Source organism: Podarcis liolepis (assembly GCF_965112155.1).
Source record: "Podarcis liolepis genome assembly, chromosome: 9".
NCBI lineage: Eukaryota > Metazoa > Chordata > Lepidosauria > Squamata > Lacertidae > Podarcis > Podarcis liolepis.
In genome coordinates, this window is record NC_139564.1 from 2,854,557 (window position 1) to 2,974,145 (window position 119,589).

At 45.4% G+C, this 119,589-nt stretch overlaps 5 protein-coding genes across 24 annotated transcripts in view; 2 read left to right on the forward strand and 3 right to left on the reverse strand.

The window, feature by feature from the left end:
* Positions 1-9,766, forward strand: part of LOC310685946 (uncharacterized protein) — a 23,378-nt gene extending 13,612 nt beyond the window's left edge. For 2 of the 3 annotated variants that reach the window (XM_083459096.1, XM_083459097.1), the window contains exons 5-7: positions 2,148-2,311; positions 8,605-8,708; positions 9,427-9,766. In XM_083459096.1, the coding sequence (XP_083315222.1) occupies positions 2,148-2,311; positions 8,605-8,708; positions 9,427-9,592 (434 nt within the window). In that variant the 3' untranslated portion in view covers positions 9,593-9,766. The remainder of the gene's footprint in view (positions 1-2,147; positions 2,312-8,604; positions 8,709-9,426) is intronic. The other variant, XM_083459098.1, reaches the window with a different exon arrangement.
* A 12,170-nt stretch (positions 9,767-21,936) lies between these two features.
* On the forward strand, positions 21,937-39,305 carry LOC310685921 (uncharacterized protein). The gene is made up of 7 exons (XM_083459038.1): positions 21,937-22,177; positions 26,257-26,490; positions 29,951-30,058; positions 33,120-33,206; positions 36,863-37,023; positions 38,269-38,372; positions 39,018-39,305. The coding sequence occupies exons 2-7, from the start codon at positions 26,259-26,261 to the stop codon at positions 39,181-39,183; spliced, it is 858 nt and encodes a 285-aa protein (XP_083315164.1). The 5' UTR covers positions 21,937-22,177; positions 26,257-26,258; the 3' UTR covers positions 39,184-39,305.
* Positions 39,306-46,008: 6,703 nt separating this feature from the next.
* Positions 46,009-59,230, reverse strand: LOC310686490 (CD209 antigen-like protein C). 2 transcript variants are annotated; one of them, XM_083460236.1, is made up of 8 exons: positions 59,122-59,230; positions 57,702-57,775; positions 55,225-55,323; positions 54,774-54,872; positions 51,357-51,443; positions 48,976-49,127; positions 46,781-46,890; positions 46,009-46,212 (listed from the first exon to the last, which is right to left on the reverse strand). In XM_083460236.1, the coding sequence occupies exons 2-8, from the start codon at positions 57,730-57,732 to the stop codon at positions 46,047-46,049; spliced, it is 744 nt and encodes a 247-aa protein (XP_083316362.1). In that variant the 5' UTR covers positions 57,733-57,775; positions 59,122-59,230; the 3' UTR covers positions 46,009-46,046. The 2 variants fall into 2 exon arrangements, with proteins under 2 accessions (XP_083316362.1, XP_083316363.1); XM_083460237.1 differs by having other exon boundaries at positions 46,781-46,918.
* A 2,358-nt stretch (positions 59,231-61,588) lies between these two features.
* LOC310685906 (collectin-12-like) lies at positions 61,589-101,634 on the reverse strand. Of its 15 annotated transcripts, none has more exons than XM_083459011.1 (10): positions 101,488-101,600; positions 77,963-78,041; positions 77,797-77,860; positions 76,664-76,819; positions 76,069-76,188; positions 75,371-75,472; positions 71,550-71,636; positions 69,255-69,406; positions 64,480-64,586; positions 61,589-61,949 (listed from the first exon to the last, which is right to left on the reverse strand). In XM_083459011.1, the coding sequence occupies exons 3-10, from the start codon at positions 77,822-77,824 to the stop codon at positions 61,790-61,792; spliced, it is 912 nt and encodes a 303-aa protein (XP_083315137.1). In that variant the 5' UTR covers positions 77,825-77,860; positions 77,963-78,041; positions 101,488-101,600; the 3' UTR covers positions 61,589-61,789. The 15 variants fall into 15 exon arrangements, with proteins under 15 accessions (XP_083315137.1, XP_083315138.1, XP_083315131.1 ...); XM_083459012.1 differs by having other exon boundaries at positions 77,963-78,066; positions 101,488-101,596; XM_083459005.1 differs by lacking the exons at positions 76,069-76,188; positions 101,488-101,600 and adding exons at positions 75,694-75,784; positions 78,851-79,681 and having other exon boundaries at positions 76,664-76,722.
* Positions 101,635-104,751: 3,117 nt separating this feature from the next.
* Positions 104,752-117,378, reverse strand: LOC310685910 (uncharacterized protein). Of its 3 annotated transcripts, none has more exons than XM_083459016.1 (10): positions 117,254-117,378; positions 116,722-116,800; positions 116,557-116,620; positions 114,780-114,953; positions 113,107-113,226; positions 111,113-111,211; positions 109,337-109,423; positions 107,309-107,460; positions 105,735-105,868; positions 104,752-105,177 (listed from the first exon to the last, which is right to left on the reverse strand). In XM_083459016.1, the coding sequence occupies exons 3-10, from the start codon at positions 116,582-116,584 to the stop codon at positions 105,009-105,011; spliced, it is 963 nt and encodes a 320-aa protein (XP_083315142.1). In that variant the 5' UTR covers positions 116,585-116,620; positions 116,722-116,800; positions 117,254-117,378; the 3' UTR covers positions 104,752-105,008. The 3 variants fall into 3 exon arrangements, with proteins under 3 accessions (XP_083315142.1, XP_083315144.1, XP_083315143.1); XM_083459018.1 differs by having other exon boundaries at positions 105,735-105,841; positions 117,254-117,377; XM_083459017.1 differs by having other exon boundaries at positions 117,245-117,319.
* Between the last annotated feature and the right edge of the window lie 2,211 nt (positions 117,379-119,589).

Genomic DNA, 119,589 nt, shown 5'->3' on the forward strand with positions numbered 1-119,589 from the left:
TTATGGTTGTAAACCAAGGTACCACTGTATTAATACCACCAGCACCTACTTTCAGCTCACTTTCTAATTTCCTTCAACACTTCCTCTGGCCTTTTCCCCTCCGATGAGGTAGACCTTCTTTCCATCCTTGAACGTCTCTGTCTCCCAGCCACCTTCACAGCAAGATAGGGAGCTGTTGGTGCTGGTTTGGTCCAAACAATGAGTGGAGCAGGTGAGTGAGGAGGCACTGGGCAGACTTTGGCAGAGAGGTCCACCTAAGAGTGGTCCAAGTTCTACTGGTGGGCCCCAGCCCACAGTTTGAGAAGCCTTGTCATAAGAGCACCAGGGAGACATTCTTCACCAAACTCAGAATAGAATGGAAGAATAGAATTTATTATTTATACCCTGCCCATCTGGCTGGGTTTCCCCAGCCACTCTGGGCGGCTTCCAACAAAGTATTAAAATACAGTGGTCTGTTAAACATTAAAAGCTTCCCTAAAGAGGGCTGCCTTCAGATGTCTTCTAAAAGTCTGGTAGTTGTTCTTCTCTTTGACATCTGGTGGGAGGGTGTTCCACAGGGTGGGTGCCACCACCGAGAAGGCCCTCTGCCTGGTTCCCTGTAATTTGGCTTCTCGCAGTGAGGGAACTGCCAGAAGGCCCTCGGCGCTGGACCTCAGTGTCCGGTCTGAACGATGGGGGTGGAGATGCTCCTTCAGGTATACTGGGCCTTTGAGGCCATTTAGGGCTTTCAAGGTCAGCACCAACACTTTGAATTGTACTCGGAAACGTACTGGGAGCCAGTGTAATAATAATAATAATAATAATAATAATAATAATAATAATAATAATAATAATAATTTTTTATTTATACCCCGCCCTCCCCAGGCAAGGCCGGGCTCAGAGCGGCTCAGAGTGTAGGTCTTTCAAGACCGGTGTTATGTGGTCTCGGCAGCCGCTCCCAGTCACCAGTCTAACTGCCACATTCTGGATTAGTTGTAGTTTCTGGGTCACCTTCAAAGGTAGCCCCACATAGAGCACATTGCAGTAGTCCAAGCAGGAGATAACTAGAGCATGCACCACTCTGGTGAGACAGTCTGGGGGCAGGTAGGGTCTCATCCTGCGTGCCAGGTGAAGCTGGGAGACAGCTGCCCTGGACACAGAATTGACCTGCGCCTCCATGGACAGCTGTGAGTCCAGAATGACTCCCAGGCTGCGCACCTGGTCCTTCAGGGGCACAGTTACCCCAGCAGGACCAGGGAGTCCCCCACACCTGCCTGCCCCTTTCCCCCAAAAACAGTACTTCTGTCTTGTCAGGATTCAACCTCAATCTCAGGATTCAACTTCAACCTCAGCACCCTTCCTGGCCTACAGAACCTCTTCCAATGCAGAGGGTTCCATTATCCACCCTAACTTCAAATATGGTGATGATAAGCAGCCCTGAAGTGCTTATCAAAATCTACTCACTTGATCCTTTGCAATGGAAACACTATTGATATAACGTTTATTCTCAATGGGTTCTTTCCTTCCTTCAAGAAGCTCAGAATATCATGCATTAGATTATCCATTTTATCCCTGCAACAATCCTATGAAGTTCAGAAAGGAATATGAGAATAACCTCAGGTAACCCAGAATGCCTAAGGCCTGAGCAGGGATGTCAACCCCTTGCTCAAATATTTTTTTTTATTTGTTTTTAAAACCAAACAAAAACACAACAACCATGAAACACTTATCTAGTAGCCTATCTCATTGTGTCTGTTTTATCCATGGACTGGATAGGAGATACGATGGCCACCTTCAAATATCTGAAGGTCTGTCACATGGAAGAGGGAGCATGCTCTGGAGGGTAGGACTTGAACCCAGGGCTTCAAGTTACAAAAAAGGAGATCCTGGCTAAACAGTAAGAGCTGTTTGACAGTGGAACGGTCTCCCTTGGGCGGTGGTGGACTCTCCTTCCTGAGGTTTTAAAGCAGAGGTTGACTGGCCATCGGTCATGGATTATTTAGCTGAGATTCCTGCATTGCAGGGGATTGGACTAGATGACCCTCGGGGTCCCTTCCAGCTCTACAATTCCGTGATTCTATGAATGAATAAACCAAGATTTCAAAAGCCCTTCCAGCATATACTCAGTTCAATGCCTGCTATTTCAAAAGCCTTTCTTTTCCTCCCAGAAGACCTCTTCAAGAAAGGTAAACCGAAGACTGCTGGTGGCTGGGATTTTTTTGGGAAGAGTTTCTACTACATTTCTAATGAGGAAAAGACCTGGCATGATGCCGAGAGCTTCTGCCTGACTAGAGACTCCCACTTGGCCTCCATCCTAAGTGACGAAGAGCAGGTCTTATATGTTTCTTTCCCCCCTCCTCACCCCTTGATATTTAGGATTCAAAGTGTATTGTTCTGTCCACCCCTGTTCTTACTTTCACATGCAAATATTTCATGACCCACAAAGTGCAGCTCCTTGCATTATCTGTGCTTTATTTATGATGCTTGAATGCTAACGCATAACGTAAAGCTTGCTTTATATTCCAGTTATTTTTTGCTTGATGGAAGACATGGAACTAGTGCTTTTCCCCCCTTAAAAAATGTTTAGGGTTATTCTCATTTTCCTACTCGTATTGAAATACTGCCCCTCAATGAGACCAAACTTTGATTCACAAAATGTTTAGGGGTATGCGTACCCCAACAGAAAAAAAGTACTGCACGAAACTATTAAAAAAAGAAATGTATCTACAGTGGTACCTTGGGTTAAGTACTTAATTCGTTCCGGAGGTCCGTTGTTAACCTGAAACTGTTCTTAACCTAAAGCACCACTTTAGCTAATGGGGCCTCCCGCTGCTGCCGCGCCGCTGGAGCACAATTTCTGTTCTCATCCTGAAGCAAAGTTCTTAACCTGAAGCACTATTTTTGGTTTAGCGGAGTCTGTAACCTGAAGCGTATGTAACCTGAAGCGTATGTAACCCGAGGTACCACTGTATATAAATACAATACACCACACACACTCCAGAAGTTCAGAAACAAAACAGAACACCCCCAGAGGTTAAAAAATAGAGGCCCCGACTCAGCAGTGTCGTGTGCCTGGTTGGCACCTGGTTGGCACCTTGGGGGAGCAGGCACAGGGGCGTAGGAATTGGGGGCGGTTGTGGCGGGCCGCCCCAGGTGTCATCCCTGAGGGGAGGTTGACAAAATCCCCCTGGGCAGATCGCCACAGCACTGATCGCACCCCCCAGCGGATCGCCCAGCTCCTGGGTGCATGGCATGTGTGCCACTCCGAGTGCCCGAGCGGCTAGCTCTGCCGCTGGGCAGGCAAGCACCCCAGGACAATACCTTGACCTTCCTGTTCTGGGTGCATTTATGTTACATCCTCCTCACACAGCCCTAGAACATCGCAAAGCGGCAACAAGGATGCTGCCCTTCCAGGACTGTGCTGCTGCGATGCTCTAGGGCAGTGTTTCCCAACCTTTTTTGGGCAAAGGCACACTTGTTTGATGAAAAAAATCTCGAGGCACACCACCATTACAGCCCCGTGACGTCAGCGCGCAGCGTCGCGCCGGGAGGGACGCACGAAAGTGTAAGTTTCAAATTTTTTCCCTCCCCTCCTGTGTAAAGGGGAATGCACTCTGCTAAGTAAAGGCACTTGCCACAGGGCCACGCAGCCAAGGGGTCTAACTCTGCAGGGAAAAGCTTCCTGTCTTTCCTCTGCCCCCTCCCCACCGGAAAGGGATGGTGGCTGCAGGCTCTGCCCCCCCCTAACATCTGCAAAATGATTAAGGCTGATACATTGTGTTACAGGATTTTATCTAGGTAAATTCCCTGAGCTGTCAAGTTGAAAGGGTACATTCAGGCATATTTGCAACATTTAACAACTTTAAAGATGTGCCCCCCCCTGTAATTTCCATAACAGTTGGAAGGTCAAAAATATAACCTCCTATGACAACTCCTGCAACCCATGAGCTTTCAGACAAAGATCATGCATGGACAAATGTAAAGATCTTTGGAAAGTATTGATCGAAACCACAGTAACAAACGAATCAATGTATCTTCAAGGGAAAGAATAAGTAGATCCATTTGCATATATAGCTCTGTAAGCTTAATTATAGTCCATTGCTATTTTGTTATTGCTCTTTTCCTCTGCTTCTATTTATTTTTAATGCATGTAACCTTTTTATTCCCCCTCCCCCCCGCCAATTTAACTCCTTGTAATACTCTCAATAAAATATAAAGAAACAAGAAAGGAGATTCCCACAAAACATTAGGAAGGCCTTTCTGGTGGTGAGAGCAGTCAGACAGGGGAAGGGGCTTTTAGGGAGAGGTCGGGGGGGGGGGCATCTGCCAGGGATGCTTTAGCTGTGAGTCCTGAATTGCTGGGGGTTGGACTGGATGACCTTTGGGTTCCTTCCACCTCTATGATTCCATGACCTTTAAGGGAAGTCACCTCCATCTTCCTCTCAGAGCAGATGCCCACAAGCCCTGGGCGGGAAGAGCCAGAGAGAGAGAGAGAGAGAGAGAGAGAGAGAGAGAGGAGGAGGACATTCCTAAGAACCGGCAGCTCAGCTCTCGCCTCCCTCCAGGAACCAGAAAAGCCAGTTTAGGGCTCAGATCTTTCCCACAGGCCTTTCTGAGTTCTTCTCCGGGGACACCCCAGGATGGCCAGAGCGTCACAAGAACCGCACCAGACATTCACCAGACCCCAAATCTTTCCCCCTTCCTGGCCTGAGAGGCTGCAAATTCTACCTGCCTTCCCCCCTCCAATTGATCAACACACAGAGATGCAGGTGGCCAGGGACCCACCTGTGCACACCTGAGCCTGCAAGGGGCAGCCAAGCCCCCTTCACCGCCTGCCCCCCCGCCAGCCCCCTCTCCCCTCCTCCCTAGGCGGCAGCTCCGCCATGACCACAAACGGCGGCGGCAGCAGCAGCCGCGCGCGGCCCGGGCTCCCCTCGCCGGCCGCGGGAGCCAAGGCGCGCGACGAGGGAGCCAAGGCGCGCGATAATTTTCTTAAATTATGTCAGCGGCGCCCGGCAGAGCAGCCCTCTCGGCCACGGCAGCCCGGCTCTCCCAGCCCCCGGGGGCCGCCCTCCTCCCTCGCGCACCCGCAGCGTTCCCGCCCGGAGAGGCGGCGGCGGCAGCAGCAGCCGCGCGCGGCCCGGGCTCCCCTCGCCGGCCGCGGGAGCCAAGGCGCGCGACGAGGGAGCCAAGGCACGCGATAATTTTTTTAATTATTGGGGGGGCGCCTATGAATGAGAGGCGGGCGCTGTGGACGGAAGCGCTGCCCGCCGAGCTCGCAGGCAGCCAGGCAGGCAGACGGCGAGAGCCCCTCGCTGGGCGGCCTCTCCTCGCCGCCGCCCCGCCTCTCGCCGCCCGACTCGCCCGCCTCCCTCCCACGGAGGTAGGCTGGTGTGCCGTGGGAGGGAGGCGGGCGAGTCGGGCGGCGAGCATACGCGGGGCGGCGAGCGAGCTCCCTCCCACATCCCATCGCCGCTCGCTTCGGCCGGCCTACTGGGCTGTCGCAGGCGGAAGGCCTGCGCATGCGCGAGGTTTTCACGCTTTCCTCCAGTAGGCCGGCCGAAGTGAGCGGCGATGGGATGTGGGAGGGAGCTCGCTCGCCGCCCCGCGTGTGCTCGCCGCCGCCGCCCCGCCTCTCGCCGCCCGACTCGCCCGCCTCCCTCCCACGGAACACAAGGCAACGTTCCACGGCACACTAGTGTGCCGCGGAACACCGGTTGGGAAACACTGCTCTAGGGCTTTGTGAGGATGTAACATACACGCACCCAGAACAGGAAGGTCAAGGTATTTCACATCTGGCAACAAAGGAGCCCCTTTGGTTACAGATAGTACAAGAGTAGATGAGTCTTAAAAGGCTAAAATGTATACTAGAATTTTGACCAAACTCAGCCTCCCAGAGCAAAACATACGTCAGGAGGCTAACTTTGATCTGAATCGTTTTTACACTTCCAGAGTTGCCGATCAGAAGGTTGGCAGTTCGAATCCCCACGATGGGGTGAGCTCCCATTGCTTGGTCCCTGCTCCTGCCAACCTAGCAGTTCAAAAACATGTCAAAGTGCAAGTAGATAAATAGGTACCACTCCGTTTCCATGCGCTGCTCTGGTTCGCCAGAAGCGGCTTAGTCATGCTGGCCACATGACCCGGAAGCTGTACGCCAGCTCCCTCGGCCAATAAAGCGAGATGAGCGCTGCAACCCCAGAGTCATCCGCGATTGGACCTAATGGTCAGGGGTCCCTTTACCTTTACATTGCTTCTGGTAAATGAGTCCTGCAAGCCACTATTTCTCCAATGAAAATAGGGACATCCCCATCCATAAAGATAATTTTCCTATTCATACCCCTCCCATCTGACTGAGTTGCCCCAGCCACTCTGGGCAGCTTCCAACATATATAAGGTAACGGTAAAGGTACCACTGACCATTAGGTCCAGTCGCAGATGACTCTGGGGTTGCTGCATTCATCTCACTCTATAGGCCGAGGGAGCTGGCATTTGTCCGCAGACAGCTTCCGGGTCATGTGGCCAGCATGACTAAGCCGCTTCTGGTGAACCAGAGCAGTGCAAGGAAACACCATTTACCTTCCCGCCGGAGCGGTACCTATTTATTTACTTGCACTTGACGTGCTTTCGAACTGCTAGGTGGGCAGGAGCAGGGACCGAGCAACAGGAGCTCACCCCGTCGCGGGGATTCGAACCGCTGACCTTCTGATCAGCAAGCCCTAGGCTCTGTGGTTTAGACCACAGTGCCACCTGCGTCCCCTTCAAACATATATAAAAACATAATAAAACATTAAAAAAACCCTTCCCTATACAGTGGTACCTCGAGTTACAAATGCCTCAGGTTACAAATGCTTCAGGTTACAAACTCCGCTAACCTGGAAGAATTACCTCGAGTTGAGAACTTTGCCCCAGGATGAGAACAGAAATCGTGTGCCAGAGGCACAGCAGCAGCAAGAAGCCCCATTAGCAAAAGCACACCTCTAGTTACGAACAGTTTCAGGTTAAGAACAGACCTCCAGAATGATTTAAGTTAGTAACTAGAGGTACCACTGCATAGCATTGCCTTCAGACGGCTTGGGAGTCGAATAGCTCCATGCCCTCCAACATTTCTCCCATGAAAACAGGGAAAAGTGGGACATTGTGGGATCATATTGGAAACCAGGACAGTTTCTCTAAATCAGGGACGTCCCTGGAAAATAGGGACGCCTGGAGTGTCTGTAGCCACTAGAGGGCTGTGAAAATTTGTGTCCCAGGCTTTTAAGACTCATCTACCCACATACTAAGGACACAGGTGGCGATGTGGGTTAAACCACAGAGCCTAGGACTTGCTGATCAGAGGGTCAGCGGTTTAAATCCCTGCGACGGGGTGAGCTCCCATTGCCCCTGCTCCTGCCAACCTAGCAGTTCGAAAGCATGTCAAAGTGCAAGTAGATAAATAGGTACCGCTCTGGCGGGAAAGTAAATGGCATTTCCGTACACTGCTCTGGTTCGCCAGAAGCGGCTTAGTCATGCTGGCCACATGACCCAGAAGCTGTACGCCGGCTCCCAATAAAGCGAGATGAGCTCTGCAACCCCAGAGTCGTCCGCGACTGGACCTAATGGTCCGGGGTCCCTTTACCTTACCCATTTACTATCTGAAACCAAAGGGATATATTGGTTGCCAGATATGATTGTTTTTTTTCCAGTTCTACCCCACTGCATAATTAAGACAGCAGTTACCCAAACGGCCTCCCTTACCTTCATGGTTCTCAAAGGGGCAATAGCACTTCTGAAGATCTTACTTTTAAGGCTGTTCCAGGAAGCTGAAGCATGTCCATGGCCTGTTAGCTGAAAATTCCTGAGTGCAGCTTGCGGCTTGCCCCCTGTAGGAGGCTCAAATGTCTTGGAGAAGTACCACAAATGGAGGACAGGGAGGTAGCAGATGGTAAACTGCTCTCACGTCCTACCTGGGTAGATGATCTGATCTTATTCTCTCTCCCCTATGAATGGTGGTGGTGACAGAATCAATGCAGTATCTGTGCAGTGGCTTTCAAATTGCGTCCTCGAAAACCTTGGAGTTCCACGGCAGCTTAAGACGGGAAGATGTTGGAAGATGAAAAATAGGTTTTTGTGAAATTCACTTGTCCACCGCTACTGAAATTTCTTGCAGTGAGTCACCACAAGAAAATGTCAGGCAAATTCTCCAGCATGTTCCCACTTAACGTAGGGTGAAACTAAACAGGTTCCTGGCAAGAGAGGTTGAGGTGATTCCCAAAGTGTGTTATTTATGCAATTCAGATTGCTTTGCCAATGTGCACAATACTGTATTGGCCCAAATATAAGCCTCACGCAAATATAACTCGCACCTTTAAAATTCATGGAGGAAAAAAGAGACAATACCCAAATATCAGCCACTCCCTTAAAATTCACTCACACCTGTTCCGTTTTACTGCACGTCTGTTTCAGCAGCGATATCGTAAAAGCCAATTTTGGTAAGGTCGCGAATTTAAGCCGGACTTTAACTTTTCACGGTCAGAATTTTTTGGGGGGGGATATAAGTGCAACTTATATTCGGACCAATAGGGTACTTATGCTTCAGTCGCTGAGTTTGGGCATTTTGTCATGTGAGGTTGTTTCTTCCTCCTGCAGAACTACCTCACCTCTCAGCTCAGTGATCCTACCTGGATTGGCCTTACAGATGAAAACGAGGAAGGCAACTGGAAATGGACAGATGGATCCAGAACTAAAGCACAGTGAGTCTTCAAAAGTTTGCTCAAGTTCAAAAGTGGTGCAGGACCCTCTTTCTTCTGCTTTGGTAGACCTAGCTTCTCTCTGTCTCTCCAGTTTAATGGCCTAGGACCCTCGTACCTATGGGACTGCCTCTCCCGGTTTGCCCCGCGGAGGACCTTAAGGTCCATAAATAGCAACACCCTAGAGGTCCTGGGCCCTAAGGAAGTCAGATTAGCCTCAACCAGAGGCAGGGCCTTTTCAACACTGGCCCCGGCCTGGTGGAACACTCTGTCTCATGAGACCTGGGCCCTGCAGGATCTGATTTCTTTCCGCAGGGCCTGTAAGACAGAGTTGTTCCGCCTGGCCTTTGGCTTGGAATCAACTTGATCCCCTCCCCCTCTTTCCTTTCTCCTTCTGTGATGGAACTTCTATTTGGGGACTTCCCTGGCTTTTTTCTGGCCCACGTAGGACCAGCCTTGGTGAAGACTTGACGTTTTCATCCCCCAAAAAGTTTTTGATTTGAGTTTCTATTGAAATGAGGCTGTATTTTACTGTTGTATTTTAATCTTGTTTTTAAGTTGTATCTTAATCAATTGTTTTATATCTGGTGTTAGCCGCCCTGAGCCTGGTCTTGGCTGGTGAAGCCGGGGTATAAATAAATTTATTTATTTATTTATTATTATTATTATTATTATTATTATTATTATTATTAACAGAAGTCTTTCCACCTTTTGCCCCCAGATATTGGTCTCTCGGCAACCCCAGCTACTCAGAGCATGATGGAGCGCTGGAGAAAGACTGCACATCCATCGTGCCGTCATCTGGCGGATATAACTGGAATGACGACTACTGCCACAAACTACATAAATGGGTGTGTAAGGAGAACATAGACATTGAAGAACCATAAAGTTGGGGAAAACTGGGCCAATACCTTACTGAAGGGAGAATGGTTTTCATTCCATTGTTCAACTCCAGGAGAAGTCTGCTTAGCCACAGAACGAACAGAAACATCCAATTCCACCCAAGCCTTGTTCTTTGTGCTCCGTGAAACAAAGAGAGTTTGAGAGGTTGTTTGCTATTATCAATTGGTTAGAGAGATTTGTGTCCCAGGTGATGGGTGCCTAGGAAGAGTTGCCATTTTCCTTCAGGGCAGGGTTGCTGTCTTATCAGGCAGATCCTTGGGATGGGAATAGCTGCCCTTGGCAGAGCTCTTAAAGGAAGGAAACTCATGTCCTGAATTAAAGGTGGCAGCTCTGTTGTGGTTAGCAAACAGGCCTTTTCATTTCTTTCATCGCGCCCGCCAGTTATCTCTTCCAAGAGAGGGGAGGACGTGAAATAGCCAAACTACAGCCTTCTGACAACTGCAGGATAGCCTGCGCCCACAACCCATTCACCGTACCTCCTGCCACTGGCATCAACGGGTTTAGAAAGGAAAGTACATGTGGGAGAGTCTGTTCTGATTGTGACTTGTCTAATGCATGCATTAAAAGGAAGAAAGAAAAAAGATTTAAGACTCTCAAAAAATGCCCCAGTTAATAAAACAACAGATAGCAGGCTTGTCTTAAGAATGGTGTTCCTTTTTTTTTAACCATTGCATGCAGGTTGGCACGTCTATTTTAAGATAGGCTTGCTGTGACACACATGTGTAATAAATAGTGGAAATCAGACTTTTTTTCTGGGGGTACTCAAGGGTTCGCAGCACCAGCAAAACCCGCCCCCCCCCCCAGTTAAAAGTGTGGCCCTTACTTTAACAACTAAATGCTGAGTACAGGCAGCTTCCCCCTCTTTTTCTTTTTAAACTAAATGTTATTGGAGTTTATAAAGAGCAATACAAAACTTAATCTCAAATATCTTTTTTTAATAATAATATTTATTAGTTTTCTTTTTTTTTAAAAAAATAATTTTTATTAACTGGCCAATCACATCAAATTAAATCACATCACATAAATTCCAAATTACAAAGCCAATTTTTTTAATTTTGTTGGGGGAACCCATACTTCAAGATCCAAAAGGGAATTCAAATCATCTTATTACTGCATTAATGTCCAAATCAGTCCCAAACAGTCCAAACAAAGTTCATAGTTCTATCCAATCTTATCTTGGTGTTTCCACATCATATCTTGTTCATATAATTTCTCTTTTTCCTTTACAATCTCTTCTGTACGTCTCCTTAAGCCGATAAGCAAATGTAATAATCCTGTGTGAATTTCTCATTCTTCCAATCTAAGTCCAGATGGTTTCCATATATCATCTCCTTCGTAGATAACATCGCTCTTTCCATAATAAATTAGGCAGTTGTCACTCTTAAGTCCCTCTGAGGAGTTTCACCCACAATATATAAACAGCTCTATTTCTCTTTCTCCTCCCAGACTCAAGGGCTACGACAGTGCCTCCCAAAATGGCGACGGCATTTTTAACTGCGCCATTCCAAAACTCTTAACTTTCCAGCTTCGTCTTGGAACATTGCTTTGGTTCGAAAATTTATCTCCACACAGCCTTAAATCCACAGCTTAAGTCCTTAAAATGACATTTCTGACTCATTAGGGGAGGGGATTCTTGTTTAATCACATAGGGTTTTTTTCCCCCTCCCCCCTCAGTCATTTGCCGTACCGTATCTTGACGTATCTTCTCATATTTTATTCTTGTCTTGTTTTATCAGAGATCTCTTCTGTCAGCAGTCTTTACTCCCCCTCTTTCCTTGAAGTATGTGCAATTTATCTCGTCCAAATTGTTTCTTTTGAAGATTCTTGCAGCTAGTGGCGCGGATCAGAGACGGCTTTGAGGAGTGCCGGAATCCCACAGGAGGGCTTTGTGCCTAGTGCCCCCATCCCCACAAATTCGGGGGTGGTATAGGGCACAGCAGGCAAGGGCCGTCCCCCCCACAATCCTGGGGGGGTTAAGGAGGCTAATTACCCCCATCATAGCCTCCAAATTACCTCATGTGGGTCGGAGAGATGTTATTGTCAGCCATCTTCCGATGTGCACCCTAGTGGCCCCCAATATTTATTAGTTTTCCAACAAATTGAACACAACACTACAAAAAACCCCAAAAGAAAAAAAAACATACAATAATACAATACAATACAATACAAAAAACCCACTGCAAAACACTAGCATACAACTAACAAAACAAAACAAAAACCATTTAAAACACAGTCCAATTTCAATATTTTCTTTCTTTCACTAATTTCCATGACCTCCTCACACCTCCCTTTTTGTATTCCACTTCTATTAATTGTTTTCTATCCTATAATTGTCTTAACACATTCTAACCTTATTTTTCCCTTTAATGCTCTAATAATCTATTTATACTTAATTCCGTATAACATTTCTACTAAAGCCATATAACTCCATTCCGACATTTTTCTAACATTCATTAATTTTACAGTATTTCTGTAAATAGTCTTTAAACTTTTTCCAGTCTTCTTCCACCGACTCTTCTCCCTGGTCTCGGATTCTGCCAGTCATTTCTGCCAATTCCATGTAGTCCATCAACTTCATCTGCCATTCTTCCCTGGTGGGTAAATCTTGTGTCTTCCAATATTTCGCGATGAGTATTCTTGCTGCTATTGTTGCATACATAAAAAAAGTTCTATCCTTCTTTAACACCAATTGGCCGACTATGCCCAGGAGAAAGGCCTCTGGTTTCTTAAGGAAGGTATATTTAAATACCTTTTTCATTTCATTATAAATCATCTCCCAGAATGCCTTAATCCTTGGGCATGTCCACCAAAGGTGAAAGAATGTACCTTCAGTCTCGTTACATTTCCAACATTTATTATCGGGCAAATGGTAGATTTTTTGAACCTTAACTGGTGTCATGTACCACCTATAAATCATTTTCATTAAATTTTCTCTTAAGGCATTACACATTAAGCCTTATCACATGTGTTTCTTGTGAACAAATCAAGTCCAAATGCTCTTTTTTCAATAAATGAAATACTCTCCGCCTTTTTTCGGGGGAGTTCAGTCCATTCACATTCCAACTCAAGACCTGCAGCGCCATCATGTGGTTACTCTGGTACACCCCCCAACTGCACCCAATGCTTGCTCCTCTTCTGTTGGTAGTGATGATGGCACATTCACTGGGAGGTCCAATCCAAAGGATAATGTTGATATATCCAATGTTCCCCTGTTTGGTGATCTTCTGTCCAATGCTCTTTGCTCTGGTCCTCTATCTGGTGATCTTCTATCCAATGCTGTTGGCTCTTTTCCAATTCCCTTCTGCAGATCTTCTTCGTATTTAATCAGAAACTTTACTTTATCTTCTACTGATCTTATTTTTATTTTCCTTCCTTTGAAGCTGAAAGATAGGCCTTGGGGAAACTCCCACCTAAAGATGATTTTATTCCTTCTCAACAGAGCAACAATATCTTCGTAGTTGGATCTAAGATCCAAAAGGTATTTTGGAACGTCTTTAAAAATTTCCACTCTTGACTGATGTATTTCTAGATTCTTCTGGTAGTGCCAACCCAAAATTTTGTCTCTCTCTTCTTTGGTCCGGAGGGAAATCAAACAGTCTCTTATTCTATTCTTCTCTTTCTTCCCTCCTCTTCCAAGTCTAAATGCCTTCACAATTCTAAACTCTTCTTGACCCAAATCCAATTCCCCAAAATCAGCAAATTCCTGTGTAAGAAAATCTATCAAGCTTTCCTTCTCCAATTCCGGTATGGCTCTGATCCTCAAATTTGTCTGTTTTTCTTTAAGTTCAATCATAGCAAGTGTCACCTTGTGTTCGTCAAGTTGTCTCTGTAGAGTTGGCACTACCTCTTTCTCCAATTGAGTTATTTTACAATCAGCTGCTGCTGCCTTCTCTCTAGCTTCCTCCGCAGTCTGCCGTGTCAAAGTGGATTCCTGTATCAATTTCTGAATGGATTCTGTATTAGTGTTCACCTTTTGCCCCAAGTTATTTATACTTTCAGTTGCAGTGTCCACTTTCTTGTTAAGTTGTTCCAGTGAATCATTTATCTTACTTAATGCAACTGCTAGAGCCTCTTCTGTCGACATTCCTTTTGATTTTAAATGTACTGATGCAGAAACAGCAGTCGCAGAAGTGGCTGAGGGCCTGATGTTGAAGCTCTCCTGGGTTGCTGCCAAGTCTTACCGGATCTCAATGTTCCCCCAGCTGCTGGCTGTTCTGTTTTTCCCTTTTCATTTGCCATAACACTTAACAAATTCAAGGTCAGTCCCAAAATCTCACGGTTTCTTATCTTGTGACTGGAAATTCCCCTAGCCCAGCTCTTTTAAAGTAACCAGTTTTAAAGACTTCCACTAGGGGGAAACAGTTTCTATTTGTAATAGTCAATTAGTATCCTCTCTCAAATATCTTTTTTGTCCAACATTCATCTAAGAAAGATAAAAACATGGCAAAAAAAGGAAGAGAGAAAAGAAAAAAGAGACTGAAAGGAGTTTTTAAGAGGCAATAGAAAAAATACAGTTCAGAGATGAAAGAACTTCCAATTTTTCATCTGTCTGCTATAAATAAATACTAATAACTTCATCCACTCCGATATAACACCTAAAAAACCCCACTTTCTATAAACATTATCTTCAATCCCCAGATCCAGATGTCATTATTTCATATTCTTTTTCACAAAAATAGTCTATGGGAGGTTTCCAATATTTAGTCAATGTTAACAATGACCTTTTCCTGTCAATATTGTCATCTCAGCTTGTAGCCTTATTAGACTTTACCGATTGGTTGGGTGAGCATTGCTCCCGAGAGGGAAGAAAGAGTCAAAAGACACTGAGGATGGTTCAGAGAAAGAGTTCTTTATTTCTGCTCTCCGGAGCAGCAGAAAGGCACTTGCGTGGTCAGTTCACAGCAAGTCCAAAGAAATGAGAAATTTCATGCAGTATATATATCCTCCAGGCACCCTCTCCCCCCTTCCCCAGGAATCCAGCCACGTCAGCTTATACATGCAGGTCGACATCACAGATGTTCCTGCTCTGGTACTCTTAACCATAAAAGGGTGTTCCTCTTCCTGTACTCTTGACCATATAAGGGTGATCCTGTTCCTGTATTCCTTATCTTGGGGTAAGAAGGTCTCCTGGCGCTGTTCCTGGACTAGGTCTGTGCGTCAGAGTGTGGTCAGGATGTAAGATAAGACCCCGACGTGCCATCCCTGCTCCACTGGAACAGCCAAGGTCATCTATTGTCGTCACAGACTGATAAAGGAGAGCGCTTTGAGCACTTGTTTATACAGCTGGGTTTTGGCTCAAGAGCTCAAGTTAAAGCATTTTAGAAATGCTCCCTTGGAGAAGGAAAAATGCAGATTTTGGGGCCCGTTCCAGACTGACTACACAGTCATGTTTTTTTAGATTTGGGAAACACATTCCTTCAAGCTAAGTCAGTTAATTTTAGCAACCATTCTTCCATTGTTGGTGTCAGGGAACTGCCATCAGCTCAGAGGCGAGAGGTGGCAGGGCAGTTCGGTTACAGGGAGCCTCCGAAGATCGTGAGAAGCAGCTCTTCTTCTGCGGAGGAAGGAAGCCCCGCCTCCAGTGGGGAAGGGGTGCAGGGCTTGGAAGATGCTAGAGAGAGCCGCAAAGCGGGGGGGAGGCAGGTCCCCCTTTGCCCACGCCCTCTCTGTGCAGTTGGTTTACGCGCCGAGAGGGGAGGCGTAGGATGGGGGTCAAGAGACTGCTCTGCTGGGGAAAGTTTAAGGACTGCCCACTCCCAGATTCTGCTAGTGACTGAGCAGACATGGAATTGAGTCGTTCTGCACTGTGAATGTTTTTGCACCAATAATAAAGCCTTCAAAAGAGCAGTGGGGGTCTTGCCTGTTCGCCCTCGAGCAACCATGCCGGCATACACCTAACAGTTGGTAATGAGGAAGCTTTCTATCTTTGTTCATATAATCTTCTTTGTCAAAGGAATGCTCTGGTAGAAATAGTATTCTTGCTTCAGGAATAGCTCCACTCCACCCCAATATGTAAATATGGGAAAATCAAATTAATCTACAAAACCTCTGATTCTATATCTATATCTATATCTATATCTATATCTATATCTATATCTATATCTATATCTATATCTATATCTATATCTATATCTATATCTATATCTATATCTATATCTATATCTATATCTATATCATCTATATCATCTATATCTATATCTATATCTATATCTATATCTATATCTATATCTATATCTATATCTATATCTATATCTATATCTATATCTATATCTATATCTATATATTCCATATAACCCAAATAACAAAACAGAGCTTCACATAACTAAGACATAAAAACTAAACCAAAACGAAGGCTGACGAGATGTTAGTTTCACAAGAAGAAATGCTAATGCTCATTGTCTGGATATTTGCCATGAGATACAAGACAGGTAAGTGGAGAGTACCGCTGAAATATACTCGGAGTTGAGTGTGGATTTCATGCTTTTTATTCAGCTCATAGTAGCGAGGAATGGAAGTTTCTCCAAAATATCTGCTTTATATACATTATTTACACAATGGGCCGCACGTGATTGGCTAATTCTGGGATTCTCCTGTAGGCCAATCAGGTTGTGGATTTACTTCCACCTGGAGCTGGATTGGGTGGCTCCTGCTGACCAATCATACTGCTGCATTGTTCTAGGACCAATCAGACTGCTGCATTCTGAATCCTATTGTTCTAGGACCAATCAAACTGCTGCATTTTGGATCCTATTCAACTCAGTACACAACAACTGCCATAAGAATTGAAGAGAACACAAGGTGTGGCACACATGACTTAAAAGATGTACAGAAACTGTTACCAGAAAATAAGGGCGTGCTTTTCAATGGCCCAACTCCCTAAGTTCGCTTCCAGTCAGAGATTAATGAGCTGAGGCAGAAATCCCATGAAACCAAGGCTGATTTTTATTATCTGTTGCAACAGAATTCCCCTCGCACCCACCACCTTTGGCAGGAGGTGAAGAAGGACCCAGAGCCAAGAAAAACAACAACACTCTTTTAAAAGGTTTGCCTTTCTCCATGGAGAAGGACACCCCCTTTTGCAAATGTCAGAAATGCGTCACACATAAGGTGGGGCTACAGTGGCTTGGGCAGGTCAAGGTGTGATATTCCTGAGGATTTGCAGGACAAGGCATCGGACTTCCCATACCCCAACCCCTATAAATATAAGACCATATAAATAAGAGACCAGTCAGACTGGGTTTTGGGTAAAAACAGGACACAACCTTATTGACTACAGATGAAAGAGGTTTGGCTTGGGTATGCGGCAATCGAAGCACTTCCGGTCTGCCTGCTGGAAGTGATGTGTGGTCAATCCATGCGGGAGTTCCTAAAAGTTACATCAAATAGGGTGACCACCGCAGGGACCGCTGTCTGGGGGAGTGCCTTCGGCCCTGGCACCTCTGGGAGCGCAGACATGGCCACTCCCCCTGGATCCCTTTAATGGGATATCCCAGCGTTTGGAGGGGCAGGCAGCGGCTACAACCTCCCCTCCGTCCAAAACAAGGGATTGCCCCAATGCACAACCAGTTGTGACGAATTGCTATGAGGTTGGCAAAACCACCGGGTCAGTGCCAGTTAGCCTGGTGGGCAAATTCCTACCCAGCCCAGTAAGAACGGTGACCACCGTAGCCACAGCAAAGTCATTGCCTATCAGCGTAAACCGTGGGTGGGTAGGATGGGGAGAAAACCCAGTGCAGGAACAAACAGGACATCCCCCAGGTGTGGGCTGCTTAAATGGGCTGGGGAGGATCCGAGGGAAGCCCACCGTTGGCTCCATTGGCTCCGCCCCTGGCTCCGCCCACATCCCAGCCTGCATCCCCTTTCACTAATGCAGAGTGCAGGCTGAGATCCAGCTCCTGATTGGCGGCGGAGGCAAATACCCCTCCGCGTATCAGGAAGGGCACTGCCGTTTGAATTCCAGCGTCGGGGACCCAGTGAAACCACTTCCATCCAGCAATGCCACTGCACCAAGGGGGGCGAGTGGACTTAGCAAGTTTCACGTGGCTCCAGACAGTTTTACACAAAGCATTGGCATTTGATGAAGACAATCGGGATGCCCATCTGAGCAAACAATGGCAGATTCAGGAACTTCCCCTGATGGCTACCTGCCTACATGATCTCAGGCTAGGGGAATCATGGAGGATTTCCCACAATGCAAAGAGGCAAGAACACATTGTTCCATGGGGAAACTCAGGTCTTCCTTGTTTTCACAGGCTAGAGTGAAAGTATCTGGCATAAGTATACAGTGGTACCAAACTTAATCCGTTCCGGAAGTCTGTTCCAAAATCAAAGCATTCCAAAACCAAGGTGCACTTTCCCATAGAAAGTAATGCAAAACAGATTAATCCATTCCAGACTTTTAAAAACAACCCCTAAAACAGCAATTTAACATGAATTTTACTATCTAACGATACCATTGATCCATAAAACGAAAGCAATAAATAATAATAATAATAATAAATTTTATTTATATCCCGCCCTCCCCAGCCGAAGCCGGGCTCAGGGCGGCTAACAACAATAATCAATGTACTGTACTAAAAAATAAATAAAACAGTATTGTAGATGATAAAAAAAATTCTTACCTGTGCTGATGATAGTCATTGTTTGGATGGGGGGAGGGCGGCGCAAATGAGCATATACTTCTGGGAGTGAGACCCCTTCCTCCCACCCACCCACTTGTCCCCTCCCAAGATGGGACCATGTGATGAGCAAATGGGTATCTGAGTCTCTGTGTCCCCCCCCCCCGTCTCTCCTCTGCCCTGCAGCTGTTTCTTTGGCATCTGTGCTTCTGCCTCCCTCCCCGAGTTCTAAATGACCCTCCTCTCTCCCCTCCCTCATTTTTGGTCCCTCTCCCTCAGAGCATTTCCTATCTGAAGAAGGGTGAGTTCTCCCACCACCACACCAAAGGGGCACAGCACAATGCCCTCCACTCTCCTGAGAAAACCCTTAATTCTGATTTTATTTTATTCCTTGGTAGATTTACAAAAAGAAAAACACACACTAATAAATCCATTTTAGAAAGGGGCAAGACTAGACACTGAATTTTTTTTTGTTTTTTTTTTGTTTAAATCAAGACTCCTTGCACTCTGTCCTTTTCCCCTGCCCCCCCCCCCCGACCATATAGGCTCTTAGTCTCCTTTTCTGCTCAGAAATTCTGTCTCCCTTCTGCTCTTCAGAAATACGCTATCCATGAGTTGCAGACCCAAGGTGTGGGCTTATCTCTGCATATTTTCTGCCTACCCTTTCCTAACAACACCCTTAGCAAAAGCAGACCCTCATAACAGCCAACTTAAATAATGCTTATTCATTTTGCCAATTAAAAGACTGACTGGAATCAGCTTGAGGGTGATGACACCTGGGTAAGCTAGGTGAGTTCCAAGGTAAAAAAAAACAGTTCCGTAGTTGGAACATCCAATTGAAAGGACCCATAAGCTGTTCATGAGTTCAGATAAGCAGTCATATTATTAGGAAGGCCTGTGCACAAGGTCATCATTCATAGAGAATATTATGAAGGTGCCTTGAATGTTGTATTCGAAGCCCAGCTCTTGGAGAAATCTTCTGGACCACTGAATAAAGTTTAATTATTTCCATGTTCTGTCTGTCTTCTTTTGGCTTGAAGAACCGGTGAAACCAAGACCCTCCTTTGTAGGGTAACAGTCTCCCACTCCTCCTTTCTCCGTTCCACCTTAAAAGGAACAGGCATGACTGTTGTGTGTCACATGCCTGTTTACTTCCAGCACAGTTCTGCTGGGATCTTCCATTTTGTATATTGCTTTTGCATTGCTGTTTTGCTGGACACGAAGGGAAGCAGACATGGTTTTCCTTTGTTCCTGAACTATGCTGAATAAATGCTGTAAATATGCTTACACGTGACTCTGTCCGCCACTTCCGTTGTGGAGATTTACCGTATTTTTTGCACCATAGCACTCACTTTTTTCCTCCTAAAAAGTAAGGGGAAATGTCTGTGCGTGTTATGGAGGGAATGCCTACGGGTGGCATGCCTACGGATTTTCCTCCTCTAAAAACTACGTGCGTGTTATGGTCGGGTGCGTGTTATAGAGCGAAAAATACGGTATTCACTCTGCTAATTAGCGTGCTCGGTAGGTTCAGAAGGCTACTGAGCCTTGAGCCGCTGTTTGATTGATGCTGTTCCGTGACCTGGAGATCGCCCGGCTGCCGGCTGGTGGCTGGAGCCAGTTGGGGGCCTGCCTGATACCCCTGTCTCCCTGGCAGGGTGGCCCTGCCCTCTGCCTGCCCTTCAGAACCAGCATGTCATGCAGTGCTGGGCCTCATTGGTGGCAGCCCCTCTCCTTCCCTGCCTGCTCTTCAGCCGCCGCTACGAACTGCCCAAAGAGGAGGCTGGCAGCGGCAGCCACTGAGAGGTCATGGAGAGGCAATGGGATGTTGCCTTGCCTCCACAGCTTGGGACAAGTGCCGGCTCATCCTCCTCTCTGAGCTCAGTGGCGGCAGTACTGGCAGGGTGAAGTGAAGGCACAAGACTGGGGGTGATCATCTATGAGCTGCGCACAGGTGAGCTGAAGCTAGCTGCCCGCTAGCCCTGTGGAGCCATTTTGGGCTGTGACCTTTACATATCTTCCGTCCCAAGATCGAGGGGTAGTACAAAGTTATTTTGGCACCTGTTTCCACCGCGTCATTTTCCCCTTGAACAGTGTATGACGAAGGAGACAAAAGGTCTCAGAGACAAAGGTTACAGACAGGGCACCACAGACTGCTGAGACCGCAAAAGGTCAGACAGAGGGAATGATGTACAGACAGCTGTGGCTTGTCAGGGGGGGGGGATGTGCCCTGCACCCCAGGGTCACACGTGCAGGCAGACTGTGACTGCCTGCTGATGGGGAGTGTGCTCCCTCCGGACCCCACTGCCCACTCCGCGATATCCCTACACAGGGAAAATAGGGACATTCGAGGATCAAACCAGATGCCAGGACAGCTTTCGTAATTCCAGGACTGTCCCTGGAAAACTGGGACACTTGGAGGGTATGAAATCTGAATCACTTTGTAGGTTACAAAGCTCTAGTACTGCAGAGCTTAAATACCAGATGAGAAATGCTGTAGCCCATGGCTTCTTGGGCTCTGCTTTCTGCACTGGTTTGTCTTAGTCCTCACCCAAAGTGTAGGAGGTGGTTCTTCAGTGGCAAGACGCCATGTCAATATTAATCTCAGTAGTGGCCTTCTCGGTAGTGGCACCCGCCCTGTGGAAAACTCTCCCATCATATGTCAAGGAAATAAACAACTATCTGACTTTTAGAAGACATCTGAAGGCAGCCCCGTTTAAGGAAGTTTTTAATGTTTGATGCTTTATTGTATTTTTAATATTTTATTGGAAGCCGCACAGAGTGGCTGGAGAAACCCAGCCGGATGGGCGGGGTATAATAAACTTGGCTCAGAGCTGTCCAGCAAAATAATAATAATAATAATAATAATAATTATTATTATTATTATTTTTATTTATATCCCGCCCTCCCCAGCCAAAGCCAGGCTCAGGGCGGCTAACAACAATCAAATAATCAATCAAATAATCTAACATTCTAAAACATTTCATTATAACAATTAATTAAAATCAAATTAATGGCAACCGTTAAGCAAAGTTCTGTGCAGGTTGCCAGAGGAGGGAGTCAGGCTGGGCCCTGACCAAAGGCCTGGTGGAACAACTCTGTCTTGCAGGCCTTGTGGAAAGATGTCAGGTCCCACAGGGCCCTAGTCTCTTGGGACAGAGCGTTCCACCAGATTGGAGCCGCAGCCGAGAAGGCCCTGGCTCTAGTTGAGGCCAGCCTAACCTCTGCCGGCTGCGGACAGGACAGATTGGATAGTGCCCCTATAGTCACCAAGAAGCCTTCCCATTATTCCTAAAAGTTTTGAAAGTATTCCTCTTTCAACACACACACACACACACACACACACACACACACACACACACACACACTTAAATAGCTTAACGTATGAAAATAAAACCACACAGTGGCTGATAGTAATAGTGGCATTCTAGGAATAGTGCTGGGTCAAATTTCATCTGAGTCGCAAACTCCCTCTAGGAGATTCTGAAGGTGGGAGACAGCTAGGCTCCCAGAGCCAGTGAAGGACCTTTCTTTAGCCACACGGGTCTTGCCCCACTTGGCTTGACATGGGATGCCAAAGACTGCTGCCTCACAGGCCCAGCGCCATCACAATCTGCCTTACCTTTCAGCCACAGGTGTGCTTGTGATGGTGAATGGTGGCAGGGCAGGGCAGGCAGCCAATCAGCAAGCAGCTTGTGTCACAGGGCTGCTGCTTGCACCATCCTGGGAGGACAAAGGAAGTGAGTATAAGGCCGTGGGAGGGAGGCATAAGAATCCATGGGAAATATAGAGCAGAAATAGCATAGGGTTCAAGAGAATCAGACTCGGAAGAAGAGCAAGGGAAATCCTGGACAGATAATCTGGAAGGGAATCCTAAAGTGAACCAGAATCAGGAGGTACAGTAGTTGCCTCGACACTACAGCAGATTATCCAATGTTGGGAAGATCTACTTAGGTAATCCTTGAATTTTTAAGCTCAACCTCCCCTTAATAGAGCTTAAACTGTTCCCTTTTCACAGGGAATGCTTTTATTTGAGAATTTAAAAGATAGTTTAAATCTGTTAGGCGACTTCTCCTTCTTTCCCACCTCCTCCAGATATTTCTGAGTTTCCTCCTAACCTTTGCCTTCTTTGCATCACAACAGACTTGCCTTAATTTGATGCAGCACCAGCCACGAATCGCAGGTGTAACTGCCTGTGTTTCCAGGTGCAAATCGCAGGTGCAAATGCTGGCGTTTCCCATTGCTTATTGGGTCTTGAACGCAGCACCAGAATCCCTGAAGAGGCAAAGCTCTTCACACAGTGTGTAGTTAAGCTACGGAACTCATTCCTAAAGGGGCCAGTGATAGCCAGCAACCTTGATGGTCTCAAAAGAGAATTAGCAAAATTCACGGAGGAGGAGGGCTATTGATGGCTACTAGCCAGGATGACTATGCTAGTCAGAGACAGCAATGCTTCTGAATGACAGTGGCTGGAAACTGCAGGAGGGGAGTGCTGCTCTTGAGTTCGAATCCTGCTTGCAGGTTTCCCAGGGCATTTGGTTGGCCCCTGTAAGAAAAGGATACTGTGCTAGGAGGGTCATTGGTCTGATCCAGCAGCCTCTTCTTAGGTCCTTGTGTTGCAGGAGGGTATTCAGTGTTGGGTAGATACACACGGGCAATTCCTGAATAGTTATTATTATTATTATTATTATTATTATTATTATTATTATTAATAATAATAATAATAATAATATATTTATACCCCACCCATCTGGCTAAGTCTCCCCAGCCACTCTGGGCGGCTTCCACTCAAGTGTTAAAAACAATACAGCATTAAATATTAAAAACTTCCCTAAACAGGGCTGCCTTCAGATGTCTTTTAAAGAGAAGATAGTTGCTTCTTTCCTTCACATCTGAAGGGAGGGCGTTCCACAGGGCGGGCGCCACTACCAAGAAGGCCCTCTGTCTGGTTCCCTGTAACCTCACTTCTTGCAATGAGGGAACCGCCAGAAGGCCCTCGGTAACCTTAGCCACCAATTCAAAGTGTTGGTGCTGACCTTTAAAGCCCTAAACCGCCTTGGTCCAGGATACCTGAAGGAGCATCTCCACCCCCATCATTCTGCCTGGACACTGAGGTCCAGCGCTGAGGTCCTTCTGGCGGTTCCCTCACTACAAGAAGCCAAGTTACAGGGAACCAGGCAGAGGGCCTTCTTGGTGGTGGCACCCATCCTGTGGAACGCCCTCCCACCAGATGTCAAAGAGAACAACAACTACCAGTCTTTTAGAAGACATCTGAAGGCAGCCCTGTTTTGTTGTTGTTTAGTCGTTTAGTCGTGTCTGACTCTTTGTGACCCCATGGACCAGAGCACACCAGGCACTCCTGTCTTCCACTGCCTCCCGCAGTTTGGTCAAACTCATGCTGGTAGCTTCAAGAACACTGTCCAACCATCTCATCCTCTGTCATCCTCTTCTCCTTGTGCCCTCAATCTTTCCCAACATCAGGGTCTTTTCCAGGGAGTCTACTCTTCTCATGAGGTGGCCAAAGTCTTGGAGCCTCAGCTTCAGGATCTGCCCTTCCAGTGAGCACTCAGGGCTGATTTCCTTCAGAATGGATCGGTTTGATCTTCTTGCAGTCCATGGGACTCTCAAGAGTCTCCTCCAGCACCAGAATTCAAAAGCATCCATTCTTCGGCGATCAGCCTTCTTTATGGTCCAGCTCTCACTTCCATACATCACCATGGAAAACCATTGCTTTAACTATATGGACCTTTGTTGGCAAGGTGATGTCTCTGCCCTGTTTAGGAAAGATTTAATGTTTAATAGGTTTTTGTATTTTAAGATTCTGTTGGAAGCCACCCAGAGTGGCTGGAGAAACCCAGCCAGATGGGCGGGGTATAAATAAATAAATTATTATTATTATTATTATTATTATTATTATTATTATTATTATTAGCCTCCTGTTGATGGAGCTTAAATTACTTCCTTCTTTTTCTTTCCGTAATGAACAATTTTATCTGAGAGCTTAAAAAAATGGTTAAAAGCTATTATCAGCTGCTCTTTCTCAGCTTTGAAGATGTTTCTGATCACCTGAATGTAATAGAACCATAGAATTGTAGAGCTGGGAGGGACCACGAGGGCCATCTAGTCCAACCCCCTGCACTGCAGGAATCTCATATAAAGCATCTGTGACGAACACCCAACCTCTGCTTAAAAACCTCCAAGGAAGGAGAGTCCACCACCTTCTGAGGGTGTCTGAAGAAGAAGAGTTTGGATTTGATATCCCGCCTTTCACTCCCTTTAAGGAGTCTCAAAGCGGTTAACATTCTCCTTTCCCTTCCTCCCCCACAACACACACTCTGTGAAGTGAGTGAGGCTAAGAGACTTCAGAGAAGTGTGACTGGCCCAAGGTCACCCAGCAGCTGCATGTGGAGGAGCAGGGAAGCGAACCTGGTTCACCAGATTATGAGACTACCGCTCTTAACCACTACACCACACTGGCCCACACTGATCAGACCATAAGAAGGGCCTGCAGGATCAGGCCAAGGGCCCATATAGCCCAGCATCCTGTTCTCACAGAGGCCAACCAGATGCCCTGGCAAACCAAGGAGCATGACATGAGCACAAGAGCAGCTCTCCCCTCCCCTGGATTCCAGCAGCTGGTATTCAGAAACACTGCTGCCTCAAAGTGTGGAGGTGGAGCGTAGCTATTGTGGCCAGTAGCTGTCAGTAGCCCTCTCCTCTGTGAATTGGATTAACCCTTCTTTTAAAGCCATCCAAGTTGGTGCCCATATCTGCCTCCTGTGGCAGGGAGTTCCACAGTCCTGCATGAAGAAGGACTTCCTTTCGTTTCTCCCGAATCTTCCAACACTCAGCTTCTTTGGATGCTGATGGGTTCTAGTGCTAGGAGAGAGGAAGAACATTTCTCTGCCTACTATCTACATGCCATGTGTAATTTTTACAAACTTCTGAGTTTCCTCCTAAGATTCCACCCCACCTCTTTGAATCTCCCTCTTTGCTGGCCGAATCCCCAGAATTAGACGCTGCCTCAGCCACGAATAATAGTGCAATGGGCTGAGGCTTAGCAATCACAGTGTGCTAGTGCTTTCTGCTACCTGTTGGATCTTTGGTACCATGACAAAATTGGCAAATAGGGAGATGTTAGAGGCCTTGGAACGAGTCTGCCCCTGCGGCTTGATGGAGGTAGAAACTGTCTCTCATGCCTTGTTACGTTGCCGTTTCTACGGGGATATACGCTCGGTATTTATTACCCCTGCTATGCAAAAATCTCCAGATGAATCCGAACTTCAATGTCTAAAATCCCGGGTAGAGGACAAGGATCCTGAGATCACATTAAAAGGTAAAGGGACCCCTGACCATTAGGTCCAGTCATGGCCGACTCTGGGGTTGTGGCGCTCATCTCGCTTTATTAGCCAAGGGAGCCGGCGTACAGCTTCCGAGTCATGTGGCCAGCATAACTAAGCTGCTTCTGGCAAACCAGAGCAGCGCACGGAAACGCCGTTTACCTTCCCGCCGGAGCGGTACCTATTCATCTACTTGCAGTTTGACGTGCTTTCGAACTGCTAGGTGGGCAGGAGCAGGGACCAAGTAATGGGAGCTCACCCCGTCGCGGGGATTCGAACTGCCGACCTTCTGATCGGCAAGTCCTAGGCTCTGTGGTTTAACCCACAGCGCCACCCGCATCACCACGTTAAGATCATGTTAAGGGTAGCCAAATTCTCTGCTTTTGCCATAAAACTTAAGGAACAAGCTGTGCTATTATAATGATTAAGGCCTTAAATGATAATTTTAGGTGATATGTTAGTGAGTTTTAATTTATATATATTTTTAACTGTTGCTATATCTGTATTGTCCCTGTTATACCTAATTGCAAATTCAAATGTATCCCTATCATGTTTTATGACTTCCTTGATATTTTATGTGGGCTGGAACTGGTCTGTGACCGACGTAATAAATTCAGTTCAGTGTTAGAGGCCTGATGGTGAACTTGTCCTCTCAGCCCTTGTCTTCATGGGTGTTTCTTCTTGTCATTTCAGCCATGGCCCCCAAGCCGGCAGCGGCGGCGGCGGCACCAACACCACCAGCAGCAGGAGCAGGAGCAGCGCCACCAGCAGGAGCAGCGGGGGCAGCGGCGGCCAAAGGGAAACCCGGTGCTGCTCCTCCGACCAAACCGAAACCACGCTGGCGAATTCCTCTCAAGGTTGGATGGATATTTCTCGGGATTTTCGCCTTCATCTGCTTTTGTGTCTTGGTCACCACGGCTTTCCTCTGTAAGTTCACTCAAATCACCTCTTGACCAATCTGCGCTGCCTGCGTTCTTGTTGACTTTACCTCGTGCTGTATATTGGTGTGTGTGCTTGTCCGGGGGGGGGGGGTGTTACCGTGCGGCGTGGTCTGAGTCCGGTCCTAGGTCGAGGGTAAGGAGGCTGTCCGTCAGGGGCGAAGCAAGGTCCAAAGTGAGGAGTTGGGCGTGGTCAGGAACTCAGGAGAGTAGGTCAGGGTGTTGGCAGGAACAGGTTACCAACGATGTTGCTCCCGCAACCTGGGACTGGGCTGACTGGCCTTTATCTCCTCCGAGGCCTAGGGCGGCCCAGGTCCACAGGTGACTCACCTCTCCTGGCCTTAAGGCGAGCACTCCTCCTCAGAGAACTTAGTTCCCTCCGCCTCTCTGCCCTGAGCCTCTGCAGCTCAGGAGAGGCTGGAGGGTTACTGGACCCAGAGGCAACCTCACCTTCACCTGACAGGGCTGGGAGAGGAGCACCTGCAGGCAATGGGTCCTCTATCACCTCCGGAGCCAGAGCAGATTCAGCTGCTGTCTGCTCCTGAGGATCCGGCACAGGTGAGGGCCCTTCAGGTTCAAGCCCCAGCCCCAGCTCAGCTGGTCCTGGAGGCGGGGACTCCTGTGCAGGCTGGGATTCCTCAGGTTCAGCCTCTGAATCTGATTCCCAGGCCATAACAGTGTGCTAGCAAGTGGGCGCCGCACTTTCTTCCTGGCTGACGTTGCGCACGTCAGCGATGCCCCCCGTAAACCGTGCGGCTGATCAAGCACATATTGATCCCTCCTCGTGCGGAGGAGCTCTGCGTGAGCACGAGTGTCTGAGCACAACAGTTCAGGCATTGGTGACCAAGGCTGGATTGCTACAATGCAATCTGTCTGGGGCTTCCCTTGTGCTTGATCCGGAAACTGCAGTGAGTTTGGAACACTGTAGCCACACTTGCCGATAGGAGTGAGTCCTGTTGGCATGTAAACCCTCTGCTCAGAGATTTGCACTGTTTGCTGTGTTGTTACTATGCCAGGTGCAGAGATGTAGCTTTGGGGGCGAGGAGCTAGCCAGGTTTTTTTGCCCTGGGTGAAGCCTTCAGATGGGGGCCATTGAGGCTCCCAGACTCTCTCTCTCTCTGTGTACTAAACTGGGTCTTTGATCCTTGTGAAAGAAGCCTAGTTTTGCCCGCCAAGTGCAAAGTTTTACTTATGGTATAAAAAGCCCTTAACAGCTTGGGATGGGTTTACTGGTGGGATATGTGGCCTAGGACCCATGTACCTATGGGACCGCCTCTCCTGGTATGCCCCGCGGAGGACCTTAAGGTCCACAAAAGACAACACTTTGGAGGTCCCAAGTTGCAAGGTGGTTAGACTGGTTTCAACTAGGGCCAGGGCCTTTTCAGCACTGGCCCTGACGTGGTGGAGCGCTCTGTCCCAAGAGACCAGGGCCCTGCAGGACTTGACATCTTTCCACAGGGCCTGCAAGACGGAGTTGTTCTGCCTGGCCTTTGGTTTGGACTCTGTCTGACCCTTATGTTTCCCTCCCCTTATGGTTTTGAACTATGGGCTAGCTACTATTAAAATGAGGCTGCATTTTAAATTGTATTTTAACCTGTATTTTAAATTGTTTCTTTCCTCCTCCCCTATTATGTTTTTATTGTGATTTCACTGGTGTTAGCTGCCCTGAGCCCGGCTCTGGCTGGGGAGGGTGGGGTATAAATAAAAATTATTATTATTATTATCATCATCATTATAATTATCATCATCTTACCCAATATATTCCAATTCTGCTGCTTTGAATGGAAGAACACACACTTTACAGGTGCTAAACTAGGGTTACCAGACACCCCCCTTTCCCGGGGACAGTCCCCGGATTTGCGAATAAGTCCCCGGACAAATTCCATCCCTGGAATGTCCCCGGATTTCATCAAATGTCCCCGGGAAACGCAGCAGCGGCAGTCTCAGCAGCCTGGAGCAGTTGGCTCTGGCTGGCTTAAGGAGCTGCTCAGAAGTCCCCATCTGAGGGTGGTGCAGGAGCTCTCAGATGCAACTTCTGGGCTGCCTGACCCCAGCAACTAAGCTGGGAAGGGAGGCTTCATGCTGCCTATCGGAGCAGCCTCCCAACTCCTACTTGCGTGCAAGCAGGAGCGGGGCAGGGATCTCTCAGTTAGGTAAAGGGAAGCCTCCCTTCCCAGCTGAGGGATCCATGCCCCCTCCTGCTTGCAAGCAAGTAAGAATGGGATTGGGGATGCTCCGATGGGAAGGGAGGCATTGCACTGCCTGAGAGATCCCTGCCCCCTCCTGCTTGCACACGAGTAGGAGTTGGGAGGCTGCTCCGATAGGCAGCATGAAGCCTCCCTTCCCTCTGCCACCGCCATCGCTGCAGGATCAACATCCTGAACGTTAGTATGCATTTATTTATTTATTTATTTATTTATTTATTTATTTATTTATTTATTTATTTATTGTGTCCCCGGATTCATTGAAAAAAATCTGGTAACCTTATGCTAAACAATACTCTTTCTATACTTTTAAGAAATCATTATTTTAGTGTGGTAGCCTAGACTTTGGAATTCCCTGCCCATTGATATCAGGCAAGCTCCTTCGCTGTATTCTTTTTGCTGCCCACTTACAACATTTTTGTTTAGGCAAATGTAGATGCTGATGTTTCTTGATTTCTTTTTGGCTTATGGCTGATTTTAATTATTTAAAAAAAATGTTTTAATTTACTTGTTTTGAACTGTTTTCGTTGACAGTCTTAAGATTTCTTGCAAGCCACTAAAGTATTTGGTTACAATCACGTCGTATATAAATTCTATTTATTTATTTATTTAATTAAAAAAGGTCTGTTTAAAAGGATATTGGGTAAAGATCCCTGTTTGAGACCTTTCTCCCTATGTTTGATGTATCACAGTATTTTAATATTCTTTTGGAAGCCGCCCAGAGTGGCTGGGGAAACCCAGCTAGATGGGCGGGGTATAAATAATAAATTATTATTATTATTATTATTATTATTATTATGTAACAACAACAACAACAACAACAACAACAACAACAACAACAACAACAACAACAACATACTATTTATATCCTGCCCACCTGGCTGGGTTTCCCCAGCCACTCTGGGCAGCTCCCAGCAGAATATTAAAAACACGATAAAACATCAAACATTAAAAACTTCTCTGTACAGGGCTGCCTTCAGATGTCTTCTAAAAGTCAGATAGTTGTTTATTTCCTCGATGGGAGGGCGTTCCACAGGGCAGGTGCCACCACCGAGAAGGCCCTCTGCCTGGTTCCCTGTAACCTCACTTAGGCAGCCCTGGGCATAGTGAAGCAAACTCTGAAGAAGGTATCTTCACTTTTTTTGGGGGGGTGTGTGTATGCAGGGAGATGGGGAAAGGTTATTTAGGTGTAAGCTTTTAACAGCTTCACATTAAAATTACCTGCATTTGTTTCAATGCCTTTAGTTTATAAGATGAATAAAGAAAAGGAGAGCCCACTTGATCAGCCAATGGACAAACTGAGGACCGCAATGGCAACTGGGCTAAGAAATAACGAACTCATGACTGAAAATCGTAAGTGGAAGGACAATAATCATCTGTTTCTGGTTGTTTTAGAACACGCCCTGCCCCCCCCCCCAAAGCCCCAACAGAAGATAGAGAACAAGAGAACCTAGAAAGAACACTGGACATCTTAGAATCATAGAATCATAGAATCATAGAGTTGGAAGAGACCACAAGGGCCATCGAGTCCAACCCCCTGCCAAGCAGGAAACACCATCAGAGCACTCCTGACATATGGTTGTCAAGCCTCTGCTTAAAGACCTCCAAAGTAGGAGACTCCACCACACTCCTTGGCAGCAAATTCCACTGTCAAACAGCTCTTACTGTCAGGAAGTTCTTCTTGACCTGGCTGTGTGGGAACTATGCCACAAGACATCCAGTACAAACTTAAAAGAAGCTTAGGATCTCACCTTCCATCAATAGGAAATATGGAAGCCATCTTTGGAATGAATACTGAAGAAATGAACGTATGCTGCCAATTCTCGTAGTAGACCAGTATGAAGTAAGCAGCACATAAGCAGCACACAAAACCATTCTACGTTCTAAATCTGATATTAACAATCCAAAAATTGAGAGAGCTATGTACAAGATCTACTACAGAAGCCACAAATAGAAAACTCATTCAAATTGTGTCCAAAAGGAAGATTCAGTCTTTAATAAACAGACATAAATCAGACATCAAGAATCACAAAACAGAGAAACCAGTAGGAGAACACTTCAATCTCCCAGGACATTCTATACAAGATCTCAAAGTAGCTGTTTTACTACAAAGGAATTTAAAAAATAGACTGGAAAGAGAAGCTGCTGAATTGCAACTCATTACCAAACTTAAAACCATGGAGAGACCTGGTCTGAACAAAGACATTGGATTTTTATCTCATTATACATGACTAAGCCATTTTTCACCTTCTCACCCCTTGCCTTTTCCTGTAAGACCTATTGCAGTCGTTAAGAGTCGTCAACAGGCTCATCTCAGCTATCTGCCAATCACCCATTCCCACCACCCTTCTGAGTAATACCCCTCCCCACCTTCTCACTATATAGAAGGATCTGGCAACTTCTGTTTCAGTGTATCTGAAGAATTGTGCATGCACACGAAAGCTCATACCAAGAACTAACTTAGTTGTCTTTAAGGTGCTACTGGAAGGATTTTTTTTATTCAGTCTTTAAAGTTCCTTAAGCCAGGCTCCTGTAGATATCAACAAAGGTAAGTTTGATCAAAGTGTTGGTGATGTTACGCATGAGAGTTAGACAGGGTGCTGGCGTTGGTCACCTGTTTCGCCCTTGAAGAGTCTTGGGCTTCTTCAGTAAATTCTCTCTCACGGTTTTGATATGTTTATAGACATTCAAGTCCATATGTTACATTCCTTCTTGGCTTAAGCTACAAAATTTAGTTTCTTCAGGAAATTCTCCCTTGAGATTTTGGTGTATTTACATACATACAACTTCATATGCTAAGTTCTTTCTTGACTTAAACATTTATTCATTTGCTAAGCCAATGTATGTAAATACACCAAAATCTTGAGGGAGAATTTCCTGAAGAAAGAAACTAAATTTTGTAGCTTAAGCCAAGAAGGAATGTAACATATGGACTTGAATGTTTATAAATACAGTGGTACCTCGGGTTACATGCGCTTCAGGTTACATATGCTTCAGGTTACAGACTCGGCTAACCCAGAAATAGTACCTCGGGTTAAGAACTTTGCTTCAGGATGAGAACAGAAATCGCGGCCCCATTAGCTAAAGTGGTGCTTCAGGTTAAGAACAGTTTCAAGTTAAATACGGACCTCCGAAACGAATTAAGTACTTAACCCGAGGTACCACTGTATATCAAAACCGTGAGAGAGAATTTACTGAAGAAGCCTAAGACTCTTCATGGGTGAAACAGGTGACAAACGCCGGCACCCTGTGTAACTCTCGTGCGTAACATTGCCGACACTTCGTTTGATCAAGCTTACCTTTGTTGATATCTACAGGAGCCTGGCTAAAGGAACTTTAAAGACTGAATTTTCCTTTTGGACACAATTTGAATGAGTTTTCTGTTTGTGGCTTCTGTAGTAGATCTTGTACATAGCTCTCTCAATTTTTGGATTGTTAATATAAGGTTTAGAACGTAATATGGTTTGGTAGCGTTTTGTGTGTCGCTTATGTGCTGCTTACTTCATACTGATCTTTTGAATGAGAGCTCACCCACACTTCCACTTGCCTCGCCATTTCCCCCCAAGGGAAACTGGCTGTTTGCCACTGAATCAGAGCAAACGTCAATCTGGTTTTCTCCAGACTGATGTTTGCACCGATATAACACTCGGGTGGGTTTCCTGGGGGAAAGCGGTGGGCCAAAGGCAAAATTGCTTGGACCCAAGGGGAAAAAACACTCAGAGCAGTGTTTTTTAGGCACGACTCACATGGATGTGTGGATGAGCTCTACATCTGTATACAGGCTCCTTCCTTCTTGTGCTTTTGGTCTGCTTCAGGATTCTAGTCCTTAGTGCTGATTATTGGTGGATACAGTGAACTATCTTCTTTAGGATAGCCATCTTTTCCTTTAGCTTTCTGCATGTTGCGGATGGAAACAGGGCAGATGCAGATTTAGTCTAGGTAGAGAAATTGTATCTGTAATATTTAGACAGCAAGGTGAAATCAGTTCATATTTGGGGGTAGGAATCACACAATCATATTTTCTAGTCTTTGTCTAATGATCTTAATAAGGAGTAAGGTGAATATCTAAAGTATCATCCTCTGACACATGATTCTGATTGGTCTATGACTTCAGAACTTGAAGAACTTATTTGTTCACCTTAAAAACCACCACCACCACCAATTTTATTATTTGTACCTCGCCCATCTGGCTAGGATCCACTCTGGGGATCCTTATTTTGATTTTGGAGGCTATTTTGGGTTTTTGCTAATGTTCTTTAAGCTATCAACTGTTTTAGTTTTGGGGGAGTTTTTACACTTGATTTGTTTGTTTCCTTGGGTGAGATAGGAAGTTGGTGGGAGACAGTTATTTAAATAAATGGAAGTGTTGGGTGGGAGAAAAGAAACCCTCATCTAAGTTTGGGGATGCTTTCAGCCATGAAGGTAGCTGAAGAAGTCACGAACCTGCCACAGCACATAGCAGATGCCGAAAACCTCTACAACGAGCGGAAAGTAAAGTACCGTAAGTGCCTTCAACCCTCAATATGGTGCTGTGGCACATTTTGGGAATATAAAGGCAAGCAAACATAGATGAGCTGAAATGTGATACTGTGGGTTATATTGCAGATATTAACAGGGTGCAGTTTGAAGTGACCGGATGCATAAAAACTGACTCTTTTTGCCCAGACCCATTAGATATTATTCAAAAACTTTACTTGCAGAACTGTCTTCAAAACAGATAAAAAGCATCAAAGAGACACCCACATAATTCCATTAATATCTTGTGCTGTGCAACAAAGACCAAGCATCTTAGAAATAAAATATAATTCCAAACAGAACTATTTAAAAAAAAGTCTCTCTCCTTATGGCCTCCATTTTGCCTGGAGTTGTTTTCCTGCAGAGACATTTAAACATCCTTACTTCCTCTGAGATCTGGAAATGAAGACTAAAGGCAGCTCCCTTTCAAAATGGAGATTTTCAGCCAAATACCTTTGTCACCTGATCTAGGGTTAAACACTCATGTGTTAGCTAGCAGTAAACAACAGTGCTTAACATCTTGAGGTTGTTGGGCGAGGTCTTTAGGGGATTAGGGTCATGGTGTTACCGGTGTGCTGATGATACCCAGCTCTATTTATCCTTGTCATCTGAGTCAGGTGGAGAAGCGCATGCGCTTGATTAGTGTTTGAAGACAGTGATGGGCTAGATGGATAGCGACCAGTAAATGGAGGCTGAATTTCGGCAAGATGAAGGTGCTATGGAATGATAGTTCCTCAATCTGGGAATTGAGTAGGCAGCCTGTTCTGAATGTATGCCCCTCCACCCCTGGGAAGGATTAGGTCTGTAGTCTCGGGATACTATTAGAATCCAGCTTGTTACCAGAAGCTCAGATGTATTCAGTTGTGTGGAGTCTGGTTGTTCCAGGATGGGGATGTTTCACCCTCTAATAACCTCCAGGGCAGACTTTTTCAATGTGTTCAATGTGGGGCTGTCCCATAGCTGTCAACCGCCCCTTATTTGGCAGGAAACTCCCTTATCTCAGCCCTGTGTCCTGCTGCTGTCCCGAATTGATGATGTCCCTTAAATTTCCCGGGTTTCAAAGGAAGCAGCTCCTCTCCCTCCCTCCCTGCTGGCCAGGTAGGAGGGAGGCTCCAACTGTGTTGCTTGGCTGCGTTGCTTACCCAATAAGGAGTCTAAGAATGACTGGGGGGTGGAGCTTGCATGCCTTGTGCTGATCAAATCAGCCGCGTTGCCTGGGGACTCACCTTTGCTCAGTGCTTCCCAGCGGAGAAGTGACGGTGGTTTTCCTTGCTGCATCCCCTTTGCCGGGTTGCTGCGCTGTGGGAACCACCGCTTGAGGCTTCATTTGGCTGCTGGCTGGGCTTTCTGCCTTTGGCTCGGAGGGGCTCAGAAGTTGAACGTACCTGTGCCCGGAAAATCCCTTATTGTGGCTGCTGATCCCTTATTTTCAAGGCTGCTGGTCCCTTATTTTCAAGGCTGCTGGTCCCTTATTTTCAAATCTGTAAGCTGGCAGCTATGGGCTGTCCTTCAAGGTGGTTCAAAGGTTACAGCTAGTCTCACACGCAGCCACCAAAGATCATATAGCTCAAGCAGCCAGGGTAACTCTTTTAGAGTCTATTTAATATTCAAGGTTTTGGTTTGACATAAATTCTCTAAACCAGTAGCAGGGAACCTCTGACCCACAGGCCTGTTTATTTCAACAATGTATATACTGCTTAGAATCATAGAACTGTAGTGTTGGAAGGGATCCTGAGGAGTCTCAGCTAAAGCATCCACTGTAGTCTCTAAGCAGGCTACAAAAAGGTTATACAGTGGTGCCTCGCAAGACGGAAAACTCGCTAGACGAAAGGTGCTTTGCAAAACGAATTTCCTATGGGCTTGCTTCGCAAGACGACAATGTCTTGCGAATTCCTGCTGGTTTTTTTTCCTTCCCCCCCTTTTCTAAGCCGCTAAGCCGCTTATCAGCTGATCCAATCAGCAGATAAGCCGCTAAAAGCTGCTAAAAGCCGCTAATAGCGCTAATAGCGCTAATCCGCTAATCCGTCAATGGGCTTGCTTCGCAAGACGAAAAAACCGCTAGATGAAGAGAATCACAGAACGGATTCTTTTCGTCTTGCGAGGCACCACTGTAATATTGATATGATAGAGGTAAAAATAGTCAAAATTAGCTTTAAAATCAGTAAGATGCCTGCTGAAATAAAAAAGGTCTTCATTGATAAGGGCTGATATGGGTCCCAATGAGGTCATTTCCCACAAACAACTTCCACCTGCCTCACAGCTGATGTCATACACAACACCAGAACCTTAAAGTGAGCTCCTGGTTGCTCCTTGAAAGGCAGGGCTCCTGGTCAGTGCCAAGCAGCTGAAATTGGGAGTGTGCCTTCTCTGAAAACAGCGTGATGATAGACATGGGATTCTAGAAGCTTCCAGTGAGCAGGCCGTGGTGTTCAGTAATCTGAACTGGGTCAGGTTCTTGCAATCAAAGCTTGCCCTGTCTTGTTGATATACCAAAAATCACATGAGTCAGTGGGTGGCGAAGGAGTCGTATTTGTATTTTATTTCTGTGCAGAAAGGACCAGCAGGGATGTTTCCCCAAATTAACTGGCCCTGGACAAAGCGTTCCAAACAGTTTTATACATTTGGCACAAATTCCACACATTCCATTAAGTTTAAATTTCCTATCCAATAGTTTCCCTCCCCACAGCTGTCTCCCTATGAGCAGTCCAAATTACAAACACTGTGAGCATGCGTGCTGACTATCATTTTAAACAAAGGAGCTTCCCCATGGTCTGCTAGACTTTTATTGCAGGATTAGATTTCACCTCAGTACAGTGGATGCTCGGGTTGCGAACGTGATCCGTGCGGGATGCACATTTGCAACTTGCAGCATTTGCAACCTGCAGTGCCACGTTTGCGCACGCATGGGTTATGATTCGGTGATTCTGCGCATGTGCAAAGCAAAATTTAGTGCTTCTGCACATGCACAACCACCGAAAGCCGGAAATAACCTTTTCCGGTACTTCTGGGTTTCGGCAGGTTTGTAAACCGAAAAAACGCAACCTGAAGCTTCTGTAACCCGAGGTATGATTGTATAGTATTTCATTCCAGTTACTGAGCATAGTCTGACCACAGTCCAAGCATGCTCAGTAGGTCAAAACCTTATATGATATGGTTCTCTTTATTTCATTACTACAAGTTGAAGCATGGGGCTCATGTTCTTATCACTGCTGCCGCGGGAGAGGGTTCTTCAGCAATTCCCCAACACAAGAGCTCTAGGGAATGTGTTTCCCCCGGTCTTTAAACTCTTTCTGGGATAGAGTCTTCTAATGCTGAGGATTCTGAATCAATATCCTGGGTCATGACCATCACCAGCCTCATAGACAATGATTATAAATGCCTCTCGTTTGATCAAAATCTTCCCACCTGAACCTTTCCAATGAGAACACTTTGAGACAATGTTTATTGTCTTGGGGGTCATTTCCTTCCTCCTAAAAGCTCAAAGCATGTGTTGGGTCAACCGAATGAGTCCATTCCCCAAGCAAAATGTTTTGAGGTAAGCCAGACTGAGAGGGCGACTCTTCCCCAAATCCCAGAACTGTCCTTAGTCTACATGCAACACAGTGCCGGGTATGTTGAAGTCTTTGCATTAATTCCTCCTAGAAAACCTCTTCAAGAAAGGTGCAAAGTCTTCTGGTGGCTGGAAGCTTTTTGGGAAGAATCTCTACTACGTTTCAAAAGGGAAAAAGACCTGGTATGATGCCGAGAACTTCTGCATGTCCAGAGATGCCCATTTGGCCTCCATCCTGACTGATGAAGAACAGGTTATATAATAATAATAATAATAATAATAATAATAATAATAATAATAATAATAATAATAATAATAATTTTTATTACCCTGCCACTCTGGGCTCCCAACAGAATATTAAAAACAACGAAATATCAAACATTAAAAACTTCCCTTAACAGGGCTGCTTTCAGATGTCTTCTATAAGTCAGATAGTTGTTTATTTCCTTGACATCTGATGGGAGGGCATTCCACAGGGTGGGCACCACTACCAAGAAGGCCCTCTGCCTGGTTCCCTGTAGCTTCACTTCTCACAGGGAGGGAACCGCCAGAAGATTCTCAGAGGCGGACCTCAGTGCCCAGACTGAATGATGGGGGTGGAGATGCTCCTTCAGGGATACTGTTATATCTCATGTATACTGAACAATATATACATTGTTCTTCTTTCTCTCTTGCTATTTGGGGTTTATTAGCATCTTTTCCAATGCCTGTATTTTTCTGACTGTCTTTTAACTGTCACATGCAAATACTTCATGACCTCTTGCAAATACTGCTGTACCTTCTTCCTCTCCACACACCACAAACCCTGGACTGCCAGAGATCCTGTCCTGAAATGTGTCACCACAAAAGAATGTGACTTTGAGCACGATCCCATTTGCACATGAAGTGATGGTGAATCTCAGCAGGTGATGGTGGGGCTTCATTGGTTGGGCACCCTAGAACAGGGGTCAGCAAACTTTTTCAGCAGGCGGCTGATCCACTGTCCCTCAGACCTTGTGGGGGGCCGGACTCTATTTTGGAAAAAAATAATGAACAAATTCCTATGCCCAACACATTACCCAGAGATGCATTTTAAATAAAAGCACACATTCTACTCATGTAAAAACACCAGGCAGGCCCCACAAATAACCTAGAGATGCATTTTAAATAAAAGGACACATTCCATTCATGTAAAAACAGGCTGATTCCTGGACCGTCCGTTGGCAGGATTGGCAGAAGGTGATTGGGCCGGATCCGTCCCCTGGGCCTTAGTTTGCCTACCCTGCATTCTCCCTAATTTTTGGGCAATTCTGAGATTTGGTGATGGATGTGCAAGTGGTGTGAATTGTTCATGCAGGTCATGGAGCCCATTTAATTGCTTAGCACATAACGTGGGTTTACTTGTCAAGGATTATGAACTTTGAAAAAGACATCATGGAGCAAAGGACATGTGGAAGCCCAGGAATGCTTGTATCTCTTTATTGCCATGATGCTGAATTCTAGTTCCCTCTTTCTGCAGACCTACATCACTTCTCAACTCACCACTCCTGCCTGGATTGGCCTTACAGATGAAAGTGAGGAAGGCAAGTGGGAGTGGACAGATGGCTCCAGATTAATAACACAGTGAGTCTACAAAAACCATACCCCAGGAGGTGATGCTTCTGCATGTCTGAGATGACTGCACCATTTCTTGCAAACCCTGTAGCAGAACTTAGGGTCCCCTTCATTTGGGGTGCCGGTCCTAAGTGCTCAGGCCCCAGCAAGAGAGAAGTTACCTTTAGAATTTGTAGGACCTCATTGACACAAAAGAGAGTGTTCCTTGCTGGGGAGGGTTGTGGATGGGAGATCTGAGCATTGCCTCCCTAGGACCACCATTTTACTGTCTCCTTCAAAGTCTACATGGCTCCTCCACAGCGAGTGGACATAACACAAAGCATGGGCATAGACAGGATTTATGTTGGGGGGCGGTACCCACCTGTCCTGTTCCAGATCTGAGCTACCTACAATGTGATTGGTCAGTTTGTGGAAGCCACGCCTAGCGCTCAGTTGGGTTGCCAGTTGCAATGCTTTGGCTGAACTTTTTTTTTTGGGGGGGGAATGAAAACCAAAAACATGGATTTGCAAAATTTTAAAAATCCACCTGGACAAAAAAATGAACCATGAAAAAGAGGACGTGTCCAGGAAGATCTGGACATATACCAACCCTAGGTTTGTTAGGCTCAGCCTCTTTTTTCTCATTTTATAATACAAGCCCTCCTGCACCCCCAGGTACTGGTCTGCTGGCAACCCCAACAGCTGGGAGAACTATGGAGACTCCGAGGAAGATTGTGCTTCCATTATTCCTTCATCTAGAGAAAAAAATTGGAGCGAGTGTAACTGCCACGAACTTCACAGTTGGGTTTGTAAGGAGAGCCTAGATACGGGAGAATTGTAAAATTTGACAAACCCGTTGCCTGGAGCCACACTAGCGTGAAGATGGAACGTGTTTCATTTCACTTCATGGGAAGTCTGCTCCGCCACAGAATGAACAAGAGCGAACAAGAAAATTCTATCTCATTCAAGGACCATTCCTTCAGTTGCCTGACGCCAAGAGAGATGGGAGTATGTGTGCTATTATCAGCTGATTGTGGATGTCTGTGCCCTGAGTGATGGGTGTTGAGGAAGGGTTGCAATTTTCCTCCCTGGGAAGGCTGGCTGGGTCTACTCTGTTGGCAAGGCAGAGTTCTGGAGCAGGGCAACATTCAGCAGATGTGTTGTGTTTCCACCCTCTAGATGCAGCCTGGGTCAGGGGCATAGTGTGATGGGGGCAGGGGGACCACAGCCCTGGGCGCATAATTTTAGGGGCTATGACGAGGTGCACCCACGCGGGCATCCCCTGTCCTGCTCTGCCTGCCGCATCCCCAGCCCTCTTGCTGAATGTCTGCCTGGCCATCATCGGAGGGCATGGGATTTGCCTGCCAAGGGTTGCGTTGGCCCGCCAGGTTCCTCCCTGCATGGGTGACCAGGGCTAAGCTGGTATGCGGGCTCCAGGAATCCTCCAAACCTTGTGCGTGGGCACCTGGCAGCATTGGAGGCAAGGTTCAGTAGGTTCTGTTGACCCTCTGTGCCCCTTCCTTCTGGGCACATGTACCAGAAATTGATGCACATTCCAGCCAATGAAAAACTGGGGATACAAAGTAGGAGAATAAAGGATTCCAAGGGCCAGGTAGAGAAGGCTTGAGGGCCACATGTGGTCCCTGGGCCTAAGGTCTCCCACCGCTTCAAGAAGCAGAAATCTGCTCCCAAGCTTCCAGATTTGATTGCTTTTGCAACATCATGTGCTTCACCACTGAGCTATGGTTCCTTCCCCTTCTTTTTCAAACAATCCCTGCAAGGCTGTAGGAAAGGAATCGGAAGCAAAAACTTTCACGCACTGGACAAGCGGAAGTGCAGACGAGCCCTCTGCCTTTGGCAGAGCTCTAATGCATGGGTGGGGAACCCGTGGCTTTCCAGATGTTGCTGCAGAATCATAGAATTGAGGAGTTGGAGGGGACCCCAAGAGTCATTTAGTCCAAATCCTTGCAACACAGGAATCACAGGTAAATAATCTGTGACTGATGGCCTTCCAATCTCTGCTTCAAAACCTTCACGGAAGCTGCCACCATCTCTGACCGTTGCCCATGCTGGCTGGGGCTGATGTGAGTAGTAGCCCTCCAACATCTGGAGGGTCACAGGTCACTCATACTTGTCCTAAAGGAAGGAAACCCACATCCTGGACAGAGCATATAGGAGCTCTGTTTTAGAGGATTTTATGTGGTCAGAAAATGGGAATTTTAATTTGCTCAATCACAAATGCTAGTCATTTTCCCAGGGGGTAAAGGGACCAAGTTACGGCATCCTAGCAATTGTAGCATGAAGTTCCCAAGCACTGTCGTGGGAACATTTTTTACGGCTGCTGTTGTTCATGAAGAGAAAGAAGTACCAGAGAAAGAAGTGTTTGCCCTTCAGGTACAGAATGGCAAAACTTGGGTACTCTCTTCCGATGGTGGCTTCTCTAACTCAGCCACACGTGGTAAGAAAGGGTCAGGCATGGATATTTGGGCTGCAAGCCACTTTGAACGCAACCGTCAGATTAGACGAGGGTGTCTGAATTAATTGAGCAGAGGATTTAAAACAATGCTAGTCCTATTCAGATTAGATGCGTTGAAGTTAATGGACATGACTGGCAGTTTCATTCATTTCAATGTATCTACTCTGAGTAGGACTTAGTGGACTACAACCCAATATATTATTTGTAAGTGCTTATATTCAGGTAGCAAAGCCCCTTCTTAAGAGTGGCCTCCCCTTTCCCACATCTTGTCTTGGATGGAATGTCTTTTCTAAAGCACCTGTGTGACATCAAAAAACAGAGGGACCATGAAGCGATGGGGCCAGTTTAAAACGGTTTGAACAGCTGGCCACGAGAGCAAATGAAAACACCATTGGAAAATGCATCCATCTAAACCTGGCCCATTTCTCTACTCAAGCCAACACTGGGCAATAAATTGGTTTCAGTAATCAGAATCAGAGTTGCAGAGTTGACCCCTAAGGGTCATCTAGTCCAGCCCCTGCAATGCAGTAATATGCAGCCATCCCATATGGGGATCGAACCTGTAACCTTGGTGTTATTCCGCTTTTCAGAGTGTAAGGGCCCCTCCAGGTCAGCGTTTTCAGGCAAGTGCATTATGCAACATGTTATTGACACAAAGATAGTGCAATAGTGGTGGTTTTAGTCTGCCTCATTAGCAGTGCAGGGACCCTTCCTCAAAAATATTATATTATTGCTGTCTGGAGGGACTACAGATGCACGTTTTTACCCTGGTCTTTGACTGTGGGTTAAACCACAGAGCCTAGGACTTGCTGATCAGAAGGTTGGCGGTTCGAATCCCTGTGATGGGGTGAGCACCCGTTGCTCGGTCCCTGCTCCTGCCAACCTAGCAGTTCTAAAGCACACCCAAGTGCAAGTAGATAAATAGGTACCACTCCAGCGGGAAGGTAAACGCCGTTTCCGTGCACTACTCTGGTTCGCCAGAAGCGGCTTAGTCATGCTGGCCACATGACCCAGAAGCTGTACGCCGGCTCCCTTGGCCAATAAAGCGAGATGAGCGCCGCAACCCCAGAGTCGGTCACGACTGGACCTAATGGTCAGGGGTCCCTTTACCTTTACCTTTTTGACTCATGAGATGTGTGCTTTCAGGCCTCATCCTATTCTTGTGACTGAAATCTGTTTTAACTGTTTTTAATTCTCAATTTTAAGTTTTTCGTAACCCACCCTGGGACCTGCTGTGGCGAAGGGCAGTTGTTGTTGTGTTGCTGTTGTTTGCTATTTCAACAGCAAACACAGGGCAACACACACACACACACTGGAATGCTTGTAATATGAAAAGTTGTAGGATATGCACTGATTGGACATGAAGCAGAGTCTGTAGGCACTGGCTGGAGATGCCACACAAAGATGGAAGGAATGGGTGCTGGAATCACTTGGGTCCATATGCACTCACTTGACAGCTCCAAGGAATGGGACTGGGGCATGGGGCAGTTGTGTGGGGTGCAGGATGGAAGCACAGAATATATAACAACTATACACAGACACGCACACTAAAACAGGGGTCAGCAAAATTTTTCAGCCGGGGGCCGGTCCACTGTAGCACCCTGCTTGTGGTTAACGCTTAGCTGGAATGAAATATTCAACGCAGCAATAGAGAAATTAAAATAATAATTTATTTGTCAGACAAATAAATGAGAGACACAGTGGTATATTGTTACCAATGCTCTGCCCTTCCAGCCCTGATGGCCAGCACTTATATTTCCTCAGCCCAGCCCCCTTGCTCCTCCTTTGGCTGCCTCTGTCCAATCAGCCTGGTTGAAATTCCTATTGGCTGCTTGCTAGAACCCATCATAAAAGATACACCCATTTCCTATTACCTTTTATGGGAGGCAAAGAGCTATATTTCCTTCTATCTATAAATGGCAAACAAGTATCCATATATCTTACATTTACCTCGACCAGGCACCTTAATTATCAGATTATCTTTGCCCTATTGCCCTATTGCCCTATTCACTGCAAAATGGATGGCTAATTGTTCTAATTTTATCTTAAACAGAGATCTTGGGTTCACCTTCTCACACACCATCTATGAAATAAGAATCTAACATAAGAATCTAACATTTCTTACTTTCTAAATCCTTTGCATAATTACATTTAAGCCAATATATTTCATACATAACATATATAGATTTTTAGAAGAAAAGGAACTTAGAGAACTTAGAGAATTTAGCTTTTACTAAGTTCTCTGAAGCTTCAAAGCAGCTTCAGAGAGCAGCCTCTTCGGTTTTCCCAGACAGCTGCTGTTCCCATTAGCTCTTGCCCTTTTTAACCTTATGAAAATGTGGCTCAAGTTTTAATGGGAGGCACAATAATTCTTACTATTTACCAACACTTAATTGTGTTTTTGCAGCTTGATTGTATTCTGTAATTTGTATGGTCAGTGTGACCTTTTGCTCCTAGCCTGTAATTTCCTTTTACAACCCTGAGGCACTGCTTATAGATCAGTGGAGCCCTTGAACAGGAAGATGAACAGCTGCCAGCTGCTTTATGCCTGGCATGAGATACGAACATTTACAAATATATTTTTAAGCTCATTTTAAAAATGCAGGTCTTCATCAGATGCCTCAAGATCTTGTGGGGGGCTGGACTATATTTTGAAAATAAAAATAAAAATGAATTCCTATGCCCCACAAATAACCCAGAGATGCATTTGAAATAAAAGCACACATTCTACTCATGTAAAAACACCAGGCAGGCTCCACAAATAACCCAGTGATGCATTTTAAATAAAAGGACACATTCTACTCATGTAAACACACGCTGATTCCCGGACTGTCAGCGGGCAGGATTTAGAAGGCAATTGGGTTGGATCTGGCCCCCAGGCCTTAGTTTGCCTACCCATGCTCTAAAACTAGCTTCTCATTTTCAGCCATGGCAGCAGGTATGGAGCATGGCCTCTCCTGCCTGTTGTGGACTGGTCGGATGCAGAAAAAGTAGTAGGAGGCATCAGCCAAGGAACCATCAGGGGAAGAAGGCTCAGAGCCAGGGGATTGGTGTTGGGCTGATGGTGAGTGGCCAGAGGGAAGAGACTGGGAGGAGGAGACGTTGGAAGCTGGAAGGGCAACAGAGTTTAGTGAGCAGGAAGAGGCGGTGGCAGACTGCAGTCCAGACTCTGAGGCTGAAGCAGAGGCTGGAGAGGAGGGCGGCCAAGAGGCGCTGAAGAATCCAGGGAGTCTCCGCCTCCTGCTGCGACCAGCTACCCTCCCCCCTGACCTATGATAACGTGCAGAGAAATATGAAAAGAGCAGAACGGAGATTAGTTGTGTGCAGATGCAGTTTGAGACTGCGTGGGGAAAACCCAGGAGAGGAGGAGCCCTAGAGGGGTGGGAAGGTGGGGACCTTCAGTTGCTGAAACCACTGGGCTTGAGCTGTGGTTTGTTTCTTTGAATAAAGATTTAACTTCATCGGCCTCGGGTGATTTATTGCTTTTAGTTGCTGACCTACGCCAGGCTCAAGCCTTGACACTGCCTTTCCCAAACACACCCGAATGAACAAGGACAAGCCACTGGTTCTTTAATTCATTATTGGTGAGGCACTCGCTTACATCAGATCCTAATGTGCTAGTAATACACAAGAACACTACCTGCTAACTAGCTGTCTAGGCAACCTATGGCCTCAGACCTATGCCCCGTCTCGGATATTTGGAAGAGGAGCCTAGCTCTGCCCCCATTCCTTCTTAAACCTCCTTGGCTGATGTGGTTCCCTTCACTTCAGTACTTGGCCCCACAATCAGGACCAATAGCAACTGTAGGATACAGTGGTATCTCAGGTTAAGTACTTAATTCGTTCCCGAGGTCCGTTCTTAACCTGAAACTGTTCTTAACCTGAAGCACCACTTTAGCTAATGGAGCCTCCTGCTGCTGCCACGCAATTTCTGTTCTCATCCTGAAGCAAAGTTCTTAACCCGAGGTATTATTTCTGGGTTAGTGGAGTCTGTAACCTGAAGCGTATGTAACCTGAAGCGTATGTGTCAGAGCTGCCCTAGGTCCCAGCTCACAAAGGACCAACGCTAGTTTGTTGTTATATACAAAGGTTTTTATTGAAGTTCATTTTCGTTTCACAGCCGCAGCGTGCAGCTCTACGTCTGAAACTCTAGACCGCTGAAGCTCCGTCTGAGTCTCCTCCCCCCCATACACCAGTTTAAGACTCTAGCCTTGCTCCACCTCTTCCTCTGCTCTTTCCTCCTCTGGGTCCGCCTGTCCGCTGGGGTCTCGCCCTTCCTAGACTCTTCTGACGCTGAGTCCCCTGAGTCTTCCCCCTGCCTCCGGCGGGCTTTAGGACCTGGTTCCCAATCCGGGCTTTCTGCTGTCCCGCGCGCCTGTACGTTTGAACTTGGCGCGTGCGCCCAGCCGGCAACCTTCCTCCTGACCGTTACACTGCTCCTGTCACTGCTTCCCCCTTCGGGGAGGCTAGCTGGACTTGACCTCCCCTCCGCTCCCCCACTCTCCGGTAGAGGCGTGGTCAGTCTCGACTCATCTTCTCTCCCTGCTGGAGGAGACGCTGGCCCTGACACCTGGGACTCTTTCCCCCCACTACACTCTGGTGGGGAAGCTGGTCCTGATCTCCAGCTGCTGCTTTGGGAGTCCCCACTGGCCCCCCTTGCCCTGACCATCGGCGCCTCCTTCTGGGAATCTTCTGATTCGCTGGAGAAGCTCATGGAATCTCTCGGGTCACTGCTATACCCCCCTACGCTGCCCTCCGATTCTTCCCCTTTGCTCTCCATTTCCTCTCTCCCCTGTGCCTCTGTTCCTGAGGCCCTGACAGTATGCAACCCAAGGTACCACTGTATTTTGTTCAGCCCCCGTAGGGCTGCCATAATCGGTGCCAACAACAAAGCATTGCTTTTTCACAACTTTTAATGCATGGATTCGCCAGATCTGAAGGAAAAGTCAAAATCCAGGGAAGGGGAATGTTCATGAATACTCACTGATTTGTTGTCATGGAGAGTGGGATATGACTGAAGTAATTCATGCATTATTTTTTGGTGTCCATCTTTGTGGGGTTCAAAATAAGTTCTATTTTTCCGGCCTTGAGGAAGCAGGATTAACTAGGAGTGGAGTTTTTTCACGCACCGTTTTCATAAGGTGGTAAGCTGACTTGCAGCGAAATGGCGCCCTGTCCATTCCCCCCCCCCCTTTTGCCTGTAGATCAGGGAGAGCAGCACTTACGACTTACGTCATCCACCTTTCATCTGGACTCACCCTACAAACTGCAGCTTTTCTCTCATAGCAGTTAACATTGTTCCAACAGTTTCCTGGGGTTGCACAATTCATTCGAATTTCAACACAATCTTCGCTTAAGGGACCCCACGAGTCTGGCTGACCTGGCTCCCAAAAGCTGAAAAGAAGAGGCAATACAAATCAATCCAGAATGGCGCTCTACTTTTGCTATGGGGAAAAAAAGAGCTCTGTGCAGTGTGCAGACTCTTAGCACTAAAGTAGAAGCAGACTTCTCACACAAAGTAGATGGTTTGAGAATTTGAATTTGAACCAATGGATTCAAGTTACAAGAGATTGCAGCTCAACATCAGGAAGAACTTTCTGGAAGTAAGAGCTGTTCAACAGTGGAACGGTCTCCCTTGGGAGATTGTCAACTTCCTTGGAGGTGTTAAGCAGAGGCTGGATGGCCATCTGTCAGGGATGTTAGGGGGTTGGACTAGATGACCCTCAGGGTCCCTTCCAACTCTACAATTCTATGATTCTATGTTACCGCAAGCAAGCGTTATCAAACACTTTCCTTATCACAGAATTCCATTTCGAAGAGAAACAGGTTGAATTGCACAACCTGAATTTGTCAACTGAATGCCACCCGAAAATAGTGAAAGTCTGGAAGAGCTCTTAGTAACGTTATTTTTGAGAAAGTCTATACAATAAAAGGATGCAGAGAAGCTTTTTCATGGACCCACCTGGTTTTGAATGGCGTCTTACCATCAACCCACTTCCAGCTTTTGCCATCTTTTAAGAGTCCAATCCATACACTTTGTTTCGATGCCTTGGACAGTGATTCCACAAAAGTCTGCAAGACAGAAATAGAGTGTCTTCACCTGGAATAAGGGGTAAGGGGGAAATTCAACTGAGTTCACATTTAAGGGCAAATCAATCTGATTCACAGTTTCTGATACAACACATCAACCAAAACGGCGACCAACCTAGGTGCATAGCAAGGCCATTGAAGAAAAACCTGAAAAATAGGGAGGGAGGGAGTTTGAAGAAGCGAGCCAAGAGGAAGCCCTCTGGCTCACGCCTGATTTTAAGTGTTCCCGGCCACGCCCCCACCAGCCGCTGGATTAGCTGGCTGGTTGATGACATGACCGGGATCCCCTGGGCAACGCGGGATTTCGTTCCCCACCCCCGGAGGAGAGTGGGTGGCTGTGAGGTCCACCGCAACTCCTCCCCACAGGGAAGTGGAGCGGATTTGCCGGGGCAGAAGCACCACATTGGTTATTCTACTTCAGCATCTTTCTGAGAAACCAACCATCCATGCTGACGTGTGACAGGGAGCATTTCCCAGATTGTACCACTTCAGGTTGCAGGGAAGGGGCTGTGTGGCTTGAGTGGCGCATCTCCACATGCAAGGTGGCTTTCAAGTAAGGCAGGGCTAGCCAACTCCCAAGGGACTGCAATCTACTCACAGAGTTAAGAACTGGCAGTGATCTACCCCCCCCCCCTTTTTGGATTCAGGTCAAAGTTGTTGAGTTTTTTCAAGGAGGAGGTTGAGCTTCTTTTAGGAGAGCCACAGTTGTTCAGCTTCTTTGGGGGGGGGGGGAAGCCAATGATCTACTAGTGATCTACCACAGACATCCAGTGATCTTCTGGTAGATCATGATCTACCTGTTGGACATGCCTGAAGTAAGGCAATAAAGGCTTTTTGGGAAATGATATACAATGAATTGGGAAAAAAAAAGTTTAAAATAACTTTTGGAAAAAAACCAACAACCCAGCAGCCTTCTTATTAGGAATTGTAGGTACCAACATCCCAAAGGAACAGAAAAGACTCTTCATGTATGCGACAACAGCAGCACGGATGCTACTAGCCCAGAGATGGAAAGAAGAAAGAGTCTCTATCAGAGAAGAATAGCAAACCAAGACTACGCTGAAATGGCAAAACTGACCGGAAAGCTCAGGAGCTAAGAAGAGAAAAACTTCAAGAAAGAATGGGAAAAATTTAGAATTTATTTAGGAGAATAAATCTGCAAGCAGATGAAAACATTAGCAGGATTTTAATCTTGCTTGTAGTGTAACAAATACTATGTACAGTATGGATAGATATAAAATATAGACTAGGAAATAATATGCAGTTGAAACTGTTGACAATAGGACCCATGGAGGGGATGGGGGAAGTCTCGCGATTCAGAGAAATCTCTATATGGATATGTATTTGGTTTTGTTATAAATTTATATCTGTAAAATCAAATATGAAAGATCAAAACAAAACAAAACAAAGCAAAACAAAACAAAACATAACATAACAAAACAAGGTAGCTTCCAAGTAAAGCACCACCATGCTAAGGCATCATAAAAGCACTCAGAAGCACGAAACATAAGTGCGAATATAATCCAGCAGAGGAGCTACTAAACGGCCTCAGCCCAGTATACCTGAAGGAGCGTCTCCACCTCCATTGCTCTGCCCGGACACTGAGGTCCAGTGCTGAGGGCCTTCTGGCGGTTCCCTCACTGCGAGAAGCCAAGTTACAGGGAACCAGGCAGAGGGCCTTCTCAGTGGTGGCACCCACCCTTTGGAACGCCCTCCCACCAGATGTCAAAGAGAACAACAACTACCAGACTTGTAGAAGACATCTGAAGGCAGCCCTGTTTAGGGAAGCTTTTAATGTTTGATGTATCACAGTATTTTAATATTCTTTTGGAAGCCGCCCAGAGTGGCTGGGGAAGCCCAGCCAGATGGGCGGGGTATAAATAATAAATTATTATTATTATTATTGGCTTCTGTCAAATAGTACCATCCAGTTGGTCCCCCCTCTATGGTTATCCTCAGCGACATAGAAGGGTGCTTTGGGGTCCCCACTTCACTCAAGGGTCAGGTTGTAAAATCAGGTTGTGTTATGAATGCATTTGCCTTCTAGCATCCCATTGTTAGGCTTACCTCCTCGCTAGCAGTTGTGATGGGAGTCAAAGTAGCATTTCTGTTTTTACACGCCCTTCGGGCATAAAAAAATGCCGTTTCATAAGTGTCGAGGTAATAGAGGTGGCCATCATGTTGCTTCCACCCAGTGGATATCCTTTCAATGAAGGCGTCTTTGAGCCAACATGGCCGGATCATAAAAGGAACCCACCGAGAACAAGAAGAGCTTTTAGATCTCTGCAGATTTTAATATGCATCTCAGAAGTACATGTATTTCATTAAGTACCAATATGATACAAGACAGAGTTTTGACGTAATCCAACCCTGCAACATTCCAGTATATTCCCAAGAACATTTGTGATGTCTCAAAACAGGGACTCAAACCTGGGCAAAACATTATAGATTTATTGTTTACATCTAATTAGGAAACACTGTAACAGACACCGTTGGGAGGGGCAAAGGGACCTTAGCCCCCGGAAGTTGGCTCCTATCCTGGCAATGCAAATCAGTTGCTAGAGCTGGCGAGGAAGAGGAAGAGGAAGAGGTTGTGAATCTCACAACCAGCTTGAGGTTCTAGGGCTCTCCCAGTTTGTTTCGGGCCCCACACATCAAGCAGGCCTCATGCTGGATTTGATCTTTGGTGCAGGCGTAGATGTGATCATGTGCCCCTCGATGGAGGTGCCATGGTCTGATCACTACGCACTGAAAGCCAGGAATGACTTCCCGCCCCCACCCTGCTTAGGTGGCGAGCCTATTTGGGCTTACCCGTGGAGGCTGATGGACCCTGATGGATTCTGTCACGGCTTGCGGGACCCTGCTCCCCCTGGTGACTCATTGACTGAGCTTGGCGGCCATCGATGAGATCGCACCTAGGCGTCCTCTGTGACCTCACAGAAACTGGGCTCCCCGGTTTACCGAGGAGCTCTGGAAAATGAAGCGGGACCTCAGACGGCTAGAGCGAGTATGGCAGGGTGCCCGTGACGGAGCCACAAGAACATCTTATAGGGCGTTTATGAAAATCTATGAGATGGCAATGAAGGCTGCAAAGAAGTCTTACTTCTCAGCCTCCATTGCATTCACTAGCTCTTGCCCGGTGCAACTTTTTAGTTTGGAAGCTGTGGCTGGATGTTTACGTGGGAGCTGGTTGAAGTTAAATCCTTCGAAGACAGAGGTCCTTAGGCTGAGTCAAGATGATATGGGGTTGGGGGGCCAAATCCCATCCCTTGTGGGGGCGCAATTAGTGCCGGCACCTTCCCTCAGGAGTTTGGGTGTAATCTTTGACGCCTCCCTTTCTATGGAGGCGCAGGTTACAGCTATTACAAAGGCAGTATTTTTTCATCTCCGCCAAGCTAAGCAGTTGGTCCCTTACCTCTCCCGCCCCGACCTTGCCACTGTGATCCATGCGACGGTCACCTCCAGGCTTGATTATTGTAACTCATTCTACGTGGGGCTGTCCTTGAAAATGACCCAGAAACTCCAGCGGGTGCAGAATGCCACGGCGAGACTCCTTACGGGGTCCTCGCCTTGGGATCACATTCACCCAGTGCTATACCAGTTGCACTGGCTCCCAGTGGAGTACAGGATCAAGTTTAAGGTGATGGTTTTAACCTTTAAAGCCCTATACAGCCTAGGACCCTCGTACCTACGGGTCCGCCTCTCCTGGTATGCCCCATGGAGGACCTTACGGTCTGCAAATAACAGCATCCTAAAGATTCTGGGCCCCAGAGAGATTAGACTGGCCTTGACCAGAGCCAGGGCCTTTTTGGCCGTGGCCCTGGCCTGGTGGAATGCTCTGTCACAAGAGACTAGGGCCCTGTGAGATTTGACATCTTTTCGCAGGGCCTGCAAGGCGGAGCTGTTCCGCCAGACCTTTGGCCAGGGTTCAGTCTGACTCATTTTCTCCTTGTATAAGAACAAGCACGAAGGAGGTTCCCAGCCCACTCACAGGTACTTATAATATTAGTGGAAACAGTTGGTAACCACCTTCAATTTTAAACTGAAGATTGCCACTTGTCCAGTTTGTTTGAATTAATCGTGGGATGTATCTCAATTTATTGATTGCTTGTTTTTATGCATTGTCTTACTTGTATGATGTTAGCTGCTCTGAGCCCGGCTTTGGCTGGGGAGGGCGGGATATAAATAAAATTTAATTATTTGTTTAATAGGGCACCCTTCCCCAGCCTGGTAAGCTCCTGCGCTGGCTGAGGCTGATGGGAGTTTTGCTCCACGTGCTTTGGACCATGTGGGAAGGCACATGGTTGAGGCTCAAGAGTGGCCAGATGCAAAAAGGGACCACCACCATGTTCAGAGGCTGTGGGACTTTCAGGAGGTACAGATTCGGCTGGGCAAGGTTCTCCGTGTGCTCTGATTTGTTTGCATCACAGTCGCATAGAGTAACTTACCAATTGATAGCTGTAATTCAAAAATTTTAGAATCTATCTTGACCACTTCGAGCAGTAACTTCTGAGCTTCATTGAGTATTGCCGAATCTAAAGAGTTGTAGTGGATCAAGTCAGAGAGATCTCAAACACACACACACATGTAAAGTACTGTATTTTTCCGTGTATAACACGCCCCCATGTATAAGACGACCCATATTTTTGGGGACAAAAAATAAAATTTTGGAGGGGGAGACTGCCCAGAGTTGTTGAGTTTTTTTGGGGGCGGGATGCCCAACTGCACACTCAACGAAACCACAGCAGATGGCACGCACGCCACAAATCAAACGCCCAGTTGCCGCAGACACAGCCAATCATCAGCAGGCCTTGCCACAGCAACCAAATACACGCCAAATCGCCCATCACCCCTCAGCTTTCCATGCATAAGAAGAGACACAGTTTTAGCCAATTATTTCTACAGAAATAATATAACTTTAGGATCAGAAAATTATGGTAATTGCGTTACATTCTGTTGCGCTCTGGCATAAGACAAGAAGCAGATCCCAGGGTTATGCTGATGGGAGCAGTCCTGATTTTCTGCAGCAGGGATCACCGAGAGGGAGGGATCCTGGTTAGTGTATATGGCGGCCAAAAAGAGGGCCAAACCCTTAACAGTATATGCCATTATATCAGTGTCCCTTTGTCTCAACCCCTATGATTGTGTACGGGAAATGGCTCTTATGGACATGATCCTGCAAAGGGTGCAATGATTCTGTGCGCAGATTGCCCAGTGTATGAAGGGCACATACACGTTAGTTATATCTATCCCTGGTCCCCCACCCGCAACTCAACTTGGTGAAGCTCTTATCCCTCCAACTCTGCCCCCAAACCCTAGAGATCACCTTGCAGTGACTACAGCTGTGATCCTATAGATCAGGGGTAGTCAACCTTTTTATACCTACCGCCCACTAATGCATCTTTTTTGATGGTAAAATTTCCTTACTGCTCACCAGTGCTCAATGGAAGGAGGATTCAGCTTGTGCCGTAGAACCCCCTACAGCCCACCTAGAATCCTGAAATCCCCACTAGTGGGCGGTAGTGGGTATAGCAGGGGTTGATGACCCCTGCTATAGATCTTCCAGATGCAATGGGATTTCCTCCCAAGTAAGAGAGAAAAAGTATAAATGCATCACTGAATTGAAGTTTAAACTGTTTATTAGCAATTCTAGCCCTTCCTTGCACAAACACACACTTCCCTCCATGTCACTTTTTAAAAAGCCAGCAATAATTAAAAATGGACTATCTAAGACCTAAGAGGAACCCTGCCCAGTAACTGGCCACTACACTTTGGACCAGTTGAAGTTTCTTCCAAGGGCAGCCTCACATAGAGCACATTGCAATGTTCTGTGTGAGAAGTTTTGATGAGTTCAAACAAAATGGACCAAAGAAAGGGGAATCAGCTAGTGAACTTCTGCTGCAATTCCTCAGGACTAAACTTTATCAGATTCTTTGGCAAAAAGGTATGTTGGACTTACTGCGAACTTCCTTTCTCTTCAATAGATGGAAGTTACCCAGGAATGGCTTGCTCCTCCCACTTGCCTCAGAAGCAGGGCTATGCAAATGACTTTGGGCTTGGTCTGAGCCAGTAGGAGAACTCTCCCCTGGTTTCAGGACACAATTGCAGCTGAATGAAAAAAGGAATTATGGAATATTTCTTGCAGTTCAAGAAACCATTACCTTCTGTTCCCGTAAACACAAATAAGTGGGCATATAAAAAAAGCCAATGCAATTCTGGGCTGCATCAATAGGAGTATAGCATCTAGATCAAGGGAAGTAATAGTGCCACTGTATTCTGCTCTGGTCAGACCTCACCTGGAGTACTGGAGTACTGGAGTCCAGTTCTGGGCACCACAATTCAAGAAGGACACTGACAAACTGGAAGGTGTCCAGAGGAGGGCAACCAAAATGGTCAAAGGCCTGGAAACGATGCCTTAGGAGGAACGGCTAAGGGAGCTGGGCATGTTTAGCCTGGAGAAGAGGAGGTTAAGGGGTGATATGATAGCCATGTTCAAATATATAAAAGGATGTCACATAGAGGAGGGAGAAAGGTTGTTTTCTGCTGCTCCAGAGAAGCGGACACGGAGCAATGGATCCAAACTACAAGAAAGAAGATTCCACCTAAACATTAGGAAGAACGTCCTGACAGTAAGAGCTGTTCGACAGTGGAATTTGCTGCCCAGGAGTGTGGTGGAGTCTCCTACTTTGGAGGTCTTTAAGCAGAGGCTTGACAACCATATGTCAGGAGTGCTCTGATGGTGTTTCCTGCTTGGCAGGGGGTTGGACTTGATGGCCCTTGTGGTCTCTTCCAACTCTATGATTCTATGATCTATAACTAACCCCTGCCTGAAGAAGATTAGATAGAAAGTCACCCCCTCGACCTTAATCTATCGCAATAATTGGCTCCTGAAGTCAACCCTAACCCTAACCCCTTATACTGTGGCAGGGAGACAGTTCTTGGGTGATTCATCTACTGAAGAGAATTAACATCCATGGGAAACCCAGTCTTCTAGGCTTGGAGTAATATAGGAATGGCATGTTTTAAAAAATGGCAAAGCAGTACACTGTACAGTGGATGCTCGGGTTGTGAACGTGATCCGTGCAGGAGGCACGTTCGCAACCCGCAGCGCCACGTCTGCGCATGCCCGGGTGTTGCAATTCGGCACTTCTGTGCATGTACAAAGCACGATTTAGCGCTTCTGTGCATGTGCGAGCGCCAAAACCTGGAAGTAACCCATTCCAGTACTTCCGGGTTTAGCGCGGTGCACAACCTGAAAACACGCAACCTGAAGTGTCTGTAACCTGAGGTATGACTGTACACCCACCCTGGGGAGCTGTCCAATTCGGACAACAGACAGAGCCTCACAAGTTACATTCTGTCTTGGTCTGGGTGGAGTTATAGGCCCTTGGACAGCTCCAATAACAAGAGAAAGAAAGTCTGATTTAACCTGTGCCGTCTGGCTGGCAGTGCAGAGTTTGGCTTCCATTTACACTCCTGTTGTTTGTCTGTATATATAGGTTAATGGGAGGGTTTTGCAGAGGAAACGGAACGAATTGGTCTCTAACTATAGACTGGCATTTAAAGGTACTGAGCCCAAAGTCATTTGATAGCCTTGCCTCTGGAGCAAGTGAGGGAAATGGCCTGCTCCTAACTGCCCTCCAAAACTGAAGGGGGAATCTTGGGTTCCATATGGGGTTACACAACTGCTGAATATTGTGAATGGAATAGAAGGGTATTCTTAGAGAAGAGGCATTGGAAGACAGGTGGGCAATAAAACACTCCCTCTTTACATGACTGTAAGCCCTCCTTCAGGTATGGGATGATGACCCAGCGTGGGAGAGAGGGAAAGGACTTGAGCATCAACACTGCAACTCATTACTTACCGTTCATGTGTTCAAAGGACTGATTTCGACTGACCATGAATTCCCGAATCCTCTGCATAGCATTGATCTTTAGTGCTACTTCTTGTGATTCCAAATAATCTAATACCAAGGAAGGTAGAAAAGGAGTACTGTTTAGACACAACCTAGTGAGATGGTCATTCTGAGCATAGCACACACCTGCCTCCCCCTGCAATGGTCACAAGGACTCAATTTCTAATGCCATTGCTCAGTCCTGGAACAGGCGCTGACATACGAAAGGAGACAGTGCACTGGAGCGCAAGTGGAATGTGGCAATCAGCTACCTCTTTGTGCAGAGCTTAGCTGGTGGGGGGTTTCCACATAGATTGAATCAAATCAATGGGGAGTACAAGGACTTAATGGAGGTAGGGTTGTGCCTCCCCTCTTTTTGAAAGGGTTCTTCATATTCTTTGCTATAAGAGTAGGAACTTACACAGAACAAGCAGCACAGTTGAGATAGAAAGCATGAGGACACACAGGAACCCAACAGCCCATTCCCTATAGTAAGATTCCTCCTCATTAGGCAGTGTCTCTGGAAGGAAAAAAAGGAACGAAAATTGTCCTTGGACCACCCATAGAAAGCACCCTGGCATCATCCCAGTGGATAAGTTGTTCATATATTCTGGCTTTAGCCAGCAGCACCTAAACCACAAAAGCTTTGAAAGCTGCTGCTCAATAAACCTACACTGGACTGAAAGCTTGATAACTTGATAATTATGGGCTTGTCACAAATCTTCCCTCTGTCTTCCAAGGAGCACCCTGTTGGGATTTTTGCCTATGTGCTATCTGATGCAGCTTCCCACAAAAGCAATTAAGGAGTGGGCCGGAGACCAAGAAGACTGAGCAGAGGGAGTTATCCTGCCTAGAGATATGGGACCTTGGATACAACTCTGCTATTGGACGAGGCCACTCACATAGGCATGATGACACATGACCTTCCTGTTGGTTAGTGGCTGGTTGGTCAATGTTGTTCTGAGAGTTAGTTGGAGTTTGTTCAGAAAGAGTTAAGATCCATGTCTGTATCTGTTGGGATATGACTACTACGCAGCTGCGAACAAGCAGCTGGATGTTTACATCACATGATGGAGCTAACCGTGGGACAGGAAGCGCCAGGGATTTCTTAGAGATCTGTTCTTTGTGTAACATGAGACCTTCTTGTTGCTTGTGTGAAGGAAGTCTGAGTCAGTTGCTCGGGGAAGTCTGAGTGAAAGGACATGTTTTTGTACAGTTGTACAGTCAGAAATAAACTGTAGAGATGTAGCAGACTTTCTGACTATCTTCTTTCTCCTGCTGCTATGCAAGAGGGAAGGGGGTGTGCACCTTTCATCAGGGAGGTGTCACCTATCAAGATCTCCCTGGACTGCCGGGATGCCAGCCAGGGAAGATCACCAGTAAACAGGCTGCTGCCTTCATGGATTCCGCCACCTGAGGCAGTCACCTCAGCTTGTGAGTTGGGTGGGCCAGCCTTGGCTTCTTGTTTCCCCTAGCCTTTCCTCCTGTACATCAACAATGCCAGTATAAAATAAACATCATGATCAATAGAAGGCAATAGTCAATAACACCTAACTTACTCTATGTAGGGTACACACAGACACAACAGCAACAAAACCTTGCTAAGCATTGCAAAATATAAAGGCTTATATTCAGAAAGATAGGCAGAGTCCCACTGATTTTAACTAGACATTTTCATCTGAATTCTACAAGTATAAATTACTGAATTTCTTAAACACTTGGAGGAGTTCTTCTTTCTCTTCATGTTCCTGCCTGGAAGTTAAGATCTATATATTTGGCAGTGATTTGCTAATGGAACTTTTCTGCCATGATGCCCCATTTTTTGAATTTTCTACCCACTGAAATTTTTCTGGCACTTTTGTTGTTGACATTTATACACCAAGTCAATATGTGGCTACTTCTCTGAGCTTTTAGAGACCAAGAACTAAGCCATGGGTTGGAAAACGTAGGCCCAGGGGCTGTATCCAGCCCAATTGCCTTCAAAATCCTGCCCGCGGACGGTCTGGGAATCTGTGTGTTTTTACATGAGTAGAATGTGTGCTATTATTAAAAATGCATCTCTGGGTTATTTGTGGGGCATAGGAATTTGTTCACCCCCCCAAATATAGTCTGCCCCCCACAAGGTCTGAGGGACAGTGGACCGTGGTGCCCCCTGCTGAAAAAGTCTGCTGACCCCCTGTAGTAAGCCATAGTAAGCAGCATGTGACAGGGGGCAGGGATGAAAAAGAAAGAGGAAGCAGAGGGCTTGCAGAAGACCAGGTAAGATTTTTTGCTCATTGGGGATGGGCAAAGATGTCAATTTCTCATTTTTTCCAATTCTTAATTCAGTTCTCCACATTTCCAGACTAGATTGTGATTATTTTTTTAAAAAAACACATTCTAATGAAAATTCGCCAGTGTTTTAGTGCGAATTTCTCTTAATATGCACATATTTTATTGCAATTTGCCTAATCTACAAATTTGCAAAGGAATTTCCTTACGCTAAAGTTTTTTTGTATGTTATTTTTTGATATGCATTGCATTTTTATGCACACCTACTGCTAATACATGTGTGTGTGTTTTTAAATAAACATTGCTTGGCTGGACAAACACTTGCAAAATTTGGAGAAGTGTGAGTTTCAGAGTATGGCTCTGTTTCAGTTTGCATGTTGTTCTGGACAGTGAGAATCAGATAAGTACACCTTTAAATGTGAACTGAACTGAGTTTCTCCCCATCCCTAATTCTTAAATGGAGAAAGAAGCCCAAACTGGGAGTAGCTGTGTCTTTCACATCCTCTCTCCAGTTAAAGAGAAGCAAGCAAGGAAAGCAGACACAATGGAGGCCCCTGGGCCTTGCTCCAAATATAAAAATATGGTTTGTATTCCTGTGAACTGAAAATCAAATTAGAAACAACTTACTTTCTGATGTGAGACTACTGCCATTCTTCATTTTGTCTATTCATTTTCACTGGCTTCTCCACCTGGATTGTTCTCTACGGAAATATATAATGGACTTTGTTTTTTTAATATTTTTATTATTATTATCATCACTTTTAGCAAATCAATTTATAAATCAATATATCCAACTACATTTTCCCATTTCCCCCTTCCCTCCCACTCCCACCCTCCAAAGACTTCCCTCGGCTCCTCTCTCTGATTTGTTTATACATATTATTCTCTGCATGTTATAAAATTGTACATATCATTGCCTTATCTGTCATATGTTCTACTAATGAATTTGTGGATGTTTATTCAAAACCTGCCAAGACCACAAATCCTTTTGTGGTCTTTTTAAATAGTTTGTAAATAGTTCCTATTCTTCCTTGAAATCACGATTGTCCTTCTCACACAGTTTATATGTCAACTTTGCCAACTTTGCATAGCTCATCAGTTTTTCTTGCCATTGTTTTGTCGTCGGGACTTCCACATTCTTCCATCCTTGTGCTAACAAGACTCTTGCTGCTGTTGTAGCATACATAAATAGGTTTGTAGACTGCTTAAACTGTAACTAAAATACATCCTTCACAAACCTGGCATCCTCCTAATGGTATTTGGCTGGGGCTGATGGGAATTGTAATCCAAAACGACCTGCAACAGACCTGGTTGATGAAGGCTACATTAAGACGAATGGAGTACTTAAGGAGCACTCATAATGTTCATTATTATGCTCCTCCTGCTTTGTATGATAGGCTGGCTGGAGTTTTGTGGAGCATAGTTAACACAGCATTTGCACCCAGAAAGCCTCTGGGATATCCAGCAGCAGCAAAGCAATGCCTGAGATTTTGAAGTGTGGGTGACCATGTCAGATGACGCAGCACTGGGCAAGGCAGGGAATTCTCTGACTCAGTGAAAAGAGGGACAGAGAATTTTGTTCTGTCTGCCTTCTTAAGCAGACCGACCTAATTTGCACCTCCTGAACAAATAAGCAGCTCAAAATGTAATTATCATTTGGGTTTTTCGCGTTTCCAAATTTTGTGATATGGTCCTTGGCTCAAATTAAATACAAATGCATTTTTTAAACAACACCACCACCACACACACTTGTGTACTTTGTGATAAATACATTCAGCAACATGTGTGCCGAAATAATATATATATCTAAACACTTAGTTTGTGTTTAAAACTCATATTTGAATACAATTTTTCATACCGAATTTTCTTTCTTGTCAAAATTCACACCTCAGCATAGAAATGGGATGGAATGGACTTATGAATAAACACATATGAAACACATGTGAAAGTGACATGGATGAGAAACTGACTAATCTACCCATCCTTAAGTACAAGGCAGTTTCATACGAATAACATCCCCCACCCAATTCTGCCCCTATTTGGATACCGTGATGCTCCCATCAGCTGATCTTCTCTTGGCCTCAGCTTCGTCCTGCAGACAGATGTTCCTTCCTTCAACAGCTCCAACCACCTCCTACTTTGATGCAGAACATTCTAGAACTCTTCCCATTCAGCTTCTGCTGCTCCCTAACTGGGACTGGCAGCCAGCCAATCAGCATTCCACATAGAGCAGAAAGTCCGGGAGCCAGCGTGGTGTAGTGGTTCAGAGCAGTAGACTCGTAATCTGGTGAACCGGGTTCGCGTCTCTGCTCCTCCCCATGCAGCTGCTGGGTGACCTTGGGCCAGTCACACTTCTCTGAAGTCTCTCAGCCTCACTCACCTCACAGAGTGTTTGTTGTGGGGGAGGAAGGGAAAGGAGAATGTTAGCCGCTTTGAGATTCCTTAGGGTAGTGATAAAGCGGGATATCAAATCCAAACTCTTCTTCTTCTTCTTCTGGGAAAATACTTAGTTTACATATTTGCTAGAAGCCTTATAGCTGGGCTGGAAGATTGGGAAAATATTGCCTAACAGAAAAAGATCATTTGGCTGTCATTCTGGAGTGAATATTTTGAATATCGAATAGACCCCTTATTTCCTCTGTTAAGGACCAACTGGTTTGATGGTTCTGTTTTTCAATAGATGATGCAGTAAAATATTATAAAAGCAAGGAACTGCAGAAAGAGTGGGGAGGGGAGCCAAAATAAAATAGATATGATACATTGTTTGCTTTCCAAGTTTTTCTTTTTTAAATTTTGGTATGTTGTAAAATTAATTATATAAAGAATATATGTGTGTGTGTGTGTGTGTGTGTGTATTTGTTGTTGTTTAGTCATGTCTGACTCTTCGTGACCCCATGGACCAGAACACGCCAAGCACACACACACACACACACACACACACACACACACACACTTCCAGGAGATGATTTATAGCCACCAAAAATTCTGGTGCTTCTCCAGAACCTGGGAACAAGGTGTTGGGACAAAAATGCCTCAAGGATGAGATGCAAGCTCTAGAGTATATCCCTATGTTACTGTCTCCATCACCTACCTGTCTGAGCTGACATCCTTCCAACGGTGTGTGAAAGCCAACAGCCTCACCTGCACTGGACGTGAAAGCAGACTTGATTCCGAGTCAGGAGGAGGAAGCCTCATACCTACCTTCTGAAACTTTTTTGTATAGAAAACAAAGTGTCCCTGCTCTGTGTGAAAGAAGTGGGAAGTCCCTGGCCTGATCACACTTAAGTGAGCCTCTCTGGAACTCCACAGCCCTGCTGGGCTCACACTAATATCCCCATACTCCCTCCTCAGTCATATTCAAGATGATAGGGAGGAATACACATGAGGATTTTTTTTTTTACATTTTTTAAAGCACAAAATGGTGTAAACCACAGAAGGGAAGAGGAGAAGACACAGGAGATGGACCAAAACAACTCTTAAGGACAGGAGAACACTATGGGACTAATCCAGACATTCAAAGAAGTTAAGCAAACAAGGTGTAATTGGAAAAAGGAGTGAAATTGCTTGTTTGGATCTCAATATCTTGTTTAGAGATAGGATGCCAGGTGCACAGGGTTGCCTAGCAACAGTACAACACTGAAAGTCAGGCTTGCTGACTTATCCAACCTCACTTTTTCTCAGGAATGTGCATATGAGCAGAAACTGGAAGTCAAGTCTGCATTGCATTCTGTAATCTGGGGGCAAAAAGGTGAGAGTCTGTGAGCAATTGTGTTTGGTGGGTTTTACACAGCGTAGTGTGAGCTAGCGTGGTAAAGAGCTGGTGGATCTCTCTGTATATTTGTTTCTTTACTTCTAAGACCAGAAGAACTGTATTACAGTAGTTAGTACATTTATCTTTGTCTTGTGAGACAATAAACCCTTTATACTTAGAACTGAACTGAGTGGGACAGAGGTTTTTCTTAACCAGGAACTCTGGAAAAAGATGACTACTGGAAAGCAGGAAAACTCTGAAGTTCAGCTGGAAGACTGCTGGAGCTGTGGATTCACTGTTGACCCCACTGGTCAAAGTGTGGTGAATTACTAACTGATAGCGGGCCCATGCCTGGCAGGTTATAAGCCAACAGACGTCTGGAAGTCGTAATATAGAACAAGACAATGGAAACTGTCACACTCACAGGAAGACCAATTCTCTCAGAAATAAAGAGGAGAGAGACACCACTGCTCTGACTGCAGGCAGGATTGGTCTGGGGGAAGTGAAATGGCTCCTCCACCTAGAGAGGCCACGAAGACCTTTCCTGTTCCCAATAGGGGGAGTAATCCCTAAAGACAGGAGTGTTGTGTCCCCCCCCCCCAATCTGGTAAAATGTTCCCCTCTAGCAGGTATACTTAATCGATCTTCCTCCACTTGGTGCCCTCCAACGCAACCTGTTGGTTAGGGCTGATGGCACCTAGAAGGCACCGGGTTGGGGAAGGCTGTATTGGATTAATTATTGCAACAGAACGTAGGCTACGACTGAGTCCTCCTTGCTTTATTTTCCAGGAGTTTCCATTATCTGAGGTTGCAAAATCAGGTCACCTGAGGATGCAGGATTGACAAAGGGCTTTTGAGTGCTGGTGTCTGAGACCTGATCTCTTCCATGCTCTGAATTCCATAATTTGGATCATTGACCATGGCTTCTATTAAAGGTGGGTCGATTCATTGCCCATGAAGAGTTTTAATTGAACCATCGTTTATCGGGCTTCTTCTTACATATGCTTCTTTTTTGATCAAGACGGGGAAAGTTCTCCCAACATCGCAGTGGTGTTGTACATTTTGCTTTTATTGCACCGACTGGTTTATAAAGGTGGTTGTCTGGCTTACCGACTGCCCAATAACTGAAAAGAAAAGGAAGCACAAATCAATGAGTCAGTGAGAAGCAAATTATTATTATTATTGTTGTTGTTGTTGTTGTTGTTATTGTTATTATTATTAATTTATTTATTTATATCCCGTACATCTGGCTTGGTGTCCCTATCCATCAACATGGGGTGTGTACTTTATTTCAGCATTAAGAGATCTCCCCCTCTCAGAATCCTCAGATTCCAGGGCATTAAATGAAGCTGGTCTGAAAAAAGAAAAGGCTTCTTCACACAGCATGGAGTTAACCTGTGGAACTCACTTCAACAGGAGGTGGTGATGGCCACCAACGTGGAAGGCTTTAAAGCAGAGGCTCCCAAACCTATGTGGCCTACCACCTCCTTTCAGAAAAAAAATAAAAATACTCAGCACCCCCCTCCCCCAGGAACCAACCTTTTTAAAGCAAACAAATAAAAGATGCAGTGACAAATTTGCATTCTTTTATGTGTCTGTATTTCTACCCAGTGCTATTTTTCTAGAAAAAAAGATGCCGGAACTCACCATGAATGCCTCCCTCTTTCTCTTTGAATTGCACCCACTTGGGAGGTTCCAGAACTCACCTGAGAGGTTCTGGAACCTACCTGAGAAGTCCCAGAACTGAGTTCCCGTCAGTTCCCCCTGAAAAAGCCCTGTTTCTACCTATATCCTACAACCTAATAAAGAAAGATTAAAATTCCATGGAGCGGACCAGAGTTAAGACTGCCGGCTCAGTCCGATCTATCCCAGGGGCGGAGCTGGTGCCGCATCCTGCCTGTCATGGGCCAAATAGGCAGGCAGTCTGCGATCCACTTCCTGGGTCTGGGTGAAGCCAAAAAGGGTTCACCCTAGCCTGGGAAAACCTCTCCCCTCCAGTGCAATTGCCGGATCCAGGGGAACTTTTGTTGCCAACCCACAACGGAGCCCACCCTGGCAGTAAGCGTCATTACATAACAGATGAATCTTCTCTTCTCTTCTCTTCTCTTCTCTTCTCTTCTCTTCTCTTCTCTTCTCTTCTCTTCTCTTCCACCCACTTATTTTTATTCAACGGCCCCTTGGATCATTCTAGTGCCCCTCAGGGGGTGTAATCACACACTTAGGGAAATGTGGCTTTTAAGAAAGATGACTTCTAGTGTTATGAGAGTAGGAGAAAGCCTTTTCTCTATTCTCTTTCTCCACACTCATTAGTTCTGAGTGGACATAGGATCCGGTGGTTCTAGTAGATTCTTCATTCTGTTAGCCAGAGCTAATGATTGACTGGGGTGATGATGGTGGAAAGCAACAATAATCACTGAATGATACTGTGGAACAAAGCAAGCCTTGTGTACCTGCATTCCTACACTTTAGCAAACATTTAAGAAGCAGTAGAATTCCTCACACTTATGTTTTCGTCTCTGTTCAAAGAGGCAAACTATCATATTTTAACAAGGTGAGGTCAAAAAGCATTGCTTGGTCTTCCAAAAAATGGAGAGGATCAAAACTGAGGGGGAGGCAAAGGGGACATGCTGTCGCCACCCAGCTCTAGTCATGGACTGGTCATGCTGTTCGGATGCCTAATTATCGTCTTCCAAAGTAACTACTCTATTCCGAATTTAAAAATGGAAAGTGTAATGCCAGTGGCCAACAACAGAGGTTTAAAGACTCTCAAGGCAAATATTAAAAAATGTAGTATAAACACCAACAATTGGGAATCACTGGCCTGTGAGCACTCCAGTTGAACAGCCTTTACTAAAGGTGTCATGGACTTTGAAGACACTCAAACTCAGGACAAAAGAGAGAAACGTGCTAAGAGGAAGGCACATTTGGCAAACCCTCACCGTGATCAACTCCCACCAGGAAACCTATGTCCTCACTGTAGAAGGACGTGTGGATCCACTTACGGACTCATTGTTAAGACTGTGTTCATGGAAGAAAATCTTACATGGCTACAAGTGATTGCTGAAGAAGATGAAGAACTGGGGTGATTTGAAGGACTACAGTGTTCATGCACATGGTGAAAGTGGAGAGAGACTGTGAGAAGGCATAGGTGAGGGGGCATTTGGCTATGTGGAGTCCTAGGTGGCTGGTGCCCATAAGTAGTGGCAGAGTGGAAGGCAAGAAGACAAACCATATGTGGAAGCAACGACTGGAAGAACCACCTCCACTCCACCCAAGATTGGTTGTAGGTATAAGAAGGCTGAGGACAGACTGAGGTTAGTGAGGCACATTCGCCCTACTGGACCAGCCCCTGCCATGTGGGGTGATTTCTTGTCTCAGTGTAGAAGCCCTTCATTGTTGAGCATGAAACTACTATCAAGCCCCATCAAACTACGCAGCATTACCATTTCTGATGAAGCTGGACAATATAATATTGCTTCCATCCTACAAAACTGCCTTTCTGACATGGAACATAAAATGCAATGGAAATAAAATACTCTGCTGGGTTCTAGATGCAGGCAAAGGACAGGAAGAGCTTTCAATGAAGAGTAAAAAACAAATTCTTAGCAAAGTTCTACAATACAATAAACAGAGAAACGTTGCTTCAAGACTCACTATCGTGGTGGGTAAGTGTTATCTATCCATTTCCATCCAACGTAATGACGGAGCCCAATCCAGAAGTCATGCTGTTCGTTTTTAATTGCATTTTCCAGGAACTCCTGCTAAAAGCACAATCAGAAAGTCTTTCATAGGATTGAGAGTCCAGAATCCCCTCTCAGGTCACCCCCAGACTGTGGCCCCATCTGCACTGTGAAGTATCATACCACTTTAAACACTCAATGCTTCCTCCAAAGCATCCTGGGAACTGTAGGGTTTTTTTGGGGGGGGGCAAATATTTTTTTTATTGATTTTCATTTTTTTCTTTACAAATTAGTCACTAATTGAAACAAATTTAACATTTTTCCAAATCTGACTTCCCATAAGTCTTCCTAGACATGTTAATGATTCTCCTTCATGCTGCATCATATTTCCTGATTACTTCTAGTTTATCTTCAGACATTACAAATAACCTTACAAAATACAATATTTTTACTTTTCAAACAGCTCTCTAGCAATCAATTCCTGCACATACATTATTTAACATTTCCAGTTTTGACAAGTGAGGCTACTTATCAGATTGTCAATCCCTACTAAATCATTAATTAATGTTAATTAAAATAAAACTTCCTCTCCTTCCATATGCATATATAGTAACATAGCAATCCAGTCCAATAATTAGTCTTCTTGCTGCTCAGCTCCTCTGTCCCACATCACATGTAGTCTGAAGTCTTTTTCTTGGGAGGAGCTTATCAGAGCTTGCAGGGCAGCAGCTGAAGGAGGAGCAAAAGGGTTTTCTTGTGTGTGTGTTTCTTTGTGGCTGATTAGCTGCTCTCCCTGTGCAAAGGTCAGAGGGGGCAGGGTTTCTGTTGAGTCAGGTGATTAGCTGTGGGAGGAGCTTATCAGAGCTTTTAGATTTAGGGGAGCTAGTCTCAAACGTTTGTTGGGGGAGACCTAGGTTTTTTTTTTTGGGGGGGGTTATTTGTCCTGTCTTCACGCTTTTTAAGATGGAGGACCACTGTAGACACCCCCAACGACACATTTTCAAGATGGAGGGTGAGGGAACAGCTGTAGTCGTCTGCGGTTCCTGCGCAATGTTTGCCATCTTGCCAAAGGTTGCAGGCAGCTTTACCTGCAGCAACTGTATGTTGATTGCCCTCTTAGAAGACAAAGTCCAGCAACTGGAGGAACGTGTAGCTACGCTCCAAAGAATTAGAGAGCTGGAGCCTAAAGAAGCCAGGGTGGCTATCTAAAGAACTTTTAACTGAGTTAAGATTAAAAAAGGATGTGTACAAAAAATGGAAAAGGGGGGAAACCACCAAAGAGGAATTCAAACAAATAGCCAGCACGTGTAGACACAAAGTCAGAAAAGCTAAAGCACAGAATGAACTCAGGCTTGCTAGAGAGGTTAAAAGCAACAAAAAAGGCTTTTATGGGTATGTTCGTAGCAAAAGGAAGAACAAAGAAACAGTGGGGTCACTCAGAGGAGAAGATGGTGAAATGCAAACAGGGACACAGAAAGGGCTGAACTCCTCAATGCCTTCTTTGCCTCAGTAAAGAAAACAATACCCGACCTGAAGAATTTGAAGCAAATGATTCAGCAAAGGAAACACAGCCCAGAATAACTAAGGAGATAGTACAAGAATACTTGGCTAATTTAGATGTATTCAAGTCTCCAGGGCCAGATGAACTGCATCCAAGAGTATTAAAAGAACTGGCAGATGTGATCTCAGAACCACTGGCAGTCATCTTTGAGAATTCCTGGAAAACAGGCGAAGTCCCGGCAGACTGGAGGAGGGCAAATGTTGTCCCTATTTTCAAAAAGGGGGAGAGGACCCAAATAATTACCGCCCAGTCAGTCTGACATCAATACCAGGGAAGATTCTGGAGCAGATCATTAAGCAAACAGTCTGTGAGCACCTAGAAAGGAATGCTGTGATCACCAATAGTCAGGATGGATTTCTGAAAAATAAGTCATGTCAGACTAACCTGATCTTGTTTTTTGACAGAATTACAAGCCTGGTAGATGAAGGGAACGCAGTGGATGTAGCCTACCTTGATTTCAGCAAGGCATTTGACAAGGTGCCCCATGATATTCTTGTAAAGAAGCTGGTAAAATACGGTCTTGACTATGCTACCACTCAGTGGATTTGTAACTGGCTGACTGACCGAACCCAAAGGGTGCTCATCAATGGTTCCTCTTCATCCTGGAGAAGAGTGACTAGTGGGGTGCCACAGGGTTCTGTCTTGGGCCCGGTCTTATTCAACATCTTTATCAACGACTTGGATGATGGACTCAAGGGCATCCTGATCAAATTTGCAGATGACACCAAACTGGGAGGGGTGGCTAACACCCCAGAGGACAGGATCACACTTCAAAATGACCTTGACAGATTAGAGAACTGGGCCAAAACAAACAAGATGAATTTTAATAGGGAGAAATGTAAAGTATTGCACTTGGGCAAAAAAAAAATGAGAGGCACAAACACAAGATGGGGGACACCTGGTTTGAGAGCAGTACATGTGAAAAGGATCCAGGAATCTTGGTTGACCACAAACTTGACATGAGCCAACAGTGTGACGCGGCAGCTAAAAAAGCCAATGCAATTCTGGGCTGCATCAATAGGAGTATAGCATCTAGATCAAGGGAAGTAATAGTGCCACTGTATTCTGCTCTGGTCAGACCTCAGCTGGAGTACTGTCTCCAGTTCTGGGCACCACAATTCAAGAAGGACACTGACAAACTGGAACGTGTCCAGAGGAGGGCAACCAAAATGGTCAAAGGCCTGAAAATGATGCCTTATGAGGAACGGCTAAGGGAGCTGGGCATGTTTAGCCTGGAGAAGAGGAGGTTAAGGGGTGATATGATAGCCATGTTCAAATATATAAAAGGATGTCACATAAAGGAGGGAGAAAGGTTGTTTTCTGCTGCTCCAGAGAAGCGGACACGGAGCAATGGAGCCAAACTACAAGAAAGAAGATTCCACCTAAACATTAGGAAGAACTTCCTGACAGTAAGAGCTGTTTGACAGTGGAATTTGCTGCCAAGGAGTGTGGTGGAGTCTCCTTTTTTGGAGGTCTTTAAGCAGAGGCTTGACAACCATATGACAGGAGTGCTCTGATGGTGTTTCTTGCTTGGCAGGGGGTTGGACTCGATGGCCCTTGTGGTCTCTTCCAACTCTATGATTCTATGGTTCTATGATTCTTTAAGATAGAAACTCCAAGGTCAACCATCTTGCTTGGTGTAATTTCCCACCAGTAAGATCATAGCAACCAGCCCATAATAATTTTTTTTGGGGGGGGAGGAGGACGCCGACACCAACCACATTCTCCTAGATATTTCACAGTTCAAATCCATATTATAGCCTCTCCCCAAATCCGAGATTCTCGAACAGATGTGTCCCACCAATAGATATCCCAGTTCTCCTTTGTGCAGACAAATCTGCTCCTTTCTAGCCCAGAATCCCAGAATTGTAGAGTTGGAAGGGACCCCAAGGGTCAAACCCCCTGAAATGCAGGAATGTCCTGTCTGAACTCACTGTTGGGGTTTGCTGTTAGCATGTGCAACAAGGCTTCCTTTATCAAGTTGGATCACTTGGGGTTCACTCAGTTCTTATTGTCTGCTCTGTGGGATGTAACCCACTGGTGCAGTCAAATGCAACATGCTTATTTCCCTAGAGTGGGCACAAGCAAGGGGACATCCAGTCAGTGTAACTTCCCGTTCCACTCGTCTGGAGCACCCTTCCCCCTGCATGTGATCTAGGAGATAGGCATGGTCCTGGCTGACTCCATAAAAGAGCCGAGTCACGCAGCCATCCTCCCTCTCTTGCTAATCTCTTGCTTCCTGTTCTCCTGCAGCCATTTTGTTCTCTTGATGTAAATTTTGCTGTCAGCACATGATCTCAATCTCCATGTGAGATGAACTCACAGATTGTTATGTAACTACTAAGTAAAGCCTGCCTTTCAGGGATCAAATCATGAACTGAAATGTGAACAAACCTCTTGTTATTTCGAAAGGAAAGACTCGTTTCTTTATTCTTTTAAGAGGGATAAAAGGGGACACCAGGAACAATCCATCTGGCAAGCCAGATTGGATTACTTAACTAAAGAGGTTCAAACAAATCTGCAAACTAGCTTCCTGCTATATTGAAGGGAATCTGCTCAGCTGCATCACTCACTACGCAGGATAATACCAATACAGTGGTGCCTCACAAGACGAAAATAATCCGTTCCGCGAGTCTCTTCGTCTAGCGGTTTTTTCGTCTTGCGAAGCAACCCTATTAGCGGCTTAGCGGCTTAGCGCTATTAGCGGTTTAGCGGCTATTAAAGGCTTAGCGGCTAAAAGGCTATTAGCGGCTTAGCGGCTTAGAAAAAGGGTGGGGGAAAGCGAAAAAAATCGCAAGACTCGCAAGACAAAAACGTCTTGCGAAGCAAGCCCATAGGGAAATTCGTCTTGCGAAGCGCATCGAAAAACGGAAAACCCTTTCGTCTAGCAGGTTTTTCATCTTGCGAGGCATTCGTCTTGCGGGGCACTACTGTACAATCCAAGAGTCCTAATTTTAATCTGAGTTACATCTTCATCTTCTTTGAATCCCTTCATTTTAGGAGGGGGAAAGGCATTTCTCTTTCAGCTAAACAATCTCTAGCTCTATGCCAGCCTTCCCTTCCTCCATTGTTCCAGCAGCATCAAATTACCCCGCGCAGCCTCTTGCTTGCAGTTTCCCAATCCCACTCTGTTTTATTTAGAAAGGATTATTCATGCCATTTCTATATCTAGTGTTCAGCTAGCTTACCTCCTCTTTTTCATTTTCAATAATAACCAGTTTGGATTTTTGACTCTCACAAAAGCTGTCTGCCTGACTCCAGTCTACTAGTCCTTCATCAAATAAATAGAGAGCCTCTTTATATATCTGCCACTTTTGGCGATCATTTGAAGTGAGGTCATCTTTGAATCCAGCCAGAAATTGGGGGGGGGGGGCGGAGAGAGAGAGGAAAACAAACAAACCAGTTTTAGCTGGACTGAAGGTCTTACAGATTTTATTATTATTATTATAGTGGTACCTTGGTTTAAGAGCAGTCTGGTTTAAGAACGAATTGGTTTACGAACTCTGCAAAAATGGAAGTAGTGTTCTGGTTTGAGAACTTTAACTCGGTCAAAGAACGGAATCCAAACGGTAGAATCATAGAATCATAGAATCATAGAGTTGGAAGAGACCACAAGGGCCATCGAGTCCAACCCCCTGCCAAGCAGGAAACACCATCAGAGCACTCCTGACATATGGTTGTCAAGCCTCTGCTTAAAGACCTCCAAAAAAGGAGACTCCACCACACTCCTTAGCAGCAAATTCCACTGTCGAACAGCTCTTACTGTCAGGAAGTTCTTCCTAATGTTTAGGTGGAATCTTCTTTCTTGTAGTTTGGATCCATTGCTCCATGTCCGCTTCTCTGGAGCAACAGAAAACAACCTTTCTCCCTCCTCTATGTGACATCCTTTTATATATTTGAACATGGCTATCATATCACCCCTTAACCTCCTCTTCTCCAGGCTAAACATGCCCAGCTCCCTTAGCCGTTCCTCATAAGGCATCGTTTCCAGGCCTTTGACCATTTTGGTTGCCCTCCTCTGGACACGTTCCAGTTTGTCAGTGTCCTTCTTGAACTGTGGTGCCCAGAACTGGAGACAGTACTCCAGCTGAGGTCTGACCAGAGCAGAATACAGTGGCACTATTACTTCCCTTGATCTAGATGCTATACTCCTATTGATGCAGCCCAGAATTGCATTGGCTTTTTTAGCTACCGCGTCACACTGTTGGCTCATGTCAAGTTTGTGGTCAACCAAGACTCCTAGATCCTTTTCACATGTACTGCTTTCAAGCCAGGTGTCACCCATCTTGTATTTGTGCCTCTCATTTTTTTTGCCCAAGTGCAATACTTTACATTTCTCCCTATTAAAATTCATCTTGTTTGTTTTGGCCCAGTTCTCTAATCTGTCAAGGTCATTTTGAAGTGTGATCCTGTCCTCTGGGGTGTTAGCCACCCCTCCCAGTTTGGTGTCATCTGCAAATTTGATCAGGATGTCCTTGAGTCCATCATCCAAGTCGTTGATAAAGATGTTGAATAAGACCGGGCCCAAGACAGAACCCTGTGGCACCCCACTAGTCACTCTTCTAGAAGGGCACCGGTTGTGGGAGGCCTCATTAGGGAAAGCGTGCCTTGGTTTAAGAATGGTTTTGGTTTAAGAACGGACTTCCAGAATGGATTAAGTTTGTAAACCGAGGTACCACTGTATTTTAAATAAAGTCATTATGAATTACATACTGATATTTCATTACAATCCAGCAAAAGACATGGTAGCTAACACTCTGAAAGGTTTGTTCTAATAAAGGACACATTTAGCCAGGTTATTTGTACTCCATTTCCTTCCCTGTTCTACTGTTTCCATTCATCAACAGATTGGTAATGCTATGAAGATTGCGCGGCACCCCCAATCCCTGCCGAGCAGTAGCAAGATTCTGAGAGGTTCCAGTTGCTTGCCCAGGATTGTGTTTCCATTGAGAAAATCGAGGAATAGTGGAGGTGAGTGCTTAAGAAGTATGGTTTATTTGACACATATTTAGACAAGATGCTGTAGATGAGATTCTTGCATTGCAGGGGGTTGGACTAGATTACTGGACTAGATTATGCTTGGGGTTTCTTCCAACTCAACCATTCTATGATTCTGCTTGCAGATAAAGTCTTCAATGGAGGAGGTACAGAACATTATACCCTGGAGTGTCTCTCATTGCTCTTCTCATACCGGGGAGTGTGTGTGTGTGTGTGTGTGTGTGTGTGTGTGTGTGTATCTGATCCCTTGCTAAATTTGCCTGTTTGCCCTCTGACGAAGAAATGACCAGTCCATAATTTTAATGGTAGGTTTATTGTAGCTGTGAGAGACAGAATAGCAACAGGAAAACCCCCAGAAACCGAGAAGATTCTAGAGGATGGTGGGACCTTTATACCTTCAACAGCTGTGCAGATGAGGGGCTTTCAGTACATGGGTTCCCCCTATCCTCTGATTTCTCAACATCACCATCTTAAGAATAACTTACTGATTGCGGACTGGACTTCATTTGCTCTGTCAGCCCATATAAGCAATTCACCTGCCAACTTCTCAGCTTCAGCAAGTATTTCAGAATCTGAAAGGTTTGGATAATTCAGGTCAGTGAAATCTCAAACAGCTATTCAACTCTATAAAAAGGCTGTTTCCCTATAACTTGTGACTGGCCACATTCTAGCATTCAGGGTGGTCTGTAATCTGCTGAGCATTGATCTGATTAACTGTGCTCCGGAGATCTTAGAGAGGCGTTGTGATTCTATTGCTTGTGTGCTAAGAATTCACTTCTGCAACACTTCTGTTTGTTACCCAGGTGCGGGACAACCTTTTAAATAAACCACAGAACCAAGGAAATTATTTCGAGCCCAGCATCCAGGTTTAGAGACTCAGTATTTTTATTTAGTTGTACCTTGGATCTCAAACGCCTTGGCTCCTGACCAAATCGGTTCCCAAACGATCAAATCAGAAGCCGCGCTTTGGTTTGAGAATGTTTTGGAAGTCGAACAGACTGCCGGAATAGATTCCAATTGACTTCCAAGCAGTGGCGTAGCGTGGGGGGTGCCAGGGGTGCCGGCCGCACCGGGCGCAACATCTGGGGGGGGGGCACGCTCGCTGCCTCCGGAGTCGCCGAAGAGCCTCGGGCGCAGGCTGTAGCGGAGCCGCATGTCTCGCGGAACCGACGAGCTGTGCGCGCGTCCGGGCTGAAGGCGCTCGGCAGGCAGCGGCTCTCAGCGCTCGCCGCGGAGGACGCGCCAGGCAGCCCCTCCTCACAGCCCCGCCTCCGCCGGTGCTGCTGCAGCTGCTGGGCCATTGCATTTTCCTCGCCTCTCTGCCCCCCCCTCCTCCGGGCAAGCGGCGTCGTTTGGGCGGCAGCGCCAGCGGCAACTCGCAGGTTAGGGGTTAGGGGGGCGCAAATTACTTGCCTTGCCCCGGGTTAGGGGGTGCAAATTACTTGCGTTGCCCCGGGTGCTGACAACTCACGCTACGCCGCTGCTTCCAAGGTACAATTGTATTTTATTTATCTATTGCAATAGGACAGAGCTCAACCCAAGGTGCTAGTTGAGAAGGTCTGTCCTGATGCGCTTCAGAACAAAAGCTTATATTGTAGTTCAAACACAGCAAACAAAGAGTCACCAAACATCTTCTCATATGTCAGGAAAGTTACAAGCCATGGGATAGAAAACATGTATGGTGTCTTCCTGCTCTCCACTTCCCCCACTATCACCTTGGGGTTGACCAGAAGTGTCTAAGCCTTTTGCTCTTTTTAGGTATTGGATATCCCACTTTGCTCTGGCCACCTAGTCTATGATCAGTCTTTAATAACATTCCTCCATCTGTCTTTCAGGAAACTTCCAAGGATTTCTGCTTAACACCCTGATTGTAACTCATAGGAAAACATCCTGCCATTTCTGCTGCTTCCAGGGTCAGATAAAGAGAGACTCACAAATGCAGAACTCACAGAAATCAAACCCCATACATTTTAAAAGGTTAAATGTAATTAATATGAAACACTATTAATAAAATAAAAAATATACACCCGGCGTCTTTAATTCTTATATCACTTAGTACTGAGGATAAAATTGCTTGCCTCTGCAATTACTTTGATGTGACATTGTTTATATATTATTTCTTTTTAAAATTTCTGTACTGCTTTATATTTTAAGAAAAATCTCAAAGCAGTTTACAGCATATTAAATCAATAAAACACAAATAAAAAAAATCTGAAGAAAGTCAAACATAGAGTATACAGTCAAAGCAACGTAACAGAAAACTAAAATATTATCTTAAAGATTTGAGAATAAAAGATTACAAAGGAGGTGAACTACAGAATACATATTTAACATAGTAGGGCTGGTGAGTGTGGGCCCAGCCCCCTAGGCCAGGTGGAAAGGGCCTTGCAGTGATGATGATGATGATGATGATGATAATAATAATAGTAATAATAATTTATTATTTATATCCTGCCCATCTGGCTGGGTTTTCCCAGGGGGGCTTCCAATAAAACACTAAAATACAATAACCTATTAAACATTAAAAGCTTCCCTAAACAGGGCTGCCTTCAGATGTCTTCTAAAAGTTTGGTAGTTATTTTTCCCGTTGACATCTAGTGGGAGGGCGTTCCACAGGGTGGGCGCCACCACCGAGAAGGCCCTCTGCCTGGTGGCCTTCACACTCACAGCCGGGCCTCATGAGGAGCCTCTTCAGTGGGGCTGGTGAGTGTGGGCCTCACCCCCTAGGCCAGGTGGAAAGGGCCTTGCAGGGAGCGGCCTCCACACCCCACAGCCAGACGTTGTTTCTCCGGCTTCATGAGGAGCCTCTTCAGTGGGGCTGGTGAGTGTGGGCCAAGAGTGTGAGTGTGGGCCTCCTCCTTTGGAGGTCTTTAAGCAGAGGCTTGACAACCAGATGTCAGGAGTGCTCTGATGGTGTTTCCTGCTTGGCAGGGGGTTGGACTCGATGGCCCTTGTGGTCTCTTCCAACTCTATAATTCTATGATTCTATTCTATGATTCTAAGACGCCTGGGCCAGGTGGAAAGGGCCTTAGAGAGGTGTTGTGAGTCATCCAACACTGCTTCTTGCCCACTTCTTCTTGGGGTTAGTTTTCGATGGAGACATGACCAAAGTGCTTGCACTAACACACTCGGCAATATGCTCTCTTTACTGCTCTCCTTTCTGGCTAGTTAAAGCTGGGGCGGGTGGGTGGGCGGGGCAGTAGCATATGACTCCAGGGTGTGCACATTGTGGTCTTCTTGTTGGACTAAGTGCAGTTTAGTTTGGTAGTTGGGTGTCATGGCACTTGGATCATTTTGCAGGTCTTAGAATGGAGTCTTGCTGATGTTCTGGTTTGGGGCTGAACCATTGTCTTCTGGGTACAAGAACTCCAGCACAGCTGAGAATTGGCAAGTGGGCCAAAGTTCAACTCGTAAACAGTACCTAGGTGCAAGAGAACCTTGCCCTGTGGTTTTCAGTAACTGGTATTCGAAGATATACTTCCATTAAGAGTGGAAGAACCTAGTCATTGTGGCTGGTGCCAAAATGATTAACTGTGCTGTTGAGCTAGTGTGGACGGGAACATCTGGGATAGATTTTGGAGGCATAAAATTGTAATATACAGTGGTGCCTCGCAAGACGGAAATAATCCGTTCTGTGATTCTCTTCGTCTAGCGGTTTTTTTGTCTTGCGAAGCAAGCCCATTGACGGATTAGAGGATTAGCGCTATTAGCGGCTTTTAGCGGCTTTTAGCAGCTTATCAGCTTATCGGATCAGCTGATAAGCGGCTTAGCGGCTTAGAAAAAGGGGGGGGAGAAAACCCCCCCGCAGGAACTCGCAAGACATTTTCGTCTTGCAAAGCAAGCCCATAGGAGATTCGTTTTGCGAAGCACCTCCAAAACGGAAAACTCTTTCGTCTAGCGAGTTTTCCGTCTTGCGAGGCATTCGTCTTGTGGGGCACCACTGTAGCTCGTGTGTGGCTGAAGGTGCAGAAACAGTGTCTCCACACACACATGAACACTCTGATGTGGACACAGCCTATATGTCTCTTCAGCAAACATGGGCCCCCAGTTTTGTTCCTGTTGAATGCTATGAATGGGGATATGAGCTTGGGGTCCAGCATTTCCAGAAGGCAAGTGGTAAGTGAAAGGATGGAAGGTAATTCTTCTTCCACCTACTACTATCTTACTGTAGTCCAGCCACTTCACAGTGACTTTTCTTCCTGCTGAGTCAAGAGGCTGGGAAGAAGCTCTCCTATGGGGCAATACCCCCTGCTGGAGCAGGGGCAAGGAGTGGCCCTAAGTGTATGGACTATAACACCTTACTTACCATTCCTTCCTTGGAGGGATGGTTTCTCTTTGATCATGAAGTCCCTGATCATTGTCATTGCTAAATCTATTTCAGGTGTTTTGTGATCCCGTTTATGAATATCTATGGAAGAGTTAGAGGGGAAAGAAATGGTGAGTCAGCTGATGCGACGGTACCTCCACCCCAGAATTGCTGCGGCTGATTTGGAATCAAGGCTCCCCGTGTGTTAGCAATTTTTTAAGGCTCTTCCCATCTCAAAGCAAAAGTGTTTAATGAAGCATCAGGCAGCAGAGTGGGTAACATTCCAGTAATAAAACTGCATTAAAATGAAACATGTAAATCACCCTGTGAAGGGTGGTTGACAAACTGAAGACCTCTTTTGTTTGAATTCAGCTGTTCCGACCACTCAGTGAAGCAGACCATACACTTGTTTTTCTAGGAGGAAAGTGGAACAGGGAGTTGCAAGGTAGGACAGGTGACTGCACAGGTTGCTTCATAATGTTGGCCTAAGAAGTCTGAAAGCAGTTATTGAGGGGCAAGAAACAGGCATTCATTTCAGTGGGTGAGATTTAGCCACTTCCTTACCTTACGCACTGGAATCAATGTGAAGTGAAAGGGCTTAGCTGTGGTTGGATTATGGTGACACTTTTGAAAGTATTCTTCATACTGATGTAAAGCCAACCAGGATAATGCTAAAGGCTTACACAGCCTAGACTTACACAGACTAACTGCTCCAAATGCAGCAAAAAATAGGACCAGGCACAGCATCACTACAATAAATGTACCAATGGAAGAGAGGAAGAAATCTTTTATCTCATGCAAAACAGCAGCGAGTTTTCCTTGATGGACAAAAAGAAAGAAAATCTGCTTAAGTACCATGGCTAACTTTTTTGCTTTTTCATTTCAAGTGACAGTAATGGATCCAGAAGTACTCCTTCAGAGGAAGTCTAACCCCATCCAGAACAGGCCAGATCCCACCCATCTTGTCTAGGGAACCACCCACTGACTGCACCTCAGTCTTGTCTGGATTAAACTTAAATTTAAAGGTTTGTTCCCTCACCTGGTCAAGGAGCAGTGGTAGAAAGGTAAATCCTTACCACATTGTGGATCAGCGGAGAACACAGTCTGAAGCTGGCATAGCACTAGTTTGCTTGGCTAAAGGAGCCTGTTGGAGTGACAGAGCACGGCTGGCTTTTTCTCCAGGCCTGCCCACCACGACTGGCCACATATGCCTCCTGTTGCTCTCCCACCTTTCCTTTCCAGTGTGTTCCTCGTCTAGGCTATGAACCAGTTCTATGTGTGCTGCATACATACCTTTTCTGGGAGGTGGTTTTCGTCTGCGTTTTAGTATTGACCTGGATGCCACATTAGATCTGGAAGAGACATTGGATCTAGAAGCCACATTGGATCTGGAAGCCACATTGGATTTGGAAGCGGCATTGGATCTGGAAGCCACACTGGTTCTTGAAGCTGCATTGTGGTGTTGGGTCACATAGTATGTAATTTACTTGAACATCAGCGAAAACTTGCAAAAAAGCCTTTGTGTGATAGCAGCTAAATCCCAGTAGGGTTGATCCCTGAAAAACTTGTAGCTCAGGAGCAAAATCATAGGCAGTGATGATCCTGCAGGAATTCAGTTTTCAGCTCTACTCTGCCAGATAAATCTCATTTCTTTTTTTTTAATGGAGTAACAAGTTTGGTGGAACAGGGGAATGATGTGAACATAGTGTATCTTGATTTCAGTAAGGCTTTTGACAAAGTCCCCCATGTTATTCTTGTGAGAAAACTGGTAAAGTGTGCGTTGAATGAGGTAACTGTTAGGTGGATTGGTAGCCGGTTGACTGACTGAACCGAAATAGTGCTCACTAATGGTTCCCTGATTGAGGTAGGAAGCCGTGTTGGTCTGACACAGTCGAAATAAAAAATTAAAAAATAGTCCAGTAGCACCTTAGAGACCAACTAAGTTTGCTCTGGGTATAAGCTTTCGTGTGCATGCACACTTCTTCAGATACACTGAAGCAGAAGTCACCAGACCCTTATATACAGTGGGAGGGTGGGGGGGGGGGGTTTCTCAGAAGGGTATTGGGAGATGGGTGATTGACTCAATGGGTATGGTAAACCTGTTGACGACTGTTAACGACTGCAATTAGTTCTACACCAAACTGGGAGGGGTAGCTAATGCCATGGGATTTACAGAAATGGGATTTACACAGGTTTTGCCGTTTCTTGAAATATTGTTGCCAAATTTGGCACAAATGTTCCCAGGGTGGGGGAGGTGGTCCTCATCACCATTTAGATATCAGGTTCCATTTTTGTGCCACTTGAGATATCATCCCCAAATTCTGCAGAAAGGAAGGCTCAAGGTCTCCCTCCCAAGATGTAGGTATGGGTACAGGAACTCTGCCTTCCTGTATGGCACTGAAGAGGAAATAGTAAAAACAACTTACGTTCTGTGAATGTCAGGCCTCTCGCCATTTTAACTGCTCATTTGGATTGGTGCCTTATGTCATCCTGCGTTCAGAAGCATATAAAGGAGTAGACAGTTAGCACAACTTCTATGAAAGAATTTAGTGGTCAAAAACCAAATCAGAGTAGCAGTCTACAGAAGCTCACCTCTTTTTGTTGACAGGACCTTATTCTTAGCTGCCATCTTATCTCCTCATTTTGAGTGGTGTCTCATCCTGGAGTTCTTCTAAGTGACCATTTAATGGATTAGGCTGTTAAAATGATATCTTAAAACAAACCTACTGTTTAAAGATTGGATGCGGGTGGCGCTGTGGGTTAAACCACAGAGCCTAGGGCTTGCCGATCAGAGGGTCGGCGGTTCGAATCCCCACGATGGGGTGAGCCCTGTTGTTTGGTCCCTGCTCCTGCCAACCTAGCAGTTTGAAAGCACGTCAAAGTGCAAGTAGATAAATAGGTACCGCTCTGGCGGGAAGGTAAACGGCATTTCCATGTGCTGCTCTGGTTCGCCAGAAGCAGCTTAGTCATGCTGGCCACATGACCCGGAAGCTGTACGCCGGCTCCCTCGGCCAATAAAGCGAGATGAGCACTGCAACCCCAGAGTCGTCCGCGACGGGACCTAATGGTCAGGGGTCCCTTTACCTTTACCTTTACTGTTTAAAGAGCAGTCATATCAAGCTCTTCATTATACAAGGAAGTAGACATGAAAACCTCTCTGGCATCCTGTCCCCACTTCATTTATAGACATGGAATCTCCTATTCCCTGGATATACAGTGGGAGAGAAGCAGACTGCTTTTCTCCCACTGTAAAGGGGCAGTTGGGGCCTTCTGAATTCTAGCTTAGTGACATACTTCATGCAAACAGATCCTGTTCAATCCACAGCATTTCCCGCCAGAAGGATCTCCAGCAGGAAGCCTTAGAAAGACCTCCATTTTCCAGGGATCCTGGGCTAAAGAGCACATGGGGCAAGACAACCAATGGCCTTAGAAAAAGGCAGCTGACTAGAAACGACTTATCCCCTTTCCCCTTTTGGATACCATGGTGCCTCCTGGAGTCCTTTTTCTTCTCTCTGCCTCAGCTTCTTCCTGCAGATGTTCCTTCCTTCAACGGCTCCAACCACCTTCCGCTTTGATGCAGAACATTCCAGAGTTCCCATTCAGCTTCTGCTCTTCCCTGATTGGGACTGGCAGGCAGCCAATCAGCATTCCACATATAGCAGAAGTCCAGGAAAATATCTAGTTTAGTTATTGCTTACTCCACTTCCATAGTACTCTCATGCACAAAAGTGACTTTCATGAGTATCTTTGGAATGCTGCAAAGGACAGGCATGTTCTGTCCCCTTTAACCCAGGGCTTAATGACTTCTGGAGAACTTCTTCAATTAAGTGGCTGAGCGCCCCCGCGCCTCAAATTGTTGTATTTTTCTTCTTCTGAGACTAAATTTGGAACATGGACTGTTATCTCACAGTTTCCCGCTTAACCCTAGGCATTAAATATTTATTCAGGTCCAGCAGAGTTCCACCCACCATGTCAACTACAGGCAAGCAATTGAAATTTAAAAGTCTAATTTAATGGACCAAAATAACTCTTAAGGACAGGATAACACTATGAGACTAATCCAGGATTTCAAAGAAATTAAGCAAAGAAGGTGTAATTAGAAAAAGGAGTGAAATTGCTTGGCCTATGTTTGGATCTTGTTTATCTTGCTTAGAGATAGGATGCCAGGTGCACCGGGTTGCCTAGCAACAGTACACCACCAAAAGTCAGGCTTGCTGACTTATGCACCCTCACTTTAGAACTGAACTGAGTGGGACAGAGGTTTTTCTTAATCAGGAACTCTAGAAAAAGATGACTACTGGAAAGCAGGAAAACACTGATGTTCAGCTGGAAGACCACTGGAGCTGTGGAGCTGTGGATTCTCTGTTGACCCCACTGGTCGAAGTGTGTTGAAGTACTAACTGATAGTGGGCCCATGCCTGCCAGGTTATGAGCCAACTGACGTTTGCAAGTCGTAATATGGAACAAGACAAAGGAAACTGGTCAAATGGTCAAAGGCCTGGAAACGATGCCTTATGAGGAACGGCTAAGGGAGCTGGGCATGTTTAGCCCGGAGAAGAGGAGGTTAAGGGGTGATATGATAGCCATGTTCAAATATATAAAAGGATGTCACATAGAGGAGGGAGAAAGGTTGTTTTCTGCTGCTCCAGAGAAGCGGACACGGAGCAATGGATCCAAACTACAAGAAAGAAGATTCCACCTAAACATTAGGAAGAACTTCCTGACAGTAAGAGCTGTTTGACAGTGGAATTTGCTGCCAAGGAGTGTGGTGGAGTCTCCTACTTTGGAGGTCTTTAAGCAGAGGCTTGACAACCATATGTCAGGAGTGCTCTGATGGTGTTTCCTGCTTGGCAGGGTGTTGGACTCGATGGCCCTTGTGGTCTCTTCCAACTCTATGATTCTATGAAACTGACACACTCACAGGAAGACCAATTCTCTCAGAAATAAAGAGGAGAGAGACGCCACTGCTCTGACTGCAGGCAGGATTGGTCTGGGGGAAGTGAAATGGCTCCTCCACCTAAAGAGGCCACAAAGACCCTGTTCCCAATAGGGGGAGTAATCCCTAAAGACAGGAGTGTTGTGTCCCCCCCCCCATCTGGTAAAATGTTCCCCTCTAGGACGTATACTTAATCAATCTTCCTCCACTTGGTGCCCTCCAACGCAACCTGTTGGTTAGGGCTGATGGCACCTAGAAGGCACTGGGTTGGGGAAGGCTGTATTGGATTTATTGCAACAGAACGTAGGCTACGACTGAGTCCTCCTTGCTTTATTTTCCAGGAGTTTCCATTATCTGAGGTTGCAAAATCAGGTCACCTGAGGATGCAGGATTGACAAAAGGCTTTTGAGTGCTGGTGTCAAAGACCTGATCTCTTCCATGCTCTTAATTCCATAATCTGGATAATTGATCATGGCTTCTATTAAAGGTGGGTCGATTCATTGTCCACGAAGAGTTTTAATTGAACCATCGTTTATCAGGCTTCTTCTTACATATGCTTCTTTTTTGATCAAGACGGGGAAAGTTCTCCCAACATCGCAGTGGTGTTGTACATTTTGCTTTTATTCCACAAGCCCGTTTATTATGCAGGTCATCTGGCTTGCCGACTACCCAGTAACTGAAAAGAAAAGGAAGCACAAATCAATGAGTCAGTCAAAACCAAATTATCCACATGGGATGTGTACTTTATTTCAGCATTAAAAGATCTCCCTCTCTCAGAACTTCGGATTACAGGGCATTAAATGAAGCTGGACTGACAAAAGAAAAGGCTTCTTCACACAGCATGAAGTTAACCTGTGGAACTCACTTCCACAGGAGGTGGTGATGGCCACCAACTTGAAGGCTTTAAAGCAGAGGCTCCTAAACCTATGTGGCCTACCACCTCCTTTCAGAAAAAATATATATATACCCAGCACCCGCCCTGGAAACTACCATTTTTTAAGTGAACAAATGAAAGATGCAGTGACAAATTTGCATTCTTTTATGTATCTATATTTCTACCCAGTGCTATTTTTCTAGAAAAAAGATGCCGGAACTCACCATGAACACCTCCCTCATTCTCTTTGAATGGCAATTGCACTACCTGGGAGGTGCCAGACCTCACCTGAGAGGTTCTGGAAACCACCTTAGATGTCCCAGAACTGAGTTCCTGCGAGTTTCCCCTGAAAAAAGTCCTGTTTCTACCTACGTCCTACAACATAGTAAAGAAAGATTAAAATTCCATGGAGCGGACCAGAGTTAAGACTGCCGGCTCAGTCTGATCCATCCCAGGGGCGGAGCCGGTGCCGCATCCTGCCTGCCATGGGCCAAATAGGCAGGCAGTCTGCGATCCACTTCCTGGGTCTGGATGAAGCCAAAAAGGGTTCACCCTAGCCTGGGAAAACCTCTCACCTCCAGCACGATTGCCGGATCCAGGTAACCTTTGTTGCCAACCCACAACGGAGCCCACCCTGGCAGTAAGCGTCATTACATAACAGATGAAACACATATGAATGGTTTTCCAAACTTCTCTTCTCTTCTCTTCTCTTCTCTTCTCTTCTCTTCTCTTCTCTTCTCTTCTCTTCCCTTCCCTTCCCTTCCCTTCCCTTCCCTTCCCTTCCCTTCCACCCCCCCCTTATTTTTATTCAACGTCCCCTTGGATTGTTCCAAAAAGATGACTTCTAGTGTTGATTGCAAAAGATGACTTCTAGTGTTATGAGAGTAGGAGAAAACCTTTTCTCTATCCTCTTTCTCCACACTCATTATTTCTGAGTGGACGTAGGATTCTGCAGTTAAGAAAGACTCAGGAAATGGTGATAAAATACAGCAGCAACCCATGCGGAGGTATTTTTTTAGAAAGGTATTTATATATGCTAAATGGCGAAATATTTCAAAGCGGTGTACAACATTGAATTTATTTATTTTTTAAATAGAAGATAAAGAGAAGTAGGTTCTTTATTCTGTAGTGCCAGAGCTAGTAATTAACTGGGATGGTGGTGGTGGAAAGCAACAATAACCACTGAATGATACTATGGAACAAAGCAAGCCCTGTGTACCTGCATTCCTACACTTTAGCAAATATTTAAGAAGCAGTAGAATTCCTCAAACTATCATAGTTTAACAAGATGAGGTGAAAAAGCATTACTTGGTCTTCCAAAGAATGGTGGGGAGCAGAGCTGAGGGGGAGGCAAAGGGGACATGCTGTCGCCACCCTGCACTAGTCATGGACTGGTCATGTTGTTCGGATGCCTGATTATTGTCTTCCAAAGTAACTACTCTATTCTGAACTTAAAAATGGAAAGTGTAAAGCCGGTGGTCAACAAAAGAGGTTTAGAAACTCTCTCAAGGCAAATCTTAAAAAATGTAGTATAAACACCTACAATTGGGAATCACTGGCCCATGAGCAGTCCAGTTGGAGAATAGCCTTTACCAAAGGTGTCACGGACTTTGAAGACACTCAAACTCAGGACAAAAGGGAGAAACGTGCTAAGAGGAAGACATGTTTGGCAAACCCTCACCGTGATCAACTCCTGCCTGGAAACCAATGTCCCCACTGTGGAAGGATGTGTGTTTCCAGAATTGGCCTCCATAGTGACTTACGGACTCAGTGTTAAGACAATCTTACTCAGCTACAAGTGACTGCTAAAGAAGAAGAAGAAGAGGAAGAGGAAGAGGAAGAGGAAGAAGAAGAAGAAGAAGAAGAAGAAGAACAAGAACAACAACAACAACAACAACAACAGGGGTGATTTGAAGGACTACAGTGTCCATGTACATGGTGAGGGTGGAGAGAGACTGTGAGAAGGCATGGGTGAAGGGGCATTTGGCTATGTGGAGTCCTAGGTGGCTGGTGCCCATAAGTAGTGGCAGAGTGGAAGGCAAGGAGACTAACCATATGTGGAGCCAACAACAGGAAGAACCACCTCAGCTCCACCCAAGATTGGTTGTAGGTATAAGAAGGCTGAGGACAGACTGAGGTTGGTGAGGCACATTCGCTCTACTGGACCAGCCCCTGCCATGTGGGGCGATTTCTTGTCTCCGTGTAGAAGCCCTTCATTGTTGAGCATGAAACTACTATCAAGCCCCGTCAAACTACGCAGCATTACCATTTCTGATGAAGCTGGACAATATAATATTGCTTCCATCCTACAAAACCGCCTTTCTGACATGGAACATAAAATGCAATGGAAATAAAATACTGTGCTGGGTTCTAGATGCAGGCAAAGGACAGGAAGAGCTTTCAATGAAGAAAGAAACATGAATTCTTAACAAAATTTCTACAATATAATAAACAGAGAAAGGCTGCTTCCAGACTCACCCTCGGAGAAGGGCAGTTTCATCTATCCATTTCCATCTTCCCATATAATATAGCCCAATCCAGAAGTCATGTTGTTCATTTTTAATTGCATTTTCCAGGAACTCCTGCTAAAAGCACAATCAGAAAGTCTTTCCTAGGAATAAGAGGCCAGAAACCCCTCTCAGGTCACCCCCAGACTGTGGCCTCATCTGCACTGTGAGTATCATACCTAGGGGATTTTAAAATCCATGCCGACACAAAATTACAAGGGGCCTCTTGGGACTTTGTGGAATGCATGGCCTCCATGGGGCTGTCCCTAAATAAGTTTGGCCCAACTCATAGCCGTGGACATGCCTTAGACCTGGTGTTCACCTCTATGGATGATGGTGATCTGACAAAATAAAAAAATTCCTACCTGTAGCACCTTAAAGACCAACTAAGTTAGTTCTTGGTATAAGCTTTCGTGTGCATGCACACTTCTTCAGATACACAGATACTGTGTATCTGAAGAAGTGTGCATGCACACGAAAGCTTATACCAAGAACTAACTTAGTTGGTCTTTAAGGTGCTACAGGTAGGAATTTTTTTATTTTGACTATGGCAGACCAACACGGCTACCCATCTGTAACGGTGATCTGACACTAAGTAAAAGCGAAATGAAAGAAGTGCCATGGTCAGATCACTTCCTGGTGCAACTGGACTTCTCCGCGATCCTTCTCCTCTGCAGGGAGATGGGACTGATTCGGATGGTCTGCCCCTGCCACTTAATGGATCCAAATGGTTTCCAGAGAGTGCTAGGGGATGTTTTATCCCATGCTGATGGCTTTCAACTGATTCCCTGGTGACTTGTTGGAATGCAGAGTTAACCAGGGCTATTGACTGTCTGGCTCCAAATTGCCCTCTCCGATTGCATGAAGCCTGGACAGCCTCATGGTTTTCCCTGGAGCTGAGGACGACAAAACAATCATTGAGACTGCTAGAGCGCCGGTGGCAGAAAACTCATTCTGAATCGGACTGGACACAGGTCAGAGCTCAATTTCAAGCCTGCTAAGTGGCAATGGCGACGGTGAAGAGGACCTTCTTTGCCCCCTCTATTGCATCTGCAGAAAACAGTGGCAGGAGACTCTTTCAAGTGGTTCACAATCTATCGGAACTACCTTTATCATCAGGGCCTGGTAGGGACCCCAAGATCTCCTGCAATGCCTTTTCAAAGATTTTTTGCAGATAAAGTTGCTCAGATTCGGAAGGAGGTAGATTGCACCGTGGGAGTAGGGCCGAGGCAGGAGAGTGCTGGAGTCCTGTCTAGTCATGTTATATGGGATCAATTCCAATCTGTTACCTCCGAGGATGTGGACAGGCTGCTTGGATGAGTGAAACTAGCCACCTGTCTTCCTGATTCTTGTCCATCCTGGCTGATAAAAGCAAACTGGGAAGGATGGGGTGTTGGGCGCTGTGGGGTGGTGAATGCTTCCCTCTGTGGGGGAGCCTTCCAAGGCCCACTGAAAGAGGCGGTCTTTAAACCGCTTCTTAAAACCATCTTTAGATGCTGTCAATATGGCCAACTATCGCCCAGTCTCAAATCTTCCATTCTTGGGCAAGGTGATTGAGCGGATTGCTGCTGAACAACAATCCACGCCTGGAGTATGCGGACGATTTGGATCCCTTTCAGTCGGGATTCAGGCCTCACTAGGCGACTGAAACTGCCTTGGTCGTGCTGGTCGATGATATCCGGCGGGCTAGGGACAAAGGTGAGAGCTGTTTCCTAGTTCTGCTGGATCTCTCAGCAGCTTTTGACACCATCGACCATAACATCCTTCTGGACCGTCTTGAGGGGGTGGGAGCTGGGGGCACTGTCATACAGTCTTTCCGCTCCTTTCTCCTGGGCCGTGTTCAGAAAGTGGTGGTGGGGGATGAGTGTTCAGACCCCTGGGCTCTCACTTGTGGGGTGCCTCAGGGTTCCGACCTCTCCCCCATGCTTTTTAACATCTACATGAAGCTGCTGGGAGAGATCATCGGGGGTTTGGGCTGGGTGTTCATCAGTATGCGGACAATACCCAGCTCTACCTCTCTTTTAAATCAGAACCAGTGAAGGCGGTGAAGGTCCTGTGTGAGTGTCTGGAGAGGGTTGGAGGATGGATGGTGGCTAACAGATTGAGGCTGCATCCTGACAAACAGTAGTACTGTTCTTGGGGGAAAGGGGCGGGTTGGTGTAGAGGGCTCCCTGGTCCTGAATGGGGTAACTGTGCCCCTGAAGGACCAGGTGTGCACCTGGGAGTCATTTTGGACTGTCCATGGAGGCACAGGTTAATTCTGTGTCCAGGGCAGCTGTCTCCCAGCTCCATTTGGTAATCCGGCTGAGACCCTAACTGCCCGCGGGCTGTCTCACCAGAGTGGTGCATTTTCTAGTTATCTCCTGCTTGGACTACAGCAATGCACTCTACACAGGGCTACCTTTGAAGGGACTCAGAGACTGCAATTAATCCAGAATGCGGCAGCTGGACTGGTGACTGGGAGTGGCTGCCGAGACCATATAACACCAGTCCTGAAAGATCTTCATTAGCTCCCAGTACGTTTCCGAGCACAATTCAGAGTGTTGGTGCTGACCTTATAGCATTGAAAATGACATGTATATCTATGTACAGTTGGAGGTATGCAAAAAAATGTATTCCCTTGGGATACACAGTATGCTGGGGAACAATTTGTTTTCCATTTTCTGTTACATGAGATTTTTCAACTGTTCTTATATGTTCTTTCAATGCTGATTTCAAACCAGAAATCGATTTTCGTGTACGTGCTATAGTTATCTTTCAATTTCTGACTTTTGCCGATATGCCATATTTACACTGGGGATAAGTGGACACTGACATGTTGATCTACCCTAAGCACATGGTAATTACTGTTTTGCAAACTTAATTTTTCTTTATTTTTATAGTTTTGTACCCTAAATATTTGTATTTTTCCGATCGGACCATGGCTTCTTCTTTAAGTAGACAAAAATGTGTAAACAAGCCTGTCTGAGTGTTCACATATCTTGGGATATGTGCTGCTGCTGTGCACCGGGGCTGAAGAGTTACAGAATGTCCTGTGCTGTTCTCTAGAGGGAAGATGCCCAGAGAGGTTTCAAGTGTGGGGGCTTTGCATCATCGCCCCCCTGGTGTTTCCCACAATCCCTTCCCCCCTCAGATTCCAAAGTGGGTTATCTATCCACAGAACTCTGGGAATTGTAACACTGTGAGAGGAATAGGAGGTCTGCTAAAAAGCTCTCAGTATCTTTAACAAACTTCCCAGGATCCTTTGGGGGATGACCGTAAAGTGGTACAATCATGCTTTAAATGTATGGTGCAGCTATGGCCAAAGTATCTTGCCGAGGAAGGCTTAAAACCATCAAATTGCTTTTTATTTCGGTTCTGGAGGTTTTGCTGAATATGATTAGAAATGACCAGCAGGTTAAAGGTGTACAGGTCGGAGATAAACATTATAAGTTAAGGGCATTTGCAGATGATTTAGTATTGACCCTACAAGAGCCAAACACTAGTACGAAAAGGGTGTTGGAGATAATTCAACAATTTGGCCAGGTAGCTGGATTTAAACTGAATAAACAAAAAACTAAAGTCTTAGAAAAAAACTTAACAGTTATGGAGAAGGAGAAATTTCAAGAAGAGACAGGTTTGACATTGGTTAAGAAGGTGAAATACCTAGGGGTTCACTTGACATCTAAGAATTTGAACTTGTATAAGGACAACTATGAAAAATGCTGGTTAGAAATTAAAAAAGACCTAGAAATATGGTCAAATTTGAAACTGTCTATGTTAGGCCGAATTGCAGTGATCAAGATGAATGTATTGCCTAGAATGTTATTTTTCTTTCAAACTTTGCAGATTCTGGACAAGATGGACTGTTTTAAGAGGTGGCAGAAAGATATTTCGAAATTTGTCTGGCAGGGCAAAAAGCCCAGAATTAAATTTAAAATACTGACAGATGCTAAAGAAAGAGGGGGATTTGCCCTGCTGGACTTAAAATTGTACTATGAAGCAGCAGCATTTTGCTGGCTGAAAGAGTGGATGCTCCTCGAGAACACAGACATTTTAGATTTGGAAGGCTTTAATAATGCATTTGGTTGGCATGCATATCTATGGTATGACAAAATCAAGGTGCATAGGGCCTTTAAAAACCTAACCATTGTTAGAAAAGCATTGTTTAATGTCTGGATAAGATATAAAGATCTGTTGGAAAACAAAACCCCTAGATGGTTGTCACCCTTGGAGGCTAAGGCATTCAAGAAACTCAATATGGAGGTCAGATGGCCGAAGTATTGGGAAATCTTGGAACAGGAGGGAGATAAACTGAAATTACAAAGTCATGAGAAATTGAAACCTAAAGTACCAGACTGGCTTCAATATTACCAAATATTGGAGATTTTCAAACAGGACAGGAAAATTGGCTTTCAGGTGGAAAAATCAAAATTAGAAACTGAATTGTTAGAACCCAATACTAAGAATTTGTCAAGAATGTATAATTTGCTGCTGAAATGGAATACACAAGATGAAACAGTTAAATCCGCTATGATTAAATGGGCACAGGACATCGGTCACAACATTATGTTTGCTGACTGGGAATGGTTGTGGAACACCGGTATTAAATTTACCGCATGTAATGCCTTAAAGGAAAACATTATGAAAATGATTTACAGGTGGTACATGACTCCAGTCAAGCTAGCAAAAATCTACCATTTGCCTGATAATAAGTGTTGGAAATGTAAAGAAATTGAAGGTACTTTCTATCACCTTTGGTGGACATGCCCGAAGATTAAGGCTTTCTGGGAAATGATATATAACGAAATGAAAAAGATACTTAAATGTACTTTTCCTAAAAAACCAGAGGCCTTCCTCTTGGGCATTGTCGGCCAATTGGTGTCAAAGAAGGACAGAACTTTCTTTATGTATGCTACAACAGCAGCAAGAATACTCATCGCAAAGTATTGGAAGACACAAGATTTACCCACTCTGGAAGAATGGCAGATGAAAGTGATGGACTATATGACATTAGCTGAGATGACTGGCAGAATCCGCGATCAGGGAAAGGAGACGGCGGAAGAAGAATGGAAGAAATTTAAAATCTATCTTAAGGACTATTATAAACTTGCTGAATGTTAGAATGTCGAGGTTTGAGTAAGAAAGGGTTACAGCGATATAAGACTAGATTGAAGGAAAGATTAAGAGGACAGAGGACTGACAGACATATTTAGAGTTGCTAAAAACTTTTGTATATTGGGATGCAGAAAGGGGAGGTATGGGGAAGTCCGAGAAACACGGTTTATGAAAAAAAGGTTATGAAATTATATGTGTTTGTATGTCTTTATATATGTTTGTATTGTCTTAAAAATTTGTAAAACCAATAAAAAATTTATAAAAAAATAAATAATAAAACCATCAAATTGCAAAGGATTATTCATGCCATTTCTATATACAGTGTTCAGCTAGCTTACCTCCTCTTTGTCGTTTTGAATAATAATCAGTTTGGATTTTTTATTCTCACAAAGCCTTTCTGCATCATGCCAGTATACTAGTCCATCATCAAATAAATAGAGAGCCTCTTTGTATGGCTGCCACTTTTGACGATGATTTGATGTGAGGTCATCTTTGAACCAAGCCAGAAAGTGGGAAGGTGGGGGCAGAAAAGCAGATTTAGCAGGAGCTGGGCTGAAGGTCTAACAGAACCCCCCCATAAAGTCATTATGAATTGCATACTGATATTTCATTACAATCCAGCAAAAGACATGGTAGCTAACACTCTGAAAGGTTTGTTCTAATAAAGGACACATTTAGCCAGGTCATTTGTACTCCATTTCCTCCCCTGTTCTACTGTTTCCATTCATCAACAGACTGGTAATGCTATGAAGATTGTGTGGCACCCCCAATCTCTGCTGAGCAATAACAAGATTCTGGGAGGTTCCGGTTGCTTAGAATCATAGAATCATAGAATCATAGAGTTGGAAGAGACCACAAGGGCCATCGAGTCCAACCCCCTGCCAAGCAGGAAACACCATCAGAGCACTCCTGACATATGGTTGTCAAGCCTCTGCTTAAAGACCTCCAAAGTAGGAGACTCCACCACACTCCTTGGCAGCAAATTCCACTGTCGAACAGCTCTTACTGTCAGGAAGTTCTTCCTAATGTTTAGGTGGAATCTTCTTTCTTGTAGTTTGGCTCCATTGCTCCGTGTCCGCTTCTCTGGAGCAGCAGAAAGCAACCTTTCTCCCTCCTCTATGTGACATCCTTTTATATATTTGAACATGGCTATCATATCACCCCTTAACCTCCTCTTCTCCAGGCTAAACCTGCCCAGCTCCCTTAGCCGTTCCTCATAAGGCATCGTTTCCAGGCCTTTGACCATTTTGGTTGCCCTCCTCTGGACACGTTCCAGTTTGTCAGTGTCCTTCTTGAATTGTGGTGCCCAGAACTGGACACAGTACTCCAGGTGTGGTCTGACCAGAGCAGAATACAGTGGCACTATTACTTCCCTTGATCTAGATGCTATACTCCTATTGATGCAGCCCAGAATTGCATTGGCTTTTTTAGCTGCCGCGTCACACTGTTGGCTCATGTCAAGTTTGTGGTCAACCAAGACTCCTAGATCCTTTTCACATGTACTGCTCTCAAGCCAGGTGTCACCCATCTTGTATTTGTGCCTCTCATTTTTTTTGCCCAAGTGCAATACTTTACATTTCTCCCTGTTAAAATTCATCTTGTTTGTTTTTGCCCAGTTTTCTAATCTGTCAAGGTCGTTTTGAAGTGTGATCCTGTCCTCTGGGGTGTTAGCCACCCCTCCCAGTTTGGTGTCATCTGCAAATTTGATCAGGATGCCCTTGAGTCCATCATCCAAGTCGTTGATAAAGATGTTGAATAAGACCGGGCCCAAGACAGAACCCTGTGGCACCCCACTAGTCACTCTTCTCCAGGATGAAGAGGAACCATTGATGAGCACCCTTTGGGTTCGGTCAGTCAGCCAGTTACAAATCCACTGAGTGGTAGCATAGTCAAGACCGCATTTTACCAGCTTCTTTACAAGAATATCATGGGGCACCTTGTCAAATGCCTTGCTGAAATCAAGGTAGGCTACATCCACTGCGTTCCCTTCATCTACCAGGCTTGTAATTCTGTCAAAAAACGAGATCAGGTTAGTCTGACATGACTTATTTTTCAGAAATCCATGCTGACTATTGGTGATCACAGCATTCCTTTCTAGGTGTTCACAGACTGTTTGCTTAATGATCTGCTCCAGAATCTTCCCTGGTATTGATGTCAGACTGACTGGGCGGTAATTATTTGGGTCCTCTCTTTTCCCCTTTTTGAAAATAGGGACAACATTTGCCCTCCTCCAGTCTGCCGGGACTTCGCCTGTTCTCCAGGAATTCTCAAAGATGACTGCCAGTGGTTCTGAGATCACATCTGCCAGTTCTTTTAATACTCTTGGATGCAGTTCATCTGGCCCTGGAGACTTGAATACATCTAAACTAGCCAAATATTCTTGTACTATCTCCTTAGTTATTCTGGGCTGTGTTTCCTTTGCTGAATCATTTGCTCCAAATTCTTCAGGTCGGGCATTGTTTTCTTTATCGGAGAAGACTGAGGCAAAGAAGGAATTGAGGAGTTCAGCCCTTTCTGTGTCCCCTGTTTGCATTTCACCATCTTCTCCTCTGAGTGACCCAACTGTTTCTTTGTTCTTCCTTTTGCTACGAACATACCCATAAAAGCCTTTTTTGTTGCTTTTAACCTCTCTAGCAAGCCTGAGTTCATTCTGTGCTTTAGCTTTTCTGACTTTGTGTCTACACGTGCTGGCTATTTGTTTGAATTCCTCTTTGGTGGTTTCCCCGCTTTTCCATTTTTTGTACACATCCTTTTTCAATCTTAATTCAGTTAAAAGTTCTTTAGATAGCCACCCTGGCTTCTTTAGGCACCTTCCATGTTTCCGTCTCATTGGTATTGCCTGAAGTTGTGCTTTTACTATCTCCCTCTTAACAAACTCCCAGCCATCATGAACTCCCTTTCCTTTTAGTATTGCTGTCCATGGGATCTCACTCAGCACTTCCCTAAGTTTTATGAAGTCGGCTTTCTTAAAGTCAAGAAATTGAGTCCTAGTATGCTTGGCTGCTCCTTTCCGCTGTATAGTAAACTTCAGAAGAGCATGATCACTCGCGCCTAATGATCCTTCCACATCTACCCCACTAACCAGGTCATCAACATTGGTTAGGACCAGATCTAAAATGGCTGTTCCTCTTGTTGCTTCTCCCACTTTCTGGACAATGAAGTTGTCTGCAAGGCCAGTGAGGAATCTGTTTGACCTTATGCTCTTGGCTGAGTTTGACGTCCAACAAATATCCGGGTAATTGAAGTCCCCCATTACTACTATCTCCCTTCCTTTTGCATGCTTGGCCATCTGTTCCAGGAAGGCATCATCTATGTCCTCCGTTTGGCTTGGGGATCTATAGTAAACTCCCACAATGAGGTCTCTGTTATTCTTCTCTCCCTTAATTTTGACCCAAATGCTCTCACTTTGGCTTTGAGGTTCTAAATCTTGGATCTCTTCACAGATATACACATCCCTGACATATAACGCCACTCCTCCTCCTTTCTTGTCTGGTCTGTTTCTCTGAAATAGATTGTATCCCCCCATTATTACATTCCAATCGTGGGACTTATCCCACCAGGTTTCAGTGATGCCTATTATGTCATATTTAGTTTGCTGTACCAAGAGCTCAAGCTCATCATGTTTATTTCCCATGCTTTGTGCATTAGTGTACAGACATTGAAGTCCATTAATCATTCCCCCGTGTCTCTTATTTAAGGATTTTTTCCTCCCACCACTAGGTCCACGTGCTGTTTGCTCCATTTGGTCTATGACATTTGGATGATCATCTTCATCAATTGATAGACTCCTACCTTCAGGAGCACTGTCTCCCTCCCCCACATTAGTCAGTTTAAAGCCCTCCTGATGAGGTTTCTGAGATTTTTGGCAAAAACATTTCTCCCAACCGTTGTGAGGTGCAGCCCATCACTTGCCAGAAGTCCATCTTCAAGAAACTGCAGTCCGTGATCTAAGAATCCAAACCGTTCCTGTTTACACCATTTGCGAAGCCAGCTGTTCACTTCCACTATTTTCCCCTCTCTCCCTGGGCCACGTCGTTCAACTGGGAGGACAGACGAGATGACAATTTGTGCATTTAGTTGCTTCAATTTCCTGCCGAGAGCCTCGTAGTCTCTTTTGATCTTCTGGAGGCTATTGCTTGCAGTGTCATTGGTTCCCACGTGAACCAAGAGGAAGGGGTATTTGTCAGTGGGTTTTATGATTCCTTGCAGTCGTTCAGTTACATCTTGGATCTTAGCCCCGGGGAGACAGCACACTTCCCGAGACATCTTGTCAGGCCCACAGATCACTGCTTCTGTTCCCCTCAGTAGGGAATCCCCTATCACCACTACACGCCTCCTCTTGGGTTTGGTCGGGGTTCTCCCATGAGCTGTCCGTTCCAAGGTCGCCTGCACATTCCCTGAGGACTGACTTTGCTGCTCGTCTTCATATACCTGATCGACTGTAATGAGGGAGAGATCCTCAAATGGAGTCTGCTCTTCGTCTTCCATGCTAGGGGAGAAGACCTCAAAGCGATTGTGTATTTCTAAACAATCAGAGTGAACCCTGGGCCTCCTACTTCTTTGAGTCACATTTCTCCATATATCTGGCTCCTGTGTTGGTGAACTATCCTCCTTCTCAGGGGAGTCACCTGTCTCCTCCTTGGTGGGGACGGTGTGCTCTGTTGCTTCCAAGAAGAGCTCCAGCTCTCTAATTCTTTGGAGCGTAGCTACACGTTCCTCCAGTTGCTGGACTTTGTCTTTTAAAAGGGTAATCAACATGCAATTGCTGCAGGTAAAGCTGCCTGCAACCTTTGGCAAGATGGCAAACATTGCGCAGGAATCGCAGGCGACTGCAGCTGTTCCCTCCCCTTCCATCTTGAGATCGTGTCGTTGGGGGTGGCTACAGAGGTCCTCCATCATAAAAAGCTTGAAGACAGGACAAATAACTTCCCCCACAAAAAAACAACAACCTAGGTCTCCCCCCACAAACGTTTGAGACTAGCTCCCCTAAATCTAAAAGATGGGTATAACACAAACACACAAGAAAACCCTTTTTGCTCCTTCTTCAACTGCTGCCCTGCAAACTCTGATAAGCTCCTCCCACAGCTAATCCCCTGCCTCAACAGAAACCCTGCCCCCTCTGACCTTTACACAGGGAAAACAGCTAATCAGCCACAAAGAAACACAAACACACAAGAAAACCCTTTTTGCTCCTTCTTCAACTGCTGCCCTGCAAACTCTGATAAGCTCCTCCCACAGCTAATCCCCTGCCTCAACAGAAACCCTGCCCCCTCTGACCTTTACACAGGGAAAACAGCTAATCAGCCACAAAGAAACACAAACACACAAGAAAACCCTTTTTGCTCCTTCTTCAACTGCTGCCCTGCTTGCCCAGGGTTGTGTTTCCATTGAGAAAATTGAGGAATAGTGGAGGTGAATGTCATTAAGAAGTATAGTTTATTTGACACATATTTAGACAAGATACAGTGGTACCTCGGGTTAAGTGCTTGATTCATTCTGGAGGTCCGTACTTAACCTGAAACTGTTCTTAACCTGAAGCATCACTTTAGCTAATGGGGCCTCCTGCTGCTACCGCACCGCCGGAGCACAATTTCTGTTCTCATCCTGAAGCAAAGTTCGTAACCTGAAGCACTATTTCTGGGTTAGCGGAGTCTGTAACCTGAAGCGTATGTAACCTGAAGCGTATGTAACCTGAGGTACCACTGTACTTCAAATGAGATTCTTGCATGTCAGTGCAGCCTCCTCCAGCCACATTGAATTCTACCTCTTTCCCCTTTCTTGTTCCCAGAACACCTTGCTCTAAGCAACTCTCCTCCCCCCACTCCAAGCCTCGTTTTTAAAGGTGGCATTTTTCTTGTAACCTATGTAATCATTCAGCATAGCCTTGACAACCTCCCCTCCCCAGAAATAGCCTGCCAGAAGTGCTTCACTATAGGGCATTCAGGACCAGGTATATTCCAGGTGAGAAAAACCACATTGAGAGAGAGCTCAAATTCAATGGGATGCAGCAATCTTCTCAGTGTTTCCCAAACTTGGGTCTCCAGCTGTTTTTGAACTACAATCCCCATCATCCCTGACCACTGGTCCTGCTAGTTAGGGATGATGGGAGTTGTAGTCCAACAACAGCTGGGGACCCAAGTTTGCGAAACACTCTTCTAACTCCTAAACTTATTCTCTGATACCTCTTTGAATTCTCCCAGTCTTAACAAACAGTGGAACAGTAACAGAAAGGTATCCTGTTTCTTTCACAGAGACCTTACTGTGCGTGTCTGCTATAGGAGAGAGATAGTAGTCATGGGAGATTTCGGCTACATTGATATCTGTGGAACTTCACTCTGTCAAGAGTGCAAGTGAAGGAATGGGTTTCTGTGCAGTCAGTTTGAAACGGGACCCCCCCTTTTCTTCTTTCTCCAAGAGAGCATTTCTAAAATGCATTAACTTGAGCTGTTGAGCAAATGCATAACAAGAACACAGCTGTATAAACAAAGCTCTCTCCTTTATTAGTCATGGCAATGGATGACCTTGGCTGTTCCAGTGGAGTAGGGATGACATGTCTGGGTCTTATCTTACCACACTCTGACGCACAGACCTAGCCCGGGAATAGCGCCAGAGTGTGTTCTTGGAGTTGGTGACCTCTTGCTCCAAGATAAGAGTATAGGAACAGGAATACCCTTTTATGGTCAGAAGTACAGGAAGGAAAACCCTTTTATGGTTAAGAGTACCGGAACAGGAACATCTGTGATGTCAACCTGCGTGTACAAGCTGACGTAGCTGGATTCCTGGGGAAGGGGGGAGAGGGTGCCTGGAGGATATCTATACTGCATGAAATTTCTCATTTCTTTGGACTTGCTGTGGACTGACCACGCAAGTGCCTTTCTGCTGCTCCAGAGAGCAGAAATAAAGAACTCTTTCTCTGAACCAACCCTCGGTGTCATTTGACTTCCTTCCTCCTGTCTGGGAGCAACGCAGAGCCCACCAATCGGTAAAGCCTAATAAGGCTACATAAGGTCCAACAAATTCCTCATTTCCCTTGCTGACAATGGTTGGCAGGGGAGAGTCACAGTGGTGGGGTGATAATGAGCAAATCCCAATTTGAGGCACAATGACCCGAGGTCTAAGCATTGGAGGGGTCCCTGTTCACCTCTTATGGAGGGTGAGGCACTTCAGTCTTCATATCCCAAACTACCAGAATTCAGCCAACTTCCACCACCGATTAGGAATCCATTCAAGGAGGAGTTTATCAATTCACACAGCCACAAAAATCCAAAGTCACAAAACTCTCACCCAAATTTCTCCCTGAATTTTGGAGGCTCAAGTTGCTTGGTCTTTTTCTCAAAGTGGAATGGATAGATTCTAGAGGATGGTGGGACCTTTATACCTTCAACAGCTGTTCAGATGAGGGGTTTTCAGGACATGGGTTCCCCTTATCCTCTGATTTCTCAGCATCACCATCTTAAGAATAACTTACTGATTGCAGACTGGACTTCATTTGCTCTCTCAGCCCATATAAGCAATTCACTTGCTAACTTCCCAGCTTCATCAAGTATTTCAGAATCTGAAAGGTTTGGATAATTCAGGTCAGTGAGATCTCAAACAGCTGTTCAACTCTATAAAAAGGCTGTTTCCCTATAACTTGTTACTGGCCACATTCTAGCATTCAGGGTGGTCTGTAATCTGCTGAGTATTGATCTGACCACCCCCACCCCCATAACGCTTTGTATCTTTAAGAAAAATCTCAAGCGGTTTACAGCTTATTAAATCAATAAAACATAAATAAAACAATCTGAAGAAAGTCAAATATAGAGTATACAGTCAAAGCAACATAGCAGAAAACTGAAATATTATCTTAAAGATTTCAAAATAAAACATTACAAAGGAGGTCAACTACAGAATACATATTTAACATAGTAGGGCTGGTGAGTGTGGGCCCAGCCCCCTAGGCCAGGTGGAAATGCCTTGCGGGGAGCGGCCCCCTCGCCCCACAGTCGGGCAGTGTTCCTCTGGCCTCATGAGGAGCCTCTTCAGTGGGGCTGGTGAGTGTGGGCCTCACCCCCTAGGCCAGATGGAAAGGGCCTTGTAGGGAGTGGCCTTCACACCCCACAGCTGGGCGATGTTCCTCCAGCCTCATGAGAAGCCTCTTCAGTGGGGCTGGGTGAGTCTGGCCAGGTGGAAAGCAAAGAAGCTCTCCTATGGGGCAATACCCCCTGCTGGAGCAGGGGCAAGGAGTGGCCCTAAGTGTATGGACTATGACACCTTCCTTACCATTCCTTCCTTGGAGGGATGGTTTCTCTTTGATCATGAAGTCCCTGATCATTTTCATTGCTAAATCTATTTCAGGTGTTTTGTGATCCCGTTTATGAATATCTATGGAAGAGTTAGAAGGGAAAGAAATAGTGAGTCAGCTGATGCGACAGTACCTCCACCCCAGAATTGCTGCGGCTGATTTGGAATCAAGGCTCCCCGTGTGTTAGCAATTTTTTAAGGCTCTTCCCATCTCAAAGGAAAAGTGTTTAATGAAGCATCAGGCAGCAGAGTGAGCAGCATTCCAGTAATAAAATTGCATTAAAATGAAACCTGTAGATCACCCTGTGAAGGGTGGTCTATAAATTGAATAAAATCAATGTGGATAAATAAAGGCCAGGTTACAACATCTCGTAACAACATTAAATAAATGAGATAAAGTAAAAGCTCAGAGTTAGGGCCATATCCAGTGCCGCAGTGCCACTGGTGAAATGGACTTCTGTATGGACAAGGAAGCCTTCTCTCCTGTCCCCTCCAGCCCAGCCCACCACGTGCCCTCAAAATTCCCACTGGAAGCAGAAAACCTAATATTCCCCACCAATACCCAGAAAACGCCTAATATTCCCACCAGTATATCTGGAAAACAAACAGATATTAACCAGGTGCCAAAATGGCAAGCGTTGATGCATTATATAATTCCAGAGCTAGGACATTTCACAATCAGGGTGCTACCACACAGAAGGCTCTTTTCTGTCATGCCACCTAATGGACAGTGGGACAATGAGACAATCCACTCCTATGTCCAAGATCTAGGGACCTGAGCAGGTTGTACAAGACAATGTGTCCTTCAGACCCTTGGGATCCAAGTCAGTGAAGACTTCCTAGGTCAATACCAGAACCTTAAATTCATCCCACAAATGAATAAGTAACACATGAAGGGCTTAGACTTTTAAAATGAGACACACACAAACATCTGATTGCGCTCAGAAATCAATATGATTTCCCTGTCCTTTGACAACTTCTACTCATCTAGGGCTAGGGAGAAGGTCAGAGATGGAGGATGGCTTCCTAGATGACTTGAAGACCTCTTTTGTTTGCCCGTGAGATATCCTGCAGAACCTGTGACAGTCTCTTTAAGAGAAGCAAGCTCTTACCCAGCATGCAAAGATAAGAAGAAAGACGAACAGGGAGTTGCAAGTAGGACAAGTGACTGCACAGGTTGCTTCATAATGTTGGCCTAAAAAGTCTCTGGAGCAGCTAAGCAGTTATTGAGGGGCAAGAAACAGGCATTTATTTGAATGGGTGAGATTTAGCCACATCCTTACCTTACGCACTGGAATCAATGGGAGGTGAAAGGGCTTAACTTTGGTTGGATTATGGTGACACTTTTGAAAGTATTCTTCATACTGATGTAAAGCCAACCAGGATAATGCTAAAGGCTTACACAGCCGAGACTTACACAGACTAACTGCTCCAAATGCAGCAAAAAACAGGACCAGGCACAGCATCACTACAATAAATGTACCAATGGAAGAGACAAAGAACTCTTTTATCTCATGCAAAACAGCAGCGAGTTTTCCTTGATGGACAAAAAGAAAGAAAATCTGCTTAAGTACCATGGCTAACTTTTTTGCTTTTTCATTTCAAGTGACAGTAATGGATCCAGAAGTACTCCTTCAGAGGGAGTCTAACCCCATCCAGAACAGGCCATATCCCACCCATCTTGTCTAGGGAACCACCCACTGACTGCACCTCAGTCTTGTCTGGATTAAACTTCTGTTTATTGGCTCTCATCCAGTCCATTACTGAGGCCAGGCATCGGTCTAGTATGTCAACTGCCATACCTGCAAATGTAAAGGGGAGATAGAGCTGTGTGTCATCAGCATTTCTCACAACACACTCCAAAATCTGGATGACCATACTCTGCATGGGGGATGAAACTGAACTTTGAGGAACCCTGCGCTGAAGGCTCCATGGTGCTGAACAGAACTCCCCAAGCACAGTGACCCAAGCAGGACTAGAACCATTGCATAGCAGTGTCGCCCAATCCCAGCTCAGTCAGTCCCTCTGGAAGAATACCATAGTTGATGGTAGTGAAAAGCAGTGCGAGATCAATGAGGATCAACAGAGCACACTTCTCCTGCCTCTCTCCCAGTAGAGCGAAGGCTGTCCTGTTGCGAAATAGCTTTAATAAACGAGGTCCCTACAGGATGCCTGGCTTGAGATTCTCTTTGTTGCATGCTTATTTAAAGGTTTGGCTCCTCACCTGCTGTAGAGGTAAATTCTTACCACATTGTGGATCAGTGGAGAACACAGCCTGAGGCTGGCATAGAACTAGTTTGCTTGGCTAAAGGAGCCTGTTGGAGTGACAGAGCACGGCTGGCTTTTCTCCAGGCCTGCCCACCACGACTGGCCACATATGCCTCCTGTTGCTCTCCCACTTTTCCTTTCCAGTGTGTTCCTCGACTAGGCTATGAACCAGTTCTATGTGTGCTGCATACATACCCTTTCTAGGAGGTGGTTTTCGTCTGCGTTTTAGTATTGACCTGGATGCCACATTAGATCTGGAAGCCACATTAGATCTGGAAGCCACATTAGATCTGGAAGCCACATTGGATCTGGAAGCCACATTGGATCTGGAAGCCACATTGGATCTGGAAGCCACATTGGATCTGGAAGCGGCACTGGATCTGGAAGCCACACTGGTTCTTGAAGCTGCATTGTGGTGTTGGGTCACATAGTATATAATTTACTAGAACATTAGCTAAAACTTGCTACAATGGCACAAAATATCCATTGTGTGCTAGCAGCTAAATCCCAGTAGGGTAAATCCCTGAAAAACTTGTAGCTCAGGAGCAAAATCGTAGGGAGTGATGATCCTGCAGGAATTCAGTTTTCAGCTCTACTCTGCAAGACAAATCTCATTTCTGTTTTTTTAATGGAGTAACAAGCTTGGTGGATCAGGGGAATGATGTGAACATAGTGTATCTTGATTTCAGCAAGGCTTTTGACAAAGTTCCCCATGATATTCTTGTGAGGAAACTGGTAAAGTGTGGGTTGAATGAGGTAACTGTTAGGTGGATTTGTAGCTGGTTGACTGACCAAACCCAAAGAGTACTCACTAATGGTTCCCTGATTCAGGTAGGAAGCCATGTTGGTCTGACACAGTCAAAATTAAAATTAAAAAATAGTCCAGTAGCACCTTAGAGATCAACTAAGTTTGTTCTGGCTATAAGCTTTCGTGTGCATACACACATCTTCAGATACACTGAAGGAGAAGTCACCAGACCCTTATATATAGTGGGAGGGTGGCCTGGGTATTTCTCAGAAGGGTATTGGGAGATGGGTGATTGACTCAATGGGTATGGTAAACCTGTTGACGACTGTTAACGACTGCAATTAGTTCTACAGGAAAAAGCAAGGGATAGTTCAACAACTTTATAAACAACTTGGCTGAAGGAATTGGCAGATGACACCAAACTGGGAGGGGTAGCTAATGCTATGGAAGACAGAATTGGGATTTGCATAGGTTTTGCCATTTCTTGAAACATTGTTGCCAAACTTGGCACAAATGTTCCCAGGGGGGTGGGGTGGGGAATGGTCTTCACCACCATTTAGATACCAGGTTCCATTTTTGTGCCACTTGAGATATCATCCCCAAACTCTGCAGAAAGGAAGGCTCCAGGTCTCCCTCCCAAGAGGTACAGGAACTCTGCCTTCCTGCATTGCACTGAAGAGGAAAAAGTAGTAACAACTTACGTTCTGTGAATGTCAGGCCTCTCACCATTTTAACTGCTCATTTGGACTGGCACCTTATGTCATCCTGCGTTCAGAACCACATAAAGGAGTAGACAGTTAGCACAGCTTCTATGAGAGAATTTAGTGATCAAAAACCAAATCAGAGTAGCAGTCTGCAGAAGCTCACCTCTTTTTGTTGACAGGACCTTATTCTTAGCTGCCATCTTATCTCCTCATTTTGAGTGGGGTCTCATCCTGGAGTTCTTCTTAGTGACCATTTAATGGATTAGGCTGTTAAAATAATGTCTTGAGACAAACCTACCGTTTACAGAGCAGTCATATCAAGCTCTTCATTATACAAGGGAGTAGACATGAAAAGCTCTCTGGCATCCTGTCCTCACTTCATTTATAGACATGGAATCTCCTATTCTCTGGATATACAGTGGGAGAGAAGCAGACTGCTTTTCTCCCACTGTAAAGGGGCAGCTGGGGCCTTCTGAATTCTAGCTTAGTGACATACTTCATGGAAAAGGCTCCAGTTCAATCCACAGTATTTCCCATCAGAAGGATCTCCAGCAGGAAGCCTTAGAAAGACCTCTCTTTTCCAGAGATCATAGGCAGCTGTTGCCAGTTGGGCTAAACAGCACATGGGGCCAGACAACCAATGGCCTTAGAAAAAGGCAGCTGACTACGAGTGACTTATCCCCTTTCCCCTTTTGGATACCGTGGTGCCTCCCGGAGTCTTCTCTCCGTCTCAGCTTCTTCCTGCAGATGTTCCTTCCTTCAACGGCTCCAACCACCTTCCACTTTGATGCAGAACATTCCAGAGTTCCCATTCAGCTTCTGCTCTTCCCTGATTGGGACTGGCAGGCAGCCAATCAGCATTCCACATATAGTCCAGGAAAATATCTAGTTTAGTTATTGCTTACTCCACTTCCGTAGTACTCTCATGTGTGACCTTCACGAGTATCTTTGGAATTCTGCAAATGACAATCATGTTCTGTCCCCTTTAACCGCAGGGCTAAATGACTTCTGGGGAACTTCTTCAGTTAAGTAGATGAGCACCCCATCCCTCAAATTGTTGGATTTTTCTTCTCCTGAGACTTAATTTGGAACATAGACTGTTATCTCGCAGCTATTCAAATCCAGCAGTTCCACCCAGAATAATAATAATAATTTATTATTTATACCCTGCCCATCTGGCTGAGTTTCCCCAGCCACTCTGGGCGGCTTCCAATGGCGTGTTAAAAACAATACAGCATTAAATATAAAAAACTTCCCTAAACAGGGTTGCCTTCAGATGTCTTTTAAAGAGAAGATAGCTGCTTATTTCCTTCACATCTGAAGGGAGGGCGTTCCACAGGGCGGGCGCCACTACCGAGACCATGTCAACTACAGGCAAGCAATTGAAATTTAAAAGCACAATTTAGTTCTGAATATTTTTTTTAGCCTTCTACAGTGGTACCTCGGGTTACAGACGCTTCAGGTTACAGACGCTTCAGGTTATAGAGACTGCTAACCCAGAAATAGTACCTCAGGTTAAGAACTTTGCTTCAGGATGAGAACATAAATCGTGCGGTGGCGGCAGCGGGAGGCCCCATTAGCTAAAGTGGTACATCAGGTTAAGAACAGTTTCAGGTTAAGAACAGACCTCCAGAACGAATTAAGTTGTTAACCTGAGGTACCACTGTATTTGGAATGCTGAGGTACAAAATGTAATGGATCCAAAATACAAAAGTTATGTATTATTTGCATAGCACATTTCTGCTAGCAGCACGTCATCATCCACCCAATGGGCATGTGGTCTTTTTGTACCCAGGATCAAGGAGTGACCCCCAGTTACAAGTTAAGCTTCTTTCATTTTGATTTAGTTTTTGTAAGACAAGTGTGAGGTCGACATTTAATCTTGAACTGGGATTGGTCTTTATCCTATTGATACCTGGATTTTATGTCAGCAGCTTGGAGACCCCATGCATTGTGTTATGTTGTACCAAGGATGCTTCCTTCACCACATCTCTATGCCACCCACTGTTTTCCCTAACTAGCATAGGTGTTACATCTTGTGCTTCAGGCCTATGCTATACATTCCCAGTTTTAAAACTATACAGTGGTACCTTGGTTCTCGGACGTAATCCATTCCTGAAGACTGTTTGAGTTCCGAAGCATTTGAAAACTGAGGTGCAAAGGGCTGTCTGTAAATTCAACTGAGAAAACTGAAAAAACACCCAGCAGAATCCGTTCAACCTCCAAGGTGCTTTCAAAAATGGAAGCATTTACTTCTGGGTTTTCAGCGTTCGGGTTCCGAAATGTTCATCAACAGAGACGTTCCAGAATCGAGGTACCACTGTATTTGCTTTTGTTGCCTACACGCATTTGCTTCTGTTTATTATATGTTGTGCGTCTATTAATTGATTATTGGACATATATTGTCCAGCACCAGGTACAGTCCCTGGCAGAACATGTGTTGGGGCATCCTTCAGGAACGATGGGCGGGTGAGTTGTTGGACACCACTGCTTGAGGTCACTTGAGGGACCTTCCAGTGGTGACACCAACCTGACACACTCCTGTCTTGACTAACCCTCCCTGGAGAGAGACAAGTGTAGTTACGGCTCTGTGAAAGTTCCAAGGGTTCATCCAGGTAGTGGCAGCTATTGTGGCAACTTTACGGTGGCAACTTCCTTCCAAAAAGTCTGTGGTTTTGGACAACACCATCTGAAGTGATGGTTGGACTCCACCAAACCAACAACCCTCTCCACATTCTGTTCTCCAGGAAAAGATCATGGCAGGTCATGAGAGGCTTGGCTGGATAAGGGCTGTGGGACAAAATAGGGACAAATGTAGGGTTCTGCACTCAGGCAGGAAGAACCAGCTACATAAATATAAGGTGGGGGACACCTGGCTAACTAGTGGTATATGGGGAAAAGGATCCAGGGGGTTTGGTGGACCACAAGCTGAACATGTGTCAACAGGGTGATCCAGCAGCAAAATGGTATTTAGGCTGCATCAACAGAAGTATAGTATCCAGATCAAGGGAAGTTATAGTCCTGCTCTGTTCTGCCTTGGTCAGATTCCACCTGGAGGACTGTGCCAATTTAAGAAAGATATTGACAAGCTAGAAGGTGTGCAGAGGAGAGTGACTAAGATGACCAAGGGTCTGGAAACCAAGCCTTATGAGGAGTGGTTGAAGGAGTTGGGTATGTTTAGCCTGGAAAAGATGAGACTGAGAGCAGATATGTTAGCCATCTTCAAATATCTCAAGGTGGAGCTAGCTTGTTTTCTCCTGCTCTGGAGGGTAGGACTCAAACCAATGACTTCAAGTTACAAGGAAGGAGATTCTAACTAAACATGAGGAAGAACTTTCTGACAGTACGAGCTGTTCAACAGTGGAACGGACTCCCTTGCCAGGTAGTGGATACTCTGTTTTTGATGCTTTAGTTGAGATTCTTGCATAGCAGGGGATTGGACTAGATGACCTTTGGGAGTACCTTTGAACCCTACAATCCTGCGATTCCATGATTCTGTGAAACTCTGGTGACTACAGTGTTTGGCTTTCCTAGTAAGGCCAACCAAATATCATAGACTCCTAAACAGACATAATAATGAACACTACATAATAGATAAACCCAAACAACACGACAAGAGGGAAGGAAAAAGTATGGCATGCAAGAGAGTTACCGTAATTTTAGGAAAGGGCTGGTTTGGAATAAAGAAGGAAGGAACAGAAAGATAGAACATATGAACCTCAGAAAGCAAAAAACACAGCCAATGTTCTACTCCAAGAACTCTTGACAGACAGGCAGCTGTTGGTAGAGAAATCACTGAGGCTGCTACACTTTACTCATTTTCCTGGGAATTAGCGCCACTGAACAGAACTGACTATCCCAGCCAACCCACTTCACCACAGATTTGAAGATGGTCTGAATATCTTCAGAGCAGAGATCCTTGACTTGAAGTGGTGCCTTGTGCAAGGAGAATACAAAGCAACGATTATACCAAATTAATTTATTGGAAGTACAGAAGCTGGTTTTGACGCTTCATTTTCTTGGAGGTTCAAATCTTTGAGGTTGCAAATTAAGGTCTCTTTTTCCAGTCTTGAGGAAACAGGACTGCTAAGGTGCTTTCAGTTGTTGATGGCAGAGAGTTGAGCTCTTCCATGCCCCAATTCCATAACCTGGATTGCTGATTTTTTTAAGGGGGAGATTAATCCATTGCTTTTAGCATAGAGATCACAGAATCCAGTTTTATCAAGGTTTTACCGTATACCATCTTTTATCAGGCATCTTCTTACATATCCACCGTTTTTCTACATTACAGGGAATGTTTTCCCAACATTTAGTTGTTCTGGAACAATGCGATTTTAATATGACACAGGGTTCTTCTTTTATTTTGTCAGGCTGTCCATGCATCCAATAACTGAAAGCAAAAGGCAGCAGTCAGAAATCCATCAACTGAAACTAATGAATCCACGCAGGATGTCTACTTTTTTTCTAGCATTAATGAGATATTCAGCTCAGTTCTGTCTCACTCTTGCTTTCTACCTCAAGATTGCCATCTACTCATAATTGTAGTGCATTGTTTGTATTTTTCAGATTTTGTCCATCAGCAGAAAATGGGGGGGTAGTTTCCCTCTCTATAGTTTCCTCCTGCAAGTTATTTCTCACACAAAATGGCAAAGAATGAGTGCATTGCTTGGAATACACAATGCTATGCTCAGGAAACTGCAATCAAGTCCATCTGCTTATTTAAGAATTTTACAATCCTATATTTCAACCCCAACATTTTCAAAACAGCTTATTACTCCTGGCTCCATCTGAAAAAAGTGTTTTTTTTTTGAAAAGAGAAACTGAGGTCCACTGACTCTGAAGATAGTGAACTTGCTTCTCCATCATACCTATTATTAATCTGTCACCCGTGAATTCCCGACAAAGTTTCTACAATATGAAAAGTAAAGAATTTTTGTTCACACTTACGTGTTTACTACATTTGGGCCATGATGCCATTTCCATTGTCCATTCTCATGATGGAGTCCAATCCAGGAATCTTCATGTGCAAATTCTGTTTCTTTTTCTAGAAACTCCTGCAGAAAGCACAACCAGAGTCTTTCCTAGAAATGAGGAACCAGAACCCCCTTTCAAATTATTTCCAGACAATGCATCTTCTCTGGAAGACAAGAGGCTCCTCCAGATGTTCAACAGGAGTGATATGTGAATTGACAGAGGGAAGTTGCACCACAGAGATGGGCTCTGCCTCCTACACCTTGCAACTAAATCAAGGATGGGCAACCCCAACCCAAGGGCAAAACTCAGCCTGACATGGGTTTCAATTTAGGAACCATTGCTTCACAGCCCAGAAGGACAGCCCTCGAGTTCTAGAATACTAAAGCTCAGTTTAAAACCCCCACACAACTTGCTAAAAACATGACAACAGTAAAAACTCAGCTAGAGGAGGAACAGAAGGAAAATCAGCCAGCCTAGAATCTGAACCCTTAAACTGAGTGCACACAGGAGAGTACTCTCTCAAGATGCCAAGGATCTTCAGAGTCCTTTACTCTGTGAGGTTGGGTATTCCTTTCATCATTAGATCCTGTCTCTTAATGACAGAGCTTGCAATATAACCCCCTTCCGGCATGCCCTTTCTCCCTCCTTTCTTGACTCACCACTGGGGCTGCAAATCCTAGATCCTCTGCTGTGCTTTTTGCTGGCCTAAAACCTCCTCATTTGTGGGGACTGATACAATTTAAAGACTGCCTCTCTAGTTCCATGCCTGATGGTTTCCACCTGCTTTACGTGTACATTTCTTAATAGATGCTACCTCCCCTGCTAGAAAAAAAGCAAAACAAGCATCCAGTACTCTCCCTTCACTAGATCACAATTCATTCAAGAGTGCCCCATGACATCTTTCTGCTCGTGGAGAAAGAGGGGGAAGTAAGATGTTCATGCACTTGTATGTGGAGGCTGCCAGAGAACTTTTATAGGCACCCAAAGGACCTAAAATCAATTAATTTCAAGAGAGTGTCAGGAATGTGGCCCCCCAAAGCACAGTGGAAGAGTCAGCCTCACAAATTGAGCTGAGTGAGCAAAGGGCTGACTCTGCAGATGGGAGCTATCTGTCTGATTTTAGACAGAACAGCCCGGGCTCCCTCCTTTCCTGGGAAGAAGCAGTTAGCTCCCAAGGAGAGGAAGAGTGAGAAGTTGACCAAAGCATTGCCATGCAACCACCAGATAAGCCAGTGTTGAAGGCTGAGTCTTCTGGGGAAGAGCCAGCCCTGCAGTCCTCAAACAAGGACATTGGAGAAGATCGGAGAGCAACAGAAGGAAAGGAGACGAAAGGCGGGATTTCCGCGTTCTTCCTGTTGGGCAAGGGACAATGAGTCAGACTGAGCAACTAAGGTTAATGAGAGCAGGCAGAACACCATTCTTTGGATGTGTGTGTGTGTGTGTGTTTGTATATAAACTTATATAAAACTGACAGAGAGTCCTTGCTGCTTATCAGGCTGCTTGCCTGCTAGAGATCATTATAACGAGTTTCCTGGTGTTGTACTCACCTCCACACCAACATCTTCAACAAATGTCAGCCAGGACTTTTCCTCCTCACAAAACTCTTTTGCACCGAACCATGACTTTCTTCGAACTTCAAACAAATAGAGAAGCCCAGCATGTGGCATCCACTTTAGACGAAATTTTCTAATAAGGTCCTCTTTCAACCCAGCAAGGAATTCACAGGGAAAAGAGAGGGGGCAGAATTTGAGAGATGCCAAGTTGAAGGCCTGTGGATCACTTTAAAATACACACACAAACTTGAAGTGAATGTCAGAATGATATTTCATTACCATCCAGCACAATTTACTAATGTAACAGGATAGCCAGCCTTCTGCCCTCTGAAACGTTTGTTCCTGTAATGAACATATTTAGAGGTGAATGCAAAGATGGTAATAGGGAGGGAAATCAATGAGAAGGTGTCATTGATTTCCCTCCCTATTACCATCTTTGCATTCACCAATTGATTTGCAAATAATTTTCTCATACATTTATCTAGACAGCCTATTAGAAAGCTATATACTAGGTCTGCACTAAAATGGGTACCATCCTTACTATTTTTTACTGATAATGTTTGGAATTTCAGTGAAAATATGCAAAAAAAGGAGGCCACCCCATTGGTGTAGAACTTTCCTTGTCCCTCCCCCACTGTCAAATGTGCATCACCAAGGTACTCAGGTGTGTCTCATGACATAAAACCCACAACAATTAGAGTCCACTTATAGTCTCAATTTAGTGGGATTTTCTGACTCCTAAACTAACAATGAAATCCCTTCCCTGATTCACCTCTGTCTTCTCCCAAACTTACATGACAGTGGAACAGCAGCATAAAGGTCTCTCATTCCCACTCACACCTGAAGTACTGCAACAGCAGCATCCCAGGTGCAAGGGGACCTGGTAAAGGTAAAGGGACCGCTGACCATTAGGTCCAGTCATGGACGACTCTGGGGTTGCGGTGCTCATTTCACTTTACTGGCCGAGGGAGCCGGCGTACAGCTTCCAGGTCATGTGGCCAGCATGATTAAGCCGCTTCTGGTGAACCAGAGGAGCGCACGGAAATGCCATTTACCTTCCCGCTGGAGCAGTACTTATTTATCTATTTGCACTTTGACGTGCTTTTGAACAGCTAGGTTGGCAGGAGCAGGGACTGACCAATGGGAGCTTACGCTATCATGGGGATTCAAACCGCCAACCTTCTGATTGGCAGGCCCTAGGCTCTGTGATTAAAAACATAAACACCTTCTGGATCAGGAAAGAACCCATGTATTCCAGCATCCTGTTCTCACAGTGGCCCACTGGAACTCTTGCAAGTAGGATCTGAGTACAGTGGTGCCCCGCAAGACGAATGCCTCGCAAGACGGAAAACCCGCTAGACGAAAGGGTTTTCCGTTTTTGAGCTGCTTCGCAAGACGAATTTCCCTATGGGCTTGCTTCGCAAGACGAAAACCTCTTGCGAGTGTTCCGATTTTTTTTCGCTTTCCCCCCTTTTTCTAAGCCGCTAAGCCGCTAATAGCCTTTTAGCCGCTAAGCCGCTAAGCCTTTAATAGCCGCTAATCCGCTAAACCGCTAATAGGGTTGCTTCGCAAGACGAAAAAACCGCTAGACGAAGAGACTCGCGTAACGGATTATTTTCGGCTTACGAGGCACCACTGTACAACAGCACTCTCAGTTGATTTGCAGTGGTAGTGGTGATGAAGAAATATGATCTCAAGACTAAATCTGGAAGGGTCTTGGCTCACCTCATATTGGGGGTGAGACATTCTTGTATCCCAAACTCCATAATTCCAACCAATTTCCACCATTAATTAGAAAGTCATTCAAGAAGAAGTTCATCAACTTGCAGAGCCACAAAAACCCAAAGGCACAAGGTTCTTCACATCTGAATTTCTTCCTGGATTGTGAAGATCCGAATTGCTCAATCTGTTTTATCAAAGTAGTGTGTGAGAGGCAGAGGGCAGCTGGGCCCCTGAACCTTCAAGAGCTGTGCAGACAAACAAATTTCAATACTTGAGTATCATTGTCTCAAAGGAACTTACCAATTGCAACTTGTACTTCATACACTTTGAGGTTCCATGCAACCAATTCATCTGCCAACTTCTGAGCTCCACGAAATATTTCAGAATCTAAAAGGTTTGAACAATTCAAGTCAGTGGTAATGCAAACATCCATCTATGTATATAAAAAAGTCATTTTCCAAAATCTGATGTACAGATCACATTCTAGCGTGAAAAAAAGAAGCAGAGCCCTGCTATGGAGCCTAGATAGGAGGAATCCTGGTTCTCAGTGTCTGGGATGACCAAGCTTTACTCTACCCTTGCCCCAATTGGGTCAACTGTTAACATCCATTTCCTTTCTACTGAGGGATATTGGTATACTGATGGTAAAACTTGTCCTATCTCCTGGAGAAGGCCATTTTGTGGCTTGACCTTCATGGTTCTTGAAAGGGAGTGGGTTGTGTGTCTTCTTTGTGAAGAGCACACAAGGACACACTGGACGGAGATTGCCCTATTCAAGTGGAATTTTCAATGCGCAGGTTCAAGCTTCCTTAAGGGTAACTTAGGCCCCAAAGTAGTATTCACGGTGCCAGCAATAGATATGTGCTTTCTGCAACTGAAAATGTTCTCGGGCAAGTTCTCCACGTTCAAACTTACAGTTTGCTGCAAAATGTTCAGTACACAAAATTCTCAAAGTGAATGTCATAGGATTAAATAAAAGTTTTAGAAAAGCCATGAGAATATTGAGTTGGAACCACAACTGAGGAGATGCCAGAGGTTAGCGGTGGGACCCATGTTTTAAACTCGCACAACTCCAGCCTCCAATGTTCCAAAGTACATGGCTGAAACTGGCATCACTTGGCAATGTTCACTTGCCTGCTTCTCAAAATAGCCAAACCAAATGATTTGTGTGGGGCCAATGCTAGAATTAAGCCATTTAATGTGGCCTGAGTCACAACAATTTCCATTTATTAATTCAGTTCTATGCATGTCAATTCCGTAGCTATTAACCGTCTTATCGATAAATTGAAAATAAAAGTAGGGAAAAGCTTGGCACGAAGGGTGAGCACTTTTCAGAAGTATAGTGATACAGTGGTACCTCTGGTTACGTGCTTAATTCATTCCAGAGGTCCGTTCTTAACCTGAAACTGTTCTTAACCTGAAGCACCACTTTAGCTAATGGGGCCTCCCGCTGCCGCCGCGCTGCCGAAGCCCAATTTCTGTTCTCATCCTGAAGCAAAGTTCTTATCCTGAGGTACTATTTCTGGGTTAGCAGAGAGACTTGAAACAAGTTCTGTTGTTGTTGTTTAGTCATTTAGTCATGCCCATCTCTTCGTGACCCCCTAGACCAGAGCACGCCAGGCACTCCTGTCTTCCACTGCCTCCCGCAGTTTGGTCAAACTCATGCTGCTAGCTTCGAGAACACTATCCAACCATCTCGTCCTCTGTCGTCCCTTTCTCCTTGTGCCCTCGATCTTTCCCAACATCAGGGTCTTTTCCAGGGAGTCTTCTCTTCTCATGAGGTGGCCAAAGTGTTGGAGCCTCAGCTTCAGGATCTGTCCTTCCAGTGAGCACTCAGGGCTGATTTCCTTCAGAATGGATGGGTTTGATCTTCTTGCAGTCCACGGGACTCTCAAGAGTCTCCTCCAGCACCACAATTCAAAAGCATCCATTCTTCGGCGAGCAGTTTTCTTTATGGTCCAGCTCTCACTTCCATACATCACTACTACTGTGGGGCAATACCCCTTGATGGGGTGTATGGCTGGGGAGCAGTGTTCATGAATATACAGATTATACAGATGGAAACGTATTGCTTACCATTCTTGTTCTGAAGGGACGGTTCCCTTTTTATCATAAAGTCTCTGATAGTTTTCATTGCTTTCTTTTCTAGATGCATTTTGTTCTGCTCGTAGATATCTAGAAGGGATTAAAGAGAAAAAGAAATGGTATTCCAACACACTAGTCTGGGCATGCTACACCCCTCCCCCCCCCAAATAATAATTGCTTAGAATGATTTTTGAATCAAGACTCCCTGTGCCTTCGCTGTGAAACCTGCTTTTTGTATGACAATCATAGTTTCTAGCAGGCGATCTGCAGTCTTGTATACCTGGTGAACTGGTTCTCCCAGCCCTGCTGAATCCATTGTGATTTGATGTCTTCCTTGGGATATAGTCATGCAAAGATCATGGGCACATTGGGTGATGACATCATAACGGACTAGGAATGCAACACCTTCCTCCCATTTTATCTTGCCAGTGGAAAAGGCTTTCTGCCACCACATGAGCAGGAAGGAACAAGGCGGACAGACTGCAGACCCGTTGTCACGGGAAATGGGGGTTGCTTGTGTGTAAACCTCCAGCGGTTCCAAACTGCTTAGAAGTTGGTGGTGTCTTTCCCTGACTGAGCAGCCTAGATACTGCTGCCGCTCAGTCGCTGGACGAATCCGTGAGTGGGTGTTTCCTAAATTTCCTCCAACATAAAAGCTCCTTGACTGACACCCTTCGCCTCGCCTCTCTGCGCGTAACCCTTCTGCGCAGAGTAGGCGTGCCCAGAGGTGCCCCTCCACTCTCTTCACTACCTTCGGTGCCAGCATCCCGGAGCCTCTCCTCCGAGGTGCTTCCTCCCTCTTCCTTCTTCCTGGTGTCACCGGAACATTCTTCCCCAGATGACCTTCTCTCTCTACCCTTACTCGTCCCTTCTTCCGCAGAATCGGGAAGCACCTCCTCTCCCCTCTGCTCCGATGTCAGTTCCCTGACACCCGTATTCCTAGGAGGAGGCACAGCCAGCAAATGTGTTAAACAGAGACCCCCTGTACAACTTAGGAGAGTTGCTTTAAGAGAAGGAATCTCTTATTCAGCAAAGATTAGAAGAAATAGGAGCAGAGAATTGCACGCAAAGAGAGAGATCTCTGCAGGATGCTCCAAAATGTTGACCTTCCAATGGCAGGCGAAGACTTTCTTATCTCAACAGACTTTTAGGAACTGACTGTTTTGAATGAAAGGGCTGGTGCTGTGACGTTTTTCTTGTAGTTGTTATTTTTAATAGTTCTTTATATATATTATTATAATTCCATTAGTGTTTAATTGCTGTTTGGTGGTGATCGTATCTATGTTTTTAGCTTTCTCTGTTTTATCTGTTGTTGTAACAACAACAACAACAACAACAACCACCACAATAATAATAATTTTATTATTATTTATACCCCACCCATCTGTCTGGGTTTCCCCAGCAACTCTTGGCAGCTTCCAGCACATACAAAATACAATAAAACATCAAACAGGGAAGGAACCACCAGAAGGCCCTCAGAGCTGGACCTCAGTGTCCGGACTGAACGATGGGGGTGGAGATGCTCCTTCAGGTATACTGAGCCTTCAGGTATACTGAGCCAAGGTCATTTAGGGTTTTAAAGATCAGCGCCAACACTTTGAATTGTGCTCAGAAATATACTGGGAGCCAGTGAAGATCCTTTAGGACCCGTGTTATATGGTCCTGGCGGTTACTGTTGGCTGTGTTGAGTCCCAGTCTGGGGGAAAGGCGGGATATAAATAAACAATCAAATAAATAAATAAATAAATAAATAAATAAATAAATAAATAAATAAAGTTGGCCTATGAAGTCTCTGGAGTATTCAGGGACAAGAAACAGAAGCATTTGTTTCAATGGGTGAGATTCAATCACTTCCTTACCTCACACACTGGGAGGTAAAAGGGATTAGCTGAGGCTAGATGATGCCCCCACTTTTGAAAGTGTTCTTCAAAATGATGTAAAGCCAACCAGGAAAACTCTATAGCCCCCCCCCCAGTTGAACTTACACAGATTAATTACTCCAACTGCAGCAAAAAACAGGACCAGGCACATCACCACCGCAGTAGTTGCAGCAAGGGAAGGTACAGAGCAGTCTGTTATGTACTGCAAAAGCATAGCATATTTTCCTTGAAGTGCAAAAAGAAAGAAAATTATGCTTTAATAATCACGTATGAACATCCCGCCATTATCCCATTAAGGTATGGTTCATTTTGCTGAGTTTTTGGAATTCTTGCTAACACATAAAGCTATTAACCTATATACAAGAAAATAAGGTGAGACGGAGCACATAGTTGAACTATGGAATTTACTCCCACAAGGAGTAGTGATGCCCATCAACCTGGGTGGCTTTTAAAGAAGGTTAGACAGACTCATAGAGGTGAGGTTGACCAATGGCTACCAGCTACAGCGGCTATGTTCTGCATTCGCTGTTAGAGGCAAAATGCCTCTCAAAACCCATTGCTGGGTATTGCAAATAAGGACTACGCTGTTGTATTCAGTTCCAGCTTGCAGGCTTCCTGTAGGCATCCGTTTGGCCACTGTGAGAACAGGGTTTTGGACTATATAAGCCTTTTGCCTGACCCAGTGGAGCTTTAAAACACTATATCAAACAAATCTATAAATTGTTAGTGGTGTTTTCTAAATATGTAAGTTGTCTCTTAAGGATTCTGCACTAAACAAACAACTAAGACATTCCAAACATCAAAACACACACACTATCCTTTCTTATAACAATCTGAAACAAGGATGCAGACTTGGGAACAAAAGATTATATGAACAGCACCTCAATAAGTAGTCCCCAGTGGAAGCCACTAGAGCATGGCCTTGGCACCAGTTGGGCTCACCATAAAGAGATGCAAGAAGTCCCTCATCGTACATAGCTTTAGCTTCTCCCTAGGAGTGGTCCATTCTGCTTTGCCACCTGAGGCAAAATCGGAAGGTGGCACCATGTTTGCATGCCATTGACCCCACCTTGCTGCATCTGCTGAAGTCTGGCTTACCAGACTTCTGGGTTCTGGCAAGATCTCACAAGAGCCCCATGAGATCGGACAGAGGCCTTGCGTGATCTACCCAAGATCCTGGTGAGGCCACACAAGACATGAAGTCTTCAGGCAATTTCACTGAGTTCTCACCCTGAAACCACTTCTACCACTTCTCCAGTGATGGAGGAGCATGTGACCATTAGATTCTACAGCCTGAGGCAGTTTCCTCAGTCTGCCTCATGGATGGGTCGCCCCTGCTTCTCCCACTCCACTCTGTGATGGAGCATTCAGGCCACACTTGAATGACCATAAGGATTTCAAGATGAGCAAGCCAAAGCTGGCTTTCTAAGCCTGTCTCCCTTGTCGACTGTCAGGCTAAGTGAATGGAGAAGTCTTTCTTGCCTGCCATTTCTTTCTGTTTGAGGTTCCCTGTTTAAATAAGTAGAGAGGAGAGAACATAGGCTAAAGCTTGGTGCTTCACACCACCGCTGCCATAGCCAGCAGAGGACGTTGGACTCAAACCCTGCTTGGTTGGTTTGACTAAGTGAGCCTGCTGGGTTGACAGAGCACTGCTAGCTTTTCTCCAGCCCTTCCCATCACGACTGGTCACATATGCCTCCTGTTGTTCTCCCACCTTTCCTTTCCAGTGTGTTCCTCGTCTATGCTATGAATCACTTCTGTGTGTGCTGCATACATACCCTTTCTAGGTGGTGGTTTTCGTCTGCGTTTTAGTCTTGTTCTGGATGCCACACTGGATCTAGAAGAGACATTGGATCTAGAAGCCACATTGGATCTGGAAGCCACATTGGATCTGGAAGCCACATTGGATCTGGAAGCCGCATTCGATCTAGAAGCCACACTGGTTTTTGAAGCTGCATTGTGGGGTTGGGTCACATAACATGTAATTTATTAGAACATCAGCTCGTAAAAAGGGGAATAGAAAAGGCGCTGTGTGCTAGGAGCTAAACCCCAGTAATGTAAGCCCCTCCAAGACTTGAGATGTCTTCACCAAACTCTGCAAGAGGTTTCCTGGGGTGAGGTTGGGCGTCTGTCAGGGATTGGCTGGTTGAGGAAGACTGGGGGCAGCCAGTAGTCCAGGAGGCACCTGAGTGGGGAGGGGACTTTGACCCAGGTTCAGGCTGGTGGGACAGGGAGGAATCAGCAACAGAAAGTGAGGGTGAAGGGGAGAGGCTTGAGGTAGCCACAGAAAGAAGGGTCAAGAAAAGGCTAGAACAATTAAGAGAAGCTGAGTCACAGCAAAAAAACGCATGGAGGGAGGTATAAATAAGGAAGAGAGAGGATGGAACTGTAGCTTCTGCAACTGACTTGCTTAGCTGATTTATGTGCAGTGTGCTGTCTCCTTGGTTACTGTCAGGGAACTGCCATCGGAGCTAGAGGCGGAGGGAAGGCTCCAGAGGGATGCCGGAGAGGGTCCCAGTAGGGAGGGGGCAGCCCATTTGCTGGGGAAGGGAATCAGCGTAACACCAGTGGAGAAGGGGGGCAGATGGGGGAATCGGAGAGGAGGCTCCAAGACTCCTCACCGGAGACCAGCGGAGAGAGTACGGGTCCTCCGCTGCCCACACCCTCCCTGCGCAGAAGGCTTCCGCGCAGGGAGACTAGGCAGAGACTAGGCGTCAAAGAACTTTTGTGCTGGAAGTTCAAGAAACGCCCACTGACGGATTCTGCCAGCGACTGAGACAGTCATGATGCTGGAGGCTGTTCAGTCAGAAAGGGTTCAACCAGGTAACCTAGCCAGGAGTGGCGGCAACTTACGCACGAGCAACCCCTAAACCCATTACAGTTACTGAGCAATAAAGTTAATTATGGCCAAGCCCTTCCGGTTTCTGCTTACAGCGTTGGACCCCAGACGGAGGGGCTTTTCTGGCAGCCTGACAGGGTCTCGCCACAAGTGCCATTTTGAATCAAATATGTCTTTGGCATGACTTCACCCAATTGATGGCACAATGGGTCCAAACTCATATATTACAGTGTCCATTTAAAGAACACAACATTCTGAGGTCCCAGGCAGCATCAAGCACTACCTGCTAGTAAGGTATAAAAGGCAGTTAATCCAGGGGATTGATTAGGTGAAATATATAGCAATGCTATTTAAATGCATCATTAATCAAGCTGAATAAAGGTACGACTATATGAATCTAGGACTAAATGTCAATTCATATGTGCTGACGGCGGAGTAACAAAGTAAAAGAGAAATCATCAAATGATTGTTTCAGTTAATGAACAGTATGGTTCATCTCTTTTATTAAATTTAATAAAATGTCGGAAGGTGGAAAAAAAGGCAGGCGCTCAATCTGAGAATAGTGTTGCCCAGAGATAAACCTCTGCCCTGTCCCTCAATTTCACACTCTCATGGCAGAAGGAAGGAAAGGAATCAGGAATCAGAAGGACGGCTCAGAGGTGAGTAGAGTAACTTTGTATTGCTCTGAAGAGGAAATAACAGCGGGAAAAACCTACCTTCCGTGAATGTCAAGCCTCCCACCATTTTAACTGCTCATTCGGATTGGCCCCTTATGTCATCCTGTGTTCGGAACCATAAGACAGAGTAGACAGTTAGCACAACTTCTATCAAAGAATTTAGCAGGCAAAGACAAATCAGAATAACAACCTACAAAAACCTGCCTCTTTCTGTTGACAAGATCTTTTTCTTGGCTTCCATCTTATCTCCTCATGTTGAGTGTTGTCTCATCTTGGAGTTCTTCTATGTGACCATTTAATGGAGTAAAGTATTAAAATAATGTCTTGAGACAAAGCTACCATTTACAGAGCAGTCACACCATGCTATTCATACAAGTGAGCTGGCATGAAAAACTTGCGTGCATCCAACCCTCGCTTTGTTTTCAAACATGGAGTTGTCTATTCCCTGGAGAACTACAGGAATCTTCTCATCTCCCACTATAATAGGACAATTGGGTCCTTCTGAGTTCTAGTTCAGTGACAGAGCACATACTTCATTCAAAAGGCCCTGATACAATCTGCAGCATCTCCCATCATAAGGAGCTCCAGCAGTAGGTCTGAGAAATACCTATCTTTGCCAGAGATCCTGGGCAGCTGTTGCCAGTTGGCTAGATAGCACAGGGGGCAAGACAACCAATGGCTGGACTTAGAAAAAGGCAGCTGATTATGAATAATTTGTTCCCCCCACTTTGGATACCGTGGTGCCTCACTGAATCCTTTATCTTCTCTCTGCCTCAGCGTCTTCCTGCAGATGTTCCTTCCTTCAACGGCTTCAACCACCTTCCACTTTGATGCAGAACATTCCAGAACTCTTCCCATTCTGCTCCTTCCTGATTGGGACTGGCAGGCAGCCAATCAGCACTCCACAAATAGCAGAAGTCACTTACTCTACTTTCAAGGCACTCTCACACATGAAAGGGCTGCTCATGAATATCTTTGGAACACTATAAAATGCAAAATGTTCACTTGCTGCAACCTGTTGGGGAATCTCTTCATTGTGTTCCATCATGCTGCTCTTGGGAATCTGCAGTCTTTCGAATGCTACTGGACTACAATTCCCATCATCCATTTCCATTGTCCATGCTAATTTTGTTTGATGGGTGTTCATAGAATTGTAGAGTTGGAAGGGAAACCAAAGTCCATCTAGTTCAACCCTGTGCAATGAAGGAACCTCAACTAAAGCATCCATGACAGATGGCCATCCAACCTATGCTTAAAAACCTCCAATGAAGGTGAGTCCACAACCTTCCAAGGCACCACTCCAAGTGGAGTTTCCCCGTTCTGGACTTATTTGGATCAATCTGGAATCTGTGGTGACGTGGGCTGGCTCTGATACTTTGAAACCATCTCAGAGCCTTGGGAGGGCTTATGACATCTTTTGATACATTTTTGTAAATTGCTCCACCCCCAGGTTTTGCCCCACATTAAAGCTTTCCATTACCTGCCATGATCTTTCCTTAGGGAACAGGATGTGGAGAGAGTTGCTGGTTTGGTATCATCCAAAACCACAGACCTAGACCAGGAGAAGGGTCAAGTGGGTTCTGACCAAACAATGGTGACTCTTCCTGGTAATGGTGCGAGCATCGTCCTCTCCTTTGAGGACAAACACGGTGGTGTAGAGGTGAATTCTTACCACACTGGTTTTTTTGTTTTTGTTTTTTAAATCACATAAGGCTCCAGCCATTGTGTGAAATAACCCATGGCAACCCAAATATAATGGTTGCCAGTCCCTGTTTCAGACAAGTTCCCTAGTACACCCACCATCGCCTGCTCCATTGGAGCGCCCACCAGGAATTGCTGCATCAGGGTCCTTCTTTGCTGTGCACGCATCACATCTTCAGCATCTGGCTAAGCTACCAAGAGGTTGCATGCCACCCTGAATTGCTGAATCAGGTGGTAGCAAGATTCCAGAGGGTTTTAGGCAGTTACTCAGGGATGTGTTTGTTAGAATTCCTGCTCCATGATTGCAGTCGTGGGATTTTTGTCTATCACATGACGGTGTATGTTTTGACTCCACAAAGTGGGAAGTGACGGAGATAGGATGTTTGTGTTACTGTGTTCCATGTACTGGGACTATTGTCCTTTGTTCTTTCTCTTTGCTGTCTGATGCTAGAGAGAGGGGGAGCCATGTTGCAGTGCTCCAGGTGTGTTTATATGTAAATAAAGTAGATTAGCCAAAATGCTGAGTTGCTGAGGTCTGGCACGCAATCTGTGAAGACTCTGTGGATCCCTAAGTGTGCCGATGTCTGTTGGCATCGGTCGCTATGATGTTCGGGCTGAGGAAAGTTTTTGAAGCTCCCGAATGATTGATCAGGAGGGAGAGAATATGCCAACCGGGCATGTGTCTCTGCCAGGGTCCTACTTGAGTGTAGGATGAGCTCCTGACAGTGTTTCCATTGGGAGACAAGACTCAGCGGAGACTGTCATGTCTTTAAGAAACATGGTTTATTTTACACATATTTACACCAGGGTGTTGTAAGAAAACTGTATAAAAATTATTTATACAAAAATGAGCAAAAATGTAAAAATATATACCAGATATATGCTGGAAAGGCCAACAGGAGGAAGGGTCATTTTATCACATGTGGTGGTAGTGTAAAAAGTTGAAGGACTTTTGGGAAATTGTAACGAATTGAAAAGGATGTTTAAATTAATAATCCCTTTAAAAAAAACAACCCAAAGCCTTTTTTCTAGGAATAATGGGGACACAGGTCCCAAGAAAGCTGACTAGTTTATTTATGTATATGGCAACAGTAGCTAGAAGTTTATATACACATAAGTGGAAAGAGAAAAGATTACCAACTAAGGAGGATTGGCTTATGAAATGGATGGACTACAGTGGTACCTCGGGTTACATACGCTTCAGGTTACATACGCTTCAGATTACAGACTCCACTAACCCAGAAATAGTGCTTCAGGTTAAGAACTTTGCTTCAGGATGAGAACAGAAATCATGCTCCGGCGGTGCAGCAGCAGTGGGAGGCCCCATTAGCTAAGGTGGTGCTTCAGGTTAAGAACAGTTTCAGGTTAAGA

Coding starts and splice junctions, on each gene's coding strand:
- LOC310685910 (XM_083459016.1), bottom strand. CDS start 116,584: ATGGTGGGAGGCTTGACATTCACGGAAG. Junction 113,227..114,779: donor AAAACCACCACCTAGAAAGG/GTATGTATGCAG, acceptor TTGCACTTCAAG/GAAAATATGCTATGCTTTTG. Junction 105,869..107,308: donor TTGAAGATGTTGGTGTGGAG/GTGAGTACAACA, acceptor CCTCATTTCTAG/GAAAGACTCTGGTTGTGCTT.
- LOC310686490 (XM_083460236.1), bottom strand. CDS start 57,732: ATGAAGAATGGCAGTAGTCTCACATCAGAAA. Junction 49,128..51,356: donor TGAATTACAGCTATCAATTG/GTAAGTTACTCT, acceptor GTTGGCTCAAAG/ACGCCTTCATTGAAAGGATA. Junction 46,891..48,975: donor TCACAACTGCTAGCGAGGAG/GTAAGCCTAACA, acceptor TCTGTCTTGCAG/ACTTTTGTGGAATCACTGTC.
- LOC310685921 (XM_083459038.1), top strand. CDS start 26,259: ATGGCCCCCAAGCCGGCAGCGGCGGCGGCGGCACCAACACCACCAGCA. Junction 30,059..33,119: donor CGAACTCATGACTGAAAATC/GTAAGTGGAAGG, acceptor GGATGCTTTCAG/CCATGAAGGTAGCTGAAGAA. Junction 37,024..38,268: donor TCCTGACTGATGAAGAACAG/GTTATATAATAA, acceptor CTCTTTCTGCAG/ACCTACATCACTTCTCAACT.
- LOC310685906 (XM_083459000.1), bottom strand. CDS start 100,812: ATGGTGAGAGGCCTGACATTCACAGAAC. Junction 97,149..98,484: donor ATTTGGAGCAGTTAGTCTGT/GTAAGTCTCGGC, acceptor ACTCTTCCATAG/ATATTCATAAACGGGATCAC. Junction 83,766..89,122: donor TTCAAAACGACAAAGAGGAG/GTAAGCTAGCTG, acceptor TTGTGCTTTTAG/CAGGAGTTCCTGGAAAATGC.